At 41.4% G+C, this 138,609-nt stretch overlaps 2 protein-coding genes across 3 annotated transcripts; both read left to right on the top strand.

Annotated features, from left to right (window-relative positions):
* Window positions 1-44,205: 44,205 nt before the first annotated feature.
* CASR (calcium sensing receptor) lies at window positions 44,206-125,719 on the top strand. 2 transcript variants are annotated; one of them, XM_057697072.1, is made up of 8 exons: window positions 44,206-44,300; window positions 44,351-44,521; window positions 95,814-96,237; window positions 99,266-99,572; window positions 103,675-104,559; window positions 116,613-116,843; window positions 121,304-121,427; window positions 122,737-125,719. In XM_057697072.1, exons 3-8 carry the CDS (start codon window positions 96,053-96,055, stop codon window positions 124,248-124,250), a joined length of 3,246 nt encoding a protein of 1,081 aa, XP_057553055.1. In that variant the 5' UTR covers window positions 44,206-44,300; window positions 44,351-44,521; window positions 95,814-96,052; the 3' UTR covers window positions 124,251-125,719. The 2 variants fall into 2 exon arrangements, with proteins under 2 accessions (XP_057553055.1, XP_057553056.1); XM_057697073.1 differs by lacking the exons at window positions 44,206-44,300; window positions 44,351-44,521 and having other exon boundaries at window positions 96,053-96,237; window positions 121,274-121,427; window positions 122,737-124,250.
* On the top strand, window positions 92,391-93,203 carry LOC130830114 (voltage-dependent calcium channel gamma-like subunit). Its single transcript, XM_057697074.1, has one exon. The coding sequence runs from the start codon at window positions 92,440-92,442 to the stop codon at window positions 93,049-93,051; it is 612 nt and encodes a 203-aa protein (XP_057553057.1). The 5' UTR covers window positions 92,391-92,439; the 3' UTR covers window positions 93,052-93,203.
* Window positions 125,720-138,609: the final 12,890 nt, after the last annotated feature.

The following is a 138,609-nucleotide window of genomic DNA, read 5'->3' as shown; positions in this document are numbered from 1 at the left end:
ATATGAATCCCTCTGTCCTCCTAATGTATGTCCTTCCTCTTTATAGCTGTAAGGTAGCCGCATTCTCCATTCACCCAGCTAAAATCCTCTGACTGACCCCAAACCCCCTCCTCTTCCCTTTCCTCTAACCATTGTATAAGTGAGGGTGTCATATGATTCTATGTTTATCTAGGTCCTGAGACATATGTCAGGTAAGGGATATTGTTTCTCAGGATAACTGGGAAATCTGAAGTTAAGGAAGGGAGACTTGGTTTTTATTTTGTAATGTTTTATACCAGGTAACGTATGCTTGTATGTGCATTAAACGAAAGCTTGGTACAAAAATTTATGCCATGAAAATACTTTGATTATAAAATAAATGCATGTAACTGTAATGTATATTTTTTTTTCTTTTTTCTTTTTTTTTTAAGAGCATAGGCTCGGTAGTTGTGGCGCACAGGCTTAGTTGCTCTGTGGCATGTGGGATCTTCCTGGAGCAGGGATTGAACCTGTGTTCCCTGCATTGGCAGGCGGATTCTCAACCACTGCGCCACCTAGGAAGCCCTGTAATGTATATTTGAAAGTCACTAAGAGAGTACATCTTAAAAGTTCTCATTGTAAGAAGAAAAATGTGTAATTGTGTGCTGATGTGTGTTAACTTATTGTGATGATCATTTCATACTGTGTATTATATCAAATCATTATGTTGCACACCTAAAACTAATACAATGTTATATGTCAATTATATCTCAATTAAAAATAAATAAATACATGGCATGTGAGAAGAGCCAGGAAAACTATGGAAAAAAAGAAAACTGTCCAGGTTCTTTGAGGGCAGGAATATGTCTAATTTCTTCACCAGTAGATCCCAGGCACCTAAGATAGTACCTCAAAACTATTTGTTTAAAGATAAATGAAACCTTAACATGCCCTCTGGTGAAAACATCCCCCTTTTTGTACATTAAATTCTCTAAGCCTTCCATATTCCAAGTCTGGGAGAAAGAACCCCAAGAAAGGTGAAAAGTGGTCATTAGGTGTGATAACAGTACTAGCTAATATTACTGGTGTTTATTTTGTACCAGGCAGTCTTATAAACCTTTAAACTCACTATCCCATTTAATCCCCACAACCCTGGGATGAAGGTATTGGGCTATCATGCCCATTTTGCTGACCAGCAAACATAGGCACAGAGAGGTCAAAGTGATTTATCCAAGGTCATCAACTTAGTGGCAGAGCTGGGGGAAATTTTGCAAATCATCACCCCTCCCACCCCATTATTTCCCAGCCTTGTGTTCTCTGGCTGTGGAAGAGGCCACATTTTGGTTGGTTCCAGGCTGAGTGCCTATACTCCATCTTACACGACACTACCCTAGCCTTGCAAGGTGGTGCCTCCAAAAGACCCATCACTGAGTTTTCCAGAAGCCACTCCCTCATCTCATAAGTCCAGAAGCTGTGGGTGATAAGGCACATGATGTGACCAATGAATGTGTTTCTGGTCAGAGAAAACAAGAGCTACTGTTGCTGACGCTAACTCCTCCCCCTCCACCCCTGCTACTTATTATGCTTTTGCAATCCACCTTCCTCCCTCTGCCATTCTGAAGCCAGCTGCATCTACTCAGTGTCCTCACATTTGTGAACCCAGGCTAGAAAGCAAGGAGTCATCTCTGACCACTGCCCTCTGACCTTTCCCTTGGCACCCACTGCTCACCCACCCCCTCCTGCCACGTCTGGCCATCACCAAGCCAGGCAAAGATTCCCCCAGGTTTAGCATCCACCCCCTCTTTTCTCATTCAGGCCCTTATTTCCTCTTCCAAGAACATGACAATCACCAACCAAACAATCCCAGTCTACTGTCTCTCTAACCCTGCGTTTTGCCCAAAACATCAAACAGAACAAGGAGATAAGTAGTGAAAAGAAGATCTCCCTCACATTCCATTTCCCTAGCCACGAAGAGGCAGGCAGCACTGATCTCCAGCTTCTTATGCATCTTGCCATAGATACATTACGCCTATATGTAAGTGTGCGTATGTGTGTGTGTGTGTATTTAGTGTGTGCATACATATATACGCACATATATATAGTACGTGTGTATATATACATAAACACACACACATACATTTGTGTGTGTGTGTGTGTTTTCCCCTTATTCAGGCAGATTTGGTTTTACTCTATACCTACGCAACCTAAACAGCCTAAACTAAGGGTCTTACAAAGATAATTAAGAGAGATACCAGTCTTTAGTGTGACCCTTGAAACTAAAAACATACTTCTTTCATGTATCAGTTTTCAGTCTCACCCATATACCAGAATTATTATGGTTCTTGTAAAAGTAAGGTTCCATTGGCTTTCACCATGGCTACCTGTTCACACCAAGAGAAAAAGTACTTGTAGATACTGCACTGTCTTCAGACACAAATTTCTGAACCTGTTCCAGTCTGAACAAGCTAGATCCTAGGTCTGGTGAACAAGTCATGCTGTACTGGGTCGCCTGTTTCCTGTGTTTCATGTATCTGTGATTATTTTTCCCTCTATTTCTCTCATCTCTCATTCTAGGTTATTGGATTCCAATGTTGTATCTCCTAGACTGATTCTCCTATTTCCTTTTCTTTCTCTCCTCTTCTCTGTATTTTTGTCTTTTGTTCTATTTTTTAAAGGTTTCCACAACTTAATTTTCCAAACTTTCTGTTGTATTTTTACATTTCTGCTATCATGTTTTAATTCCCAAGAGCTCTTTTTTGTTCTCTGAATGTTTCTTTTTCCAAGGACCTTGTTCTTCATGGTTTCAATACCATCTGTCAACTCTCTGAAGATATTAACGATAGGTTAAGTTTTCTTTTTCCTGCATTGTCTCCGTATCCTCCGAGTTGTTTCTTCCTCTTTGTTTGCTTTGGTATATATCATCCACGTTGGGGCATTCCTTAAATATCTAATATTCCTTGATTGCCTGTTCATGTTAAAGTGCAGAACTGAAGATTTGTTTGGAGGATCTGAGTCTACGGATGGCTGTTAATTTTAGCTTTACTGTAAAGAGATCTGGCAGGAGGGCCTTGTCAGAAAACCATCTTCAGGTCTTTTCTGTTGGGCTGATTAGTTTTCCAGTATCTTGCCTGAAAGGTAAAAGTCTGGCTGTCAGAATTTTGGCAGAGAAGTGAGAGAAGGGGTGTGTGTGTGTGTGTGTGTGTGTGTGTGTGTGTGTGTGTGTGTGTTAGTGGTAGAGCCTCTGCAATCTTTATTCAGTATGTGTAAATTTACTTTGTCCATATGTTTTCAGTATGGTAACTCCATCCTCAAATGTGTGAGATGTCTCTCTTTTCAAACACTTCCTGCTTTTCCCCTTCCAGACTCCAGATTTCTGCCAGGGTGGGAGAAGAAAGTTAGAAAGTTGCCCAGTGGTGTGGACTGGGAAAAGAGAGCTCAGCTTCTCAAACAACTTTTACTCAATCTTCCCTTATTTTGGCCCTCACTTTCACCCTTAATTGGTTCCTCAATCTAGTCTTGCCATTTCCTGAGGTTTTTGATGACTCTGGGGTAGAAAGTGGGGTATTTCTTGGTTTCCACACTGACAGGAAAGATTTGGCTACCTGCCTTGTTATGTTAGTTACCAGTATCCATCTGTTTTCCAGATTACAAATTCTTGTCTCCTTTCCTATTCTTGTACTTGAAATTAAAAAAAATTTTTTTCTTTAGTTTTAGTGGAATTTCAGGAGGTAATGGAATTAGATGTGTGTATTTTATCTACCCTCTTACCTGGAACTCCACTATTCAAAATTTTCTAGGACTCTAACATTGACTGCCTTCAGCCTAAAATCCAAAGTCATCAACAATGTGACTCTAACTCAACTCTTTACCAACCTTATTTTTCCATCTTCTCACACTGGATATCCACGATGCTGCCAGATTTAGTTATTAATTGTTTCCAAAATATAGCTTGTATTATCTGGGTTTTTTCACTTGTGCTAATCTGTGTCTCTGGAATATTTCTCCCCATCTCTCTCTGCTTAGTGGACTCTTGTTCATCATTAGAGCTTGGCTCAAATACCACTACTTCTGTTGGGCCACATACCTCACCACTACCCAGCCTGCACACAATTGACACAATATCTTGTGATCCAAGAACAATCATTCCAGCAATAACTCACTCCTATCCCAAAACTTCCTTTCCCCACCAAGCACCAAGACTCTGGCCACTGGACAGCATATAGAGCAGCTCCAGGTTTCCCAAGGGGAACTTCAAGTCACTGAAAAAGCAAGTGTTCTTGTGCACAGCCTTAGTCCTAAACTTCTTGGTCTGGGTAGTTTCATGCTCTACCTGTCAACTTCTCCCCAACCATCCTGGCTTTCAATTACCCAATTGCCTCCTGTCCTTGCCACACCACTTAGACCTGACAATCAGCTCCATCTCCCAGGTTAGAACTCTCGTTTCCCACTCTGAGAATAACTCGGATTCACTCCCTTAAAAAAGCTGCCTCTGGCCACCCAGGATAATCATCCCCCCACCACCTCAGCCTTCAGAACCCATTATTTCAGAGCATTCACACCAGACAAGCGCTTCCCAGCCAACAGGAAGCAGGATTACAGAGTACATACTTGACTCTATACAGGAGGCAGAGGTATCTACCCTGTACCTACCCCTCAATTTTAGTAGAGATCCTTATTAACTAAAGTAAAACCTCTCATTTCATGAAATCATATAATTTTAGAGCTTAAAAGAAGTCAAATAGTCCTTGGCCCTCAGGGAAGATAGAGGCTAGATTCCACAGGAATTGGGAAGCAGGATCTGGAGAGATGGGAAAGAAAGTGAAGATTCATTCAGAGATGGGTGGGGTGGTGGCAAAGTTCAACCAGACTAGAAAAAGACAAAGCATCCATTTAAAGCAACATTTCTGAAGCTCGCTACACTTTAAAGTTTGCCAGCATGTAACGAAATGCTTCTAACTATGTGGGCAGTTATCTATCTCTTCCTTATAACCTTCTAAAGAAAATATTTTCCTGCTAACAATGCATTAACAAGCATTAAGAATAAAAGGCATGATAATAAAGGAAACAAGACATCAGAATCAGCTGTTTTCACATCTTACTAGAAGCACATAAGATTTTCCCCTTCCCAAATTATTTCCTATTAATCTACACTTTGAATTAGAGTGACCAATACATTCTCCTTAGTGGACAAGGACAACACATCTCAGCACGTATAGCGTCCTAAAGTAGTACTCTACTTTAGTTGAGTCTAAATCAGAATCACAGAGTTGGGGGAAACCATAGATGCTATGTCTTGGGTCAAGGCTGTCTACCAAGGATGCTTTCAGAGAAAACTAGTACCTAGCCGTCCTCATCCAGGCACCAGTTATGCTCTTCCTTATTCATATATACACGAGAACAATGAAGTATTTTTTATAAACAAGCGTAACTCGACAAAGATTACAGGGCTCAGTACTTTTTAAGTGTTTTTATTATGAAAAGATGCTTTTTAAAAATATACATGAAGTTATTTCAGAAAGTAGCTCTCCACCCTGGCAGTCGTGCCAGCTTGATACAATTCATGTGGTATAGTAGCTTCTCTTCCCATGATCTGATTGTAAATCATTGTTTCTGAGATTAAATGCTGCGAATTTGTGGATTTCTTAAATATATAGAGTACAGAGTAAGGAGTCACTAAACAGGTCCTAACAGTCTATTCGAAATGGAACAAACACAGAAAGCATCCAATAGAGTCCTTCCGTTTTTGTGGCAAATGGGGGCAGAGGAGAGGGATTCACCAAACATTAAAGAGAGCTATGACCAGAAGTCAGGTTCCCCAGCTTCAGTCAAGGGTGCTTTCCACCTTACTGCGCCCTTGCATGCTTCCTGTAAGCTGGACCATCTGGGAAATGGGCATTGACAGAGTATAATGCAAAGTCCAGAGCATGCACTTTGGGTCGAGTAGACCTGACACTGCTATAGTTGACATGTGACCTTAGGCAAATGACTTAATCTTTCTGATTCTAGGTTTTCTTATGTGTAAAATAGGGTTAATAATACTTCCCTACCTACCTCATAGAATCAGGGGCGATCCAAAAGATACAAGGATTATACAGTTAAAGGAGGGGAAGGATGGGTAGGGGAGAGGAGGGGAGGGGAAGGGAGGGGAGGGATGGGGAGGGCAGGGGAGGGGAGGGGAGGACAGGGGAAGGGAAGGGGAAAGAGCCTCAGCAAACAAGCATTTGGGCACCTTGGTGCAGCAAGGTGGGGCTGGCAGTGGTGAGGGAGCATTGGTAGTGGGAGAACGGGAACAGGAAGCCACCATGGAGTAACGGGTGGGTGTAGGTTCTTTCATATAACACTCAGCCCAGAAGTCCCTCCACACCCTGCTGAAAGCCAGAAATGCTCCTACAGCACCTCCCACATCAGCCTCACTTGAAGAAGTCTCTCTCTCAGCACCTCAACCCGGGGACTAAGATGATTCATGCCATCACATCACGCACGTGGGACTTTTCCATCCTTACCATCTGAGGCCAAAGCCTTCCCTCTAAGACCCTCTTTATATTTCTTTTGTCAAGATTATTTCCAGACATGCAATAATATCTGATTCTCTGTCATGGTGGCAGAGAGCCCTGTCCTTACTAAATATAACATAGATTCCAAGCATTCAGGCTGAGAGGGAAAATGGGGAACTCTCAAGGGCCAGGGGCTCCTTGCTAAGATTTTGCAGGACTTAGTCTTAAAGGGTGGTCATGCAGTGGATGGTTTGTGGGGGGAGGGGTGTGCAGGAAAAATAGGAAACTGGCACAATTAGCCCCAACAAGTTTGGCATTTCTAAGGAGATGAACTAGGAGAAGCCTCCTGACTTCCAGACTGGATGTCGGTGCCCAGGCTCATCAGACCAAAGGCAGGATCAAGTAGACTCCTCTACAGAAGCAGATGCAAATGACAGGGAAATGAAAACTTAAGTGAGCTGCTTTAGGAGAAATGGACCACAAGAGTTCTCTGCACTCAACCATAATGGGAGGAAAGAAATCCTAATATCGGATATTAGGAAAGCTATATGATTGAGGCATGGCCAGCAGACTGAAAATAGTATTGTCAATCACAGTCTTTGCTTTAGTCACCAAGGTGAAAAAATCCTTTTTCTATATCATAGACCCATCATGGGATTAGGGCAAAGGTTAATTTCAGATATGAGAGACCAGAGACACAGAGCGAGAAGTAGGGCTCTCTGCTCCTGAAACACTGGCTACCAAATAATTACGACTCCTTCTTAAATTCATATTTGCAACCCTGACCATATACCTGAAGCTTATTATTAGAACAGGCCAGGGTATGGTTGCCGTGCTGACTGGTGACACAAACTAGTTACTTGCTGTTTCCACCAGTCTACCTGCCACTCTTTAACTGCACACATCAAGTATTTACCCTCAGGCTTCAGGCCTCATAACCTCTGTAAGAATAGTTGAGCTGTGTCCACTTGACGGGAAAACATCGGGCCCATTTCATTTCAAAAAGAAAGAAAAAAGCCAAACCAAACAATTAAACTCCTTTTATATGTTTTTTTTTTCTCCAGTTTTCAATTTATTTGTTGAACTCTCTCAGAGTCACAGTCTCAGAGTTATATTTGAGACTCTCATTATCAATTTAAAAAGAAAGGAAAAAGACGGAATGCTTTTTTTAACATTAAAAGTAAATCCTGTTCCTGTGTCCAAACCAACCATGCATATTAACATGTGTGAATGTCCCCAGGGTTTAAAATCTTGGCTAGAAAAAATATATATTGTAGCAAGACTTAAAGAAACAAGATGACAGATCAATGAGAATTTTAAGAATTTTCATTCTCCCTGAGTCATTGCTTATGTTAAGAACTTAATAGAAATGGTTTATTTGCAGCAGGAGATATAGGTAGGATATGAAGAAAATCTTGTATCGGGGTGTTTCGCATGGGAAACAGCTGTCGAACCTTCCTAACCCTACGTAAAGGGTCGATGCTGCCTCACTGCCGTTGCCACTGCGTCATCATAGCTATTTATCGAACACACTACATGCCAGGCACTGTGTTAAACAGCTTACGTACATTATCTTGGGAAGACGGGAGAAATGCTACAACATCCTGCAGAATTTTAAGAACTCATTTTAAGAAGAGAAGGGAGAAGCAAAAGGAATGTGTAGTGATATGGGATAGTATGAGAATTTAGAGAAGAAAAAAATATATGAGAGCACAGAACAGTGAGCAAGTATGTTACTGTAGCGGGGCAGGATGGGGAGGTGCAGTCTAAACCCAAATTGTCCTACACTAAGATGCAGGTATAAGTGATTATGAGGAGAGAATTGGTGGGGAAGCACTGGTGATACTAGGGAATAATTCATACTAAAGAAAGAGAGGATCCAGGCATAGATGTTTGATTCAAGAATTATGGAACTATTGTACATACTCTCTGATTACATTTATATAAAATTCTAGAACAGAGAAACTAATCTATACTGATTAGTATAGAAAAACTAATCTATGATCAATAATTGCCTGGGGAGGGTGCGAAGAAGGGGAAATTGGCCGCAAAGGGGCATGAAGGGGATGGAACTGTTTTATGTCTCGATTGTGGTGGTGGTTATGTGGCTATATACATTTGTCAAAAGTCATCGACCTACTCACTTAAAATGAATGAATTATATCTCAATAAAATTGATTGCTTGATTGAGAGAGAAAAGGAAAAAGAATCATGGAACTATTGTCAAGAGAGGTAAGTAGATTTTGAGGAAACCAGAGTATCTGTCCCTCAGCTTGCTGTCTGATTCACGTTTAACCTGAAGATGGAGCCAGTCCTAAGAAGCAGATCCAGGAGATAGATCCTGGTGATGTCATGCAGGCCCTGTTCCCGCCACATCTGAAACAAATCTACTACTGGGCTCTCCAGTTATGTTTTTTTTTCTCTCTCTCACTCTCCTTTCCTCCCACCCCTTTTTTATTCCTCAAGTTGGTTTTATTCCTTAAGTCAGACTTTCTGTTCTATACAATAAAAATATTCCTGGGCTTCCTAGGTGGCACAGTGGTTAAGAATCTGCCTGCCAATGCAGGGGACACAGGTAGGATCCCTGCTCCAGGAAGATCCCACATGCAGCGAAGCAACTAAGCCCGTGCACCACAACTATTGAGCCTGTGCTTTAGAGCCCATGAGCCACAACTATTGAGCCCATGTGCTCCAACTACTGAAGCCCACACGCCTAGAGCCCATGCTCTGCAACAAGAGAAGCCACGGTAATGAGGAGCCTGCACACCAAAACAAAGAGTAGCCCCTACTCACAGCAACTAAAAGAAAGCCCACGCACAGCAAAAAAGACCCAACACAGCCAATATAATTAATTAATTAACTAATTAATTTTAAAAAACAAACTAAAAAAAATATTCCTAATTGAAACATCATAGAACAGAAAAAACTTGGCTCACCTGAGTTCAACACTGTCAATATTTTTAGGCCACTCTCTTTCTCTTTCTAGCTTCATTTTTGGCTCAGATTTTCTCTGCATGTCAATCTCATCTATTATAGGCAGACTCCTTTGGTGCAGCTGGGAAAGATGGCCACAAGCAACTCTAACTTATGCGGTCCAGAGTATCTTTTCTGTTGGCTCCAGCAGAAATATCCTTGAGAGGAAGCTAATTGGGCTTGTTTGGGTCACAAGTTCATCTCTGAAATAATCACCGTGGCCAGGGATTTCTGACCTTATAAAACAGGTCCAAGCATTATTCTCCTCATCTCCTTCTCCGAAATGCTAGGGGAATGGAGTCAACCCAAACTTAAATACGCAGAAATGGGGAAAGGTGGTATACTGGATGTGGCTGGTGCCCAGCCCAGGCACCCTTTATCTGCACCGATCCCCCAGATGCTGTGAAAGTTGACTGACCACAAGCCACAGCTGCCCTCTAAGACTTGCCCTTGGCCAAATAGGAATCTCCTCCCCTAATTCTCCTTATTTAAAATTTGACTCTGTTCATTGTGAAATTCTGGGGCTTAATTTTGATTTATTTAAAATATTGCACTAAATTAGTATTCATCTTGATTACTGAGACTTTGCTACCCCTCTAACTTGACCCTGCTCACCTCACCCTAGTCCTGACCGTGGCTAAGAAGCCGCACTCCAGCCCTCTGCCATCCCTTCTGGGAGCAAACCTCAGTCAATGATTAACTGATGTAAGGATACAAAAGGTCAGCCCCCTTGCCTCAAGACAGAGCTAACTCTGCAGTTGAACCTTGTTCTAGAGCTCCCCATGGGATCAGATGCTATAGCTAGTCTCCAGCTAGGACCACATTCCTGCTGGTTTTCATTCCTGCCCTGTTCCTGCCTTCCTCACTCTCTTTTTCTAAGAGTATTTTACTTGGATAAGATTCCCTCTCTTCAGTGAACCCTACCAAGAAGAGTCAGTTGATACCAAGAAGCGTCCTAGGAAGTAGCCACTAAGGGTAAGATTTTGTAGTTGGATTACTCACCAGATGCCAGGTGGATGGCAATGAGGACTAGGTTCTGAGACTGCCTGGATGCTGTGGTGGTAGATTTCTAGGACTTAACTGTAATGAGCTATAGAAGAACACAGATACCAGGGGATGTACTAACTGGTACAATGTCCTAGCATCAAAGTCACCTGGTAGTATCTTTAAAATTCCTAACCAAGACTAACCTAAGACTAATTCCATTGCAATTTCTCAGGATAGGACATGGGCACTCGTATTTTTAGATTCCAGTGATTCCAACGTGCTGACAAATTTAGTTACTACTGTGTCAGGCAGTTGGGGGGTATGGGAGCAATAATGACTGTAAGGAAGGACCGTGGAGTCAGATAGCTGTTAGTGATCACTATTGATTTTCTGCAGAGAGAAAATCACAGGCTCAGCCATATTAATCAACAGCTTTAAACAGTGAGTCAAGGTATTTCCTTGGCAGCATTTAAAAAGACACTCATATCCTGCACCTGGAAGGGAGGCACAGCTGAAGATCAGGCTGAGGATTTAATGAGAACTTTGAACTGCCTGAACCCTCTGGGCCTACCGAAGTGACCAACTCTCCCTTGTTGGAAGAGAGAGAACTTCCGCTGCTTAAAGGCTATAAAGAGGTCTCCATGAGACAGGAGGGTCACCAGATGACATGCAAGATGTGCAGTTAAATTTGAATTTCAGATAAACAATAAATATTTTTTTGGTATCCTAATCTCCTGTATCCTGTTTTTTTATTTGCTAAATCTGGCAACCATACTTTCAGAGACATCCTTGCCCTCTTTGGGGTCCGTTCCCACCTCCATCTAGCTACCAAATGCATAGTTAAGACCTAGACCCCCCTGACTGAGGGGATGTCAGGCTTGCTAAGAGAAGAAAGAGAAAATATACCTAAAGAGCTACAGGACTTGGCTAGCTGGACTGGCAGGAACTGGGAGTGGGTCCTGGGGGCGCTGCATCAAGGGAAGCAGAATAAAAATCTAAATAAGGTGTTTAACATCTGGCTACTAAAGGGTCCTGAGTGACAGTTCTAATACACCACTAGGATGGCACTTGAAGTTTAGAAAAAAACATGACATGCACGTAGCAAATGAAGTAGAGATGCAAACTGTGGAGGAAAGCCTCAAAGGGCTTTGGGAAGTTGGAATGCTACAATAAGCCTGCTTGTACATCTGAAAACCTATCACTGTCTCTGTTTGTCAGCAGGGCCTGGAAGATACTTCATTAACCAAGGCGATGAGAAACATGCTGGTGAGAGAGGAACACGCATTGCCAAAAGTCCAGTAATATCTGTTCTCTGTAGGCCAGAACACTGTCAGACACTCTTACAGAAGTGGGCTTTACAGTATCAATGGGCATGACAGAATTCTGGAAGAACAGAGACCAGGGGTGGTGCTTAAACATCAGAGGTAATGGTCATTGTTATTTTGACGGGCAGCAAGTTTGGAACAGCAGCCAGGGGGGCCTCAGAGATCTCTAGAGGTGGCTCATAGAACACAGTATTCCCGGGGGCAAGCAGATAGGCTGCCAGCAGGGGCCTCATGCGACTGCCCCGGTTGCATCCCCCATGAAGCCGACCCTGTATAAAATATCCACTCAATGGAACAACATTGAGCAATTGCAAGGAAGATGCTTTCAGCACACACACACTGTTTGTACAAGTCTCAGAAACATAATATTGTGTAAAGTCACACATAAAAAACCATACAGTATAATTCTATTTATATACAATTTGGAGTCCTGGGCAAATTAGACTCTATTGGTTAGGGTGCCATACATGGGCTGTGAGGCCATAAATCAAACAAGAAAAGGTTTACCACAAAGGTAGGGTTATTACCTTTGGGGGGAATGGTAGGCTTCTGACCTCAGTTTTCATCTCATTCATTTTTTTTTTTTTTTTTTTTTTTTTTTTTTTGGCACACGGGCTTAGTTGCTCCGCAGCATGTGGGATCTTCCTGGAGCTGGGATCGAACCCATGACCTCTGCATTGGCAGGCGGATTCTTAACCACTGCGCCACCTAGGAAGCCCTCATCTCATTCATTTTTGATCCCAGACAATTACTGATCTGCTTTTTGTCATTAAAGATGAGTTTAAAAAGAGTAGATTGATTTTCAAGAATTTGACATAAATGAAATCATACAATGTGTATTCCTTGGTTACTGGCTTGTTTCACTCATTTTGAGACTCCAGTTATTCTTTTTTCAATATTTTAAATTTTTTAATTTTTTATTGACATATAGTTGATTTACAATATTGTGTTAGTTTTAGGTATATAGCAAAGTGATTCAGTTATCTATATATTTTTTAGATTATTTTCCATCATAGGTTATTATAAGATATTGAATATAGTTCCCTGTGCTGTATAGTAAATCTTTGTTGCTTATCTATTTTACGTATGGCAGTTTGTATCTGTTAATCCCATACTCCCAATTTATCCCCCCTGCTTTCAACTTCAGTAACCATAAGTTTGTTTTCCATGTCTGTGAGTCTGTTTCTGTTTTGTATATAGATTCATTTGTGTTAATTTTTAGACTCCACATATAAATGATATCATATGATATTTGTCTTTCTCTGCCTGGGTTACTTCACTTAGTATGATAATCTCTAGGTCCATCCATGTTGCTGCAAATGGCAATATCTCATTCTTTTTTATGGTTAAGTAATATGCCAGTGTACATATTCCATTATATATATCTCACATCTTCTTAAATCAATTGCCTGTTGATGGGCACTTGGGTTGTTTCCATGCCTTGGCTATTGTAAACAGTGCTGCCATGAACATTGGGGTGTGTGTATCTTTCCAAATTTCATCTTTTCTGGGTACATGCCCACGAGTGGGCTTCCTGGATCATATGGTAGCCCTAGTTTTAGTTTTTTAAAGAACCTCCATACTGTTCTCCATAGTGGCTGCACGAATTTACATTCCCACCCAACAGTGCAGGAGAGTTCCCTTTTCTCTACAGCCTCTCCAGCATTTATTATTTATAGACTTTTTTAAGGACTTTTACTGAGATACAATTGACATACAATAAACTGCATATATTTAAAGTGTACAATTTGATTTTTTTTCTTGTTAATAATGTATATATGGCAATCCCAATCATAGACTTTTTGAGGATAGCCATTCTGACAGGTGTGAGGTGATACCTCATTGTGATTTTGATTTGCATTTCTCTAATAATTAGCAATGTTAAGCATCTTTTCACGTGCCTGTTGGCCATCTGTGCATCTTCTTTGGGGAGATGCCTATTTAGGTTATCTCTAAATAGACATCCCTATTGAGTGGTTTGAGTTTTTCGATATTGAATTGTATGAACTGTTTGTATGTTTTAGCTGTTAGCCCTTTGTCAGTCGCATTGTTTGCAAACATTTTCTCCCATTGCAGAGGTTCTCTTTTTGTTCTTTTCTGATCTACTTAAGGCTACACATTTCCCTTTAAAATCTGCCTTAAACTGTATCCCCAAAATTCGCTATGCAGCATTTTCATTATTGTTCAGTTCAAAATATTTTCTAAATTCAATTGTGATTTCTTATATGACACGAGTCATTTATAAATGTGTTTCTTATCTAAATATTTAGGGATTTTTTAAGTTTTGGTTTTTTTTTTTTTTTGATTCTTTTTGCTTTTACCGATTTCAACTTAATTACACTGTGGTCAGAGAACGTGATCTGCATAATTTCCAGCCTCAGGTTTTGTCGTGCCTTCTTTATGGCTCAACATGTGGTCAGATGTTTTAATATGTTCCGTTTGGGCTTGAAAAGGAAGTACTTTCTGTAGTTGTTGGGTACATCATTCTATATAAGTTCATTATGTAAAAATCTCTACATCGTGTTAATTAAATCATTTAAATCCTTATTGAATTTTAGAGGGGATTGTTGTTCTATCAATTACTGAGAGAAACTTAAAATCTCCCACTATAATTGTCCATTTTTCTATTTCTCTTTGTAATTCCATCAATTTTTGCTTTGTATATCTTGAGGCTATACAGTTAGGTACATTATAAATTTTGAATTGTAATGTCTTCCTGTGAATTGAGCCCTTTATTGTTATAGAATGATTCTTATTACACATAGTAATTCTTTTTGCCTTTAAGCCTTCTTTGTGTAATGTCAATTAACATACCAGTTTTTCTCGCTTAGTAGCTGCTTACTGTATCTTTTTTCTGTCCTTTAACTTTTAACCTCTCAGTTTATGTTTTAGATGTGTCTAAACATTTATTTTAAAGTTTTGATAAATCCAGTTTATCAATTATTATTATATTTATTGTAATTACTGATATATTTCAGTTTATATCATTTTATTTTGTGATTTTTATTTGTCCCACCTTTTCTGTGTGTATTTTTCTCTCATTTCTTGCCTTCTTTTAGATTATTTCCCAACATTCTAGTTTTTTCCTCTAGTAGGTGTGACATGAAACATTTTGTTCCCATTAATTTAATGATTACTATAGAAATTACAACAGCCAAATTTATCAAAGTGTACAGTTAATCACTATCTCCTCTTGGACAATACAAAGTGCACAGAACACTTCTAATACCATTTAAATCCCTTCCAACTTACATATTGTTTTTATTATGCATTTTATTATTTTTAATTAATTTTTATTGGAGTATAGTTGCTTTACAATGTTATGCTGGCTTCTACTGTACAGCAAAATGAATCAGTTTTACGTATACATATATTCCCTCTGTCTTTAGATTTCCTTCCTATTTAGGTCACCACAGAGCATTGAGTAGAGTTCCCTGTGCCATGCAGTAGGTTCTCATTAGTTATCTATTTTATACATAGAACTATATATATGTCAATCCCAATTTCCCAATTCATCCCACTCCCCCCTTCCCCCCTTGGTGTCCATAAGTTTGCTCTCTACACTTGTGTCTCTATTTCTGCTTTGCAAATAAGTTCATCTGTACCATTTTCCTAGATTCCACATATAAGCGATATTATATGATATTTGTGTTTCTCATTCTGACTTACCTCACTCTGCATGACAGTCTCTAGGTCTATCCACGTCTCTGCAAATGGCAGTATCTCATTCCTTTTTGTGGCTGAGTAACATTCCATTGTATATATGTACCACATCTTCTTTATCCACTCCTCTGTTGATGGACATTTAGGTTGCTTCCATGTCCTGGCTATTGTAAATAGTGCTGCAATGAACATTGGGATGCATGTATATTTTTGAATTATGGTTTTCTCTGGGTACATGTCCAGGAGTGGGATTGCTGGGTCATATGGTAGTTCTATTTTTAGTTTTTTGAGGAACCTCCATACTGTTCTCCATAGTGGTTGTACCAATTTACATTCCCACCAACAGTGTAGGAGGGTTCCCTTTTCTTCACACCCTGTCCAGAATTTATTGTTTTTATTATGCATTTTAATTATATCTTATCTTTTTTATACCACAAGACATCATAATTATTTTATACAGTCAATTTACCCACATACTTATTAATTTATTAGTTTTACTGTCCTTTACTTCTTTTTTTTTTCTTGACACACTGCACAGCATGTGGGATCTTAGTTCCCCGACCAGGGGTTGAACCCAAGCCCCGTGCAATGAAAGCATGGATTCTTAACCACTGGACCACCAGGGAAGTCCTGTTCTTTGTTTCTTCTTACATTAGAGATCTTCCCCATAGGATCATTTTCTGTCTATCTGAAGTACATGCTTTAGAATTTTTGCTTTCTAAAACCATTTTATTGAGATATAATTAACATACAAAATGCTGTACATATTTTATGCATACAACTTAATGAGTTTGGAGATAAGTACACACTAGTCAAACCATCACTACAAATATTAGAATTTCTTTTAGTGATGCTCTGCTGTTAGAAAACTCTCTCAGTTTTTGTTTATTTCCCCTTATTCTTGACAGATATAAATTTCTATTTTGGCAATTATTTTCTCAGTGCATTGAAGATACTATTTCACTGTCTTCTAGCTTTCCTTGTTGAGTTGAGAAGTCAACTGGCAAGCTGTCACTCCTTTGAAAGCAGTCTGTGTTTCCCCCCTCTGGCTTCTTTCAAGAGCTTCTCTGTGTCTTTGTATTTCTGATGTTTCATTATGATGTGCCTAGGTATAGATTTCTTTTTATTTATGTTGCTTAGCTTCTTAAGTTGGTATATTGCTGTCTCCTTTTCATTTCCAGTAAGTTATCCATTATCTCTTCATATACTGTTTCTCCAGATTTCTCTTTCTTTTCCTACTGCAACTCTGATTAATTGATTTAGACTTTCATATGCTATCCTCCTTTTCTCTTAACTTTTCATCTGGATTCCCCCAGTTTTTTCTTCTAGACATTTTTTTTCTGTCCTATCTTGTAATTCACTAACTATATCTTTACCTATATCTAATTTTCTGGTAAACATTTTGACTTTGCATCTACTATGAGATATAATCCCTAGTCCTTCTCGGGATGGAATAGTTGCCATGCATTCATTCATGTGTTCAATTAATACTTGTTGAGTACTTTCCATGTGCCAGACACAGTGTTAGGCCTTGGATACACAGTGGTAAATAAAGCACACAAGAGCCCTGTCCTCATGGACCTCACAGTCTAGTGGAAAGAACATACATTGAACAAGGAATTAAACAAGCACACTCATTTCATATTGTAGTAAACATGACACAAGGGGAAAACAAGGTGCTGTGAGAGAGAGTGAGTGTTGGAGCTTCCACTGTGCCTGGCTCACCTCCACAACAGCTCTCATCATGACTTATTCTAATCGTCTGATCCCCTCGGCTATTACTTTGCCTGACGGCATTCCTCCCCAACAGGGATAAACTCTAGTTTGACTCTGCTTTCCTCTCTCCTGACTGCCCTGCTGACTTAGCATGGCCTGGGTCACTCTTGCTCTGAGAAACAAAGTTCCGAGAAAACTGAGCCAACAAACAGGTGACAGAGAAATAAAACTCCTAGCGTAAGGGATTTGGTGCATGTAGGGGTGGAAAAATCACTCTGGAGTTGTCAGATGAACCAGATCCAGATAAAATACTCTGTGCTTAGATGAACAAACAGATAGTGAGGTAAATAAAAGTACATTTTGAGTACTGTTTGAAGCAGTGGCATGTAAATCCCTCCTATACCTTGAGAAAGCCCCTCACAATAATAGGGGAGATCTTGTCACAAAATCAAACCTAAATATATAGACTATGAAAAACACAGAAAACAGAAACATGCAGTCAATGAATCCACGTTTTCTCTGTCATCATCGTCTGGGAAACAAGCCATCATATTCTCAGGGTTTCAGGATCTTAGAAGCCCTAAAATGACAAGAAAGTGCCTTCCAGCATCTTCCCTGAACACAGGGCCTGGCATTTCCAATCAAATCTCTGCTCCACCAGCTCCATGGTCTTGGGCAAGTTGTTTAAACCGTACTCACTCTGGGCTCAGTTTCCTCATGTGTAAAATGTGAATAATACTGGGTGTCCTATGGTTTTTCCTCCCAGTTTTATTAAGAATCCTAGGGGATTATTTTTAATATATAATATTTGATAGGCATTATACTTTTATACTATTAAGTTGTTTCAGCACCCAGCTCAGTGCTGAGCACACATTAGGTACCCAATAAATGTTTAATTGTTTGATTAGCCGTGCTTTTATTACTGGGGACTCTCTCAAATACCAGGGCTGCATATCTGAGATAAATGATTAGGTGGTCTCTGTGACCCCACAGAGGCTTTCAGAGGCCTGGTGATGTCTACAAAGAGTGATCGGGGGGCATTCAAAGACAGCTGAACCTAGCTAAAGCCCCCAGGGATGGAAAAGAAAAGACTTCCTCCATTTACCTGCCCAAGTGCCTTGCTGGACTTATTTATCTTCCTAGGCAGACCTAGTCTCAGAAGCAGAGAGCAATATGGATGTGCTTTGTCTAAATGAATAAATTAAAAGCACTGGGTAATGCTTGTCCATACTCTTAGTCAAGCTTAGCTAAGAAGAAAACTCAAGCTGGCCAGAGGCTTTGCCAACCACCTGCTCAACGCATAAGGTTGTATGGTGCTGGCTGGACACTCACCCTGTCCCAGGCCCCACGCCTGGATCTGGAGCTGTGTCTCCTAACCAGAGCTCTATTCCATGCCCTGGTGGTCTTCAGGCAGCTCACATGTCTTAACTTTCTCAGTGGAGCAGCAGGAACTATCTTCTCTGTTCTGTCATCTGCTTTATCACCACTCCCATGCCAAATCACACACTGTCAGAGGATGGAGTGGGGGCCTGCCTGCAAGGGCACCACCTCTAGCTACTTCCCTGAGTGTTTAATGGAAGCTTTAGCTCTGCAGGGAACTCTGCTCATGGGGGCCCAGAAGGAGGCTCCCCCTGAAGTGCCCTCAGTCCCAAACCAGTCTGTGACATGGAATAAGAAGGGATTTGCTCAGGGAAGTAGAGAGGCAGTCTGCACACCTCCCTACCTGAAAGGGTAAGGGTCATCCCAGACATTTTGATGGAAATTTTGACGAACCCAATCAATAGATCATCTGAAATTCTTCTACTACAAAGAAAAATAAGGCCTGAATTCTCCTTCTCAAAGTAGCCTGAACCACTACTTGGAAAGGAAGTTTGATATTTCTAATTATGGTTTTCTTAGTAATCAGCTGACAATAATTTTAAAAATCGAGAACTGAGATAGAATTAAACACTCAGATGTGAGCTTTGCACATCACAGTTAAGGTCAATACTGAAAGAGTGAAATGATTAATCTCGGGTGCACAGCTGTGGGGCAAAACAGAAAAAAAAAAAAAAAAAAAAGTTTATTTCCTGAAAGCTAAAGACTAGGCTCTCTCTCTAATCCCAGACGGTATTAACCTGATAAATAAGGAAGTTGTGCTTATTAACAGGAGCTTAATAAGATTGCAGGCCCTTTAAGTATCCTGAAGACACCTGCCGCTTACCTCTCCAGCAGCAAATTGTGGGGAGCAACTCAAGGTCATTTCCTGCCTTGTCCTTGACTCCCAGCTGCAGCCTGTGGACATGGCCGACCAGGGCACGCAGCCACGTGAGTCATCGTTCTTCCAGCGCACGGATATCAGGGCAGCACCGTTTCCCAGGAAAGCACAATTTTGTTTTATTTTCTCTAATGTGGTTCCGGGACAGCACAAGCTGTCCCTAGTCTGAGGCTAGAGAATTTGATTTCCTCTCTTGCCTGCGGAAATACGTTCAGCATATACGCCTATTTAATCACAGACTATTAACACTAACCTTCCGAAGATGGACCACCTGGACCACCGCAGACGCACATCCTTCTCACTGAACCTCGCCCGGATCTCAGAATGCAGAGCTCTTGGCAGCCCCGCCAACCACAGGAGGCACGTGTGATCGAAACCACCATATATTTCCTCAGTTCAAAGACGCATTTTTTTTTCACTAGGAGAAGAAAACGCATCACTCTTTTAATAGTTGACGCCAGAATGCCACTAAGGGAAGAGCACAGCCACTTCTTGGAACAGTAACGGACATTCACGCTGATGCTCTTTCCAGTGCTGTTTTCAAATTCCTCTCTGTTATCCCCAACCCCTCAGTCAGAGTCTCGTATAGACAACCGCCTTGTATTCCTGAAGCCTTGGGGAATAAAGGAAGAAAGGTGGTGCCTGTGTGGAGTGAAGCAGGGGGAGACAGGACCACAGCTACAGATGCTGAAAGACGGTAGAAGCCAGGAAACAGCAAGGAAGGCTGGCTGCAGTGTGGACAGACTCAGAGAGAGGCAGACAAGGGAGAAACCCTGCAGTCCAGGGGGCAGGGAAGGGAAAACAGGTAGATGGGGCTAGAAGGCCTTGGGACTGTTACATGGAAAGGGGCTTTCCAAGTGATGGGCATGTGCTTGCTTAACACATCAGTGATGATAATTCATGAAAATCTAGTACCACTTTTTTTTGCAAAATATAATCTCAGAAGCACTTGTTATATTAATAATATATTATCTTCATGAATATCATTTTCAGTGGTGCCATAATAGTCTATTGGGCAGCTTTTGTCATGGATTACTTAACATTTCCCTATTTTGGACTTTAAATTCAAAATTTTAGCTATTAAGGATGATGATGCTATAAATATCTTTATGTATAAAGTTTTTTCATAGTTAAGATAATTTCCTCATGATAAATTGCCAGCAATGGAATTTACCCTTTCAGATGATATGAAATTTTTGAGCTTTTCTTAATTTTGGTAGTTTCTACTTCCATCAATACTAGGGGAATCCCAGTTTCTTAACACAAAAGAAGCTCTCTATTAACTTCCACTTATTCTCTGGAGGGAGATGTTCTTAAGACTGACTGAAATTCTTAGAAGTATAATTGCTAAATCAAAAAATATGCATGTCTGAACTTTCGGTAGATAATGCCAAATTACCTTCCAGATAAGCTACACCATTTAAACTCATCAACCGTGTATGAACATACTCATTCTTCCACATTTCTGCAAACATGGGTATTATAAAACTTATGATAAAACTATTTTGATCAATCTGATGGTCAAAGATATCTTACTATTAATTTAACTTACATTTCCACAACTGCTAGAGAGGCTGTCTTTTCATATTATTAGCCACTTGTATTTTTTCATCTCTGAATTGCCTGTTCACATACCTTGACTGTTATTTTATTAGATTGCTCATATTTTACTTATTGATTGTATAAGTCCTCTAAATATTACAAAACTATATTGCGTATTACATATAGTGCAAATATTTCCTTCCTTCTTTGTTTTTAATGCTTTTTATTATACAGGAAATTTTAATTTGTATGTAGTCATATCCATCTATCTTTCCCTTTGGAACACCTGTGTTTTTTACCTACCTTAGAAGGGTCTTACCCATCCAAGATTATAAAAAATTCTCAGAAGTTTTATTGTAATATTTTTGTTTTTTATATTTAGCTATTTAATTTATATGGAATTTAGTTATGTAAAATTGTAAAGTGTGATTTCATTTTATTTTTCAAAAGAACATTAGCAATTGTCCATTTATCACAAAATAAATTCATAGTCTTATTGGATCTAGCTTTTTATGTTTTCGTTTTTGTTTTTGGCCCTGTGGCTCGTGGGATCTTAGTTCCCCAGACCCGGGCCCTGGCAGTGAAAGCGCTGAGTCCTAACCACTGGACCACCAGGGAATTCCCTTAGATCTAGTTTTATGCTGTCTAATTATTAACTTCATAATAGATTTTATTCTGCTAGAGAAAGTTACTTCTTGATGTTTTTCCTGTTTTAAAATTTTATGGGGGACTTCCTAGGTGGCGCAGTGGTTAAGAATCTGCCTGCCAATGCAGGGGACACGGGTTTGATCCCTGCCCCAGGAAGATCCCACATGCCACGGAGCACGTAAGCCCGTGCACCACAACTATTGAGCTTGTGCTCTAGAGCCCATGAGCCACAACTATTGAGCCCATGAGCCACAACTACTGAAGCCTGTGTTCCTAGAGCCTGTGCTTCGCAAAAAGAGAAGCCACCACAATGAAGAGTAGCCCCCGCTCGCCACAACTAGAGAAAGCCCATGTGCAGCAACGAAGACCCAACACAGCCAATTAATTAATTAATTTTTTTGTTTTTGTTTTTTTTGTTGTTGTTTTGTTTTTTTTGTTTTTTTGTTTTTTTTTAATTTATTTATTATTTTCTGGGGGGTACACCAAGTTCAAGCATCTGTTTTTATACACATATCCCCATATTCCCTCCCTCCCTCAACTCCCCCCCCACCCTCCCTCGAGTCCCCTCCACCCTCCCTGTCCCAGTCCTCCAAGGCATCTTCCATCCTCGAGTTGGACTCCCTTTGTTATACAACAACTTCCCACTGGCTATCTATTTAACAGTTGGTACTATATATATGTCTGTGCTACTCTCTCGCTTCATCTCAGCTTCCCCTTCACCCCCCACCCCCACCCAAACCTCGAGTTCTCCAGTCCATTCTCTGCATCTGCGTCCTTGTTCTTGTCACTGAGTTCATCAGTACCATTTTTAGATTCCGTATATGTGAGTTAGCATACAATATTTGTCTTTCTCTTTCTGACTTACTTCACGCTGTATGACAGACTCTGGGTCTATCCACCTCATTACATATAGCTCCATCTCATCCCTTTTTATAGCTGAGTAATATTCCATTGTATATATATGCCACATCTTCTGTATCCATTCATTTGTTGATGGGCATTTCGGTTGCTTCCATGTCCTGGCTATTGTAAATAGTGCTACAATAAACATTATGGTACATGTTTCTTTTTGGATTATGGTTTTCTTTGGGTATATGCCCAGAAGTGGGATTACTGGATCATATGGTAGTTCTATTTTTAGTTTTTTAAGGAACCTCCAAACTGTTTTCCATAGTGGCTGTACCAACTTACATTCCCACCAACAGTGCAGGAGAGTTCCCTTTTCTCCACACCCTCTCCAACATTTGTTGTTTCCAGATTTTGTGATGATGGCCATTCTGACTGGTGTGAGGTGATACCTCATTGTGGCTTTGACTTGCATTTCTCTAATGATTAGTGATGTTGAGCATCTTTTCATGTGTTTGTTGGCCATCTGTATGTCTTCTTTGGAGAAATGTCTATTTAGGTCTTCCACCCATTTGTGGATTGGGTTATTTGGTAATTAATTAATTAATTAATTAAGTTTTAAAAAAATTTGTGGGTGATTCTTGTGTACTAACTTTTCCAGATGAACTTTAGAATCATCTGAAGAGCATTTTTTAAGCAATTAATTTTTTTTTGAGACTACACTGAATTTATATACTAATTTGGGGATGAATAGTACCTTGGTATAGTGTTAAATCTTTCTATGCATAAAATGGCATTATTCTCCATTCATTTCTTTACTGGACTACTTTTCTATTTATTTTTATTGATATTTTCAAATTTTTCACTTTGTTTTGATTAAGTTTTTAATAACAGCTTTATTGAGATTCAATTCACATATCATAAACTTCATCCTTTTAAAGTGTATTATTCACTGGTATTTAGTGTCTTAATAGAGTTGTGCATTGATCACCACTGTCTAATTGCAGAAGATTTTTATCATTCCTAATAGAAACTCCATACCCATTAACAGTTGCTCCCCATTCCTTTCCTCCCCCTAGCTCTTGGCAACTACAAATCTATTTTCTGTCCCTGTGAATTAGCCTATCCTGGACATTTCATTTAAGTTGAATCATACAATATGTGGCCATTTGTGTCTGTCTTCTTTCACTTTGTATAATGATTTTAATGTTCATCTATGTTGTACAATGTTATCAGAACTTTTTATGGTTAAATAATATTCTGTTATATCGATATACCACATTTTGTTTATCCATTCATTAGTTGATGGACTTTGAGTTGTTTCCACTTTTGGCTATTATGATAATGCTGCTATGAATGTGTACAAGTTTTTGGTGGAGGTATGATTTCAATTCTCCTGGGTGTAGATACAGGCACATATACTTATACCTGTATACACCTGGAATTACTGCATGATATAATAACTCTATTTATAACATTTTGAGGAACTGCCAAACTGTTTTCCAAAGTGATTACACCATTTTACATTCCCACCACCAATTTTTGAGAATCCTAATTTCTTCAACTCCTTGTCAACACCTGTTATTGTCCATTTTTTATTACGGCCATCTTAGTGAGAATAAAGTTGTATCTCATTGTGGTTTTAATGTTCATTTCCCAAACGACTGATGATATTGAACATCTTTTCATGTGTTCCATTTACTCCTATGTTTTCTTCTAGGAGCTTTATGGTTTTAGCTCTTATATTTAGGTTTATGATCTATTTAAGTTAATCTTCGTATATGATCTGAAATAAGGATCCACCTTCATTCTTTTGCATGTGGCCATCCTGTTTTTTCAACATCATTTGTTGACAAGACTATTCTTTCTCCCAGTGAATGATCTTGGCACCCTGGTTGAAAATCAGTTGACCACAGATTCATGGGTTTATTTCTCGACTCTCCATTCTATTCCATTGATCTATATGTCTATCCTTATACGAGTACCTAATAATCTTGATGATAGTGGCTTTAAAATCAAGAAATGTGAGTTCTTAACTTTGTTCTTCTTTTCAAGATTGTTTTGACAATTCTGAGTGCCTTGCAATTCTGTATGAATTTTAGAATCAACTCATCAATTTCTACCAAAAAGTCATGTGAGATTCTGATAGGAATTACATTGAATCTGTTGACCAATTTAGGGAGTATTGTCATCTTAATAATATTAGCTCCTCTGATTCATGAACATGATGTTTTTCTATTTATTTAGGTTTTCTTAAATTTCTCTCAACTTTTTGTTATTTTCAGAATACAAATCTTGTACCCGTTTTGTTACATTTATTGCTAAGTATTTCATTTTTAAAATACTATTATAAATGGAATGTTGTTATCAATTTCATTTTCAGATTGTTTATTGTTTGTGTATAGGAACACACGATTTTTTTATATTAATCATGAATTCGTCAACCTTGTTGAACTCATTTATTTGGTCTTATAGTTTTTTGTAGATTTCTTAATATTTTCCAAATAGAAGATAGTTTTACTTCTTTCTTTCCAATCTGAATTCTTTTTACTTATTTTTCTTGCCTAACTGTTCTCACTAGAACCTCCAGAACAATGTTGAGCAGAAGTAGTGAGAGAAGACATACTTGTCTTGTTCCTTATCTGAAGGAGAAAGCATCCAGTCTTTCACTTTTTTGTGTGAAGATAGCTGTGGATTTTTCAAAGCTGCCCTTTTTCTGGTTAAGGAAATTCTCTTCTATTCCTAGTTTTTTCAGTGTTTTTATCTTCATTAAAGTGTGCTGGGTTTATCAAATACTTTTTCTGCATCTACTGAGATGAACATTTTCCTTTATTTTATTATTATGGTGTACTGCAATAATTGATTTTCAAATGTTAACCCAACCTTGCATTCCTGGGATAAATCCTAGTTGGTCATTTTTATGTGTTTTTTAATATGTTGCTGAATTTGCTTTGCTAGCATTTTGTTGAGAATTTTTGTTTCCATATTCATAAGGGATATTGGTCTATAGTTTTCTTTTTGTGTAATTTCTTTGGATGGTTTTGGTATCAGTGTAACACTGACTTTATACAATGAATTAGGGAGTTTTTTTCTCCTCTTCTATGTGTGGAAAAACTTAGTGAAAGATTGGTGTTACTTATCTAAATGTTTGGTATAATACATCTGTGAAGCCTTCTGGACCTGGACATTTCTTTGTAGGAAGAATTTTGATCACTAATTCAATATCTACTTATTATAGATTATTCTAATTTTCTATTTCTTCCTGAGTCAGTCTTGATAGGTGTCTTTCTAGAAACTTATACATTTCACCTGGGTTTTCTAATTTGTTGGCAAATAATCTTCCCTAATATTCTCGTATAATCCTTTTATTTCTGTAAAGTCAGTAGTAATGCCCCCCTTTAATTCCTTATTTTAATATTTTGTGTCTTCTCTCTTCTTTCTAGTTAATCTAGCTAAAGTTTTGTTAATTTTGTTGATCTTTTCAAAGAATTGAATTTTTGTTTTATAGATTTTCTTTATTAGTTTTCTAGTCTCTATTTCACTTATTTCCACTCTAGTCCTTTTTTTCCTTTCTTCTGCTTACTCTAAATTTAGTTTACCTGCCTTTTTCAGATTGTTTCTTATGGAAGGTAGAAAACTAGATTTTTTTTTCTTTTCAGTCATTGATTTTATTTTTTTAAGCTCTTTATTGGAATATAATTGCTTTACACTCTGTATCAGCTTATGAAGTACCCCAAAGTGAATCAGCTGTATTTATACACATATCCCCATATTCCCTCCCTCCTGCAGCTCCCCCCCCACCCTCCCCATCCCAGCCCTCTAAGGCATCACCCATCATCAAGTTGATCTCCCTTTGTTATACAGCAACTTCCCACTAGCTATCTATATTACAGTTGGTAGTATATATATGTCTATGCTACTCTCTCACTTTGTCCCAGCTTCCCCTTTGCCCCCCGCCCCCCCAATCCCGTGTCCTCCAGTCCATTCTCTGCATCTGCTTCCTTATTCTTGTCCTGTCACTGGGTTCATCAGTACCATTTTTTTTTTTAGATTCTGTATATATGAGTTAGCAAGAAAACTAGATTATTGATTTGAAATCTTTCTTCCTTTCCCATAGAGATGCTTACAGCTCTAAATTTCTCTCTAAGCACTGCTTTGCCTGCATCTCATATATGTTGGTATATTGTTCATTTCCATTCATCTCAAAAAATTTTCTAACCTACCTTATGATTTCTTCTTTGGCATATTGGTTATTTAGGGGTATGCTGTTTAATTTCCGTATATTTGTAAATTTCCTGAGTTTTTAATGTAATTAACTTCTAATTTCATTCCATTGTGGTCAGAAGACATACTTTATGTGATTTCAATCTCTTTTTAAATTAACTGAGGTTTGTTTTATGGCCTAACATCTGGTCTGTCTTAGTTCATACAGGCTACTATAAAAAAAAAAACCCATAAACTGGGTGGCTTGTAAATAACAGAAATTTATTTCTCAGAGTTCTGGAGGCTGGGAAGTCCAATATTAAGACACCAGCAGATGTAGTGTCTAGTGAAGGTTTGTTTCCTGCTTTAGAGATGACTGTCTTTTCTGTGTCGTCACATGGGGAAGGAGGCAAGAAAGCTCTCTTGGACTTCTTTTATAAGGCTCAGCCCTCATGACCTCATCACCTCCCAAAAGTTTCACGTGCAAATAACATCATATTGGAGATTAGGTTTCAATATATGAATTTGTAGGAGACACAAACATTTAGTCTACAGCACGATCTATCCTAGAGAATGACCCATGTGTACTTGAGAAGCTGTGTATTCTGCTGTTTATGGTGTTCTAAACAGATAGCTGTTTAGGTCTAATTGGCTTATACTGTTGCTTAAGTCTTCTATTTCCTTGTTCATCTTCTTCCTAGTTGTTCTATCCATTGATGAAACTGGAGTATTAAAATCTCCAACTATTATTGTTGAATTGTCTCTCTTGTCAATTCTATCAGTCTTTGCTTCATGTATCTTGCAGCTCTTTTGTTACGTACATATATGCTTAGAATTGTTATTTCTTTCTGATGGATTGACTCTTTTATCACTAAAAAATAACATTCTTTATCACTAGTCATAAATTTTGTCTTAAAGTTTATTTTGTCTGGTATTAGTACAGCTGCTCCAGTTCTGTTTTGGATAATGTTTGCAAGGTACATCTTTGTCTATCCTTTCATTTTAAACTTAAGCATGTCTTTGAATTTTAAGTGTCTCTTATCACAATATATAGTTGCATCATGTTTGTTTTAATTCATTCTGCCAATTTCTCCCTTTTGATTGAGGTTTTTTAATCCATTTACATTTAATTAAATTACTGCAAATGTAGGATTTATGTCTGTAATTTTGTTGTTTGTCTTATGTGTGTCTCTTGGGTCTTTTTGTTCCTCCATTCCCCCATTACTGCCTTCCTTTGGATAAAATTAAAAAAAAATTTTTGTGCGTGCACAGGCTTAGTTGCTCTGAGGCATGTGGGATCTTCCTGGAGCAGGGATCGAACTCGTGTCCTCTGCATTGGCAGGCGGATTCTTAACCACTGCACCACCTAAAATAGGAAGCCCTAAAATAGATATTTTTTAGTATAACATCTTAAGTCCCTTTTTGTTTATTTTACTATATATTTTTTAGTTATTTCCTTAGTGATTATTCTACAGATTGCAATTAACATCTTAACTTAAACCAGTCTAATTTAGATTAGTACTAACTTAATTTCAATAGTATATAAAATCCTTTCAAAGCTCACCAACACAACATTATAATCATTCTTTTTGTGGTTATCTTTTAAATTAGATAGGAGAAGAAAAACATTCCAAACAAAAATACATTTATACCCTCTCTTATACTTATCTATGTAATTACCTTTACTGGTGCTCTTTATGTCTTTATGTGGATTTGAGTTGCTGTCTAGTGCCCTTTCATTTGAACCTAAAATATTAATAATACAACATTTAATATTTCTTGCAGGGCAGGTCTCTCACTTTTTATCTGGGAGTATCTTATTTCCTCCTTTGGTCTTTTTTTTTTTTATAAATTTATTTTATTTATTTATTTAGTTGGCTGTGTTCGGTCTTCGTTGCTGCACACGGGCTTTCTCTAGTTGCGTCGAGCGGGGGCTACTCTTCGTTGTGGTGTGCGGGCTTCTCATTGCAGTGACCTCTTGTTGCAGAGCACGGGCTCTAGGCGCATGGGCTTCAGTAGTTGTGGCATATGGGCTCAATAGTTGTGACTCATGGGCTCTAGAGCACAAGCTCAATAGTTGTGGCACACAGGCTTAGTTGCTCCATGGCATGTGGTATCTTCCTGGGGCAGGGATCAAACCCGTGTCCCCTGCATTGGCAGGCAGATTCTTACCCACTGCGCCACCTAGGAAGTCCCCTCCTTTGGTCTTGAAATACAATTTCGCTGAATATAGAATTCTTGTTTGACATTTTTTTTTCTTTCAGTACTTGAACATGCCATCTCTCTGCCTTATATCGCATGGGGTCTGAGGGTCTCCATAGTTTTTGAGAATTCTATTAGCAGTTGATCTCAGTGAGGATCCCTTGTATGTGATGAGTTGCTTTTCTCTAGTAATTTTCTCTTTGTCTTTTGACAGTTTGATTATGATATCTACATATGGTTTACCTGAGTTTTCCTACTTTTGATTCATTGGGCTTCTTGGATGTACAGATTAACCTGTTTTGTTTGTATCAATTTGAGATTTTTTTCCACCATTATTTCTTCAAACATCCTTTATGTCCTTTTCTGTCTCATCTCCTGAGACTCCCACTGTGTGTATATTGATATTCCCAATATTATCCCACAGGTCTATGAGGCCTTGTTTATTTTTTCTTTATTCTTTTTTTCTCTCAAAATGAATAATTTCAACTAATCCATCTTTGAGTTTGCTGGTTCTTTCTTCCACCAGTTTAAATATGCTGTTGCAGATGAATGGATAAAGAAGATGTGGCACATATATACAGTGGAATATTACTCAGCCATAAAAAGGAATTAAAATGAGTTATTTCTCGTGAGGTGAATGGACCTAGAGTCTGTCATACAGAGCAAAGCAAGCCAGAAAGAGAAAAACAAATACTGTATGCTAACTCATATATATGGAATATAAAAAAATGGTACTGATGAACCCAGTGACAGGGCAAGAATAAATATACAGATGTAGAGAACGGACTTGAGGACACGGTGTGGAGGGCAAAAGGGAAGCTGGGATGAAGTGAGAGAGTAACATTGACATATATACACTACCAACTGTAAAATAGATAGCTAGCAGGAAGCTGCTGCATAACACAGGGAGATCAACTCAATAATGGGTGATGACTTAGAGGGTTGGGATAGGGAGGGTGGGAAGGAGTCACGGGAGGGAGGGGATATTGGGATATATGTATAAATACAGCTGATTCACTTTGTTGTACAGCAAAAACTAGCACAACAGTGTAAAGCAATTATATTCCAATAAAGAGCTTAAAAATATATATATATGCTGTTGTGTCTATCCACTAAAGTTTTTATTTCGATTATTTTACCTTTCAGTGAAAGAATTTCTATTTGTTTCTTTTCATAATTTATTTCTGTATTGATATTCTCTATTTGATGAGATGTAGTTCCCAAATTTTAATTATTTAGACATGGGTTCCTTTAGTGCTCTTAACATATGTAAAATAGCCAATTTAAAGTCTTTGTCTAATAAATCCAATGTCTGGGCTTCCTTGGGGACAATTTCTATTGAATGCTTTTTTGTTTTGTATGTTTTGTTTTGTTCTGTTTCTTTGCATGTCTCAATTTTTTTGGTTAGAGCTGGACATTTACAGTAACATAGTGTATCAATTATGAAAATCATATCCTACTGCTTGCAAAGTTTTTTGTTATTGCTGATTATTATTGTATGTTTGTTTGGTAACATTCCTGGACTAATTCTGTAAAGTCTGTATTCTTTGTGGCGTGCAGCCACTGAAATCCCTGCTCAGTTAGTTTAGTGGTCAGCTAATGACTGGACAGGGATTTCCTTAAATGTCTGGGACCAATAGCCCCTCAGCATTTGCTGAAGGGCTCTGTGTGTTGGGATATACCTTCAATGCTCCCACGGGTGGTTTTCAACTCTGTTTTAGCCTTCGCTTCCTGTTTGTACAGAGTCTCAAGGCCAGAAATGAGAAGTTAGAGCCTTCCCAGATCTTTCCTGAGCATATGCACAAGCCTTGCACATAGATGTAGCCCTTAGATTCCAAGGAATATGTCACATCTTTTCATAGTTCCCTATGGTTGTCTTATTCCCCAAGTTTTTTAAAGTTTTTCAACTTCTTATTAGCCTCAACTGGGAATGCCACATTGGGTAGCTGTGATGTTAATTACTGCTGATTGTTTTCAACAAATGCCCTGAGGGCAGGGCACTTTGCATGGGGAGAGCTCAGAGTGAGGTCAAAAATAAGGCAAGCCCTGAGAATGGAGCTTTCTAGGCATGTAAAATGCTGATTATTCTCTGCGGAGAATAATCCCAGAATATTCTTTGGGGAGCTCCAAACTCTTTTTGTTCACTCAGTAGCTTCTAGGTTGCTGGTTTTCACAGCTACCATAATTGCATGACTCTTGGCTTTCAAGGCTACCACACAGCTGAGGAGAGGGAGATAGGATTAACGCAAGGTAAAATGCCACAAGATTTGCCGTTCCAATTAAGGTTCAGCAGATTTTCTTGAATAAACACGCCTCTGATTGTTATAAAACAATAGTGAATTTCCAGAGTTCTGAAAAATTTGGCCTTGTCCATTTTTGCCAGTGCTCTAATTGCTTCTATGGGGGAGATTTTCAGAAGTCCTTACTTTGTCGTTCTAGAAGGCAAGGGCTTGATTAAATTTTGATCATTTATGTTTTTCAATTAATTTTTTCATTTGATCCACATTGTCAAATAATTGATATAATGATTTTCCTTTCAACCACTATAGCTATGTGTACTTTTTGTTTCTAATGATTTTATGATTTTTTTGTCTTTTTTGATTGACAACATTTAAATACCTATTTTATTGATTTTCTCCAGAAAAAAATAGTTTCTGATTTAATGGAAGCACTGAATTTTTTTTGTATGTTTGTATTTCAATAATTTCTGTTTTTAACATCTATTAATTCCTGTCTTCTACATTTTTAGACAATTTATTGTCCTTTTATGGACTTAAATGTTTAGCTACTTTATGTTTAATCTTTATATTTTTCCCAAGGAGAAAATTTAAGATTATACACTTTTCTCTAAAAATGATTTGGCTAAATTCAACAGGTTTTTATATGTTCTACTTATTTGCTAAATAATCTAAAATGTCACTTTTTACTTCTTCTTTAACCTAAGTGTTATTTAGAATAATTTTTGTCAATATCCTACTGTAGACACTACTATATATAAATAAACAACAGAACCCACTGTAGAGCACAAGAAACTATACTTGATATTTTATAACAACCTCTAAGGGAAAAGAATCTGAAAAAAATATATATATATAGGTATGTATAACTGAATCACTTTGCTGTACACCTGAAACCAACACAACATTGTAAATCAACTATAATTTAAAAATGATTAAAAAATATCCAACTGTAGAGAGCTTAAATGTCTGTGTAGTTCATTATTTTATTATAATTAAGAAATGTGGCTTTTATGAGATCTACTTTGGAGAATTTGTTGAGATTTTCTTTGTGATCTAATACTCGGTCAATTTAAAAATATATATTCTAGAAGTGACCAAAAGGAATTTGTATTCTCTATTGACTACAAAGTTTTATGCATACAATTGTACTACTTATATATCCTATGTCCTTACTAATTTTTTAATGTACTTGACCTTTTAATTTCTTTAAAAAAGTATCTAAATTCTCCCTTTATGAATGTCAATTTAACAATTATCTTTGTGCTTCTAGCACATACTCTTTTATATGTTTCAAGATAATTTTTGGTATATTAGCTGATGTGCTTTTTGCTCTTGGTAATGTCTTTTTTCCCAGTGTTTCTTCCCCCATTCAAACTACACTTTGTTTGTTTTAGCTTTTAAAAAATTTTTATTAGAGTATAGTTGATTTACAATGTTGCATAAGTTTCTGCTGTACAGCAAAGGGTATCAGTTATACATATACATATATCCACTCTTTTTTAATATTCTTTTCCCATATAGGTCATTACAGAGTATTGAGAAGAGTTCCCTCTGCTATATAGTAGGTCTTTATTAATTATCTACTTTATATATAGTTCAAACCAGGCTTTGAATCATTCATTTCGAGTGAGAAAGGCTGCTTACAGAAAAACGGAAGCAAAGTCCAATATCAGAGTTGAAAGCTTCTGAGTTGCACATGGCTGGGTTTCAAAGGTCTAAATCATGATGGATTAGAGGCCCAAAGCCATAAAACAAATTTGTAAGAATTAGTGATGTCATAATAGCTAGCTTTTACTACCTCAGACTAGATTAGTATTCCTTGGGCTAGGATCAGGAGACTGGAAAGGAATTAAGAGAGCTGGAAACTGGGTGTCTCCTTGAGAAACTGCCCAGCTCCCTCACCCCTCCCCACTAAGAGCTAACTTACTTTGGTTAGAGGACACACTAAAAACTCTAGACATGGTTGAAGGATCTAAGATCAGAGAGGACCTGCATGCTGCTTCCTGGGTGAAGCTTGAAGAAGTGGCAAATGGAGTTCTCTAGCATGAAATATGGAATGGAAGCAGTAGAGTAGAGGTGGCTGCATTCACTGACTAGGCAAATATTTCATACAGTGTTGTAGAGGTTTCCAAATTTCCCTAAGAGGGGTATAGAAGTAACCAAGAGAGAGTCGGACCAGAAGAGGCCTTGAAACGAGGACAAGAAGAATACTGCCTCACTGATTTGCATGGACCAATGATTACAGACCTATCAGGAACAAGCATCTCAGCAGATGCTAGAATACAGAGAAAATGATGCCCTCCTGGCATTAAGTATGCCCCCGGAAATACAATTCAACTCCAAGAATTTGTCAGGTAATATAAATGGAATATGGAAAACTGAACTGACATTAGCCTGAACTGAATTAGATTACCTTTCTGCCGTCTAGCAGCATAGACTCTTGAAACAAAAATTAAGTTCACTTACAGAAAAATTTATAATGTTCCATTTTAATTTTTATACCTAATGTTGTAAAAAACACCCACAAGATCTATTTCAAAATTAACTTGATAGATATATAAAGAATTGACAACTGTCCTTCTAGATGGATCATACTTTCTACCAATGTAAATTCTTTTTTTTCCATTTGATGCTTTCAGCTTTTAATTCAGCATTTTCTGTTACTACTATTGTTTTTGTAAGATATATCAGGTATATTTTTATTCCTATACTTTTAAATATCCTTGTGTCATTTTGTTTTCGGTGTGTCTTTTGAAAGAGAGTATAGCTGGATGCTTTTAAAACTGTACTTGAAATTTTCTGCTTTTTAATAATTTATTATGATTAGTGATGTGTTGGATCTATTCCAGTCATGTTCTTTTATGTTCTCCATTTATGCTTTCTTGTTGGGTCTTGTTTTTCTATTTCCTGCTTTTTGTTGCTTGATCAAGTTTTCTTTGTTCACTTTTATTTTTCCTCTAATGGTTTTTAAAAAGTTATCTCCTAGCTCTCCTTTGTTGCCACCATAAAATTGGATGAAGAAAATTTGCAAATTGCTTCTTTGGCTCAGCTCCATCTTCTCTCCAGTACCTGGGAGCTCCTCCAACTCCTCCCCCTTCTCCTCTTAGCTGGGAAAGAAGGGGACTTGAGAGAAAAGATAAAAGCAAAGGTGGAATCAGAGGGAGGAAAGAGAAGCAGATGTCAGGAGAGGATGTATGTTCTCTGCAACACACCTACCACTGGCCCAGCTGGTCCCTGTATTGTTACAGATGATATCAAGACTAGTACTGGGAGTTAGGAAGGTGAAGGAATGTTCTATGGGTATGGAAGCTGGAGAATGGTGATGGTCAACAGCTTGGATCCAGAGAGCTGTCTGAAATTGCAAATTACACCCCTCTGAAGAGTAGTGTCTGTCCTAGAACTTTTACTAAGACAATTCTCCTAAGCAAAAGACTTCATTGAGTGTGTGTATGTGTGTGTGCGTTCTGTTTTCTGATACTTGCATGAGTGTGGTCTCTTTTTCCCAATGAGATTAAATCTCTCTATGGAAAAGGAATTGTATAGCTAGTTCAAAAAAATTTTATAACCAGGCTATTGGTGCTAAGTCATGAGAAACTGCAGCAAGAAGTTGGGTTAGAACAACAGAACCTGGTAAATATGAAAAGTTCAGCAATCCTAACATTCCTAAAGGATTGTGGCTCAGGGAGGACATTCTGTTGGGACTGGGGCAAAGAGAGGAAAACTAAATTTCCTCCAACCGAATGCCTAGGTAGTTGTCTCCTGGTGCAGAAAAGGCAAAACTATTCTAGATCTGTTTTGCCTCTATCCTCTCAATTAATCAAAATGGCCTTCTGACAGAAAAGGGAAGAATTAACATCAGAAAGAAAGTCTAAGGTAGACGAGGAGTTAATAAAGAACACCTAACCCCTATGAACGGGTTTGAATCCTCAGATTCCAGAAAACCTCATTCTAATAAGGTAGAAAATGTTAAAGGTATGATTTAAAAGTCCCTGTATGCAACCCTGAGAAACCACAAAGAGTGGAAAAAGAAGGCAAATACTCTCCTTATTTTCAAATAAGGGACAACAAATGGATTTTGGACACAAAAGACAAACAAGATAGGTGTTGATTCCAGGCAAAACTTATTAAAAATTAAACTTTTTTTTAAATTTTTTTCAGTATTTAGTATGAAGGGTCATTGAGTTCACCAAGTTGAACCAAACAAATTTCATTTCTTTTTTTACAGAATTACTAGGATTATAACAGGAAGGGTGTTATTAGATTCCTTGAGTTTGGTAAGTCTCTTGTGAATGTTACTTGTACGGTTAAACAAGAGTTAGATGATAATATGGCCAGCAATTCTGCAGCTGATTGACCAAGCATATCTACAGAGAGTTGATAAAGAGATTGGTATTTACCCAAAGGTGTAAATAAGTGAAGAGCTGCAGGGCCTGTTCTTTAACCCTGTCTAGGTTTATAGGTTTTAAGTGACTTAAATAATGTAAAAAAGGATCTGCTTATCAAATTTTCTAGATATACAAGGGTTTAATAATATGACTGATGACAGGATCAAGACTCAAAATGATCTCAATGAGTTGTAATGCTAGGTTTAAATTTAGCAGGAGTAGATCCAGGTTTTGTGGGCCCTAAAGCCTGTAGAATTTGGAGGGGCCTCTTTAATTTAAAAAAATTATAAATACAAAAAAATAAACAAATTACAAAAGTGAATATTTATTAGCATGATAAAGAAGTCACCCCAGCCTTGGAGCTAGATCTCTTTATCTAATTCCCAACATCTCCCTACATCACAGGGGCCATACAAAATAAAAGACCTTGAGGCTTAAACTTTTTTAGCTTCAGGGATAAGTACTTCTGGCAACAGTCCTTCATATATGTTAAAATAATTAAACTTTATTTCAAAAATACAGGCTGGGGGATATTGTTTGACCACAATCTTACTATGCATCAATACTGTGACACAGCAAATAAAAATGATCCAGCTCAAGCAAGTAACATTCTAAATTTACCATATATGTTGATCAGATCAATTCTGGGAGCCCAGACTGAAAGGGAATATTGGCAAACCAGAGCATGTCCTAAGGGATAGGTGATGACCCACAATATACAAGAAGAAGAAGACTTACTCTGTGTTGTTCTGGAGAAAGGAAGTATGAGTTGCAAGAAGATTTCAGCTCAATGTAAGTCAATCCCATTCAATAAATATGTGTGAAGTCTATTATGTGTCAGGAACTATTTAAGGCACTGGGCATAAAGATGTGACCAAAATAGACAAAATTACCCATTCTCACGTAGTTTACATTTTGTAAGAGAGATAGACAATAACACATAAATATACAGTATATCAGGTGATGAGGTGATGTATACTAAGAGGATAAATATAAGACGGTGTCAGCAACAAACAATTAAGAATACAATTTTAAAAGGATGTCAAATAAAATTGCCTCAAAAAGCATCAAATACCTAGGAATGACCTAGCAAAATATGTGCATGACTTATACACAAAAAACTATAAATTATTAGTGAAAGAAATTAAAGACTTAAATAAGTGGAAGAATATCCTGTGTTTGTGTATTAGAAGTCTCAATATTTTAAGAATGTCAATTTTCTCCAAAATTGTTCTAGAGATTTAATGTAATCCAAATGAAAAATTAGTGTGTGTGTGTGCGCGCGCGCGTACGTGCGTGTGTTCGCGCGTGCATGTGTGTGTGTTGACAAGATGATTCTAAAAATGTGTATGGAAATGTAAAGGCCCAAGAGTAGCCAAGATGATCTTACAGAAGAATAAAGTTAGATAAACTTACTGTACTAGATTTCACAACTTACTATAAAGCCACAAAAAATAAGACAGTGTGATACTTTGGCAAAAGAATAGATAAATAGACCAACGGGACACAATCAAGAGTTCATAAACAGACCCACACATAAATGGGTACTTCAATGCAATGGTGACACACAGAAAAGTAAGGAAAGGTTGATCTTTTCAATAAATGGTGCCAGGTCAATTGGAAATTCATTAGGGAAAAAAATGAAAGTCCATCTATACAAAAATCAGTTCCAGTAGGATTGCAGATCTTAATGTAAAAGACAAAATGAAAAGTCTTCTAGAAGATAACATTGGAGAACAAATTCATGACTTGGTGTAGGCAAAGATTTCTTAAGCAGGACCAAAACACATTAACCGTAAAGGAAAATATAGGTAAATTGGACTACACTAAAAATAAGAACTTCTGTTCATGAAAAGGCACTATCAAGAGAGTGAAAGGGTTGCTCACCTGAAACTCACACAATATTGTAAATCAACTATACTTCAATTTAAAAAAAAAAAAAAGAGTGAAAAGGCAAACCAGAGAATTGGAAAAGTTACTTTCAATATCAATAATTGACAAAAAACCTAGAATATAAGCCTAGAATTTCAGAAAAAACGCATATATTGATGAGGAAAAAGAGAGACAACCCAATTTTTAAAAGGGGAAAGGGGAAGGAGACATAAACAGACATTTCATTAAAGAGAATATCTAAATAGTCAATAAACATATGGAAACCTACCTCAACTTCACTGGTCATCAGAGAAGTGCAAACTAAAACTTCAGTGAGACATCACTTTACACACACAACAGTAATAATTTTTTAAAGACTATACCAAGCATTGGTAAGGAGATAAGTAAGAATTCTCATTTCCTTCTGGTGGAAATATAAATTGGTATGACCATTCTGGAAAATTCTTTGGCAGTATCTTCTAGTGCTAAACATATGCATATCTTTTAACCAAGTAATTCTACCGCTACATGTAGCCCAACAGAAATGCAAGCACATGTACACCAAGAGACATATACAAGAAATTCATGGCAGCATTATTAATAATAGCTCAAAACTGAGAGCAATTCAAATGCCCATCAATAGTAAAATGAATCGATAAATTGTGATGTGGTCACACAACGGAGTAGTACACAGCAATGAAAAAGCAACAAACTACTGCACAGTATGGTTGAATCTCACAAACTGTTGAGTGAAAGAAGCTAGACATATTTACTGAATGAGTCCATTGGTATAAATATAAATAATCTATGGTGTTAAAAGCCAGGCTAGAGGTTACTCTCTGGGGGGTTTACAGAACAGAAAAGGGTATGAGCACTGGTCAAATTGTACATGTTTCTAAACACATGTTATACTTCAATGAAATTAGTTAGAACAAAAACATACAATGGAGAAAAGACAGCCTCTTCAATAAGTAGTGCTGGGAAAACTGGACAGCTACATGTAAAAGAATGAAATTAGAACACTCCCTAACACCATACACAAAAATAAACTCAAAATGGATTAAAGACCTAAATGTAAGGCCAGACACTATAAAACTCCTAGAGGAAAACATAGGAAGACCACTCTTTGACATAAATCACAGCAAGATCTTTTTTGACCCACCTCCTAGAGTAGTGGAAATAAAAACAAAAATAAACAAATGGTACCTAAAGAAACAAAATCTTCTGCACAGCAAAGGAAACTATAAACAAGACGAAAAGACAACACTTAGAATGGAAGAAAATCTTTGCAAACGAATCAACAGACAAAGGATTAATCTTCAAAATATATAAACAGTTCATGCAGCTCAATATCAAAAAAACAAACAACCCAATAAAAAAAAATGGGCAGAAGACCAGAATTTCCCTGTTGGCACAGTGGTTAAGAATCCGCCTGCAAATGAAGGGGACAAGAGTTCGACCCCTGGGCCAGGAATATTCCCACATATGGTGGAGCAACTAAGCCCATGTGCCACACTACTGAGCCTGTACTCTAGAGCCCACAAGCCACAGTTACTGAGCCAGTGTGCCACAACTACTGAAGCCCAAGCACCCAGAACCTGTGCTCTGCAACAAGAGAAACCACCGCAATGAGAAGCTCGTGCACTGCAAGGAACAGTAGCTCCCACTCACTGCAACTAGAGAAAGCCCATGGGCAGCAGTAAGACCCAATGAGGCCAATAAATAAATAAAGTAAAAAAAAAAAAATGGGCAGAAGACCTAAATAGGCATTGCTCCAAAGGAGACATACTGATGGGCAAGAGGCACATGAAAAGCTGCTCAACATCACTAATTATTAGAGAAATGCAAATCAAAACTACAACGAGGTATCACCTCACACCGGTTACAATGGGCATCATCAGAAAATCTACAAACAGTAAATGCTGGAGAGGCTGTGGAGAAAAGGGAATGCTCTTGCACTGCTGGTGGGAATGTAAATTGATACAGCCACTATGGAGAACAGTATGGAGGTTCCTTGCAAAACTAAAAATAGAACTACCATATGACCCAGCAATCCCACTACTGGGCATATACCCAGAGAACACTATCATTCAAAAAGACACATGCACTCCAATGTTCATTGCAGCACTATTCACAATAGCCAGGACATGGAAGCAACCTAAATGTCCATCAACACCATCAACAGATGAATGGATAAAGAAGATGTCGTACATATATACAATGGAATATCACTCAGCCATGAAAAGGAACGAAATTGGGACCTTTGTAGAGACATGGATGGACCTAGAGACTGTCATAAAGAGTGAAGTGAGTCAGAAAGAGAAAAACAAATATCGTATATTAACACCTATATGCAGAATATAGAAAAATGGTACAGATCAATCTGTTTGCAAGGCAGAAACAGAGACACAGATGCAGAGAACAAACATGTGGACACCAAGAGGGGAAAAGGGGGGGTTAGGGTGGGGTGAATTGGGAGACTGGGATTGCCATATATACATTACTACTAAGAAAAAAAATATCAAATTGTACACTTTAAATATATGCAGTTTATTGTATGTCAATTGTATCTCAATAAAAGTTCCTGGGGAAAAAAAAAAACCAAAAAACAAAACAAAAACGAACAAACAAGATAGGCCCTATTTGAGTCTTTTAGAGTATCCTGAGAGGGGTGAGAGTAAAAAGCAGACTTGGGCTACAAGTGAGAGTGTGAGAAAACCCAGCAGGAATGAAGCAGGAGACTGGGAACCGAGGAGGAAAGACAGCCAATGAGAAATTCACAGTAGCTGGGCTCCTTAAGTGTTTTTAAAGAACAGAGTATTTAATATTCATTTTTAAGTTTTTTTCCTGGGCTGTGATTTGCTCTAACCTCTCTGTGACCCCATCACACACGTACACACCCCAAATTTACTGCTTTCAAACCATCAGTAAAGTTTACAACATCTTTAAAAAATAGTAAAGCAGGATAAATAGTGACGAAGAGGGGTGAAAGAGAGGCTATGCTATTAGAGAATAAGAATCCCAAAGGAAGGCCTCTCTGAAAAGGTAACACTTAGAATTGAGAGCAAAAGAAGTTAGGGAGAAAAGTGTTCCAGACTGAGAAAAGTAAATGCAGAGACTCCAAGGCAGGATACGCTGGGCACTTTCAAAAACCAGTGTGTGTGTGGAGCCAAGAAAGATTGTAGGAGATGACGTCAAAGAAACAGCCAGGGGCCAGAAAATGCCAGCCTCTGTGGGGTGTGGATTTTACTAGGTTTCACTCTGAGAGACCGGAAGCCATTACAGACAAGGTTTTGAGCAGAGAAATGACATATCCAGGTTGTTTTAAATCTATCAATCCAGTTGCTGTGTGAAGAACAGACTATAGCGATCTCCACAAGTGTGGATGCAGGACCAGTTGGAAGGTTTTCTAAGGGTAAGATCATGCTGGCTTGGAGGAACTGGGAGTGAAGGAGGTGGAGAAAAGAGGATGATTCTGGGGACTTCCCTGGTGGAGCAGTGGTTAAGAATCTGCCTGCCAATGCAGGGGACACGGGTTTGATCTCTAGTCCGGGAAGATCCCACATGCTGCAGAGCAACTAAGCCCGTGTGCCACAACTACTGAGCCCATGCACCACAACCACTGAAGCCCACACACCTAGAGCCTGTGCTCTGCAACAAGAGAAGCCACCACACTGAGAAGCCTGCACACTGCAATGAAGAGTAGCCCCAGTTTGCTACAACTAGAGAAAGCCCGCGCACAGCAACGAAGACCCAACACAGCCAAAAGTAAATAAATTAAATACTAAATAAATCTTAAAAAAAAAAAAAAAGAGGATGATTCTGGATGTATTTGGAAATCAGAGCCAGCAAGACTTGCACATGGATTGGACATTCAGTGTGAGGGAAAGAAAGGCATCACAAATGTCTCAGGAAAGAACTTCCTAACCCTACGAGCTGTCTGACAGTTGGATGGGATTTCCCTTGATGGAGTTATCTGAGTAGAAGCAGTTATTCCTTCATGGCGCCCTCTGAATGCTCTTCTCCCTCTGGCTTACCTGCCAAATAGGCTCCGAAGAGGATCTCTGCCCTTTGAGGCAACAGACCTCCTTGACCTCTAAGACAGCTCATGTGCAAAATATTCTAGAACTTTACGGCAGTCAGAACATAGTCTGTACACTGTAAATTTTAGGCTAAATAGTTGCAAAGTAAATTTCCGACACCAAAGTAACTTTTTAACTGCTATTTACCTTTTTCTCCACACATCTATCTTTATTCCAGTCAAAATGGGTTACAATGAACAGCAGAAGCAGCTGCTCTGGGGTAAGCAGACACCACAGAAGCCTGCGGCTGGGAGATGCTGCTGTGTGGAAGGAAGGAGCAACCCCATGCTCTTGGCCCTTGGGGATGGTTATGAATAGAGGCTACTCAGGAGAAAGTGTAATTAGAGAGTACATAACTGAATTGTAAACAAACATCCTAACATTTTCAAGGGCTCCGTAATCTACACAGTTGTCACAGTGCTGCTGCTGTTGCTCAAAGCTCACTTGGGACTCTTCTTTGGGATTTGTCCTTGAAGGGAGTTACCGTAACTTACTCCAAAATCCAGTCTTTCCAGTGGTCAGACCCCTGAGAAGTTCTGCTTTCAAACATCTCTGGTCCCCCTGGTTGGCAGGAACTATAACGCTTCTAGGCTACCCGGTGTTTGACCTCTCATGGCATCATTCATGACAAACAGGCATCTAACTTCTGCTTCAACCCCCAGAGTGAGGGAAATGTGGTTAACACCCCCCAAGGAAGCCCTTTCGCATCTTCCTAGACAGCACTGGGTGTTAGAAGGTTCTCATTCATTTTGAACTGAAACCCCCTCACCATACCTTGCATCCACTGACCATAACAGTGTAAGGCAGTATTTCCCAAATGTCAGGCACCTGTGTACCACCTCCACATTTTGCCTTTTTTACCATATCTGAATATCACTGGTTCTATTAGCTCCTTAATATCTTCCTATCAAATTACCCAGTTTTCTTAGCCAAGTAATTTTGCCATGGAAACTACATCACCTTGTAAGTGAAAAACCTACACCAGTTAGAAATCAACAGCATAAGGAATAATATCAGAAGAAAGAGAAAATGATGCTGTTAAATTCTACTCAGGAACTACTGCCTGGCCAAAGCACAGATCCTGACTCAGGCTCTCGCTTTGTTAGAGCAGGAAGTCAGCAGGAGTTGAGAGGTGTAAAGACAAAGCACCACAAAAATGATACTTCTTTTTTCACATCCACAAGTTCCAGAGAATTGGAGAGACCACAACTTTGTTCACCACGTGATCCGCTGTTATTTGACATCACTGTCTGTGTACCACTCAAAAGCACCGCCTATACATCTAGCGGGATATACACACTAGGACCCACTGGCAAAGCACCTGGGCAGGGGTCAACCTGCTCAGATTCAGGTCTTGGTTCTGCCACTCTCTAGCAGCCCAACCTTATACATCTTAACCAGTTTCTTCACCTTTAAAGTGGAAGTAACAAGAGCTCTTCAGAGTGACGTTTTGGTAAAGACATTTGAACGTTTTGCTCCGGCTGTAAGTTGATGATTGAAGAGTACAGATTCAGGCTAAGACTGCAGTGTCATTCAGCTTTTGGGCTGAATTAATTCAGCCTTTGGGCACTGACTAGGCTGCACCGCTAGCCAACTAAAACCTCTGTTTTGATATGGACAGCTGCTGAGCCAAATCCCCCATTGCGCATGTGTATTGCTGGGCATCTGGGCCTGAGGGAGGACTTGGCATTTATTCTTATTAACTAGGTTCTCCCGTTCACTTTAACCCACTGCTTCAACATTTGTTCAACCCCTTCTCCTACCCTACATTTGAAGGGAAGGTGGTCAAACCAGCAGAACTGGGCTAGGATGAGAATGTCTTTGTGATTCTAGATGTTTCTAGATGATTCTATTTGTTCCTTCGGAGCAGGAAAATGGAAACGTTTTCCTGAATATCCATTAAGTATCAGGCACTTATCTCCAATACTTCATTTAATGCTCCGGGAGCCCCTTAAGGTAGGTGTTAACCCCATTTTACTGAGAAGTCTGTGTTTTTATTTGAAGTTGTTAAGCACAACTATGCAATTTTTTACTCTTTTGGCTTAATATTTTGTAAGCACTTTATCACACTGCTTCATATTTTCTTTTTCTTTTTCTTTTTCTTTCTTTCTTTTTTTTTTTGCTTTATAAGTAAATAAATACTCCCTCCTTGTTCTATATATATTTTGAGGCACTCCTGCCTTGATGTTTATCTTTTTAACGATTGTATAATATCTCATTAAGTTACCCTACCATGATCTATTTTACCAATTTCCTATTGTTGACAGTTTGGCTTCGTTTCTTCTGCTACGAACATCTGCACATAGTATTATTTTGTTCCATAAATTTACCCAAGAATGGAATTAATGCATCAAAGAAGGTAGCAACTTCTGTGGCTCTTTACATAGACTAGCAAAGTGCTCACCCAAAGGAGTACGTGTTATTTGAGGATAAAAGGAAATAACTGGCTTTCTACAAAAGAAAGTAATTTTCCACTTATCCATAAAGGATTCCATCCCCTGATAGGTGGCAGGTGCCATGCCAGGGACTGAGTACAGGGATGAGCAGAGCAGGGCAGGCCAGGTCACCGTCTTCAAGGAGAGCACGGTCAGGTCGGGCAGAGGAAATGACACGACACGCAACAGGTGTCTGGCTCTGACCAGGGAGGACCGAAGGGCCCTTTAGCGCAGGGGAGTGGAAGGAGGGAGCTGCTTGCCAGCACCAAGGAGGTCTCACAGCGTCTTGAGATCTTGAGCTGAGTCTTGCAGAATGAGTAAGAATTTTGGTACGCGATTTGCATTTATTTTACCGTGACTTTCTGGCCTCTTCTCAGAAAAAAAAAAAGTTTCCCACCCTTAGCACAGGGAACGTTGATGGAGTCATAAGCCCCCAACCTCTTAAGCCTCTTTCCATCTCCAAAGAGGAGGGGTGTGTGTGTGTGTGTGTGTGTGTGTGTGTGTGTGTGTGTTGGGGGGGAGGTCCTCTCTGACCTCAGGAGCAGGATCTGGGGTCCGGGACGTCCCAGAGCGGCACCGGAAAGAACTGGAGAGGACGCGAGCGCGGGGCCCGCCGCCCAGAGAACCAGACCCGACGCGTGGCCCTCGGCGCCTGGCTCCAGCGGAGTCAGCTCCGCACAACCCGGGAAGCCGGTGAGGGAACCAGAGCTGCCGGGGGCGGGGAGGGGTGTGGGGGGGGTGGAGGGTTAGAGAGCAGCCCGCGAGCGGATCCGAGGGGATCCGGGCTCTGCTGTCGGGGATCCCGAGGGGGCGGGCGGGAGAGAGCGGGCGAGGGGCGGAGCTCCGAGGCCCGGGCAGCCGCAGCGGCGCAGAGGGTCTGCGGGGGCTGCTTTGGCCGGACCCGAGCGCGAGCGCCTCTCCGAGCCCGCGACCTTGGCTTCGGGAGCCGGCCCCGCGCGCCGGCTGGAGCGCGCCCTGTGGAGACCCGCAGCCGACGGGCCGGCGCTGCCCGTGGCGAGGGCGCCCGGGCCGGGGCGCCAGGTAACCTGCACCGGGGGCCGCGAGGAGGGCGGGCAGAGAGGGCTCCAGCGGGGGAGGGGCACTGGCGGGGCCGGGGGCCGCGGGCTGGGGGGCTGAGCTGGGGGCGCACGCTGGAGAGGCTCGGCTCTCGGAGCGCTGGGCGTGGGGCGTGGGGCAAGTCAGGTCCCGTTTACCGGACCGAGGGCTCAGCGGTCCTCTGCAGGGGCCGAGGGTCGCCCTCGCGGATGCGCTGGAGTGCGCACCAAGACGCGGCTCGCGGGTGGCGTCCTGTGTCTCCGCCTGGTTTCTGCCAGCCACACCGTCAGAAGGTATTCCCTTTCCGCGTGTTAACAAGGGAGCAGGCAGTTTTCTAGCGTGTGTGCGTGTGGAAGGCGACAGCGTCAGCACCCATGTTCTGGGCCGTGAGTCACCTCGCAGGAGCCTTGGCCCAAGGCTCCAGCTGCCTTGGGGACCTGGCCTCAGTGACACCAAGCTAAGGTGTCCGTCCCCGGGCCTGATCACCAGCCGTATTCCTTGGGGAGAAAAAAAGTACCAGTTTGATCGAGTCTTTTATTATTTTTATCAATAAATTATAGTTTAAATAGATGGTTTAAAAAAATCAAATAATACAAGTTTAACTTCTAGAGATATTCCTATACTAGAATTTGTGTCTATTTATACCTCCCTTGTTTTTTTTACCCGTATCTTTTTCAACTCTGCTTCTTCCATCCCCTCACTTTGATTCTCTGTCCCACCTCCTGCCTGATGAAAGTACCAAAAGAAAATGACGTCATTGCCGCTGGGCGCATCCCTTAATCTCCAGTGTTCCTCGCTGGCCCCACCCCTGCTCTCTTCAAAAGTCTTTCACCGAGGTAGCCCTTGGGGTGCCCACTTCTGAGAGGACATTTCTTTTACTTGCCTTAACTCTCCCAGAGATTCGATGAAAGGAGCTTTGGGGAAGATACCCTGACGAATTCTGTACTACCTGTTCTTTCCCTTAAACTGGACTTTCCAAATGCAATTTAAGGAGAGTTTAGTACTGAGGAAAATTAATGAAGGAAATTTCCTAAAATGCTCCAGATTTCCAGAAATTCACACTTCACTAATTCCCATTCCTGAAAGCAGAACTTTGCCAATTACAGCTCCAGGTTACCTCTACCCCCTTCCCCTAGGACCAGCAAAGTAACAGGCATAGGATTTTTCATCAGTAAGAACCTCACAGGGTGGATATTTTATATTTGTGAAGGGGCTCAGGGGCATACCTTTGTGGTAGACAGGCGGGGGAGGGGAAGATGTGGAAGAAGGAGTTAGAGGGGATCAGGGGATTAGAAAGGGAGGAGCAGGCCAAGACCCTTAAGAGGAGAAGAATCCTGGAGGCAGGGCCCTGCCACTTAGGAACAACCTCCAGATAATTTGGCTACGAGACCACATATGCAGCTTATTTCTTGCCAACAACCATTACAATCAACTACTTTCCAAGACTTTTTCTACGCAAGGCCAAAACATATTGAGAAATGGGGAAAAAATCAGCAAATCAATGCACTTTTGTCTATGTGATAAAATAGAAGTGGTTTCAATTATTTTTACTGAATTAATAGGGTTTTTTAGGAGTTGTGTAGACTGTTTAAAATAACCTAATAGCTCTTCCAGTCACTATGCTTTCCTTTGCTGTGCTCATTTTGTCACGTTGCATGACCTTGACCTGGATCCCACACAGTTCAGGAAGTTCAGGTTGGTTAGAAGCTGCCACTTCTAAGAACCTTTTTGAATGAGCGATTGGGAGAGGAGAGGATTAGAAAATAAGGACTGAGGCTTGTGGTAGGGTAGGGGAATAATGAAGAAAAATGGAGTACCAGTTTGAGCCTGGTAAGGAATCGGGTATGATTCTTAGAACAAGGCAATAATGAGTAAATAAGAGGTGAAAGGGTCAGTCATCATTCTTTCATTCATTCAAAATGTTTGCAGAGTGCCTGGCTATGTACCAGTCACAGGGAGAAAAATAATGAATAAAACCAAGCAAGGTCTCTGATCTCCTGGAGTTTACAGATGCTTTGGGAAGGTGACCATTAGTAAAATAACTAAGTATTGAATATATAATTACAAACTAAGATAAGCTTTCTAAAGGAAAGAAATAAAGGTCTTTGAGGGTGTATACAGACTGTCCTATAAGATCAGGGAAGGATTTCTCAAGGAGGTTTCCCTTGAGCTGAGATTCAAGGGTAGGTGGCTTTGAGGTAGGACCAGAATGTATCAGCTAGGAATTCCATTTGGCTGCCAGTAATCAAGAAGCCAGATGTAGTGTTTGCAATACTGTATATATGCACGTGTAGAGTTGGCATTTCTGGAATCTGGGGAAGGGATGCTTTCTTATCACAGTATCGTTTGTACTGCCCTGAGTTAATCATGGTTTTCCATTGCTGTTGTTCTTGCTTGTAAATTAAATGTTTAGATTAATTTTATTCTTGTCAGTTTATTTTATTGTGCACAATAAAATGTGTGCGTTGTGGTTCAGATGTGAGTCATCCTTGTTCCCACTGCTAAGGTGGTATGTACATAACTCCCAAACCAAATTGGGCTTGTGTAGTGATCGCTCATTCTTGCCACTAAATGCTTTCCCAGATGAAAACAGACGTGGCAGGTCTGCTGCAGTGTCTTCTCTCCACCCCATCCGCTGCTCTCGTTTTAGTTACCCCAAAGCTGCATGTACATCTTCAAAATTTCATATACAGTCCCTAGGTAAAGAAAAAAATTACTAATTGCATTAATGCTATAAGTAAAATTAATATAAATCTCACAATGTAGTGGCATGGTAAGCTTTGACGAAGCATCATATTTCATGTGCAAACAAATATTTTTATTCATTTAGCAATATTTACAGTAAACCTTCAGTAGGCCTAGCACTCTGTTAAACGCTGTGGGGAAAATGGATTGATAAGATGCAGTCCCAGAATCTAAGGACTTCATAGATGTCTAAGAGGAGAGAGTCATACTCATCTATGTAAGGGTAGGAAGGTACTGTGGTTGCTAGAATGGAAGTATAAATAGGGTACAGTGATACACAAGAAAGGGGAGTGGTCGATTCTACCAGACAAGGAGAAGAGGGGTCCAGAAAAGGTTCATGGAGGAGTTAACACTTGAGCTGAATCTTGAAAGATGAGACATTCCACAAGGTAGACAAATGGGAGAGGACATTATAGAAGAGGTATTCGTGTGCCAAAACAAACAAAAGCACGCATGAAACAGGGTGTCAAGGTCCAGGACCTGCAAGTGGCTCAAAGAGCTGAAGCATAAGACCAAAGAGGGGCTCTTGAGAGTAGCATAGACATATATATACTACCAACTGTAAAACAGATAGTCAGTGGGAAGTTGTTGTGTAACAAAGGGAGTCCAACTCGAGGATGGAAGATGCCTTAGAGGACTGGGGCGGGGAGGGTGGGGGGGACTCGAGGGGGGGGAGTCAAGGAAGGGAGGGAATACGGGGATATGTGTATAAAAACAGATGATTGAACTTGGTGTACCCCCAAAAAAATAATAAAAAAAAAAAAAGAGGGGCTATTGAAGAGATGAGGCTGGAGTGGCAGGCAGGCCAGGTCACAGAACCTGCATGTCAGCACACCGACAGCACTGTGATTAAAGTACGTGCGCCGAGGTCAGACAGTCCCACGTATGAGTCATGGTTCTGCCATTTTCCAGCTGTGGGGCCTTGGTCAAGTCACTTAGCCTCAATAAGTAATGGTGATGAAAGTTGTACCTCCCTTAGAACGTTGCTGCAAGAATGGAGATAAGTCGTGGAGTACTTGGCACAGACTGTGGGCCCACTTGTTGTTGGCTGTTATTTTCATTTTTTATCCTGGGGCCAAGGGAGCCGCGGGGAGGTTTTACGTAGAGAAGTGATTTAGTGAGCGTTGCTGTGTACAGCGTGGTCATTCCGGCTGCCTGTGAATGCTGGGTTCAAGGGGGGTCAGTTTGAAGTGGAGCAATCATTTGAAGAGATGATAACCATTCAGATGATGGTGATGATGGCCTGAACCATGGTGGCCGTGGCCATGGAGAAAAGGAGACGAGTGCTTGAGATATCTGCAAAGTAAATGCCGCAGAACTCAGTTACTCACTAGTTGTGACCAGTGGAATTCAGGAACTGCCATCCAAGTGTTCTTAGGATAAACAAAAGGAAGCCAGATATCAAGCAGGAGTGGGAATCCGATATTTAGGAAGTGCTTATGTACTGATTGGTATCCCCAAAAAAGCTGTCTTTCTAATTTAGGAGACCTCTTGACAACTTCCATCTCATAACATTAAATAGGATCAGGAAGGTCTAGTTCATCCGTAACAAAGTTCATTTAGTCATTCATCCTGTCTTTCTCTCTCTCTCATTTCTGGGAGGCTTTTAGCTCAAAGTGGATGAACGTTAGACTTCATCCATTTGCCATTGTCATAATGTGGCCCATATAACCCTCACTTATGCCTGGTACTTTTGGTTCAACTCCTGCCTGACACTAGCATAACTGAATTTTCCCTTCTTTCTTCTCAAGTGTTGTCCCACAATCCAGTGACCTCTGGCCAAGGTGCCTATATTAAAGCCAATGAGAATTAGAGAATTTAGGTGGTCCCTACTTTATAATACAGTGTAGTCTTGGTAACCACATCGTCCATTCATAAGACAGAAAATAATCCAGACATACGTGATAGTGTTTGCTGAAAAGTTCCTGGGAGCTTTATGCCTGTTCCCCGCAAGTGCGGATCCTGGGAAATGCTGATTGAATGTGGTTCTGTTGGATTCAGTTGCTTGAACAACTGTCTAATTATTTGAAGCCACAGAAATGAGCAGACATTAAATTAGGCAGGGCCAATGAGTGAGGTGGCAAAATGTGAAATCAGAGAGAAAAACAAGGTCTGCCTCTGCCATGGACAATCTAGAATTTGATTAAAAGCAGACTTCCCATGTCTGTGACCTTGGGCAATACACCTAAGCTCTGTGAGCCTCAGTTTTTACTGGTGGATATCCCTTTGATGTCTATAAAACTGAGGTAATGTTTCCTCCAAAGGGTAGCTGTGTGGTTTAAAGGGACTATATATGGAAAGTGCTTAACACAGGGCTTGGCATATGGTAACTGCTTACCTGTCCCGTATCCTTTGCCCCAGCTCGTCTCTGAGGTGTATCCTTACACGGAAAAAGCAGGAAGAATGAAGATTTCTTAGGTTAAGTAACCTGAATGAATTGGCTTTTATGTATTTCTCATCTATGATTGATTTTCCCCTCCTGGGAACCAGGTTGGAAACCTGTTTTCCTCCTCTCTCAGGGAATGCTTATCAGTGATGGGGGCAAAGGTAATATGATACCTGCAGAGAGGAAGCTAATTTTAGATATTCTTCTTCAAACAAATCTTTCAATACACACAAGCGAAATTGCTATCAAATAGAAAAATGGAGTTATTTGACTTCTTTCACCCATGTTCCTTTGTTGGTGGAGTTCCTAACATGCATGTTTCTTGTGTAAATTGTTGTTTTTCATGTAGAAAGAAAGAAGCAGACTCAGAGATTGTAATTTTTTCCCCTAATAACAGTGAGCTGTTTGTACTTAGGGGAAAAAAGTTTTGTTTTTCTCCCCATAATAGAGGTTGATGGTTGAAAGAATGATCATTTCCTCAGAGTCTCTCTAAATGTTCTATAATTTGACATAGTTTAGTTCAACAAGCATCAGTTGAGCTCCAGCTGCAAGTTAGGCATTGAGTTGTCACCATTCACTCAGAGATGCCAGTCGTGGTACCCAGATCTCCAGTGTGGTAGCCCTTGAGGAAGAGGATGGCTAGAGAGGAGGCAGTGCCAGCTGATCTGAGAGAGCTGGTGAGAGGGGAACCCTCAGGCGGAGGTTCTCCACCACAGCTTCAGACCACAAGTCCAAAGATCGTGAGCATCTCAGGTCAGGATCCAGGTCTGCTCACCCCTACGCCCACAGCCCCTGCTCCCAGGGCCCCTTTTGTGTTAAATGTTCGTCAATTGAGAGATCAGGAGAAGGTGGTCATGAAGAAGCCAAGTGGCCTTCTCCTTCTGCGCTCTTAAAAATGAAAATATTGCAGATAAAGTTTGGCTCTATGCAATTGTCAGCCAATTTTCAGCCTCATCTTAGGAGAGGCAGTGCAGTACAAAGTCTGGGCTTTGTCGTTAGATTGCCTGGGCTTATGTCCCAGCTCTACAGCTTATTCATTGTGTGACCTTGGACAAACTGTTCAACCTCTCTATGCTCTACTTTCCTTATCTATAAACTGGGGTTATTAATATTATCTACCTCATTGATTGTTAAAGGACTTAATTGAGCTCATACACTTGTTCGAGGTCATTAGGCACAGACAGCGTGTCTAATTTAACACTGAAACCCCAGAATCCCGCATTAGTGCCTGGTACGTCGGAGGAGCATACTGAATGAACAAGTCTGATACGTAGGCTGGTACAGCAGTCAGTGATGGACACACACTCTTCTGTCGTTAACTCATTTGATCCTCAGAACATCTCACAAGAGAAATAAGGGATATGGGCAGGATAGGTGTCATCATGTTCATGTTACAAATGCGGAAACCAGCGCACTGAAAGGTGGAGTGACTTGCCAGAGAAAGCGCAGCGATAAATGACAGAGCTGGTTAATGCTCCTGACTGTCTCCAGCCCCCGGCTCTTCCCGATGTCTGGCTGCCTCTCGATCCTATATAGGTTTTGTGGGACTCAAAGAATATCCACCGGAAAAAAATGAACACAAATAGCTTGCTTAGCTTTCTGAAAAAATGAACTTCTTACTGTAAATATACTCAACTAATAACTCCAAGTTAAAACTTGAAGTTTGGAAAGTTTCTGTTTTGGGCAGTGGGAAGGAAAGTAGAGGATGTTTTTTGTGAGAATGAGGAAGTTCTTTCCAAGTGAGAAAGTAACAGAGAATGATAGGTTTTTGATAGGTGTTGTTACATAAATATTTAAAACATTTAAAATATTAATGTATAAAAAGTCATAGTTAAATTAAAAGGAAAATAGACTAAAAATGTTGCGGCAAGTACGCCAGATGGTTAAAAGTTTCAATATCTAAAGACCTCATAGAATTTAAAACCATGGTTTCAAAAAAGTGGGCAAAGGATATAACAGTTTTCAAATGAGGAAAAGCACATGGTTTTGAACATATACAAATATTTTAACTTTACTTGATAAAAGAAGTAAAAAAATTTTAAATGACATACCAGTTTGCTACCAGATAATGCTGGCAGAGTGAGGAAATGGCTACCTTCGTAACATATTGTCTGGAAAACAATTGCCTTAATACTGTTGATCACCCTTGACCAAAGATTTCAGTTTCTGGAACTCTTTCCTAAAGAAATCATCAGATATATGACTAAGAACTTATACCCAAATATGTTCTTCACAAGGTTTATTAATGAAAGTGAAACACTAGAAACACCACTGTGTCCAGTAGTAAGAGAATGGGTAAGTCAGTTATGGTGAGCGTGAAACAGCAGACTAGCAGCTGAAAGCATGGTTCTGGAGTCTCACCACTTGGGTTCAAATCCTGGCTCTGCCAGTTTTTGGCCCTTTAAGCATAGACACCTCTCCATGTCTCACTTTCCCCATCTATACACTGGGGATGACAAGAGTACCTACCACAATAAGGTTGTTTTGTGACTTAAATGAATCCATACAGGTTTACAATTCCAAAGTCCTCAAAGCTCTAAAAACATAAAGGTTTTTTAGAATTTTATTATCAGGAGAGCATGATTGAATAACATAAACTAACATAACTTTATCCCACTTACTGTGACTTTTTTCTACTGCTATAATTTTGAATCTTAATTCTTATCCATAGTTTGACTTTCCTTGTAGAATCTCTAAGGTTCTCTTTATAAATTAATAACTTCATGCACGTGTGCAAAGATTAATTTTGAGGGCAAAGCTAACTGGAATCAGGTATATCTACTTTGAGTTAATCTTCTGGCTAAGAAACTTTTCCAAATCCTCCAGTCCAGGGTTTTCACACTTTAAAATGGTGATAGTATTAACATGCAGATTGCTGAGCTCCACCCCCAGAAATTCTGATTAACTAGGTCTGGGGAGAAGAAAAATGTGCACCATTTTACAGCTGGTGGTGCTGATCCGTGGACCACACGTTAGGTAGCCCTGCCGTAATCCACGCCTCATTTTTAGCACCCCTGAGTTGGTACCTTTTTAATGTAAACATTTTCATTTCTGGAAATCGTCAACTTGCTTTTTATATTCTCATTCTCCTATCCTCTTACTTCTGTGTTGTGCGTTTATGTCCAGGAGTAATAACATAATAAACTTATCTATCACTTCCCAAGCACTTATCCTGTACCAGTAACTATGTTAGTACTTAATTCATATTATTTTATCATCCTTTCCACAACCCTGAAAGGAGGCCATTATTATCCTAATTTTAGAGGTGAGAAAACTGACGTGCTAGGACTCCCAGCAAGTGGGAGGAACCATTTACTTTCCATTTTACTGTCCTACCTCTTTCACATGGTGGTGCACGTCACCAAGTCTCCAGTGACATGCCTTCTCAGTCCTGTCCCAGCTGCTTAACTCCCCAGTGTGGAACGCCCCTCTCCTCATCATCTGTCCAGATCCCATCCAGGCCTTCTACACCAGGAAGCTTTCCTAGCTATACCCAGCCACAGCCTGCACCCCTCTGCATCTTTTGCTCTTATCTGGCTGTTTATCGTGTGTTTGCACTTTTGTATCAAGGGATTTTGTCTTCCTAACTGGACTTAGAACTCCTTGGAGGAAGGGCCCATCTCTTGCGTCTCTGGGTGCTCTGTGGAGTAGCAGTTGTGGGAACTGATTGCCTCCCTTAGCCCCCTTCCTACACGTCTCCTTTCCTATCCCCCCATTCTCCCCCGTGTCCCTTCCTAATTTGGTAAAGTCAAGCCACATCAGTGAGAAGGTGAAAAATAGGCCAGGTTGAACTCTTCTTAATCCCCTTTCCTGCAGTGCAGTTGTGGGTGGTTTGCTAGTGTCTGCCCTGCCGTCCCACAGTATCATGAGAAGGAAGGTTTCCATGCGGCTGTGCACTGGGCATCGAAGTACCTGCAGTGCCCTTTAATCCTTGGTTCTTCTTGAGGGTTTCCAGACACCCCTCCCCGTCTTTCAAATCCCATTTCCTTTGTTTTACTTCCAAGTTTCACTCTGCATCCTTGTCTTCATTCCGGTATAGGCCAAGAGTTCTCACCTGCCCACGCGTAACTTGCACATCTTTGGAGCTGCCGCCCCCCTCATGAGACTTCCTAGGGCCAGTGCAGTGGGCCACATTCACCTGGCCTGTGCACTTTGGTTCTTTTCTCCCCGCCCCTTCTCCCCTCTTCTTCCTCCTCTTCTCCCTCCCTTCATTTCTCCCTCCTTCCTTCTTCTGAAGTCATTACTCCTGATATTGCTTGGGTGGTATTATCAACCCACTCATAGCTTACACATCTCAGGGCTTGTAAACTCCCTTTTGTAATTTTCCTCAAACTTGTAAGGGGTCTGCAGAGAAGCTGGGCCTCATAGCGAAGGGGTGAGATTTCCGTGATACTTTCGTTTCCTCCCGGCCCATTAGTATGAAAGTGCTGGTTGTGTCTGCCTCATGGAACTATATTGCTAAACTGACACCTGCACTAGCACATGATTTTAGATTCCATTAGTTTTCTCGTTCAGAAGGCTTTTTTGTGACCCATGGTTATGAGCCAGCTCTGTGGTGATCCTGATACTCTCTCCTTCAGTGTCTCCTGGGGCCTCAGTTCCTTCTCCATGGGGCCTCATTCCATTTTCTTGGATGCTTTCAGGGTGACACCCTAGGAAAAAAGTCATTCTGAGGACTGCCGTTTACTGTTTCTTTAGTGTTTACAATGTATCAGGCATGGTGCTAAGCATTTTTATACTTCGTTTTGTTTAATCCTGTCAAAGACTTTAGTTAGGTATTATCTCAGAAGGACGGGGAAACTGAGGTTTAGGAGGTTAAGTGACTTGCCTGAGGTCTCATGGCCAGTAAGTGGAACAGGATAGAGTCAAACCTATGTCACATAATTCCAAAGCCATAGTCAAAATTTAGTTTCTGGGAGCTTTCTTCCATCTTCAGAAAATATAATGATTTTGCCAAAAAGCTCTCACATACATCACTATGACAGTATAAGTGGGTACACCCTTTCTGGAGGGCAATTTGGCAATACATATTAAAAGCTTTAAAAATATCCTTATGCTTTAATCTAACAATTTCCATGCCTGAATTCATGCTAAGGAAATAATCATTAGTGTGTGTAAAGATTTAACCCTAAGGAAGTTCAGGGCAGCAATATTCATAATATGAAAAATTTGAAACAGGCTCCATGTCCAACAGAAAGGAATTGGCTAAATTAGGTATGATACATAGAGGGAGTGAAATACCAGGCAGTCATTATAAATTATTTGGAAAAAAGAACACTTGGTGGCGTAGAAATATGTTCATGATGTAATAAATAACACACTGTAGGAGTTCAGACATGTAGTGTATATAAAGACTGTGAAGAGTTGTGAGATTAAAGGGATGAAATTAAGACTGATTTTTTTTTTCTTGTCTCTTTTTTTGGTATGTAATAATTACTTTTTAAATTGACATTGAGGGTTTTTTAAATTTTGTTTATTTATTTACTTTTTAATTGGAAAAATGACTGCATGTTGTTTGAACATGTAGTCTGTGTTCATAGTTATCAGTGCTCCCATTTTATATTTATAATTTCCCCCACAAACAAGCATTTCTCCAGACACTGAGTTCTATCTATAGGATTATAAACCTATTACAGTACAGTACTATACAGCCAATTGTATTAGTTGGGTCCCTAGGCTAACTTTGTTGCACTTATGAACAAACTGGACTTATGAACATGCTCTCAGAACAGAAGTCATTCAAATATAGGGGACTTACTATATATTCTCCATTTAGCTGGTAATCCTTGGTCTGATCATTTCAGCCTTTGATTTGGGCCTTCTCTGAAGCATTGTTTCAGGGATTTTAAAAACAAGTTCTGGGCTTCCTAGGTGGCGCAGTGGTTAAGAATTCGCCTGCCAATGCAGGGGACACGGGTTTGATCCCTGCTGCAGGAAGATCCCACATGCCACGGAGCAACTAAGCCCATGGGCCACAACTATTGAGCCCATGTGCTGCAACTACTGAAGCCCACGCGCCTAGAGCCTGTGCTCAGCAACAAGAGAAGCCATGGCAATGAGGAGCCCGCGCACCACAACGAAGAGTAGCCCCCACTCACGGCAACTAAAGAAAGCCTGCGCACAGCAAAAAAAGACCCAACACAACCAATTAAATTAATTAATTAATTAATTAATTAAAAACAAAACAAAACAAGTTCCAAAAAGGAAAAATGAATGAATTCAATTCTTTAATGGAAAAAAAAAAGTTCCACTACACGCTCTCCTAAGATGGGTGTGGAGCTTTCTGACTCATGCCTTTCTCTTTAGGACCTAATCAGTTGTAGAAGGAACAGTTTAACCTCAGAAAAACAAAATACTAAAACAAAAATTAATTAGTGTTCCCTCTATAAAATATATATATTATCCCCGACTAACCAAAAAAAGAGTTCATGACACAGCATTCATTTCCACCTCTGGGAATGAATCCTAAGGAGATCTCTGGCAAGTGTTAAAGAAGTACTTGAAGCTAGGTTAATTGAAATGTTGTTGTAATAGTAAAAAAAATGAGATATCTTAAATGCCCAGCAGTGCATAGATGATTGCCTATATACATTTTGACTCATATATGCTACTATAAAGTCATTGAATACAATTATTCTGTATTTATAGCAGTAAATAAAGTAGGTTGCAGACCAGAATGTATAAGAGGATCCCATTTCTGTAAAATTATACATGTATGTCTGTATAAAGTCACCAAAAGGAAGTCTCTTGATGATGGACTTTTTGAATGATTTTTAATTTTCTGTTTCTTTTGATTTCTTCTTTATATTTTTCTATATTGCTTGTATATTTTATAGTTAGCAAATTTTGTTTTTAAACAAAAAAAATCATAGTTTTTTTCTTAGTAAATTACATAAATAACTTCAATTTTTTATTGTTTATATTTTCCTACTGTTTACTATGAATACATCAAACATCCTTTGCCTGGCTTCTTATTAACGAAATCTGTCATTCATACTAGAGATAATGTATATTACAGTTTAAAGAATAATAACAAAATGGATACCTGTGTACCTATAATCCAGCTTAAGAAAATTAATTCTTTGGAACCCTTATGTGCCTCCAATCAAGTCCTACTCCTTTTTCCGAAGAGGTAACCACTCCCAAATTTGTATTTCACGTTCCCTTGCCTTATAGTTTTACGAGATACATATGTTGAGTTCATCATGCTACAACTTGGTGTTACTGTAATGCATATTGGTTCATAGGCAATCAGTAAATAAGGGAATTGTGTCAACATACACAGAAGTCACATTGTTTATACAATGTGTTTACCCACATGTAAATGTTCTGTGTCACCGAGGAGCAGGAGCTGACCGCAGAGTGCACTAACACAGCTGAATGCAGCAAGCTGTGAACATCTGTGCAAGGAGCTCATCCCTCCAGGTTCTTCTCTTGGCTCACTTTGGCCTCATACCCTGGGTGGGAATTGCCCTGATCTTCAGGCATTTTGTCCTAAGGCAGCTTCCTCAGCCTTTCTTAAACCTTCTCCTGAGAAGCTATCTTCCTCTTTTCTCATATTTGCAGTAGTATTTATTCATTAAGAATGTAATGTATGTGGTGATTACAGCAGTGTTTTTATTAGGATTTTTATTCATTTTATTAACATTATGTTTACAAAGTGATATAGGATTCTTTTTCATTCTTTCCATAGGAAAACAGTCCATAATCTCTGTTACATTTAATGCATGGTTTTGTAGGATGAGAGATTTTTTCTTAAATACATATATTACCTATATGAGAAACACCTGTGTATCCCTAAACAATACATTGTTTAATTTGCATTGTTTTGAGTTTTGTACAAATGGAGTCATGTTCTTTGCATTCTTCTTCAATGTACAGTTTTTAAACTATTTTATTTGTGGGAATAATCCATGTTAATGGCTATAGCTGTGGCTCGTTCATTTTCACTGCTGTATAGAATTTCATCGTACGAGCATTCTAAAATTTATATCTTCTCCTGTCAACCAGCAACTAGCATTTGCAGTTTCCTGCTGTTGTGAAAAAGAAAAAAAAAACTGTTGTTGTAAATATTTTTGTACATGACTTCTTGGCATATGTGCAAAAATCTCTAGTGCATTCTACCTAGCGGTAGAAGTGCTAGGCTTAGGGTATGCACATCTAGTTTACTAGATAATATGAGATGGATTTGCAAAGTAATTTTACCAATTCAAACTTCCATCATTAGTATATGACTTCTCATGTAGTCACATCATTGCCAACAGCTGAGTTGTTGTCAAATTGCTGTGGTTTTAATTTGATTACAAATGTGTGTATGTTTCTTTCCTTGTCTACTTGTTTTTTCCTCTATGGAATGTCTGTTGATGTCTTTTGCCCATTGTTTTTCCATTGGGAGGTTTCTATTTTTCTTACAGTAGGAATGTGTGTATTCTGGATACCACTCCTTTTTCAGTTATATTGCTGCAACCATCCTCTTCCTGTTTGCAGCTTATCTTTTCACTTTATAGGATCTTTTTATGAATGGTAGTTCTTAGTTTAATATACTTGAATTTATCATCTTTTCTTTTGTGGTTTGTGCTTTTTTTAACTTGTTTAAGAAATCTTTCCATATTAGAGGTTATAAAGGCATTCTATATCTTCTCCCAAATTTTAAAAAATTTTGTCTATCACATATAAATCTTCAAGCCATTTGCAATTGATTTTTGTGTATAATCTGAGTACAGGTCCAATTCATTTTCTCCCACATGGTTAACCAGTTGTCCCAATACTGTTATTGCATAGTCTGCCCTTTCTCCTACCAGTATAAATGCCATCTGTCAATTATCATGTTTCCATGTACGCATGCATCTGCTTCTGGGCTCTCTGCTCTGTAATATTTGTCTTCTCTGCCATTATCGACTGTCTTGATTATTCCAGTGTAATATTGTTTTGGCAGCAGGTAGGGTGAGTCTTCCTTCCGTGTTCTTCTTCAGGAGTATTTTGACTGTTCTCAGCCTGCGGCTCATCCGTATAATTTTAGAAGAAGTTTGTCAAGTTGTGCACATGCAACACACACACCTGCTGTCAAGTACATGTGTGCATGCACACACACAGACACCCCTGTTGAGATTTTGATTAGAATTGCAGTGAATTTATAGATCAATTTGGAGAGAATTGACATCATAACAATATGGAGTCTTACTATCCATGAACAAAGTAGAGATCTCCATTTATTTCAATTTTTTCTAAGTTTTTCAATAATGTTTGAAATTTTTCCATGAAGTTCTTGCACATCTTTAGTTCATTCTGTTTTTGAGAAACTTACTTTTTTCTGTTGTAAGTAGTATCTGTTTACATAGTATATATTTGTTATTGATGATTAATAGAAATGTAATTGACTTTTATATAGTATATGTCTGGTAACTACTAATTTCTCTTACTAATTCTCATTATTTGAGGGTAGATTCTAAGGTTATTATGTTGTCTATAATTAACGATAATTTTTTTTCTAAACCTTACACTTACGATATCTTTTTGTTATGTTACTAAACTGGCTAAAACCTCTGGAAAATGTTACAGAGAAGTGGTGATGGGGCATCCTTGTCTTGTTCCTGATTTTGAAGGGAAGGCTTTTAACATTTTATCATTACATGTTGCTTTTGGTACCTCTAGTACCAGACTTCTGTGTGTTTTGGAGTACACTTTTCTCATACTTGATTGGAAAGAGTTCAGCTTGAGGTTAGCCTTGGAGTAAGAGGCAAGACTGATTGCCTTAGTCTAGATTATTTAGGCTAACATAGTAGAGAAAGAGGATCCTCCATGTTATCCACCCTTAGTCACTAGGGTTTGACATTGGGGTTGAGGGCAGAGCCCAGCTAATATTCCCTGTACATGCATTTTCCTCTGAAACCTTGAGGGCAGCATTTGAGTAGTCCTGAGTCCCCAGCCAAAACCACCTCATAACGCACTGGGTGGGTATCAGAATTACACATCGTTGGGTTCCACCCCAGAGTTTATGACTCGACAGGTCTGAGTTAGAGCCTGAGAATTTGCATTTCTAAGAAGTTCCCAGGTGATGCTGATGCTGCTGGTTTGGGAATAACACTTTGAAAAACACTGTCCCAGTACTGTCCTGTTACAACATCCCAACAGTGGGCAGAACAGAGACAAGGAAACAAAGTTATTACAGTGCCTGAGAAGGAAGGAGGAAGACTCAGGAGAGCGACAGCAGCTACTATGAGTAGCACCCCTGGAGGATGACAGATGGCTACCTCCAAACAAGCGAGAATGGAAAGAGAGGGAAATGCAGGAGGAAATGGGAGCTTTGGGACAATGAACAACGGAAGGAACTTGTGGGAAAGTATGAAGGGAGACCATGAATAAGCAAATACATCAGGTGGGGCTGATCATTCAGTCTGCGTCCCACAGAAAACATTGAGAGGAACGATAACAGACCCCTGTAGCTTTGGGAAGGAGAAGTGGCAGGATGGCCATTTAAACCATGGTTCCTTGTAAAGATCTGTTCCACGCAGACGTGGGCTCCTGCCAAGTAAGACAGTAAGTGCTGTATAAACCAGAAACCCAAGCCCCAGGAAGTGACAGACTTCATGCAAGTTTCCTATTAAGCAGATAAACTGGATTTATTCTTAAGGTAGGAAAGAAAAGGGAAAGTATTACAAGCAAACAAGACTTAAAGTCACGTTCATCACTTCAGGAGCTGCAATTCCTTCCAGAGACACTTTGACTTGGGCTCAGGGCCTTCGAGGTGGCAGGGGTGGGGCAGGGAGAGTCACTTAAGGAAGAGGCAGTTGGGGCTTTGCCTCGCTGAGGGGAAGGCAATACCAGAGGTGCCAGAGACAGCCGAAGACTAACTCTACACATAGAACTGGAATCCTATGATGCTTTTGAATCTGGGTTTTTACTCACCAACAGTGTGAATAATCAACTGATAAAAATAAGAAGGGGTTCCAATAAAGAGCTTAAGAAAAAAGAATAAGAAGGGCTGAGTTCTCCACTCCCCTTGCATACCTGCTGCCAGCCACCTTCCTGCCAAGGGCTAGCTGGCACCATGTCTTAGAGCTGCCTCTAGCTTTGCCAGTGTACGACATGTCAGATCTGGGAAGATCTGAAGAGGTGATGCTCACTGGTCCAGCGGGCCCCAGACAGCCAGAGTGACTTGCCGAAGGTCAACCAAAGTAACTGCATTCATTCATTTACTTTATTTTACCAATGTGTCATTAGGACTGCTTAATTCAATTTATTGACGCATTAAAATGTACAAATTAGTATCCCTGTACTTACTGTATAAAATCTGAAAAGCTTGCCTTGGATTTATATAGTATCTTGCCTCTGGGTAAACTCAAGCAGCTTCATAGGTATAAGTGCATAGAAGCCACTGAGAATCATATTCCTAGGAAGAGTTTTGGTGTTTTTTTTTTAACGTCTTCAGCTTAATTTTAATGATAAAGCTCAGCTTCTCAAACTGATACATCAGATCCCACCAGCTCACTGGGGCCCAGATGCTTCTTCTTGTGATCACAGAGTGATTGGCCTTATGCCCAATGTCCAAAGAGACGCTGAAATAGTACCTATGTGTTAAAAGTAAACATTTCATACCTTTTATATTTTTAAGGCATTAAGGAAAAAATGCAAACATTTTAAAAAATCTATCAAAAAAGCTCTCTTAAAGTAAATGTTTTTCAATTATTTAAAAGCTATACCTTAAAAACATGTTTAAATCACTCTCCTTTTTAAAAAATATTAATTAATTAATTAATTTGGCTGCATTGGGTCTTTGTTGCGGCGTGCGAAATCTTCATTGCGGCATGGCATGTGGGATCTTTCAGTTGCGGCCTGCGGGATCTCTTTTTTTAGACTGAGGCAAGTGGAATCTTTTTTGTTGTTGTTGTTGCAGCATGCAGGATCTTTCATTGTGGCATGAGAACTGTTAGTTGCGGTATGTGGAATACCCTGACCAGGGATTGAACCCCGGCTCCCTGCACTGGGAGTGAGGAGTCTTAGCCACCGGACCACCAGGGAAGTCCCTAAATCACTCTCCTTTAATGTTATTTGAACTGTCAAAGTAAATTATGATTTTTAAATTAAGACTATTAAATCTACTTTCGCAAAGCACCACTTCTGTCATCCCCACTAATAAGCAACAAAACCCATTGCTGTAACCTGCGGGCCTCTGTGGCAGCCAGTGCTTCCTAGGGGCCCAGAGCCTGGTGGCTGCTGATTCACAGGCCACAGAAGGGCTGTGCTGCCCTGTGGGCAGCATCCCTGCTGGGGCTCATGAGAGGCCTGAGCTGGGAGTTCTAGGGAGGATTTTGATCCCAAATTGGCTGCAAACAATTTGTAAGCAGGTTGCTTCACTGTTCTGTGTTTCACTGAATCTTGTGAGACTAGAGGTAAAAGCACTTTAAGTTCCAAGAAAGAAAAGTGCACGGACTTTCCTGGCCATCTGGTGGTTAAGACTTCACCTTCCAGTGCAGGGGGTACAGTTTCGATCCCTGGCCAGGGAGCTAAGATCCCACATGCCTCGAGGTCAAAAAACCAAAACATAAAACAGAGGCAATATTGTAACAAATTCAATAAAGACTTTTAAAAAAATAGTCCATATCAAAAACAAAATTCTTTAAAGAAAAGAAGTGCAATATAAATTCGAGATAATTCTTAGAAACGCAGGTTCATCTAGCTGGACCTGCACATCTCATGCCTATACTCACCCTTGTGCCGATGTCTTCTCTGCTTCCCTCACACCTGATCATCTAACCTCTTTCTGAAAACACTTTCACCTTCACTTTGGGAGACATAATTTCCCTTGTTAACCAGTGCTACTTGTTGTGATGGGAAATTTTTCTTGGGCTGTATTGGAAACCTAGTGTACTGCTGTACAATTCTGTTGGTTAGAAAATTCTTCCTTACATCACACCAAAATTTATCTCCCTGGAATTTCTGCCTGTCTGTCCAGCCCTATTCTCCGTACCCACCCAGAAAAAAAATCTAAGACTTCTTTTAGCATCCCAAGGATCCAAATCATGTCCCAACTAAGAGTTCTTTTCTCCAGGCAGACTCTCAGAGTGAGTGCCCGCAATTGTTTCCTCCCCACGGCTTCATTTCCAAGCTTTCATTGTCCTGCTTGCCTTCTCTAAACATAGGCCAGCTCATCTGGGTCCCCTTGTCTGAGACTGAAGTACACGTACTTGGACACCATAGCACACATGAAGTCTAGGCCAAGGCTGAGACTGGTAGGGTTCTTGGGCTCCCTGGCCCTTGCTAACAATCCATTGCTTTAGTCATCACCTGGCCCTGAGGCTCATATATTGTCTTTATGAGGCACTGTAGACTCTTTTGTCTTTTTTCTAAATATTTACGTACCGTTAGCGAGTGTCAAAAACACCTATCTGGATTACTGAAATCACTTATTCTCTATCTGCCATTTTGACAGCCATAGCAAGGAAAGGTCAAGGATAATCTAGGATGACTTGCTCAGGGCGGCTCCTGACTACTTCAACTGTGGTTTCTAAGAGGTGCAAGCCCTCCACTTAAAGATGTCTTTCTCATCTCTCCATTTGGTTGTTCCTCTTGACCAGATTCTGCCTGTTGTCCAGGACCTATATCAGTGCATTGTCTGCCCACATTTAGCTCCTCCACACTTGATCCTGTGTCATCCCTGCTTCTGGAAAACTCCAAGGTGACTTTTAGAGGTGCCTACATTTTTGTATTTTTGTTGTTTCATATACTATTCCCTTATCCCTTCATCCCTCTGATCTCTGTGCCAGTCTGTCATTTGCTCTTTTAGGTTTGTTGATTCTACTTTATGATTCTGTTCTTTTTTTCTATGTACCGTGTCCATTTGAAGATTCTTTAATGGAGAATATCCATTTTACCCATAAAAGTCTTTGTTTTGTTCTGTCTTCTAAGAAAAGGAAAAAAGGGGAGGGGGGCAGGGAAGGCTCCTACAAAACCTCTCTAAAATATGCCATGGTAGCTTTATGGTATCTTAAATGGGAAGGGAGTGGTGGACAAGCAGTTTCAGAGCTAGAAGAAAACCCAGTTCTCCAGTTTCTCATTTGTATGTCTCAGACAAGAGGATGGAGACGCAACCTTATTATTCTCTCTTAGTTCAGAATGTTTATAAACCTCCAGGAGGTAGTGGGGTGGGTGGGAGGTGGGGGTGCTGGGCTGGGAACATCAAGAACATCTAATGCCACATCTGAGCCCCAACTCTAGCCCAACAGGGAAAGATGAACCACTATTCAAGTAAGCTCAGTTGTCGTTCACTTTGTACTTGGGCCATATAGGAACGCTTTACAGTCTAGACTGTAATGGCTAAAATTTAGCCAAATAAAATTTCTCTTGGCTGCTAAGGAGTCCTTGGAATGAAAATGACCAAACAAAAAAAGACCATGTGCCCTAACTGGACACGTGGCAGCAGGGCAGTAAGGCCACTTCCTTATTTGAAAGCGCCCGGAGCACAGTATTTTTTCATGGACTGGACTGAGGGTCACACAAAAGCCCATGATAAATGACTTGCTTTTCTTCAGAGTCATTTATTAACCTCAGGAGTGTGGAATGCATCACCAAGAGACTAATCCGTGTCACTGAAAGGACATAAACCAGAGTTTTCTGGACTTGTAAGGGAGAGGGGAGAAGGAAAGAGGAAGTAGGTTTATCCTTGCCTTTGCTGCTTCCTCAGATGCCGACGTTGTGCCGTCTAGCCAATGGGTAAAGGGCCTTCCTGCACACGTGAGTAGCCGGGCCGTACATGATCACAGCCCTCTGCCTCCAGGTGGAACAAAGGGCACACCTGGACAGTTGGATGACGAATGGAGCATAAAATAACTTACTGATTTATTTTCCACCAACACACTGCTGTGTGCACAGCCAAGTGAGTGTGGTCTCCTTTTAATAAAGCCTTTTGAAAGGCTTTCCACTTATTCCATGATGCTTCCATTGCTCAAAAGATGGTTGGGGAATTGGGCAAAGGAAAACACACATACACACGAATGACAGCCATCTATAGCTACAACTTAGAATTAGCTACAAATATTTTGGCATGTTTGCTTCCAACATTTTTGTTTATTTAAGAAACCGCTTTCTATTGTTTCTCACTAAAATGAAACATGATTTATTATAGCAATTGCAAGTAATGTAGAAAAGAACAAAAAGTAAAAGGTTTTTTATAAACACCTAAAAAGTTCATCATTAATATTTGGTGCACATTATTCCAGGCACTTCTGTGTATTTCCCATTCTTTTAAATATCATCGGTTTTGGCAAAGTTTCTACCTTTGAAGGAGGACTTGATTTTCAGAAAGAGGTCCAAGTTGCTCGGAGCCAGCTAAGTCTGGTGAAGGTAATGATTAAGCTAAGGAACAAGATTTTGTTGCCAAGTCAAGTGTAATTGGTTTCCTCGGACAGCTCAGAAATTGGTCCTAAGAGGGACACCCGCATCAGAAGTGTTCTGAGCATCCGCAAGACTGCCCTCCGAGGGGCTGTCTCCGAAGGGTGCGCATGGGGTGGCAGTAGCCTAGGGAACCATAAGCTCTGGAACCGAGCCAGGCTTGGGCCCTGACTTGCGAGCTGTGGCCTTGATCAGGTCCTTACCCTCTCGGAGCCTCTGTTTGCTCTTCTTTAATGGGATGTTCATAATGTCCACTTTTCATGAGCTGCTATGAGAATCAAATTAGGTCATGGACGTGAAAGCTCTTTTGCAAGCTGTCAAGCCCTATACAAATGTAAGGCACTATTATTTAAGTATGTTTGTCAAATTAATCTTGTTTCTTGATAGGTGCACCTCCTACCATCACAGTCACTCCATGGCCACATCATCAAAGCATAAGTGGGTAGGACCATTCTCTTCCCTTCTGCTCACCTCAGGCTGCAGGTTTATTATCCCTTCAAGGCTGTTTTGCCCTTGACCTTATGATCATTTTACCTGATTTTTCCAATACCCAAGCATGGGCAAGGGAAATCAGGGATGCCCAGTGGAACACAGTTTGACTCATCACCACTGGCATTCCTAGATTTCAGCAGCCCGGCCAGGGGGAGGGGTGGGGACAGGTGTGAATGATCTCAGTCTGAGTTGTCTATCTTGGAATTTTAAAAGGATCTGGTCAATTTACTATTTACCCGAAAATTCTTTTGACATTTGAAACTCATCAAGTCGTCTTTCACAGAGCAAGGGAATCCTTGCAGGAGTTCCTGTGATGCATTTAAAAAGGGAAGAAAGAAAGTGCTCAATAAATGTTAGCTACTATTTTGTGTGTTATTATTAACACAAAGATTGGAATCTATTGACTCTGTAAGTTAGAAAGATGTCAGTGTACATGTTATCAGAGACTTTTGACGCATGAAAGAGTACCTCAGCAATAAAGAGCTACTATTACTCATATATAATTTATAGATATAATTTCATCATTTGGAATGTCTGCTTTTTCATTTTTATTCATTTATCATCTACTTATTGAGTGTTTACTGTATCTAAGGCATTGTGTGTCCACTAGAGATACAACAGAGAACCAGACAGCCCTCCTCCCCATGAAGCTCACTGTCTAGTGAAGGAGACAAGCAGTAAACAATTACGGAAATGAATATTCAATTAGAACTTAAATGCAATGATGGGAAAGGATAATTCTGTGAGGTCATGTTGCCGAGTGGCCCCAATCTTGCGTGGATGAATGGGGAATGGTAGGGAGGATTCAGGGGAATTTTCCTTAAGTAAATGACAGGTGTGCTGAGATCCAAGTAATGAGCAAGACAATTGTAGCAAAGAGTAAGGAGATGCAGATTTTCCCAGTGGAAGGAATGACAGATGAAGGTGCAGAGGCTGGAGGAACAGGGCATAGTCACATCTGGAGTAGTGAGAGTGATGGGTTGTGGGACGGCAAATGAGGTTGGGGTCTGGTGGGGACCAAAACAGGCAGGGCTTTGTAGACCATGATAACAGTTGTGGTCTTGAGCCTCACAGCAAAGGAAGCCATTGAAGTGATTTAAGTAAGAACATGAAATGGCCAAATTCCTGTATTCAGAGATCACTCTCACTGCAAAGAGAAGCATGGATTGGAGGGGAGCCCACATGAATGCAGGTGGACAGTGTGAGAGGCTATCACAGCAGGCCACATGAGGGCTGATGGTCGCTTGACTTAGGTGGTAGTGGTGAAGCTGGAAAGAAGTGGGAAGAATCAAGAGTTATTTAAGAGGCAGAAATCTATAGGCTCTCCTGATGAATTGGATGGTAGGAAAGGGGAGGCGTGAATAGTCTATCCATTCACCAAATATTTACTGAGCCCCTATTAAATTCTAGACATATGCTAAGTGTGGAAGATTCAGCTATGAACAAGACAGGCAGGTCCCTGCCCTTGAGGGGTTACAATCCAGGTTTGGAGCTTAGAGAGTTGATAATATGTAAGTAAACAGATAATTACATGTTTGCCTTTGCAAATTACAATTCCATGTTACAGAGTGTGTGACTACAGATAAGTGCTATGAATTTAAAATATACAGGAATGTCAGAGACTAGGTGAGGGCAAGTTTTGATGTAGTAGTCAGGAAAGACATTTGAGGTCAGACCTGAAGGATGAGCAGGAGGCAGCCAGAAGAGCATTCCAGGTAGAGGTAACAGCAAGGCCAAAGAGCTTGGTGTGTTCCAGGAAAGGTCAGAGTCTAGGATGGCTGGATGCAATGAGCAAAGGGAGAATTGTACACAGTGGGGCTGGAGGGGGGGATTATTTTTCAGTGTTTGAAAGATTACTCTAATTCCTATGTGAAAAATGGGTGTGGGATGGGGAATGGATTATTTTAGAGCAAGCGTGGCAGCAGGGAGGCCAGTTAGGAACCTAATTCAGGTAATAGAAGGTGATGGCTTGGACTAGGTGGGGTGTCGATGAATCAGGGAGAGCTAGACAGATACGAGGTAGACAGACACATTTTGTGGATAAATCTAACCGGCTTAAGATCCAAATGGCCTCTAAAGCAGTGGTGACATGATTCATTTGCAGATCTGTGGAGGTTGACAGCCTGTGTAACCTACCTATAGAAACAGAATGTAGGGCCTCCTGAGCCCAGGCAAGGATGGGGCTGCAACAGCCCAAGCTTCAGAAGAGCAGGTTGGCATTAGGGAGACGCAGCCTGGATCAGGGCTCAGAGACCCAAACCTGGCACCAGGGTAACTGAGATCAGAGTTCCCCAGGACTCGGGTCACCAAAGTCACAGCAGTCCAGAGTGAAGGGGAAATCTGTTGATCTGCCTTCCTGGAGCCAGAAGTGGGAACTAGTTCAAAACCTGGGTCAGGGCTGGGCCAACCATGGAGGTTACAGTGGCAAAGCTGCCAGTTAAAGGTTAGAAGGATGGAGATATGCCACCTAGGACACCAGTTTAATGAGACATTCGGAGGATGATTCAGACATTTGAGATCTATTGTAGAATAGCAAATAGTGTGATCTCAGTGTTCTTTAGCTCTTTGTGACTTAGACAAGAGGAGTCCCTGCCTCCCAGTCTTGGTTTGATCTAGAGCATGAGGCCTCTCGGTACCCTAGCTAGGAACATAATTGGCTTCATGACTCCATTCTCTGTTTCTCTGCCATTTCAACAGCATTTTGCACATAAGGTAAAATATTCAGAATTCTGTGACAAGTGTCATCCCAGTGCTCCCATGCTGGCATGTCTGCGTGCACATATGTGGATACACACGCTCTCTCAACCGTGAGGAACACACGTGGCAGCTGGGGTGTGAGTAGTGGCTACACTGAGGTGCGTTAACCTGCAGGGCAGCAAGTGTGGCCATGCTCTGAGTTACATGTGAAGTTAAAAATAAGCAAAACTAATCCCAAGTAATAGAAATCAGAAGAGTGGTTGGTGGTGTAATTGACTGGGAGGCGGGATGAGGGAGACTTCCGGGTGCTGGGAATGCTCTGTGTCTTGATCTGATTGGTGGTTACGTGGATGTTATACACTTGTAAAAATTCATCAAGTTTTACTTTTATGATTTGTGAACTTTGTTATATATAAGTTATACTTCAATAAAAATACTTTTATAAAGGAAAGGAAAGTGACTCCTGATTCCAAGGCAGACAAGACAAATCCAGATGGTCCGTGCTGGTGTCAATCACAACTTGCCTCCTGCCAGAGCTTGTCTGCATCTGACCACTCCCTCCTGCCCTCCTCCTAGTCTCAATCCCAGCCAATGCTAAATACCAAACAACACGTAGAAATGTTTGCAACTTATGACAATAAGCCAGAGGCCAGTGATGTGTCACATAGTACTGTTTCCAACTAATCCAATGTGACATAGACTGAAAATTTCTAGAGAAACAGAGCAGCATCCCTGTTCATCATCATCAGGGAATCACAGTTAACTACAAGTGAATTAAATAAATCATAGAGCATCAGGGACTTACAGCACTTTGAACTTGAGATCCAAGAAGAGAGAAAAAATAAGAACAAGAAAATTAACAGAATGACATTATTTTGTCTTAACTTTTTTTTCTATTTATTTATTTATTTATTTATTTATTTATTTATTTATTTATTTATTTATTTATTGGCTGAATCGGGTCTTCATTGCTCCATGTGGCCTTTCTCTAGTTGCGGCCAGCAGGGGCTCCTCTTCGTTGTGGTGTGTGGGCTTCTCATTGCAGTGGCTTCTCTTGTTGCAGAGCACTGGCTCTAGTTGTGGCATGCCGGCTCAGTAGTTGTGGTGCAACTGGGCTTAGTTGCTCTGATGCATGTGGGATCTTCCTGGACCAGGGATCGAACCTGTGTTCCCTGCATTGGCAGGTGGATTCTTAACCATGGTGCCACTAGGGAAGTCCCTGTCTTAACTTTCAACTTTATTTACTGTGTCCTTTTCTTGGAGATTATACAATGTACATTAGACTATGTGTAAATCCTGCAGTAAAGAGACATGTTTAGTTTTATTTCACACAGTGTTTCCATATATATTTGACCAAGACCACTTTGGAAAATTCCATTTTAAGGCTATCATACATTTACTTTTCGCTTACTGACTTTCTTGGAGAATCATCAGTCCTCACCATTTCAGCTGCCATTTGGTGCTAAAGTCTTTTTTGTCCCAGCCCCAGCCCCGGTCTCTCCCTGCACGTAGCAAATCTTCCCCTGGATGGTCCACAGTGGGGAGGAGTAAGGATCTACAGAGGTTTGGAGGAAGCTCTGAATTTATTCATCTTTCCTTCAACAAATACTAAGAATGAACCGAATGGGTATGGAAGAGGCTCTCATCCTGCAGTTTTTATTCAGCCATTTGAACTCAAATCTTTTACTGAATATGTAGAATCTTTACTGATCTATTACAGCTAGAAAGACTATAACAATAAAAACAACAAAAATCTCCAGAACACCAGTGAAGTCTTCTGGGAACCGTCCACCCTAGGTTTAAGTTCTTTCTCCATCATTTATTACAGTGTTACTTGGCCACGTTGCTTCACATCTCGAGTCTCAAAAAGTTCATCCTGCGAGTGGGGAAGACGGCTGTGGAGATTGTTGGGAGGAGTCAATGAACAACTGTGGCAAATACCTTTTACCCTTTACTCACCTCCCTCTTGTCTATTAGCTCCCATCTTCTCCCACTTCCTGTGAGATCCCATGAAGCTAGCACAGTCTCCACACAAAACACCTGCATCCACATCTATTAAACCCCTTCCTCCTGACCCCGGCACATCAACTGAGAATTCTACCAGGAAAGGAGAACTGCCGGCCCCCTTCTTTCAGGTCTGTGTGGTTGGTCTTCTTCTGGGATAGCCTCTAAAAGACAACAGCATTATTTCAGAGCAGATTCTACAAAGTGAGATAATGCGGACCGGAAGGCGCCCTTGGGAGTATCCACACCTAGCTGGGGGTTGAGACAATTCCCTTTGTCTTGGCCCTTGGTTTTCTCATTTGCTAAGTACTTCCCAAGGTCTCCACCCGCTCTGATAGCCTAGGTACAGAGAGTGTGTGCGTACAGTGCCTGGCAGCTTGCCTACACCACTAGCCCATGAGAGAGTCAGGAAGCAGGAAGGATGTCTTTCTAAAGGCATCTAAATCAGAGGTCCCCAAGCTTTTGGGCACCAGGGACCGGTTTCGTGGAAGACAATTTTTCCAGGAAGAGGAGCGGGGCGGGGGTTGGGGGGAGGATGTTTCAGGCGGTAATGTGAGCAATGGGGAGCGGCAGATGAAGCTTCGCCGGCTCACTCACCTGCCGCTCACCTCCTGCTGTGCAGCCCGGGTTCCTAACAGGCCTCCAGCGGTACCAGTCTGCATCCCCAAGGTTGGGAACCTTTGATGTAAATGACCCTGAAGCCATGTCAATATGGCTATGTTAAAGTAGCATGTCCTTCCTGAAATGTATGTACCTATGAGGGACACCAGCAATCTGAAGAAGGAGTGGATTAGAATGGTCCAGTGGAAGAACGTTGAATCAGGAATATGAAATCTGGTTCCCGCTAAGGCTTTGTCAGTTACCAGTTACATAATATTGGACAAGTAAGTTGCTTAATCTCCGTGAATCTCAAGTAATTTTGTTTTTGCTCTTTGTTGTCAGCACCATGGAGCTAACACTAGCAATCTCTTCCCTATTTATCCTCCATCTTTTGTTCCTTTGTCTATTCATATTTTCAGAACAAATTAGTTCCACTGTACATTCTGTTCTGGAAATTTTTTTTTAATTTATTTAACAGCGTATCATGAGTATTGTCCCATGTCTTTAGGTAATTTTATTGTGTGTGTTTTAGGACTACACAGTTTTCTGTGTGAGACTATACCATCTTTGCATGCCAGTCCTCACTTGGGCATGGAGTTCCATTATTTGCTGTTATAAATAGTGTTGCCAATATACTACCAACTGTAAAATAGTCAGTGGGAAGTTGTTGTATAACAAAGGGAGTCCAACTCGAGGATGGAAGATGCCTTAGAGGGCTGGGGCGGGGAGGGTGGGGGGGACTCGAGGTGGGGGGAGTCAAGGAAGGGAGGGAATACGGGGATATGTGTATAAAAACAGATGATTGAACCTGGTGTACCCCCAAAAAATAAAAAATAAATAAAAAATAAAAAAAAATAAATAAAATAAATAAAAACAGATGATTGAACCTGGTGTACCCCCAAAAAAATTTAAAAAAAATAATAATAAAAAAATTAAAAAAAATGTAGCACTGGCTACAGATTTAATACACAGTTCAAAAAAAAAAAATAGTGTTGCCAGATGCAGAGAAAAGGAAGAAATCTGAGCTCCTCAAATTGAGATCACACTTCCTGTGCTCTACTTACATAGACCCATCCATCTCTGGCTGGAATCAAGACCCTGAAAACCAGAGAAGCTGAAGGGCTGGTGACTTAGAAGAGAGGAGGGGGCAGAGTAGAACAAAGCCAGAGCTGTGTCTGTTTGTTGAGGACGGACACGTTTACGTGTGCTAAAACAACAGCCCTGTGAGGTAAAGGTTACCCCCTAAGAGCAGAACCACCACTGTGCCACCCACCCCTGCGCCTTCTGTCCCCACCTTCCATCCCCCAACACGCCACTCCTTTCAGATACATCCTTCAGATACTCACTGATTTATCCTTTCTGCAACGCTCAATCACATATTTAGCATTTTATTGTGAATGACGTAACCCTCAGATTCTTAGGGTTAGCACGATTGATTTACACAGCCTTGCCTATGTTCAATCAAGTCCTTACAAGACAGACACACTCTTTGAGCTTACGTTTTAGTGATCCCACAACACTATAAAGATACTCTGTACTAAGTGTATATTTTATTGTAAACAGTCTTAAATTCTAAATGTACATTTTTAAGTCTGCTAAACATTTTTTGCCAGCCTCCATACTTTTCCCTCCCACTCCACCCTACCCTCAAGATCAGGACACATGCGAGAATGTTTTACTTCCTTACTGGAGTGTGTATATGGATTTTATTCACATTTCTATTGAGATGAGTGGCAGTGGCAGGGCCCGTGGGAGTCTCCGCTCTTCTCTGCCACTAAGTAGTCCGTAACTGAAATGAGTGAGTGAGCCAGAAGACCTCTAATACCCTTTCCAAATTTAAAATTCCATATCATTTGGAGATAATATGTAAATGTTCCGGTGGGATGGAGCTTTCTATCAACCAAAAAAAAAAATTAACCAATAACCAATGTAAGAAAGAAATAGAAAATTTTATTCAAGCCAAACTGAGGATTATAAGCTCAGGAAACAGTCTCAGAGAGCTCTGAGAATTGTTCTGAAGAATTAAGGGGGGGAGAGGTGAGAATATATGTGATTTTGGTGAAGGGAGTACGTCCAACCAAGCACACATCTTGGTAGAAGCTGGCTGCTCGTCATGGGGAACAGACATCTTCGTGAAAACGGTTTTAGTGCTTTTCTAAGTACGGGAAGATGCAAGAATCCAGGTTCATACAAAATTTCTCTTGAAAATATGTGTCTGAGGACGAGTTCTGCCAGTTTTCCCAGAACAGAGTCCCTCATCCTGATCTTTGGCACTGAATTTCTTTTAGGATGTATCGTAGGTCACGACTGCAGTGGCGAATGACTTGATTCATGAAGAACTAGAGGGCGGGCAACCTTCTTTATTTCAGAGTCCCTTCCCTTTCAGTCTTAATTTTGACCAACACTTGGGAGGCATTTTAGGACCGCTTTGTTCCAGAGCACTAGGAATGCTTATTCCCAGGTCAGGTGATGGTTTTGTTGATAGGCCACTCAATGTGCCGTTACTGGACTGGACCCTGTTAACAGTAGCCAAAAGCCTCTGGATCACCTGTATTCCTAGTCTTTTATGATCCAGGAAATGGTTCCCTCCTGTTGCTTCTTCCTGTATCCGGAGTTAAACTATTGCAATCATTGATCTGATAGGACTATATATTTAGTTAATTGTTTCAAGTCACCTAACCGTTAATTTTATTGGAGGCTTAGTCACACATTTGGTAATGCAAGAAACAGTAATCTTATAAAATAGGCAGAATACAAGTAATATAGCTAGTAACATTAATAAGGTCATAAATAAGTATTTAAGCTAAGAACTTCCATTAGGTGCAGCTCAGTATCTTCCCAAGTGAGCTGACCAGTCTGCACCAATTGCTGTCTTTAAGGAAATAATACATTGGCATTTGTACATAAAGTTCACCAAAGATGTCAGCACATGCATGGGGTGGGTCATTGTGACCTTTCATTGTGACATGTAAGGTCATCCTTACAGGATTGAGAAAGGAATGTTATCTTCTGGGGAGTTACAGGGCTGGCACTAGAAGAAAACTTAATTTTTATAGCTGAGCAGGTATTTCTGCCATTGGGGAGGTCTGGTTAAGGCATAATGCACGATAGAGAGGAGGGGGAGGCCAAAATGGACTGAAGATTTTTATGTTTAAATTTTTCTTGTCTTGCCTTAAAATATGAATTATTTCATCATTTCCATTGTTTTATTTTCTTTTGTAAAAAGTTTGCAAACTAAAAAAATTTTTTTAAATCTTCCATTCCTTACCTAGGTAAGCTCTATGGAGTGAGAGACATTTACATCCTACTCGGAGCACTGCTAGAGTGCGGCTGTGTGACCTTGGCAAGCTGCTTCCCCTCCCTGAGCTTCACTTTACCCTTTTGTAAATGGGAGAGTTAAGCTAAAGGTATTCCAAGATGCCTTCTGGCCCAGGCATTATTGGATTGTAATTACATGTTCATTCTACATAGAGTATGTCGCTGGTCTTAAGTTATCAATAACCCCAGGAGGAGCTAGGCGCCTGGACCAGGATCCCCGAGCCCAGCAGAGGCGCTCTGGGGCGGCCCTTTAGAGGAGCGGCCCGCCTGGGACAGGAAGGCTCAAAGGCAGCATCCCCTCGCAATGGAGCTGGCGCCCAAGGCCCGAGGGCCCCTCCTCTAGCCCCATGCATCACAAGTCAGAAAAATCTCTCTTCCTTGCTGACGCCACGGCCCGGGCTGGGGCTGAAAATCGATCTTCAATCTTTCTGCTTCAGCACAGTCAGCCCCGCGGCGGATGCGGGCGTGGACGCGCAGGCGGGCTGCTGACGGCGGAGAAAGGAGCCCGCGTCGTAGAGGCGCTCTCTCCCCGCGCGGATCCCTTGGCCGCAGGCGGTGACTGAGCCCCCGAGGGGAGGGGCGGCGGGTTAGAAGGAGGAGGGAGACCCTCTCACCAACGAGGGGAGGGGAGGGGACAGGCAGAGTGGCCACTTCTAGGCCCAGCCCTCACTGAGGCTCCGCCCGCATAGACCGGCCCTGCCGGGACCCATCAAACCTGCGCTGCCCAGCTCAGCCCGCTTTCAGATGAGGAGACCAACGCCCAGAGACGGGCAGCAGCTGGTCCCAAGGGGCAGTGGCAAAGCTGAGACTTAGAGCCACGGGCTCCACACCCCTTCTAGTCCACTGCCTCCTCCACAAGGTGTCTTCCGCCCGAGGGCTTTCTCTTGGTTTCTTCACTAGCAGGCTTGCAAGTTGTTGGACTGACCTGTTAGATTGATGGGTTTGCACGTTTGGAACCTGAAACCCGTCTCTCCCTATGGAACCTACAGCAGACTTTCCTTGCTTGTTCAGCTTGCCATCAGTTCAGACTTTGTGCAGCTTTCTGAGTGTCACCATCTGGCCTGTGTCACCTTAGAGATGTCAGCAAATATTTTCATGATGGTCCCATGTAAGGGTGTGTCACACACGGATCTCATCCACCCTGTGAACAAGATGCTCACTGCATCTGGGAGGGTTCCATTTCTCTAATCTAGCTGTTGGGAGGCTTGCCTGGCTTTCTGAAGCAGTTCTGTCTCATCATCATACACTCGCTGTTTGAAGGTAGCCAAGCTGCAGGTGAACTAAACCAGGTGTCTTCTAGGACCAGAGGGAGATTGCAGATTGCCAGTTCTGCTCAATTCAAGCAGGGTGTCACCATCCTCATCATATTAAGAACTAAAGTTTCTTGAGCATTTACTATGTGCTAGGCTCTATGCCAGGTTCTCGCAGGTATTCATTTAATATAATCATTACAGCAACCCCACTATGGTTATTCCTGTATTGTTATGCAGATGAGGAGACAGTCACAGAAATTAAACAGCTTGCCCCAAGTCACCAACTGGTAGTTATCAGTGCAGAGATTTGAACCCCCGGTTCACCCAGCACCTGCGCCTTCAAAAGTTATGCCCTGTTGCCACTCATGATGGAATAAACATTTCAGTGTAAAGGAAAGGAGGCTACATGAGGGATGAGGAAACCAGCCTTCTATTCTAGCTCTACCTCTGTGGGCAAGTCAGGTACATGAAACCCCTGAGACGTATAGAATTATGTGCAAATGTGCATTTTTCTGGGAAGAGCAGCCATAGTGTTTATCAGCTGAATCTCAGCTGGATTCGTATACCCTCTCTGCCCCCCCCCCAAAATAATGTATAAGAACTCTCTGAACTATCTTAGCTTTATTCCCTTTTTCCATGCCAATCTGCTCTATATTCTCTTCGAACATTGTAGATAATGATGCAATAGCAGCTTCAGACTCCAGGACCTTCCTCTGATTCAGGGGTGTGAAGGGCTCCTGGCTGCACGCTGGCCTTTCAAGCACACCCGCATGTCCAGATAGCGATCGCGGGAAAGACAACGTTGGAATAAGATCATCAAATTCCCCCTCCACCTCCTTGCAACACCTCAGCATTTTTACTTTAGCCTGTTGTATTCTTTACGTGCAATCAGACTGTGCGTTTATATAGAGGCCCCAAGAAAAGATTTCAGATTCATTTTTTTACTGTGCTACAGAAAGAATTCTCGTGGTAGAGCCTCCAACAGTCTTGGGTTAAAGCACCCACTCATTAGTGAGCATCTGCTGTGTCCCGAGCATACGGCCGTGAACAGAGAGACCAGACCCCTGACTGCATGGAGACTCAGAGGGACTCTGGCAGGGAAGTGTTAGAAAGATGCACGGAACACAGGAGAGTGGGGCCTGGGGAATCAGGAGAGGCCTGCTTGAGAAGTGGTGTTTGAGCCAATCCCTAAGGATGAGGAGGAATAAACTGAGCGAGAGGTGCAGATCAGAGGAGTGGAAGAGCATTCCAAGCAGAGGAAACAGCTTGCAGGAAGGGCCTAAAACAATAAAGAACCTGACTGCTTGGAGAACTGAAGGGATGGGCGGGCTGGAGCGCAGAAAGAGGGAGAGCAGGGCAGGCTCTCCCTGCACCTGTGGGTGAGGCTGCTGAGGCGGGATGGCCAGTGTATGCAGGGCTCCCAGCATCGAGAAACAGGGGTCTCAGTGCCAGCTGTGACACTTAGTGGCGGTGTGACATTGGCAAGGCAGGTAACATCTCTGAGCTTTCATTTCCTAAACTTAAACATGAGCGCTTCGAACTAGGTGGTTTGTAAAGTCCTCTCTAGTTCCACTATCCTGTGATTTTGTGACTTTGAAAAAAGTGAAGTGGTCGGTGAAAAAGAGAAAAATGGCCCCTGATAGTCAGGAGCAGGGTGGTCCTGTCAGTGAAGCCCTGGTGTTCCCTTGTTGAGCATAAGCAATTTCATAGAACGTCACCATCCAACACAGCCACTCTGTGACCATGTTGGATAAAGACGAAAATAAGGCCACTCCACAGTTATATCTGAACACGAAAAAAAAAAAAATTAACACTGTCCAAACCTCAAAAATGACCAAACATCCCCTTATCCTGGCTCAGATGACTGCTACTTCTTTACCAATTACAACTTCAGCCTCACTCTAGTCTTCCTTCTAGACAAGATTTACTAAGATACCCAATCACAGAACGACCCCTGCTTCCTGTCAACATGCAAAGCCCTGTTTCCTTAAACCCTCCCCAAAATCACCTGGCACAAGCTCCAACCCTGTAAGTCCTCTCTAACAGTCTGCTTCTCTGCTGTGAGTAACAGACCCTCTGGTCCAACCGCAGGGGCGTTCCTCCAGCAGAGCAGGACTAGGGCCCCCACAGCAAGCAGCGCCTTTTACATTTTGCACCCTCGCTGCCTCTCCTTCGTCACCCTAGCTCCAGCCCTGTCCTGGTGTTCCTGGGCCAAAGGGCGTTACATCAGCCTGCTCTGCCTCTCACACAGGCACCCAGCTCTGGGTCTCAGGGGGTTAGGCAGTGGAGGCTTGAAGCTGGGGAGGAGAAGAGAGTGAGGAAAGGAAATGCAAGATAACTTCACAAGGGAATTTGCTCCCATCCAGCAATGAGGAAGCAGAATTAAGACGATCTTCAGAGTGAACATTTCTTCCCTTACTTGAAGCCCTGGGCTTTCTCCTTCAGGCCTGCACCCCACCCAGATCATGCATGGACTACTTGGGAGGCAGTGGGACTTCTGTTTCCCAACCAAACCACACCAATCATACACTCCTTCAGAGTCATCTTCACAGGAAGGTAACTGGCTCCCAGGGAACTGACTCATCTGGCAGGGTTGAAGGGGGCAGAAGTTGCTGCTGGTGGTGATTCAGCTTCTCAGCTTGGACTTCCCATCCTTACTAAAGCTTTTCACGGAGGGGAGAGTCCCACCACACAACCCACTCTATTCTGTTCATGTGAACACATGGTAAACAAACACCACCCCTGGTGCCTCCTGAGTCAGATGGCAACCAAGGGGAAGAAGTGACCTGTTTCTCTGGCAACAAAACAAACCGTTGGGCTCATTTCTCTGAGAAAGCTCGTGGCATCAGCTCCTTCTAACCTGCAGAAACCATTACTCACACCAGGCACACAGCTCTTTCCAAAGCTGCCAGTATACAGTCATGGCAAAAGTACAGTTTTCTATGTGTTCAGTTTCATGCAGGGGTCAACAAACTTTCTCTGTAAAGGACCAAATAGTTAACATTTTAGGCTTTGTGGGCCAATCTCTGTCATCACTACTCACATCTGCCCTTCTAGCCCGAAAGCACCCATAGATAATATTGCAAGTGAATAGGCGTGCCTGTATTTCAGTAAAACTATCTACAAAAACAGGTGGGCCAGATGCGGCCCACTGGCTGAGTTTGCTGACCCTTGATCAAACGTCATCCACACACACGGGCGCAGCCGAATAAGAAAAGGAATAATATCCTTACATGTAACTTTTAAAAGAGCTTTATTTTTCATCAGAAAGATTGGAAGAAGATTTTTTTTTAAAGTTTAGAAACTTCCAGAAGACAAAGGAAAGGAGAGAGAGAGAAGAGAGAAGAAAGCAAAAGCACGAGAACAGGATTTTATTTCTAAAAAGGGATGGGCACCCGAGATAGGAAGAGCTCTTTGTAAGTCCTCTGGTGGCTGCTACTTACCCTGGCCAGCTCTTCAGGAGCCCCCCACTGGCTAGGGGCAGGCAGAGGGGCACTGAGAATGCACTGGATGGCCGGCAACTGCAGAGTATTCGGGACTGTCCCAGCTCCTAAGGAAGACGCCTTTCTGAGCCCTTAAAAGGACTCCCAGGAGAGCCCAAGAGACTGGTGGTGCTGAACAGAGGGGATTCGTGAAGGTGACTTCTATTTATTTATTTATTTTATTGGCTGTGTTGGGTCTTTTTTGCTGTGTGCAGGCTTTCTTTAGTTGCCGTGAGTGGGGGCTACTCTTCTTTGTGGTGCGCGGGCTCCTAACTGCTGTGGCTTCTCTTGTTGAGGCACATGGGCTCTAGGCACGTGAGCTTCAGTAGTTGCAGCACATGGGCTCAATAGTTGTGGCGCACGGGCTTAGTTGCTCCGCGGCATGTGGAATCTTCCTGGAGCAGGGATCGAACCCGTGTCCCCTGCATTGGCAGGCGGATTCTTAACCACTGCGCCACCAGGGAAGCCCTGAAGGTGACTTCTAATAACCGCATGTAAACAGGGTCCTGGACCTTCCCGGGCTTCTGGGGCTAGTGCACTGGCTGTGAGGAATAGTACCTCAAATTTGGCAAATTTGAAATGCTTAATAATGAAAGATTTAAGTTGAAAAGCAGAGCTCCCAAGATTCTGCCAGGAAGGGTAGAGAGTGGTAACCAGATAGGTAAATCCCCTCCATTTCTCTGAGAGAAAAGGCAAGAAGTGGCTGGTCTATGGTAAATGGACGTTTCTGTAGTTTACAGAACATGCATACTGATTATAGATTCAGAAAGTTATCCTAGCAATAGAGCAGTGATGTCTGAACTGTGTTTCCTGGAATACCAGTGTCATCAAATGTTAGCAGTTATTGCATGAGAAAAATTTCAGGGAATCTAAAGAATAAATTGACATTGACAGGAAACTGTTGTATTCCTGTGCATTTTTATTTTGCTGGGTTATGCTGGGGGGAGGGGGGAGTCATGGTATTAGGGAAAAAAAGGTTCACTTTGAAAATCAGTCTTAGGAAACATTTCTCAGGGCCAAGACCAGACTACTAACCCAAGCTAGTGCAGCGGTTCTCAAAACTGAGTGTACATTAGATTCATCCAGAGGGCTTGTTAAAACACAGGTTGCTGGGTCCCACCCCCAGAATTTCTACTTCAGCAGGTTGCGGTGGGACCAAGAACTTGCACTTCTAACAGGCTCCCAGCTGACGCTGCTGCTGCTGCTGCAGGGACCTCACTTTGCCCCGTACCCAGCCTGACAGATGTGAGCCTCTTTATACAGTGACATTTCTACCCGAGGGGTGCCACGTTACAGAAAATCAATTGGATGGGTTTCCACCACGTGTGAGGGTGTGTTGGATAATCCAGTTTCAAAGTCAGGCTTCTAGAAACATACATAGGATTTATTTGGGGAAGGCTTATTACCCTGAGACAGGCTTCCTCCAGAACAGCTGCAGATGTCAGTAGCAATGGAGCGTGTGCTCACAGGGGGCAATGGGAGGTGGCATGTTGCAGGATTCATTGTTTAAATGATGGCTCATGATTCTCCTGTGCAAAGGCCAGTTAGTACACCCTTAAATTTTTTAGTGACGTTTGCTGACATGGAGATATGGTCCTTCGAAAATGGGAACAAAATCCAAAATGAATTTAACAGGGGGCTGTAGTTCTTCCACAATAAAATAAAATTCAGCTTGAATAATTGCACTGTGATATACTGGGGGATTTAAAAAAAACACATATATAAGTTTGGATAGGGCTGCTCAAGCAAATGCATATTAGAAAAATGAGGAGGACCTAAATGACCAGAATGTGGACGTGAGTCAGCCGAATCATGGAGTTATGAGCAAAAGGCAACAAACGTCCTGAGAACTGTCACGGAAGGGCTGGGACACGATGCCTCCCAACCTGAGGTCGGTCTCAAATGTGGTACCCATTTTTGGTAGCATACTCTAAAAAATGACATAAAGGAGTTAAAAGTCCATGCGATATTAGCGTATATCTCTAGAAAAATAGCCCTAAACAGAAACATTTGAAAGAAATTTGGGTTGTTAAGCCTGGAAAGAAAATGAAGACCACTCCATTCTACCTTTAAATGAATGAGAGTTTTCTGCCTCTGGTCTTTCATTGCAGTGGTAAAGTAAGCAAGAAATGGCCCTAATTTTTTAAAATATATGTGATTTTCCTTAACTTTGAGGAAAAAGTCTTCTTTAAAAACAGGATGATAAAACCCTGGGAGTATGTCATTTTGACCTGGCAAATGTGCAAGAAGCTAACAGCAATTATCCATTTTAAGTGCCTTTAGAATTTCATTGAGCTCTGGCATAATTCCTGAATAGTCCTGGAGCAAACTTCAAGGAGAGAATTGCCCTGTTATTGAAACAGCTCAATTACCCATCAGTGGGAAAGTGCCTGAGTAAAGTGTGATATATTCACACAGTGGACTGTTGTACAGCAATCGGATGATGAACTATGGTGAAACACGGTAACACAGGCAAATGTTATTAATAAACTATGAAGTGAAAAAAAGTAAGTCTCAGAAGATTACAGCATAATACACTTGTATAAAGTTTAAAACAACTAAAAACATTTTTAACACTTTTTAGGAATACAGGTAGATACAACATAACGATATAAAAGAAAAGCAAGAGATGACTGCAATCAAAAAGACTGGCAGTACCAAGGGTGGGCAAGGGTATGGATTAATGGAAGTTCTCAGTATTGCTGATGGGAAGATAGACTGGTTACAACCACTTAAAAAACTTTTTGGCAGCATCTACTGGAGCTAAACATACGCAAACTCTAGGACCCAGCATTTCCACTTCTAGGTGTATACTCAACATATTTCACCAAAAGACATGTTCACGCATGTTCATTAACAGGGAAGTGGATAATGTTGGATATAATCATATAAAATTCTATATAGCAGGGAGAAAAACAAACTCTGGTTACACACAATGATACAGATGAATCTTGCAAACATAATTGTTGGACAAAAGGAGAACACAACAAAGTACATTATGTAATTCCATTTATACAAAGTTCACAAACATGAGACACTGACTGATTTGTACTGATGGAGGTCAGGCTGCTGGGTACCCTGGGGTGAAGGGTGATGATTGGGAGCAGTCCTGAGTGAGGCCTCAGGGATGCTGGGTCTTTTCCGGATCTGCATGCTGCCTCCATGGATGTGTTTACGCTGTGAAAATTCTCTTATGATTTGTGCCCATGTCTGATGTCTTATATGTCAAAAGTTTATTTTAGGAGAGAGAGAGATAAAGGGTGAGGTAAAAATTAGGAAAAAAAAAGGTTGGAAGATATGAAAAAGTAAGAAGTAACCATAAGCATATTTTCAAAATATATTTCAGAGTGTCTGTGCCATGACTAGACAGTAAAATCTGAATAAAATCTTTGTTTGCAATGTTTTTCCTTCTGGTTTAATGTTTATGTCTATTTATACTGCCATCGTTTTAAATAAAAGTTTACAATAACATCTTCTGATTTTAAAATAATACATTTTTTCCAAAAGCAAAAAACAAAACAAGGAAGAAATACATAATTCCATCACTGAGATCTAATCATTCTTATCATTTTGATGTGTATCCTCCCAGTCTTTATTACGATTAAAACTTTTTTTAAACAGGTGTTGTGGGGGCCGTGGAGGAAAGCAAAAAGATGATGAACATGTGGTTCAGGGTGATGGTTTCTGTGGTGGGAGGGAGGCAGGAGAACAAGATGCAAGAGGGGAACATAGGGTAGTACTGATGCTCTTTGTTTTGGCTGGTAGATTCACAGGTACTTATTCATTATTAAAAATAATTTAGCAATAAAAGTGGGTGAAGTTGGCCAGAAGATACCATCTTCCAGTTATAAAATAAATAAGTCATGGGATGTAATATACAGCATGGTGACTATAGTTAATAATACTGTATTGTATATTTGAAAGTTGCTGAGAAAGTAGACCTTAAAAGTTTCATCACAAGAAAAAAAAGCTTCTGACTATGTATGGTGATGAATGTTAACTAAACTTACTGTGTGATCATTTCACAATATATACAAATGTCAGATCATTATGTTGTGCACTTGAAACTAATATAATGTTGTATGTCAATTATGAGGGTGAGTCAAAAATTATCCACACTCCAGTTATATTAAAACGTGTGTTGGCTGTGCTGTCTTATCAGCACTTTCCGTTCAAGGTTACTGTCTCCCCAGTCACCGATGTGCAGGTGTGAACATGTTACATCAGTTCATTTATAACTGCAGTGTGAGCAAAAGTGGATGACCCACTTGTGATTTACACAAAAGAAGAGCAGCATGCAGTGATTCGTTTTTTGTGGTCTGAAGGTGTGCATGTCCTCACACTTCTGCCACACTGTCGACACTCTGCAAAAACTTCATTTTGAGGTGTTAAAGCATCCTCCCTACAGTCCTGATCTTGCTCCATCAGACTTTCACCTGTTTGGTCCCCTGAAAGCAGCCCTACGAGGACAAAGACAGTGGTGCATTTGTGGCTCACAGCTCAGCCTAAGATATTTTTCAATGAGGGAATGCAAAAGCTCATTGACAGATGGACAAAGTGTACCAAAAAGCAAGAGATTATGTCGAAAAATGATGTATTTGTCTTTTCTAAAAATTAATTAAAATAAATTCTACAGCCAGAGTGCAGATAATTTTTGACTCATCCTCATATATCTCAATAAAAAAAGAAATAATATTTCTAGAAAATACTAGAGAGTCAATGGACAATAAAGCTAATTTAAATGATAACACCGTAAGGTATCAGAATATATAATTAACATACAAAACTCAATAGCTTTCATAGACACAAACAATGACCAGCTAGAGGACATAATAGTAAAGAAAGCCCCATTTATAATAATAACAAAGGTGATTAAATACTTAGGAAGAGGAACTTCCCTGGTGGTCCAGTGGTTAAGACTCCATGCTCCCAATGCAGGGGGCACAGGTTCCATCCCTGGTCAGGAAACTAGATCCCATATGCCGCAACTAAGAGCCCACATATTGCAACTAAAGATCCTGTATGCTGCAATTAAGATCCTGCATGCCGCACCTAAGACCTGGAGCAGCCAAATAAATAAATAAGTAAACATATTTTTTATATACTGCAATTTTATTTCAATTGCACAAACGAAGTTAGCATGTAGGAAATTTAAATGAAACAGTACAATAAAAATAGCAGAGAACCAAAAACTCTAACAAGGAAGTACACCTAAAGCATGAGAACTCAACATTCATTAATTCGTGTGTTTCATCTTCAGGTTTTTTAATAAATTATTTTATTTTATTTTATTTTATTTTATTGGCTGCGTCAGGTCTTTGTTACTGCACACGGGCTTTCTGTAGTTGCGGAGAGCAGGGGCTACTCTTCGTTGCAGTGCGAGGGCTTCACATTGCCACGGCTTCTCTTGTTGCAGAGCATGGGCTTCAATAGTTGTGGCGTGTGGGCTCATTAGTAGTGTTCTTGGGCTTAGTTGCTCCTAGGTATGTGGGATCTTCCCGGACCAGGGCTCAGACCCGTGTCCCCTGCATTAGCGGGCAGATTCATAACCACTGCACCACCAGGGAAGCCCTCATCTTCAGTTTTGATTGACACTTGATGCTTGCAAATTTTGAAACAAACTTTGAGATCATGGTGACTATTCTGAAGAGCTTTCAGCACCAGCACTAAGATTTGTACATTTGGTTGGTTTGTAATTGACTTGTTAGCCATTTATATAGTGTAGAGCACAGATTTGTCACAGGTCAGATCACAGTGCTGAAGGAAAGAACTACCTTCTGTAATTAGAAAGGATCCCCTAAACTGCAATCAGCTTAAGACATCCAGTGTCCAAGAGCACTAATTGTAATAATGTGGCTGCAGGGAATGCGGTTTTGATAAGGAAAATAACCTAAGCTTCTGTTTCCCATTTTCATTACTGAAATATCTAACAACAACAAGACTGTCACATAGGACAGTAAATGTATATAGTAATTCAATCAGACTTTTTGGAAAGGACACATTTCGCAATCTGGGATAATGCAGAATGACAGGAAATAAAACATGATTCAATACTGGCTCTTTTTGTCATTTTAGACAGACATCATGTTAATATTAGACCAAGGCACAAAACATTTAGTGCATAAACCAGTTTATTTTTTAAGATCTAGCATTTTTACCATACTCTTTTATCTTACTGTTAAAAAAAATACTTAGGAATAAACTTGACAAAAATGTGCAAAACCTAAAAGATGAAACACTCTCAAAAGACACAAGCTTAGACTTGAACAAAAGGAAAGGCATTTCTGTTCTTAGGACAATTCATCACCATAAAGATGTAATGCAATCCCAATAAAAATATCCACAAGCTGTTTTTTCATGGAGCTAGACAAGTTGATGCTAAAGTTCATAAGGAAAAACAAACATGCAGGAATAGCCAGGACCACAATAAGAAATAAAATCTACAAAGGTGGACTAGTCCACTGGGGATTAAACCATACTGTAAGTTCCCATAATGCAAACAGTGTACTACTGCCACAAGAATAAATGTACAGACCAGAAGAATAGAACAGAAAGACCTGAACTAGATCTGAGTAAGTATGGAAATAATAAACCCGGTGTCTTAAATCATGGAAGCAAAGATAGGATTTCTAGTAAATGTTGGTGGCACAGTAAGGCAGCCACTTGGAAAAAAGATAAAATTAGATCCATACCTCGCACCATACACAAAAATAAACTCCACACTGATTAGGAAACTAAATATATTAAAAAAATTAGATAAAAAATAATTTAATAAACTAGGAAAAATATGGTGAATTCTATGAATGCAGTGTAAGAAAAAGCTTTCTAACACTGACTCAAAATCCAATGGCAATAAAAGAAATAATTCATAAATTTGACGACATAAAAATGTTTTTAAAAATTGCATGGTAAGGGACTATCCTGGTGGCACAGTGGTTGGGAATCCGCCTGCCAATGCAGGAGACACGGGTTCAATTCCTGGTCTGGGAAGATCCCACATGCTATGGAGCAACTAAGCCCATGCACCACAACTACTGAGCCCAAGTGCCACAACTACTGAAGCCTTCATGCCTAGAACCCGTGCTCAGCAACAAGAGAAGCCACTGCACTGAGAAGCCCGCACACCGCAATGAAGAGTAGCCCCCGCTCACTGCAACTACAGAAAGCCCGAGTGCAGCAACAAAGACCCAATGCAGCCAAAAAATAAATAAATAATAACAAATAAATTTATTTAAAAAAGGTTCGAAAAAAGATGCACGGTAAGATAAAGTCAAAGAGCTGCCAAATTAGAAGAAAACATTAGCAGCATGTATCACAGATAAAGGGCTAACCCATCATATATAAAGAACTCTTAAAATTTGAAGGGCAAGTACCAAAACTCTGATGAAAAAATGGGAAGGATATAAGGACAGAAAAAAAAATAATTAAAAAAGTAAAAATAACAAAGAAATAAAAAAGGACCAGGCATGGGCCAAAGATGAGGACCCATCAGCCAAGAATTATGATTAATCCAGTTCTGTGCACCTGAGGTCCATTACAACAGCACGAATTCCCATAATAGGTTTTAGGCTATAATTGAAAGTAAGTTTAATCTTCTGAAGACCTAAAATAATACTAAAACACACTAGGGTGCACTGGCAAATCAGAAAAAAAAAGAAAAAAGAAAAAACAAAATGACTTCCTTTTCATCACTAAACCTCACCCAGGTTTTTTAGTGAGTTCTCAGTTCCAGTTCCTACATATGATAAAATTGGCCACCACAATCCAAACATTGATGTGTCAGAAGGCTTCAGCGTAAGCCAGATAAATTTCCCGGGTCCCTTCTCTAAAATTCTGTTTTTTAAACTAATGACCTGGTGTCCTGAGTGGTCTGTTTAAATCTACCCACTCAGTTAATGAGGCAAAAATGACTTTCCCAGGCCCCTATCTCCTAATTACACGGGGAGTATCACCTGGGGACACATTTTATTGCCTGCAGCAAAACTCCAGATTTATGGATTTGTTTGTGTGTTTATGTCCCCTCACTGTTAATAAAAAATGAAAGATTTAACATGGTAAGGAAATTGGAGTGAAATAAGAGCAGTAAGCAATAAAAAATAATACCGTAAATAATATTAGAACACAAAAATGCACACTTTTGATTTCTGTCTTAGCTAGAGCTGGGCCACAAATTTGGCTTGCAGCTTCCTAACAGCTGGAGCAGAGAGGGAAACAGGAGATAAAAGATTCATAATGCCTATAAAGTAATCTGGGCAGTTTTTCCAAAGACCAGGATTCCATTTACTTAGAGATGTGTCCCAGTGATATATGCTGCAGTAGGCTCCCGGTTCACAAGAGCTGATGGTTAAACATCAAGGATTTTTGCAAGTTGGCTGTTAAACCATTGGTAGCTTGAAATCAACCATGGTGGGAGTGTTTTGCAAACACTACAAATCAGGGCATTTGTGGGTCTGTTTGTTGTTGTTTTTTTAATATTTATTTGTTTGTTTGTTTGTTTATATTTATTGGCTGCACTGCATCTTCGTTGCTGCGCACGGCCTTTCTGTAGTTGCAGAGAGCAGGGGCTACTCTTCATTGTGGTGCACGGGCTTCCCATTGCGGTGGCTTCTCTTGTTGCAGAGCACGGGCTCTAGGTGCATAGGCTTCAGTGGTTGCAGTGCGTGGGCTCAGTAGTTGTGGCACACGGGCTTAGTTGCTCCGCAGCATGTGGGATCTTCCCAGATCAGGGATCGAATCAGTGTCCCCCGTACTGGCAGGCGGATTCTTAACCACTGCACCACAAGGGAAACCCCTGTGGGTTTGTTTTTGTTTTTCCTTTTTGCCTTCAGAGAGCTGGTTTCCCAACACACCGCTGCATGCTCTGATGGTCCTTGAAGGGGGAACACAATGCAAGGCCAGGGGAGATACAAGTAGGAGAGAGAAGTGCTCAGTGTGCAAGCTCATTGGGTACAGCAGAAACTCCCTCAGGAGAAGAGAGAGGCATATATGCCTGAGACCAGAAAATGACTGCAGTATGCATGAGTTCTCCTTCCCCACCTCACTCCTTCCTTCTTTCTGGTACTACCTTTTGGAATTTCATAGCTGGGGTTACCAAAAATGCTAGGTCCAGTGAGAGGCAGACATCTCTCTCCATTCAAAAATGCATCCAGAGAGACTGGGGGAGGCTCAGGTGAAGGTTTTTATGCTTTTCACTAGGTCAACACACCCCAAGGCTGTGTTTCACAGCATTGTAACAAGTGTCCTGGAAGGAGAAAAGTGTCCCAGGCCGAAATAAACTGGGGAATGAGTGGATTACAGTGAAGCAGTTTTCTTTACTGCAGGACTTATCAGAGACTTTGGGATGTGAATGTGCCCTTGTGGCACAGGGTCCACGTCAGTTCTCAAACTTATTTTACCCCAGAATACCTTGTGGTGGCATGTCTCGGGCCACCAGCCTGAAAAACGCCACCCTGGGTAGTCGGGGTTCCTCTTGATTTTTGAAAGGCAACACTGAAACATTATTCCACAGAAATATTTCTTTCACATAGGACTTGAAGCTCTGGCATTTTTCTTTATAAAAACATGACTTGCATGTCTTTGCTTTTCATCTGAACCGTTTCATTAAGTCTGTGGGTATCCACATATCCATCAGCAGAGCTTACTTAAGGGAAACGTTTCAGGACAGGGAATCTCGTAACTCGTGTCCTGTGTCCCAAGGAACTCACTCAGTCCTGAACTACCCAGCATTGGCAATGTCAAAGCCCAAAGCCAGTGTCCACTTCCTTTCAACTCACAAGATTCTGGACCGGAGAAATGAGCATTTCTTTTGTCATTTTTTAACCTTACGTGTTTACCCTCCTCAACTCCCATTCTATTTCTTTTTTCTTCTTGCAATAGTTTCATAAACTTCTAAGACGGTGTATCATGCCATGGGCACTCCACACAGGCAGTCACTCAGTCACTTATGGAGCCCCTCCAGGTCCCAGGCCACGGATGGGACAGACCAGGCCCTGCGTCCAGAAGCTCACAGTACATTCACGAATGTTCATTTCTCTGCTATTCATCTTCTTTATTTGCTTTGTCTCAGCAGTTTCCCCCACTTTGCTCGGCGCCCAGTGCTGCTCCTCCCCGCTCTCATTCATCCTTTCTCCTCCCTTCCCTGCTAGCTTTTTCCAATGACTAACAGGAACCCAGCTCAGCTGGTTTTTATCACGCTCCTGTCCTTGCATTTTTCCGACTCAATTAAGCCATTACCGGAGCTAAATGAGGCATGGACTCTCCAAAAGTCACACCTGTCGTCAGGGAGATGGAGGGTAAGACCCTGTGCAGCTGGTGAGCGGGTAGCAAGTAGGGCGGGAGGGAGGCAGCCGAGTGTGACCCAGCAGTGTGTGCTCCCCCAGTGCCGAAAGGGGGCCCTCTGTAAAACAAGCTGCCCCTTGCTTTCATATAGAAAGAGTGAAGTCTGAAACAGACTGAGGACAGTCACGTTGGTGATGACAGCTGGCATGTCCCTAATTCTTTGGCAGATGTGTGCCAGGTGCATATAACAGCTCACACTGTGGATGTGTCCTCAGCAAGAGGTAAGGAAAGCTGTAACCAGAGCCAGCTACACGGGGTTTTGTGATTATTGGTTGAACTTTCTCAGGTTTTATCCTGTTCACCCTCATTAAAACACACATTTCACCTTTCTGCAATGGTGGCTTCACACCTGTTAGCATTCTTTATGATCAGAGTGACATAAGAGGGCAAAGATTACAGTACAATAAACCGGAGACAAGTCAGCGTACTCACCCTATGAAGATAAATGATAAATGATCTCTATTGGAAAACAATTTTGGTTTCATAACCACCTTTTTTTTAGGCAACCTAGAATTTTTACTTCTGCAGCCTAGGAACTGAGAAACTGTAGCTTCTGGGCTTGCTGTACTTCTAATTTACTACGTGGTTTTATGTTCAGAAGATCTATGCCTCTTTTCTCTAGTTAAAACGTGGGCAGAATCGTTCCGCTCTAGAGTTACACAATTTCCGGAAATGTTAAAGTCGAGGGGCAAGAGCCAGGGTTTTTACTTTCATGAAAATTGAAGTTGCTGTGTTGACCCTTAAACTTGCCTTGCTATCCAGTGTTAATTTGTCCTTGACCCTGGAACTTGAATGAGCCATCCAACTTTTTGGACAAATGCAAGTTCAACAGGTTTTTCTGAGCATCCGTTCAGTGCCAGGTTCCTTGTTCCATGCTGGGGATGCAACTGCGATCGTAACCAGGCCCCTGCCCTTGGGAACCTTCGGTCATGTGGGGTGACCCCTTCCCTGTTCTGTCCCAGAATGGCCCAACCAGCCCCTGGTTTTTACTGGTTATGCTTCATTCACTCATTCAGGAAACATCTGTGGAGAATCTACTAAGTTCTAGGCACTGTGCAGGCTACAATGAGAAAAAGAGATGGGCCCTACCCTCATGAAGCTTCCAGTCCCCGCCTTGAATTAATTCCCTCTTCTGAAAGCCACCAGAAAGAATGTCACTCTGCCCTTTGTACTTTCTCCATGCTTAGTTCATGCCTCTTCCTGGCATTTGTATCACTGTAATTATAGTACATCTTCCTGGCTCCTTTTAAACCGTGAGCACCTTGAAGGCAACAATCTCAACTTTCTTTCCTCAGTACCTTGCACTCCCTAGTGTCTAGCCAATAGAGGAGCTCAATCAATGTTTTTTGAGTGAGTAAATAATTGCATGAATTTAGAAGTTCACGAACCTATGGAACTATAGATCAGTCTGCTCTGACCTTCCATCCCAAGTCTCCTGGATGAGCTCAATGATCAATCAATCACCTGTCAGTACTGAAACACTCGTGATTTCAAGGACCATCTAAATGTAAAACCAGCTAGTCCACGGATCATTTCTTCTTCCAAACATATCTGCCATTGAGATAAAGAACAAATAATAGCTTCAGCTTGTGTTTGCAATACTTTTTTGCAGGAGGATAAACGTGATTATATATGATTTAAATGAAATGAGCTTATAATAAAGAGAACCAACAAGTTTATTTGTGACTCTTGGATAGATACTGTTAATATAGCTGCAGTAAGAAAAAGTATGACAGTGGCTTAAACAAGCTAGAAGCTTTTTTTTCTCCATCATAGGAAAGTCCAGGAACAATCTGATGTCGAGGTTCTGCTCCATGAAATGCTCAGCTCATGGCACGATCATTCCCTGGGATACAGCTCATGGTCCAGGATGGGCTCCAGCTGTCACATCCACCTGCAGGCAGCAGAATGGAGGAAGGCACATGAAAGAACAAAGAACAAACAGCAACTCTTTCTTAAGCAAAGTTGCCTAGAAGCTGCCACAGGGTACTTCAGCTTACATCCCATTGGCCAAAACGTAGTCATATGACCACACATAATTATAAAGGAAGTTGGAGAAAGTAGTCTTTATTCTGGGTAACCTTATCCAGCTAAAAACTATTTTACTGTGCTGTAAAAGGAGCGTAGTACGAGGGATACAATTCAGAGTCTTACCATAGATCCTAAAACTGAAATGTTAGTGGTTATTCGAGAACTTTTGTATTCTAATTATTGCAAGTTAAAGTCACAATGGTGAACCCAATAGTTAATCCACTGTGCTAGGATCACACTTGGTACTGCTGTGATTGTCGATATCTAGGGGGTAGGAGGAGTGAGGTGAAAAGAGAAGAAAGCTTTTGCAACAAGAAAGTTGGAGGGGGGCGGGCGCAATGCCAGTCTGGCTAAGGCAGTGGCAAAAAGAATGCAAAAGGGAAGGCAGAGTGGAGGGACATGGTAGAATTAACAAGACAATGTAATTAGATGTGGGAGGAAAGGGGGAGGGTGGGTCTAGAATGATTCTCGGCTTTGAAAGCAAATTAGACCCTGGTAATTGGACTAAAAAGGGTGGTTTGGAGACTGCATTAGACTCGTGGAATTAACTGCTGCAAATTGACCTGAAATCTCTCCTTCATCTGTTACTTCTTGCCATGAATTTTCTGTTGAATGGACTAATGAAGTTAATAAACTTCTCCAAGTAGTTAATCTTTCACAGGAAAAATCTAACAGGTCTCAGTGACTTCCCCTAGCCAGTTATAATGTTCCCTTTGCTCATTCAGAATACTACATGGGACTCTTTAAAATTCTGAGCTCTTGGAGCCTGGAGGGAACGCGTCCGGAGCTAGTCGGGAGCGCGCGGCCGAGCCCCGGCCCAGGATGACAGCCATCCGCGTGCAGACCCAGAAGCTGCTGGCCCAAAGGAGGCCCCGCCGGTCCTTCTCTGAATCCTCCATCCGGGCCCTCATCATCCTGTCTGCCTCCCTGGCCGTGGTCCTCTCCTCCATCTCCATCTGTGATGGCCGCTGGCTCCTGGCCGATGACCGCCTCTTTGGGCTGTGGCACCTCTGCACCACCTCTAACCAGACTGAGCTGCACTGCTTCCGAGACCTGAATCAGGCCCATGTGCCTGGGCTGGCCTCGGGTATGGCCATGGCCCGCAGTGTGGCCACCGTGGCCATAGTGGTTGCCATCTTTGGCCTGGAGCTCCTCATGGTGTCCCAGCTGTGTGAGGACCCCAAATCTAGGCACAAGTGGGCCATGGGCTCCACCCTCTTCCTCCTCTCGTTCATCCTCTCCTTCGGGGGCCTCCTGAGCTTCCTGATCCTTCTCAGGAACAAGGTCACGTTCATGGGCCTCACCCTGATGTTCTGGAGCGAGTTCACGGCCTCCTTCCTCTTGTTCCTGAATGCCATCAGCGGCCTCCACATCAACAGCATCACCCACATCCACAGTGTCACGCATCCCTGGGGGCTGCCTGCAAAATTTTAGGCCCCTCTCCCAGGATGTCGAGTTCTGCCAGAAAGTGAGATCAAGATGGGACTCTGCAACATGTGACATTCAAACTGCTGCCTCTTAGCCTTGGGGTGGTTGGGCCAGTGGTCCAGGGGCCTTTGCAGCTGGTCTGCAGCCCGGAGGCCAAGGGTGGGGTTGCCTCCGAGTCACCAGCTGTACCAGCTTAGCCATGTTATTAGGATGTTGATTTTACAAGAAATATATTTTAAAACCTTAAAAAAAAAAAAAAAAAAAAAAAAAAAAAAAAAAAATTCTGAGCTCTTGAAGCATTCTTAATTCAAGTGCCAGAACTTCTCACTTGAGTTATCCATTCCCCCATCTAGAAAGTGGAGTTGGTATTGCCCTCTGTACCACTGCGAGGTTCAGAATACATCGGATGTTTAAAGGACCTAACAGGATGCTAGTTTCTGTCTCCTCCCAAGTACTTTCATTCAACAAACATGTATTCAGCAGTTACTATGTCAGACGTTGTGCTAAGTGCTGAGGAGCAAAGTTGAATTTGGTCATTGGAAACAAAGTGACCACGTGTATTTTTTTCACGTCTCAATGTTGAGGTAAATTCTCCCCACTGCTTGGGGAGCTCCTGAGAGCAGGGAACATACATGTGTGTGGTACCTTTATATTTCCAGTTCTTAGCACATTTACTTATTAAATGTATGAATGAATATATGACCAAGGTCAAGAAATGAAGCCAAAAATCTAAGAGCAGGACTGGAGTCATAGAACTAGGATGGTCACGGATGTTCAGATGTTATTGGAGACATTTCTGTGAATGTTGAGTGTCTGCTGGGGTGCTCCTTCCATTTGGGGCCCAGTACCTTCTGCTAGTATGACTGTTGGAAAAGCAGGTGGGCTCCCAAGGGGCTGGGGCAGCATACGACAATGGTTAAGAACTTGGGGTCTGGAATCAGACATGTATGCATCTAATTATAATAAAGTGTGATCCATCTTCCAAAAGGGGAACTCCAAGATCCAAGATATAAAAGACTATAATGGATGGGCCTGTCTAATCTGAAGAGTCCTCAAAGTTGCTCACTGTACAACTGAGGAGTTAGTGTGGGTAGAAATCCAACCTGTGTTCATTCCGCAAGCTGGACATCTTGGTCAAGGCTGTGTCTGGCCCACAGGAGTTCTTTTCTCCATTCACACAATGACCCCACATTTCACCAAGCCATGCCCCCACAGTTATGGACGTCTGAAAGCTGAAAGACAAGTAGATGTTTTCCAGGCAAATTTAGGCCAGAGGGACCAAGGAGGGGGAATGTCATGTGTGAGGTCTAGGGATTTTACAAAAAGCCATGTACTTGAGGATTTAACAGATGTTCAGTGCGGCTGCAATGTAGAATTCAAAGGGAAGGCTAGCAAGAGTGAGGCTGGAAAGGTATTCACTATAGCTGGCATTTTCTGTGAGTTTACTAGTTACACTGGATAACAGCTCTCCACGCATTATTTTATTGAGATCAGAGGCTAAGTGACTTTCCCAAAGTCATATATTAGGAAAGAGTGGAGCTATGATTCAAAGTCAGGTAAGCTCCAGGGCCTGTGCTCCAAACCACTTGTTCCATGGCACCCAAGACTTGCAAAGGTGGGTTGCAAAGCGACAAAACTGGAGACTGGAAGGCCAGTTAGGAAACAGTGGCACGAATCCAGGAAAGAAATGCTGGTGGACTTAGGAAGACCTTGGATATGGGAAGGAGTGGATGGATCCCAAAGAGATTTAGGAAGTAGAGTCTACAAGATTTGGTAGCTCTTTGAACATGAAGGACAATGGATGAGAAGGAGGAGGAGGTAAGGAGGATTGCTTATTTTCTGTCTTTGTGGACGGTGTGTCATTTGCTGAGACAGAAAACAGTGAAGGAGGAACAAGGTTGGGAGGAAGGTGAGTTTAGAGTCTGTCAAGTCAGAAATGCCTGTAGGACATCCAGGTGGAGATGTCCAGTTGCCAGTCAGTGCTTGGGCCTGAACCTCAGGAGAGGCCGTATGGTCAGTCAACATTGACGTTGGTAACTGGTAATTGGTAACTGACCCACAGGTGGGTGAGATAGAGCGTAGAGTGAGAAGAGCGGAGAGTTCCTACTAGGATAGCCACGCTAAAGCAGAAGGACTGTCCCCTAGATGCAGCTGTAGAATTTGGTAAAACATAATCTGACCCTTGATTTATCTGCATCCTTTGTAAGAACCATTCTTCAAAGGTTTATGGAGTATCGTATTATAAACCGGAACCAGAGTTCTGGGATGAGGAGGCCCCAAAAAGGGGAGCTACCATAATACACAAAAATGAGTAGCCTTCTCTGACATTTTTGTTTAATTTAGAGTCAGATTTAAACTTAAATATGACTCTCTATATTTTCCATAAAAACATATGTACTGAGTGAAATAGTATTAATAGTATTATAAGGAAATGCTACAGCGAGGCCGAATCTGTGCATTATTCATGTAGAAGAACGACGGGATGAAAAGCCAATGGCAGCCTCAGTGGAGGCCTTAGCTTACCAATGGCCTCTTTAAAACGTGACCTCTCACAACAAACGTGGTCCTTCTCTGATAAAAGCAACTGAAGTTTTCTGTGCCTTAACGTGAAGTGCTATAAAAATGAGCCTCTAAGCCATGCTCTCCCTACCTGCTACCCCTCAGCCTCTCTAAATGGAAATTCTGAACCACTTCTGTTGCAGTCATCATACCAACATGGTGTTTAGGCTTTGTTGAATTCATTTTGTTTCTCTTTTTTTTTCTTTAAGAAAGTACTACAAGCCTTCTCTGCACGATGTGGCTTCTGAAGACTCAAGCACCACCCAGCTCACGAGTCTGCAATGGAGAAGGCAGGAGTGCACGTTCAAACATCACGGTTCCATTCTGTTATTAATTCTGTAGACATGTGCCCCCACTGCAGGGAGTGAGTCACGCTGAGGGGGAAGATTCCCAGGGGCCCCCAGCCCACCAGCACTCGCGTGCCTCCCCCTGGAGAGAAAGCAGAACTATGGCGTTTCATAGCTGCTGTTGGGTCCTCTTGGCTGTTGCCTGGTGCACGTCTGCCTATGGGCCCGACCAACGAGCCCAGAAGAAAGGAGACATCATCCTCGGGGGGCTCTTTCCTATCCATTTCGGAGTAGCAGCCAAAGACCAAGATCTGGAGTCAAGGCCAGAGTCTGTGGAATGTATCAGGTAAGGTCAAGAGCCACCTCGGAGAGTCTCTTCCTCTCCGGGTGGTTTGAGAAAAGCTGTACCAAACCCAAAATAATTTTTTCAAACTTGGTTCTCTCTTATGCCTCCCTTCCTTTTTTTAAAAGAATCGTTTCGGGGCTTCCCTGGTGCCGCAGTGGTTAAGGATCCGCCTGCCAAGGCAGGGGACACGGGTTCGAGCCCTGGTCTGGGAGGATCCCACATGCCGCGGAGCAACTAAGCCCGTGTGCCACAACTACTGAAGCCCGTGCACTTAGAGCCCGTGCTCCACAACAAGAGAAGCCACCACAGTGAGAAGCCCGCGCACTGCAATGAAGAGTAGCCCCCGCTCACCGCAACTAGAGAAAGCCCGCACGCATCAAGGAAGACCCAACACAGCCAAAAATAAATAAATAAATTTTAAAAGAATCGTTTCCAAAAATGAAATGCCAAAGACACTGAATAGAAAAAGCCATGGCCTGTTGGAGCCTGTGCTCGGTCACCTGGTAACTGAGTCATCATGTTCACCTGGAGGCAGTGTTGCTTAATGGAAGACTGAGTACCTAGAAAGAAATTTATTGTAGGTTTTGCAAACCTGAGTAGTAAAATCTCTTATTGACCTCAAGTGCCCCAGCGGTCATAGTACCTGAATGCTGGCTACCTCACTCTTATTTTTTTAAAGGATTTTAATGTTGAAAGAAACTTCAGTGGCTTGCGTGACCCAGGCATCTTCAAAATGCAGCCCATAGCATTTGGAACCACTCCCATTAGAAAGTCACAGAAAGCTGAAATCCCCCCACTAACACAGAATCCATCTAACACAGATAGAGAAACACAGAATTCACCTCTTTCACTGGACTCTCTCTTCAGCCATTTGAAGACAGCTAACAATGCCCCCTTGAATCATTTCTTTTCCAGACCAAATAGTTTTCTAAACAATTTTCTCATGACATGATTTTCAGGCCCTCACCATTTTGGATGCCCTCTATCTGATGTTTCCTAATTTCTCATGACTCTTTTAGAATAAGGCATCTAACACCAGGCACAATTCCTTCAAATAGCATCTGACTTCTGTAGAGTAAACTGGGCTATATATCACCCCCCTTAATCTGGACATCAGAGACCATTCCTGCACCTCAAGTCTTGACCCATCTCCTTTTTTTTTCTGTTAATTAATTAATTAATTAATTAATTTGGCCATGCCAGGTCTTAGTTGCAGCACGAGGGATCTTCATTGCCGCATGTGGGATCTTTAGTTGCAGCATGCAGACTCTTAGTTGCGGCACGCATGCAGGATCTAGTTCCCCGACCAGGGATCGAACCCAGGCCCCCTGCAGTGGGAGCATGTAGTCTTACTCACTGGACCACCAGGGAAGTCCCCTTGACCCATCTTCTGATAGAGAAGAGCACTTTCTCTTGAGACCTGCAACTTCCAGAAGGGATCCAGTAGTTTTCCTTGGTCTTCCTGATAGTTAGAAAATGAAAACAAAAACTAGAATTGTTCCAACAAAACTGGATTTCTGCTCATGTTCTAATGAGGGCTCACAAATTAGATAACGTTTTCACATTTTTTTAATGAGTGCAGAAAAACTTAAGTGTAGAATTTCACTGATGCTGTTTATATCCTTCATGTAACCCCTGCAGACATACAGCCTCTGTTGTACCCTGCTAGACAGAGCTGAGCAGGCACCACATACATACCTGAGATCGAGTTTGCCCTGAAATAACACATATATTTTTAATTGTATTAAAGAAAGATAGGAATATCAGTTTAGCAGTATTGATGTTTTATGAATAAAAAATTCTGTAATATGTCTTCATAATTTTGCAGGTTTAAAGAAATAAATAAATGAAGGAAACATGAAGAAAATTACTAAGAGAAAATGTTACAAGTTAGACCAGAGCCTTTAGGAGCCTAACTGATATAGTGAAGTATAACGGCTTGTATTTCTCTCCCCCTGCCATCGAGTTCAAGTCATGAAACTCGTGATACAGAGAGAGAACCTGCAGAGTTGTTAGGTTTTCTTCTCTGGGTGCTGATATACTGATTCAGAACATTTATCAAGCTCTCATTATGTGCTGTGTCCTGGGAAACTGAAAACTATGTCACTGGCTCTATTTCTCTTGGTTAATTTGCTTGATTTTTATTTAAAATAATGTTCTTTGAAAAGCAATGCATGCTCATTTTTAAAAATAGAAAGCATAAAAAAGACAAAAGCCCACAATTTTGAACACGTCATTCTACCACCCAGAAGTAGCCACTGTTTGTGAACAGCCTTTCTGTGCATGATAATATTTGTTTGTTTGCTTGCTTGTTTGTTTATAAAGATGAGATCACTCATTTCCCTTTCCCTTCAACCTTCAGGAATGTCATAGTTTAAACTGGTGACTCTGCAAATCTGAAGTTATTTTTAGGTTCCTGTGTATTAAAATCCTAATCTATTTATATTTTCCTTGGTCCTTTTTTTAATCTCTGTATTACTTTTATTAAAGTACCTGGCAGAAATAGAGACACAGATGTAGAGAACAAACATGGACACCACGTGGGGAAAGCAGGGAGGGTTGGGGGGGATGAACTGGGAGATTGGGGTTGCCATATATACATTACGAATAAGAAAAAGAAACCAAATTGTACCCTCTAAATATATGCAGTTTATTGTATGTTAAATATATATATACAAAATTTTAAAAAAATAAAAATAAAAAAATTAAGTACCTCACATCAGCTATTTCAAATTCTTTGCTGAAAGAGGCAGATACAGATGATTCATACTATTACTAACCACAGTCCTTGTTATTATTGGTCTCTAACTCTGAGGCACCATGCTGAGGACTCTGCATAATTATCTCATGCTCACGGCCACCCTCTGAGGTAGGTGTTATCCCCATTTAACAGAGAGGAATTTGAGTCTCAAAAAACACGACGTCATGAAACCAGAGCAATGGAGCCAGGTTCAAAGCAGCTTTGCCCAGTCTGTACTCTAAAGAAGTTGTAGAAAGCCTCTTGCTTTCTTCCGTTTCTTTCTTCCAGGTATAATTTCCGAGGATTTCGCTGGCTACAAGCTATGATATTTGCCATAGAGGAAATAAACAGCAGCCCCGCGCTTCTTCCCAACATGACCCTGGGATACAGGATATTCGACACTTGCAACACTGTTTCTAAAGCCTTGGAAGCCACTCTGAGTTTTGTGGCCCAGAACAAAATAGATTCTTTGAACCTTGATGAGTTCTGCAACTGCTCAGAGCACATCCCCTCTACTATCGCGGTGGTGGGAGCAACTGGCTCGGGCGTCTCCACGGCGGTGGCAAACCTGCTGGGGCTCTTCTACATCCCCCAGGTACTTGTGCCATCTCAGATGGGGCGATGTGGGCAGAGGTCAGGAGAAGCAGGCTGGGAGAATGCCACACCCAGTGTCCATACAGTTTGCTATTTTCCCTTCTCTGGCTTTACTTTGGCACAAAAGATCTTTTAATTATCTGTATCGTGACTCCTGGGGATTTCTGAGACCCCAGAGGCAACAATGCCAACCAGACCTTCACAGTTTTTCCAAAATTCTTTTAAACATACCTTGTATAAAACTTTATCTTTTTTTCCAGGGTGTTCCGTTATTTATTTTCCACTCCATTCCTCCAGTAAATGGCTGTTCTACTGCCCTAAAAGGAATGAGACCAAATGATGTCAATCCCACCTTTCAAACCCAAAATATCTGCCCCAAATCCTATTCCCTTAAAAGTCTGCGCCTCTCTCTGCTCTGGTTGAAAGTTTAGCTTGGAGGAAAGCAGAGCGTATTTTCTCACAAAACCAGAGCTTAATCATTATTTTACACATTCTAGTAGTGGAAAATATTCTATTACATTCAACAAATACTTGCAGAGTGTATATGAATAAGCAGTTTCCACCTTGCAGGAACTCAACCTAGACAAGGAAATAGATGTCTGCATTTTCAGATACTAACAATTCACTGAAATAAGTGCTTTTTTATGTATATGTAAATTTATTTATTTATTTATTGTCTGTGTTGGGTCTTCTTTGCTGTGTGTGGACTTTCTCTAGTTGTGGCGAGCGGGGGCTACTCTTCATTGCTGTGCGCAGGTTTCTCATTGCGATGGCTTCTCTTGTTGTGGAACCCAGGCTCTAGGTGCTTGGGCTTCAGTAGTTGTGGCGCACAGGCTTAGTTGCTCCGTGGCATGTGGGACCTTCCTGGACCAGGGCTCAAACCCCTCCCTGTCCCCTGCATTGGCAGGCAGATTCTTAACCACTGCGCCCCCAGGGAAGTCCCTGAAATAAGTGCTCTAATAAACATTTGTTCAAAGTTGCATATGTTTTTCACCAAAAAAAAAAAAAAGACAGCAAACTCTAAATGCCATTTTATAACCTGACTTTTTCCCATTAACACGATGGTGCAAACCTTTTTTTGTGCTAATATTTATAGATCTGTGACATCATTTTATAATAGTGAAAAATTGGAAACAACCTAAATGTCCGTGGATGGGAGAATCAGCTCAATTGTGTTGCATCTCGTATATCAATTTTTTAATTTAATTATATGTCATGCTTTAAATTATTTAAAATTTGTAAGAGTCCCTTTGACAAATTCACATTTCTATGTTAGGAGGTCTCTGTTTCCTTGGTGTTAGCCATTATCCCTTTTTGTACATGTGGCAACTGAGAAAGTCTTGTCATCATTTCCCGAATCCTTACCTCAGGGAATTAAAGGTGTTTCCCATGGGGAAGCCCTGGCTCTGTAATCTTTGTGCCAAAATGATCTAACAAAGCCCACAACAGTAAATGTGTTGGGCAAGATGCAAATATGCATCTTTATATTTGGCATATTGCACAGTAGTATTTTAAATATACAGTTAAAGCAAGTTGTCCCGGCCAACAGACATAAGATGGAATTGCCATCAGGTAAATAAAGAACACGAAAGGGAGCGTTTTAATTCATTGTGGTTTGGATGAAAGATAAGGTTAAGTGGAACTTGAATTATAAAAGTGCTGAGCAGACTGTAATGATTATGAGTCAAACCAGTCTGAGTGTATCTGCAGCAGTGGTTCTCTGTCATGGCTGCATGTTGGAATCACTTCAAGAGCTTTTAAAATACTGATGCCTGGGCCTCACCCCCAGAGACCCTGGTTGAATTGATGTGAGATGCAGCCTGGGTGTCAGGAGCTCTGAAAGATCCCTAGCGAAGCCTAATGTGCAGCAGAGCTGGGAACCACCCCCCTGTAGGGGGAAGGCAGAGGTCCCAGTTGTATTTTTTTTTTTTTCCCAGTTGTATTTTTTATGCCTCTTACGCCACCAAGTGGATGGAACAAGCCGACTGGCTAGAACAAGCTGTGGTTAGAAGTTTTCTGAATCATTCATGAAACTCTCCCCTCTTACAATAAAAAAATTTTGTGTGTTTTTAAGGGAGTTTTTTTGGGAGAGTGGGTGATGAAGCGGTAGTTATCCCCACTTTTATAGTTTGCCTTTTAAAAAGTGGACAAATATTATAAATGCATTCTTTAAGAGAAACATATTCATGGAGGATATGTTTGTATTTTTTGTATCTTTAAAACCCTTTCTGGCCCATTTTTCAAAAGACTATCAAGAGGTAAGCAATAATGAATGACTTTACAAAAGGCCTGAGTAAACTTTTCATTTGTAAAAACCTGATGGAGAAGCCTGTTGTTTGGGTCTGCAAATGGAGCTCTCTAAAAACAACAGCATCTCGACAATTACTTAATCTAGCTACCTGCCTCATGAGGCCTCACAGTAGAGCAAGAAGGAGCTTATTTCAATAAAAGAAATGAATATATCACTTTCATATTATAACTCCCAAAATCAAAGTTCTTGTCAGAAAAATCATGCCTGCTCTTTAGCAAGGTTGGCCCAGGTCTTTCATATATCAACTCCTTTTATGTTTTTGATATATGTTTTTATGTTTTTGAGGTAGAAACTATTGATAAGAAGAAATATATATAGAAAGAATTCATTTTATTTTTTTTTTTTAAGAATTCATTTTAAAACACCAAACATTGAAAACTGTTTCAATCAGTGAAAAATATTAAAAAGGCATTCCCCCCAATTTTTTTAACATGGTTTTCTTAAGAAGTTTTAAATCCCTCTAGAAAAGTGGAGAACAAGAGATATTAAACACTCCTTCATTACCGAGAAGAAATTCTATTCAGTGTAAAAATGCTTTGTCCTTCGGAAGAAATGGTCCGATAACTTGGAACTGCCTAACTGGCGAGCCAGGACACATATGAGTGCTGCAGATGGGCTAAGACACTGATCCTCTCCAGGTTTGGGATGGTGGGTGGGGTCTGGGGTGGTCAGAGCACACCTGCCAGGGCTGGTCAGCCTCTTCCATTCACCCCACCTTGTGTGTTTGCCACAAGGTAGAAAAGAAATTGGGAAGCTCTACACTAACGAATGCGTTACATGATATTTGGATACTTCTTCAGGCAAGGATCTTTTACCACCAAAGGTAAGGCTTTCTACCCTTGGTGACCCACACCCATGCTCAAATACAGAACTGGCTATGTCCTAGAAAGCGGAAACACATCAAGGCAGCTTCTCCAGGGTTTCTTTTCAGCCTCTCCAGGTTTTAGAGACCCACATCAAAAGCCTGTCAAGAGGCCTTGACCACCACCTGAAATTGCACAGAGGAAAGGGCTCCCAGTGGCGGTTGAACTCACTGAGAAGCCAGGAGAGGAAAGGGTTTTTTCTGACTATATTTGATGATGTACATCATCGTTAACGTGATGAAGGGAAATTGAGCCTAATAAACCTAGATGGCCAATTGAGCCTAAATGATAAACATTTCTTAGAAATGACTACAATTGAGGGTGCTTTTATCTAAAGTACTGTGGGGGTGGAGGAGGTGGGGAGATTGGGGAGGGGACAGAGGGAACAGCCGGATACTGGAAGAGAGAAACTCGGCAGAATAAGAAAGGGGAACCCCTGAGTCTCCTTTAAAGAGCCTTAGGTTCATAACCCAAAGGGAACCTGATTCCTTCCAGAAGTGAGTCATGGATAAAGTGTTCATTATAGTAAAGGGGAAGCTAGAATGCCCAAATGAGAACCTGGACCCCACAGGCAGAAGATACACACATGGATATACTGCAGCCACTGAGGCAGCACAGAGGAAGTTGGGAGAAACTAGGGAACAGCGCATCAAGGATAGGTAGATCATTGTTGGGTTGACTTTATGGTCATACTCATGGAGTGTGAAGGACCACCTGCTGGGAACTAGAATGCTCCTTGGTAGACTGATGGATACTTGGGTGCCCAGTCTGGAGAGGAACAGATCCTGGTTGTCCTCACTCTTTCATCCTGTGTGCAGAAACCAGCATGTTTGATATATCAGACCAAGGAATGCTCAGAAAGCCTCCTCCACACAGTCTTGAGGCTCCCCTGGCACCTCCATCACTCACTCATACTGTGTTCTTTGCAGGTCAGCTACGCCTCTTCCAGCAGACTCCTCAGCAACAAGAACCAGTTCAAGTCCTTCCTCCGCACCATCCCTAATGATGAACACCAGGCCACCGCCATGGCCGACATCATCGAGCACTTCCGCTGGAACTGGGTGGGCACCATCGCGGCTGATGACGACTATGGTCGGCCGGGGATCGAGAAGTTCCGAGAGGAAGCTGAGGAGAGGGACATCTGCATCGACTTCAGCGAGCTCATCTCCCAGTACTCTGATGAGGAGGAGATCCAGCAGGTGGTGGAGGTGATCCAGAATTCCACAGCCAAAGTCGTCGTCGTTTTCTCCAGCGGCCCAGACCTGGAGCCCCTCATCAAGGAAATCGTCCGGCGAAATATCACGGGCAGGATCTGGCTGGCCAGCGAGGCCTGGGCCAGCTCCTCCTTGATCGCTATGCCCGAATACTTCCACGTGGTCGGAGGCACCATTGGGTTCGCTCTGAAGGCTGGGCAGATCCCAGGTTTCCGGGAATTCCTGCAGAAAGTCCATCCCAGGAAGTCCGTCCACAACGGTTTTGCCAAGGAGTTTTGGGAGGAAACATTTAACTGCCACCTCCAAGAAGGGGCTAAAGGACCATTACCCGTGGACACCTTCCTGAGAGGTCACGAAGAAGGTGGTGGCAGGATAGGTAACAGCTCCACTGCCTTCCGACCTCTCTGCACAGGGGATGAGAACATCGGCAGTGTGGAGACCCCTTACATGGATTATACACATTTACGGATATCCTACAACGTCTACCTAGCCGTCTACTCCATCGCTCATGCCCTGCAAGATATATACACCTGCGTACCTGGGAGAGGGCTCTTCACCAATGGTTCCTGTGCGGATATCAAGAAGGTTGAAGCTTGGCAGGTACATCCTTCACTTAGATAGCAGTTCACAGTGTAGGAAAGCAGAGTTGGACCGATTCAAGCAAGACATGAAAGTGGTTACTTCAAAAAGCCTATATCTAAATGAGGTCACTAGATGTAGCCTTGGATTCACATTGCCTTTTCAAACACCTGAGCAACTGACTTCTGTAAAATTGATAGTAATTTAATTTGATTATCTGTTCGAAGCCTTGAGCGCAACTCTTCTTTAGCCTAGTGGTTCAAAATAACTCTTCTTTAGTCCAGTGGTTCAAAATACTAGAGTATGGTCCCTAAATGTTCTTAAATATCCTGGGACAGCTTTAGCACTGAGTGGAGTGTTTTTACAGTGCTTAAATTAAAGATATTGTTCCCTTGTAGGTAACAGGTGCTTCTTGGGTACCTGTTATCACCATATCCTGCGGGGCACACAATCATAAGACGAGGGTCTCTGTGTTTAGCCACCACTTCTGCCATTATATTACTCACAACGTAATGTTCCAGACTCTCCCCGTAAGTCAGCTAAGCTTAGGACACAAGCAAATCAAGGGCGCAGCAAAAACTCTTCTTGAAAGGAGATTGAATATTTTAAAAAGAAGCAGTGAAGTAGTTATCATAAAAAAATAATCAAAACTTCAGCGGAATCCCTCCGCTTTAGTTTAGACTTGTTTCGTGTTTTTGAATTATACGCAGGAGAGGCAGCATAATCTTTTTTTATTTCATAGAGCTTCTGAAGATGAAAGTCAGGCCTGACTTAGATCCCATGGAGCCGCTCACGTCTTGCAGATATACCTTGGTTTTTCAGTCAGACCGTGTTTTATGCTCCGTTTGTATTTTTCGCAGTCCGGGACTGAATTATCAGAGAGCGCGCGATGGGGGCGGGGATGCGGGGAGGGTGTGAAATCCCTGAATGTGGGTTGAATGACTCAGCCTCCAACTTCAGCTATGGCTCCCCGTGTACGTGCGGCATCATCTCAGGAAAGACACTGCCCTAAGTCAGTCTCTTCATCTATAAAATGACCCTAATACCCAGGCTACCTTCCACCCAAGTTTCTTTTGAAGAAGGAATGAGATGGTATCTGTGAAAGCAATTTGTAAATTTTCAAACTCTAAACAGGTGGTGATTATTTTAAGCAGGATTTCAATATGCCTCAAATGAACCAACTGAGTGAAAAATGATCATGGAAGTATCTTTTCCCACAGAATCCAACCACCACAAACCCTTGGGAAAAGATGCCAAGAAACAAAGAATGTATATCCTACGTCAGTCACTTTAGAGATTCTCATGGGATGAGGAGTGACTGCTTAGGCTGTAGAATGAGCCAGAGAACCTATGGGTTCTTAGCCCTGCTTGTGTGTGGAAAGCCTCACTCAGGCATCACTGTTGGCTAAAGTTTCTAATCTTTATGAGAAACTGAAAGTTTCCTTCCTCGCATTGCACACCATGTACCACCTAGCAGAGGAAGAGGAGCTCTAATGAGTCAAAGACCAAAAAGACTTTAGGAGCCATGATGCTAAGGAGTGGAGTTTTAACACATTTTTGACCAGAGATGTATTCCGGCCACAGGCGTTAGTTTCTGCAAAAATCCCCTGGTCACTAATGTGTTAAGAAAGAGAAATAAAGGGACACTCTTTTAGTAAGTACTAATGTCTTTCTCTCTTCCCTTCCATGCGTCCCTTTCCTTCTTCCTCTCCCTCTTGAAAAGCCTATGGAGGGGAAAAAAAGCCTAAAGAAAAATCCCAGTGTGGGACTGAAGGGAACAGAGGCTTCTAGTGGGTAGTCTGACAGTTCTGCTCTTCAATGACTCCTCTCCCAGATAAATAAAATCCAGATGGCCAAGGCCAAACCATGGGCATCTGAGAAAAAAAGCCAGGAGTTAGGCTATAGTTGAGAGGGACTTTCAGTTGCATGCAGTAGAAAATTCAAACCAAACTGGCTTAAACAAAAGAAGGAACATTGTTAATAGCTCACAATACTGAAAATCTCAGAAATACTTCAGGTACAACTAGATGCTCTCATCTTCATCTCTTTGTTCCTTATTCCTTGGGGTTAGCAGTTTTCAGCTTCTGCAACAGCCTCGGGCTCATAAAATCCTTACTGCTAGCTTGTCTTACTTCCCAGGATTTCTTGGAAAAGTCCCAGAAACCACATTGATTGGATAGCCTAAAATAACACGTCCATCCCTGAAGCTAGGAGTGGGGTTCTCCCAGACTACTTAGACTGAGAGTAAGAGGGGAGTTGGATCCCCAAAGGGCAATCGGAATGCTATTACCAAAAGGAGGAGGAAAAAGGAGCAAAATGGCCAAAATAAAAAGTCGCCACTACACAGACACCTCAGCTGACCCCAGGACAGGTAAATCCCCCCTGTGGCTCACACATGGTCTGGCACAATTCATCTCAAGAGGAGACAGATAGGAAAATAGGGTCAGAGCTCTGGGGAGGAGAAACATGTGGGCATCGGCCCACGTGTCCTGTGTGCTTGCTGTAAGTCTCCTTTACGCCTCGGGAACCGAGGCGGTTGGGTGTGCGTCCTGGAATTTAAGATCTTGGCTGTGTCTCTATCTGTCAGGAGATGGACCAACAATTATTCACTCTCCTTAGTGACACCTACATGGGAACCTATCACGCACGCAGTCTATACCATGTAATCCGAGTATCTCAGCCTGGAATTCCACCCCCACCTTCTCTCATTTCTCTTAGAAGCCAGTCTGCCTGGCACCTCCCCACAAAGCACTGACTAGTTTGGGGCATAGCCCTTTTCTCTGAAGAGCTATCAATTTTTGTCTCCTCTGTCATTGTCCACCACGAACTTTTAACTCTTTTTCAACATTCACGTTCTCTTGGAAGTCTTTTCAAATCAGACTTCCTCACACACACTTTCTAACCATTCTTTCTTCCTCACGTTTGCCATTTATGTATACCCAGTGGAACCTTCCACGACTCTTCAGCTGACCAAAATAGATTCTTATCAACGAGATTTCTGGCTAAATAAGGTCACACATTTTTTTCTTTTGTTGATCTTTTCTCCCCCTAAAATTTATTAATCAAGTCATATGCCTTTAAAGTAACACTAACAGGTAACTGAAGAGCACACAACACACAGTCCCCTCCTGACCCCCACAGAGACCCCAAACCCTGCTCTTACCACTCCTCAGCTCTCTCGCCCCTCTGACTCCTCTGCAGTACTCTGAGTTTCATAAGAGCAGGAGCTATGTCTGTATCATTCAGCCCTGTGTCAGAAACACCTGACACCTGAATATGTGTACAATAAATGAATGAATGAGTAACAATCTAGTTGATTTGACCTGACAACACAACTTAGAGTCCTTTGCAGAGACTTATTCAACCCAACAACCCAGGCTTGAATCAATGACTCTGTCAAGGATATTCTAGACTCTGATTGGATAAGCCTGGGTCACATGCCCAATAATCAAATTTGAATGGAACGTTATGTAAATAAGTAGGTAAGGACCCACCTGCTTCCCTCTCTCAGGGTGATTGTGCAGAGGGCATGCTTCCTACTTTCCCCAGCTTACACCAACCACTCGCTAGTCAAAAAATAGGCATGCATGGGAATCCCCAACAAGCCCTGTTCAATCCCCGGTCGAGGAACGAAGATCCTGCAAGCCACACTGCCACAGTGCAGCCAAAAAAAAAAAAAAAAAGGTATGTATGGTGAAAGAACTGCGGTGATAACAAAAGTCAAATGGAATTGATCTTTCCAGGAATTGCTGGTTCTGTTGGGGTTTGGGGGAAGGGGATGAATTGAGATCAGAGCCAGAAGAGATGGAGAGGAGATAAGAAAATATGACTGAAGTTAGAGAAAGGAATTGGTCAATGACTTCCCTACCCTCAGCAAAGGAAGCAGCCAAGAAGCAACAGGATCCTTATCTGTGTTAACTGTCCCTCGTTATCTATGGGAATGGGGTGCTTCGTGCGTTCCATCCCATTTTCCCTCTGTGCTAAGAAGTGATGCCATATGTAAGCTGTGGAAATTCTAGTTTCTAGTCTTTGGCTTAATTCAATTGACCCTGAGAGTACGTACCAAGAGGTGGTTCCCGTTTATGCGTATAATGAGCAATAACTTGACTGTAAAATCCTTTGGAGGAAATACCCTAAAAGGCCACAAGATGGAAATATTACCACACAATAAATAATACATGACCATTTAAGTGACGCATGTTCCGTGTATCTGTCCCTCCTTTAGTATGTCTTTCTCAGTGTTTGGTTTTCTTTTTGAGCCTGTCAGTCTCTGTCTGTATATTATCTTCTATGTTTGTCTTTCTTTTAGCTTTTTTCCTTTCTCTTCCCCTTCATTTATTTTTTCTTTTTCCTCATATTTCTCCCCCCAAAAAATAATTTAGAAGCATATTATGCAGAACCAGAATTATAACCTTAAGTATCAATAAAATTTTGTATTTTCTTTTTTAATGGAACTATTAGTTCCTTCTTTTAAAATTCTCAAAAAGAGAGAAAAGAAAAAAGGGGAGTTCCCTGATAGTCCAATCGTTAGGACTCCATGTTTTCACTGCTGAGGGCCTGGGTTCAGTCCCTGATCAGGGAACTAAGATCCTGCAAGCCATGTGGTATGGCCAAAAAAAAAGTTAAAATTAAAAAATTAAAAATAAAATAAAATTCTAAAAGAAGTGTTTTCTCTGGGGAAAATATCTAAATTATTTTTTAGCTTATGTTGCTTTTTTGTGGGTCAATGATTATCAATTTTAAGATTCCCTGTCATTGCTTTTAAGGGTAAAAGAGTTTCCATCTCCACCCTCCCTGTTATGCAAGGCATGATGCAGAAAATTAAGGGCTAGAGTGCAAAACTTGCATGCCAACATGCCAAAATAAATATTAAAGATGCCTAAAGAGATGACTTAAAGACATGACAGTAAACAGATAATTGATTATTAATGGACAAGCTGCAAATTTTGACTAGAAAAATGCAACACTCATGTGATTGTACTTATATACCTGTTGTGAGGATGAAACGCTACAGGACTGTGCAGGTTAGGACTTGAGGTAAGGAGGAAAGTAAAAGTTATCATCTGAATGGGCCTTTAAGGATGGATAGGATGCGTGGAAAGGATCTGTTCCTTGAAGGAAATGTCAAGTGCAAAGATAAATACACACAACAACGCAGATAAATCACAAAGACATCATGCTGAGTAAAAAAATCCAGACTGAAAAAAAAAAAAGAGTACAAACTGTATTGTGCGATTTATATGATAGTCTATCTCTAATGATAGAAGGAAAACAGATCAGCGGTGGCCTAGGGCTGCAAATGGGGTGAGGACTGACCTGAAAGGGACATCAGGGAAACTTTTGGGGTGACAGTAGTGGTGGTTACACAGGTGTACACATTTGCCAAGACTCAGAACTATACTCCTAAAATGGGTGCATTTTATCCTATGTAAACTATCCCTCAATAAAGCTGATTAAAAATGGAAAACAACGGAAAGTCCTCAGGGTGGGGAAGGGCAGGTCACGCACAGGGATCTGACTGCCATTCAGTTTGGACCACTTTTCCAGCTACTGTCTTTTGTGCCGCCACAAGCATTATACATGTCTCTAGCATCCCATTTTTACAATATGTCCATCTTCTCAACCTAAATTTTATACTAGTCAACCTGTTGTAACTAGAGATAGACAACCTAGTAGATGGGCTGTTTAAAATGACTCCTACACCTACGTAGGTAGTGTATAGCGTAAAGTTGGAGAGATTGGACTCTAGAGCCAGACTAACTGGATTTAAACCCCAGTTGCTACCTAAAAGGTTTACGGCCTTGAGTGGTCACTTAATGTGACTGTGCCTCGCTTTCCTCACCTGAGAAATAGAAATCTCTATCTGAAACTTATGAGTTTATTATGAGGATGACATTAGTTAATACGGATACAGTGCTTAGAATATTGCCTATACATAATCGACTATTTTTTAGAATATATTTTGGCTTTATTTATTTAAAAAAAAAAAGTCTCGTCCCTCATGCAAATAGTCTGAATTACTTTATTATAGCTAACTGAGCAATTCTGGTTCTCTCTATATTAAGAGACTTCCAGTCCTACACTTAGGTGTTGGCTGCTCCCTTCATCCGGCATCCTCCTGTCAAATTCTCATACGAAACAGTTGTGTTTGGGACTTACCCTTCTCTTCAGGCAACTCCCAGCTGTTACTCCAACATTATTACACTCTGGTGATTCCAACTTTCTTTTTCCTCAAGAAAGTGGTGGAAGTTTTATAATCAGTTTATTCCATGTTTTGGATGGTTACTGAGAATTAATTTATGCCTGTAACCGAAAACATGACATGCAAAATATAATATTTAGCTCCAGCTTTCTAAAAAGACCACAAAGGAAATATTTCCCCAGAAAACCCCAAGATGCCTCCTTTTCCTTTCTTTCTGAGGAGAAAGTTAAACACTGTATCCTATGAAAACTGTAATTCTTCTGATGCATCTATCATATCACACTTAAGTAAAATCTTCTAGCACATTTTAAAACAAATTCTCATATTTCCCTGTTTGTTTGCTTGCCTAATTGTTTGAATCTAGAAGATTTATTTTTCTTTTTAAATCAGAAGACAAGAACTTAGGTTACATTTATACCTCAAAGGGAGAAATTGTGTTGGCCCTTAATCCCATAGTATAATTTTAAGTATTCTGCTTTTTAATGTATAGGTTTAAATTCCAACCAATCATATACAAGCCTTAATTTTTATGGTCCTTCTGCCTATTTACTCTTTAACTAATACAGATACCACATGGACCTTATTTTTCTCATCTATCCTCAGACTGGTGAAAACCTCATTCTGGGCACCATTTGACAAACCTAGCAGTGCTGATTTAATGTCTACTCTATTAACCAAAGCCTTCAACAGACATAGTTTGAGTGGCCACTAAAAGGCCCTCTACAAATCATTAGGAATACAGAAAGTAATAAGAAAGCATCTGCTTTAGAGGAGCTTGGTCTAAAAAACTGTGGGTATAAAATTTCTAGCCACAAAGATTCCAGGGTGCTTTCTTTCCTGTATAAAACGTTTGTACTACTAATTTTTACCTTCTGCCTATCTTTATCTCCTGTCTCATTTGAGGCTTGAGTTACCAGGTCTCATTAGTAAACTCTCAGCACCAAGTGTCCTAGGGGGTCACCTTGGTATCAGGGTCTCTACCTGTTGCTGAATGTCAGCTCCACCAATGAAGTCATATTTGTATATTTTAAATCCCTATCCATACTTTCTTCTTTGCAACAGCTTCGTTGAGATATAATTCACATACCATACAGTCCACCTATTAAAGTGTACAAACCAGTGGTTTTTAGTATATTCACTGAGTTTTGTACCAATAACCACAATCAATTTTAGAACATTTCACCACGTCAAAAAGAAACCTCATACCTTTTAGCTATCACTCCCTATGGCCTCATTCCCCCCATTCTTAACCACAAATCTACTTTCTGTATCTATATAATTTGGACATTTGATATAAGTGGAATCATAAAATCCATGGTCTTTTGTGACTGGCTTCTTTCATTTATCGTGTTTTCAAGGCTCACCCATGTTGTAGCAGGTATCAGTACTTCATTTCTTTTTATGGCTGAATAGTATCCCATTGTATAACACATTTTATTTATCCATTCATCCAATTGATGGGCATTAGGTTGTTTCTACTTTTTGGTTATCATGAGTGGTACTGCTAGGAACATTGATGTACAGTTTTTGTGTGGATTATGTTTTCATTTTTCTTGGGTTTATCTTTTTCAAGATAAGAGTGGAAGTGTTGGGTTGAATGGAAACTCTATGTTTAACTTTTTGAAAAAGTACCATATTGTTTTCAAAAGTGGCTGCACCATTTTGCATCCCTACCCTCAGTGTATGGAAGATTCCAATTTCTCTACATTCTTATCAACACTTGCTTTTGATATGAAATCTAGCCTCCTTGCCTTGACTGCTCTTTGCCTTTCAGTGTTACTTCCCCTTGTTCTCTAGCACTTATATAAATTTTGAGAAGCTGGTCTCTTCACTGCCCCCATAATACTTTATGTTTTCCCATGTTGTACCCACTGTCTTTAACACCTTTCTTCCCTTTGTCCTTTGCCACTCCAAATTTCTACCATGCCTCCGAGCCTGCGTTGACCATTTCAGCCCTGTTTATTGTCCATCTCCCCTGAGTTTCTCTGTACTTAGAGCTGATACTCCATAAGTTAGGCATTAACTGTATTTTATCTTGCACTGTTGGCTCTGCCATCCGATATGTCTTATATCTTATCGCCCTAATCCATATGTAAACTCCATGAGGACTTTATTACTTCATCCCGTACTACTGCAGCCCAGTTCAGACCACACAATGGATATTCTATAAATATTTGTCTGTTGATTGATTGTAACAGTGTAAAAATCTAACCTTGTATTTACAATGGGTTTTTTAATAGAAATTTTTAAAAAATGATTTTGATTGGTTCCCTTTTCTTTCAAGGTAGGATTTGGTAGAAATTGCTAGCCTGTGCCCACAGCAGTGCAGAAGAATTATAGCCAGTGATGGTTTTTGAGTCACTTTTCTGTCCAATCTGACTAATGTGGAAGATGACCATTTAATTATGAAATGGTCTTATTCCAGTTCCCCTTCCAATTCACCACTGTTGCCTGGAGAGTTTCATCGCAGAGAAGCTGTAGACTGAGAAAAGGAGACAGGGAGCTTGTTGCCTGGAGATAAGAACCAAGGAATTGAAACCTGGATAGGAGGAAGAAAATGTATGCTAACTACTCTAGCTTTACTGCTGCATATGCTTTTTAAAGAATTATTCAAACAAGAATGATGCTTTTTAAAAATATATTTGATGAAATATTACCAACAAATACTTGTCATCAACACAACAATTTATACTGGAGGCAGGAGGGTGTAGCAGAAAAGCACATATTTAAATCACAGCTGGAGAACTTTCTAGCTTATGACTTTGGCAAGTTTCTTGACCTCTCCATGCCTCAGTTCCCCATCTATAAAATGAAGATATTAATATTTAATATCCATAGATTTGTTATAAGGACTAGATGAGATAGTGTGTGCAAAGCATTAGCACAATGTTTGGCACATAGGAAGTGTAAATAAGAGGTAGTACCCTACCCCTTCACTCTTCTCATCTTTTTTTTTTTTTTAATTTTCTTATTTTTTGGCCACACTGTGCAGCATGTGGGATCCTAGTTTCCCAACCAGGGATCACACCCAGGCCCCCTGCATTAGAAGTGCGGAGTCTTAACCACTGGACCACCAGGGAAGTCCTGTCCACTCTTCTCATCTTTTACACACATCAGAGCAAAAACAGAGTTAGCATGACATGTGGAAAGGATGTGATGAGGATAAAACATTTGCACTGACAAGCAATGCTAGATACCTGGGACCAAAGTATGGAAGGCTTTGGAAGCTAGCTGGAGAAGTGTGAAGCATATTTCATCAGAACCATGGTAGGTCCCCAGTAGGAAGTAGGAGGGGCATGGTTACAGAATGGAGAAGAGTAGATTGGTCATGTCAGAAAAGTTCCAGAGTAGCTGGGAAGAATGAGGTTCTGAGTGCTGCAAGAGAGGTCAGTATCACAGAGCAGACGGCATATGTGTTCCTCTAAGGGAAGGAGATGTATCAGGACAGGGATGTGTTAGGGTAGAGACAAAAGGATGTGCCCCACTGTATAGAGGAGATCAGGTCATCCCAAGAGCAAAGGGACAAAGGGAGGAGAGTTGGAGGCATAAGAAAGGAGCTTGTCTGTGGCACCTCCTCTCTGAGAACTGTTTTAAGGACTCAGTAAAAATGAAGGAAAACATGCAAGACTGATGATCACTGAGGCAGGCTTGGGAGAACATGGGTGGCGTGAACCCTTAGTAGGATTCATTCTCCACCTTTTTTGAGGATGACTCAGCAGCTCTGGTTGCAGAACGGAAGAACCAGGCAACAGGGAGTGAGGGATCCCCTTCCTCCACAGGCCTGGGACAAAAATTAGGGCAGCCAGTGTCTGCCAGGGCAGCACAGAGAGCACTAGAGGAGTGACCACACGTGCAGCAGGTTAGTGAGGCACCTGGGGTGCTGTGCCTGTGTGCACACGTGGCCGGCCACAGACTCTGTCCCCAGACTCATCCCGGGGCTGTTAATGAGCAAATTCAGGTGGCTCCTTTTCTTCCTCTTTCTTTCTTTCTTTTTCTTTCTTTCTTTTTCTTTCTTTCTTTCTTTCTTTTTCTTTCTTTCTTTCTTTCTTTCTTTCTTTCTTTCTTTTTCTTTCTTTTTCTTTCTTTCTTTCTTTCTTTCTTTCTTTCTTTCTTTCTTTTTCTTTCTCTTTCTTTCTTTCTTTCTTTCTTTCTTTCTTCTTTCTTTTTTCTTTCTTTCTTTTTTTATATTTATTTATTTATTTGGTTGCACCGGGTCTTAGTTGCGGCACATGGGGTCTTCATTGCAGCATCCAGGATCTTTTAGTTGCAGCATGCAGGCTCTTAGTTGTGGAATGTAGTTCCCTGACCAGGGATCGAACCCGGGCCCCGCGCATTGGGAGCAAGGAGTCTTAACCACTGGATCACCAGGGAAGTCTCTTAGGTGGCTCTTTTTCTTTAATTTTACTTACAATAAATGTTTAAACTAAAGTCAATACAGATATGTTATTAAAAAGCTGTCATCTCTGGAGTGGAGTGGAACATGAAAGGTGCCCTCCCTTCATCACACATGGATAATGTGTGACTTTTCCAGTGGCAGATTAAATGCTGGTTTCTTAGGTACCTTAAAACTTATGCTAGGGACTTCCCTGGCAGTCCAGCAGCTTGGACACTGCACTTCCACTGCAGGCGGCACAGGTTCCATCCTTGGTCAGGGAACTAAGATTCTGCATTGTACAGCCAAAAAAAAAAAAGTTATGCTAAAGGGAGAGGGACCTTTAAAGGTACTCCTGGGGCTGCCAAACCATAGAACAGAGAGGAGTTCATAGTAGAACCTGGGGATTCCTGAAGCCTCTCTGGCCAGCCCTCTCATCTTGCAGGTGAGGAAACACACTCAGAGCCAGAAAACGAGCAAGCCCCATGAGTCGCGAGGTACAGTGGAAGGGAGCGCCCCTACTCTCACAGTTTGAACTGTGTGTGTTTCACTCTCTCTTGGTGCCTCAGTAACCCTCTGGCCCTGGCAGGTCCCACATGAAAGATAAGCTGCCAAGTGCCCACTGCTTCCTCTTAACCCAAGTCAAGGGCATACGGGAAGCAGAGGTGGGAGCCTAAGGAAGCTTCAGTGGAGCAGAGCCGCTTCAAGGGCAGGCTTGGCCCCGCTTGCTAGCTGTGTAACCCCGGGCTAGACACTTCTGTTTTCTGTGCCTCGGTTTCTCTGTCAATAAAATGGGGGTAATAGTACTATTTGTTGCAAAGATTAGATAAGGAATATAAAGTATCTAGCATTGTGCCTCAACAGTAATAAAATGCCTAGTAAGGTTTAGTAATTATTATCGTTACTTTTTTCATACAAGGGCTTTGTGACCCATAAAACCCTGTAAAAAGTAAAGGATTGGCCATGATTATTACAACAATGATAGCCAAGACTCCACTCACAGCCTTGTTTCTTTCTTCCTTCCACCCCTCTCTCTGTGGTCTCTGGCAGCAAGACACTTCCACAGAAGCAGTAGCATAGGGAAAGGTGGTGCAGAGCATAAGAGTACTTACTTTTTCTAAAGCCCATCTCAGAAGACACCAGGGATGGCTCTGGCTTACAAACCCTGCCCCTCCTGGGAACTACCAGGGGATGGTGCGCCTGCAAAAGCCTTGCTTTGGCCAGTGGCCACAGTGAGATGTATACCTTTTCCTTTCCTGACTTCAAGGAAGTGTTTCCTACTCCAGTTATAATCTGAGTATCAAAGTTCATCGGTCACCAGGGCTGCCACTGACACATGTAAGTACCTTAGTGTGAACTGCAAAAAGGCCCCTCTTCCTCAAGTCATGTTCCTTCCACTTTGAACAAGATAGTTTACTGTCTTTGTGCAGTGCTCAACCTATATAACCATACATGGCAGCCCTGCGGCTTGTATTCAGAAAATTCATCTCTGTTCTTTAGGTCCTGAAGCACTTACGGCACCTAAACTTTACCAACAATATGGGGGAGCAGGTAACTTTTGATGAATGTGGAGACCTGGCAGGGAACTATTCCATCATCAATTGGCACCTCTCCCCAGAGGATGGCTCCATTGTGTTTAAGGAAGTTGGATATTACAATGTCTACGCCAAGAAAGGAGAAAGGCTCTTCATCAATGAGGAGAAAATCCTGTGGAGCGGATTCTCAAGGGAGGTACGTGTTGCCCATCAGGATACCAGATGCCTCCATCATGGGCAGAAACTGTGCTGGGCTTTAGGAGGGCCGCGTACTTCACCACTGGACTTCCAGAATCATGAGTCCATGTCCCTCGACTCACTGCATTGCCGGGGGCCCCTGTGAGATCCATGAGCGTTTAGTGTACAGAAGAGAGTCTTCAGAACCTGAGCCCCATACTTACTATCCTGAAGTTTTATTCTTTACAAATCTGACTCTTTGGCTACTAATAGTTTCCTGGGCTAAAATGTTCCCCAACCAGAGCAAAAGACTTAAGCAAACATAAACATCACTCAAGGCAGGGCATGGACAGTTCACACAGAGGTAGTTCCCTGTCATCCAAATAGCTCAGGACTGACCTACAAATCAAAAGGACAATTTATTCTCCTACTACGGGAGACCTGTAACAAATAGAAGGATGCTTGTGACCATGATCAGGACCCCTTTCCATGAGTATCACTCATCCAGAAGCCTGATTAATAACATTACCCAATGAATATGCAGTTACCCAATGAATATGATTAATAACATTACCCAATGAATATGCAATTACCCAATGAATATGATTAATAACGTTACCCAATGAATATGATTAATAATGTTACCCAATGAATATGCAGTTAAGGAAAAGACACATGGTTTGCTGAAATAATAGGCATGCGGTGATGGCTGTATCCTAGAATACAGTAGGCTGCTGAGGACCCAGATCCTCTGTAGGAACAGACCCCGGACTGGGATCCTCTTTAACTCTCCCAGGAAGCCTGAATGAGACCCACTACATTTCTCTTTGCATTTGCCTTTCTATTATCACCTTTGAGTATCTTGGACCACTTTTTATAAATGACCAAAAATTCAACTTCATCTTTTTACCAGATGCTTCTTAGGTTGATGGGTTGCTGATGAGATACAACAATTTCACTGTTCCCAATATAAAGATGTTAGTTACTCATGAGAAGGTCTCCTATACGTAGCAAATCTCATCCACAGCGTGCAAGTCTTTTTCAGCTTCTACCTTAGAGGGTGGATTCTCAATTATAAACATGTCTTAACCTTTTCCAGACAGAGCTTTTGGGGTTCCAGAGGTTATATTCTTCTGTCCACTAATTATACTCTTGCCTAAATTATCACGTTTCGATTGATTGAAGTCTAAATTGATCAGCTATATTATCACCTGTTCCCTGCTGTTGACTCATCCAGGTTTTATTTTACCTCCATTGATGCACGTAGTTGATTGTCTCTAATTGGTGTCGATCGAACCATTGTTATTTTGTTATTTTGAGGTTTTTGCTACTCACAGCCTAACAGAAGCCAAGAGGGAAAGCTACTAAACTCATATCATGAGGCTGATATAATCTTAACACCAAAAACAGACAATAACAGTAAAAAAGAAAAAAGACAATTATAGGCCAATTTATAAACACAGTTGTGCTCACATGCTAAATAAAATATCAACAAACGGACCAGCAATGTATAAAATATATAATACATTGTGATCCAGTAGAGTTCGCAGTGAATTTACAGGAACATAATGATTGCCAAGCATTACAATGTTCATAGATGTAGTTTATCCTTTCCTTTCCCTTGAACCAGGATCCTGAGAGTCTCAGCAATCATCAGATCTGATACTGCCATTTCTAGTCTTCTTCATTAGAAAATAATGCCAATCATCTCCTGTCCTTGTCAAGCCAGTAATTTCTTTTTTACTGGAAGCAATGATAATTATTTTATTGCTTTCCATGTGTTTAACTTTGTAAGATGTCTCCAGTTCAAGCACGTCATGGGGACAGAGATAATCTTATTAAAGAGATATTTTGGAAATAGTATGAGTCCTATCATGCAGTATTCAAGGCTTTGTAACTGGGGCTACAAAAATGAGGAGGACTTGCTCCCAACTTTCAGGAAATATATGCTGTTGCAAAACATACTTCTTATGACATATTTATAAATTTCTAGAGTAAGTACTCAGTTACCTGGCATGATCAGAGAATGAGATAGAAGCAGGACTTCTGAAATGGTGAAGCAATGGTAAATTGGGCAAAACTGTCAAAAACAACCATTTAAATTGGGAGGTTGGGATTGCCATATCCACATTACTAACAAGAAAAAAAATCAGATTGTTCACTTTAAATATATGCAGTTTATTGTATGTCAATTATATTTCAATAAAAGTTCTTTAAAAAAAAAAAACCAACCATTTCAGAACCTAGAAATCAACCAATAGCATACATCAAAAAGTGAAGACTTTTTTTAAGAAAAACTAATAAAACAGGTAAGAATAGTGGCACTCTGTGGCATTTTAGCCTGGAGCTGCTCTCCAATTATTTCTAATGTGGATGATCATGTCATCTTCAGTTTTATTAAAAATAACAATTTTATTTAGCCCTTTCCAATATGTTTGCCCTCATTTTTCTTGTCTTATTCCACTATCTAGGAACTCCAGTGCAAGGTAAAATAATAGTGGTGATATTGAGAACCCCTGTTTTAAAGTAAAGGGCTTTGGGCTTCCTAGGTGGCACAGTGGTTAAGAATCCGCCTGACAATGCAGAGGTCACGGGTTCGATCCCAGCTCCAGGAAGATCCCACATGCCACGGAGCAACTAAGCCCGTGTGCCAAAAAAAAAAAAAAAAAAGATAAAGTAAAGGGCTTTTAATATTGTGTCATATAGAATGATGTTTAAGAATTTTGCAGGGGGGGGGTTTCAGGGTAAAGATATTTCTTCCTACTCTCTTTCATTAAGTTTTTGTCACTAGTTTGTGTTAAATTTCATCAAATACTTTTTTTCATCCATTGATGATCATATTTTTCTGTGTTAATTTATTATTTCAGTGAATGACACAGCTTTTCTAATATTAAACTTGTTTGCATTCCTGCCATAAACTCAACATGATCATGGTGTATTTTTTCATGTACTTTGAGTTTGTCTATTCATTGTTTTAGTATTTTTCATTTATTTTCAAGTAGTAGAAAGTAGTTGTATTCTTTCCAGGTCCTTTCAGACTCCTTACACTTTGCATGTATCTCAAGGACTTTTGTACATTTTTACTTCCAATAACCAGAACTTGATCATCTTTTTCAGAAGACTGTCTGCAGGATAATGGAACCCATTCTGCCCACAGACTCAGAGAGGCAAAGAAGAACCTCAGAAGAGCCTAGGAATTTACATTTCCTTAACCTATGAGTGGTGTGGAAGTGTGAAAGCCCTAGCCCTTTTCTTCAGGTCAGGACAGCTCTGGGGCATAAGTTACAGTCCAGAGCTCCCCTGGTGGGTCAGGCAGAAGTCTGAGGGACTTGGGTCAGGATCACAGCCTCGCTTGTTCTCCTCCTTTCTGTGTCTTACTTCTTCCAATCTCTTCCTGGTTCCCTTGGGAGAATTTTCTTTATAAAACACTTGGACACAAATCCTCAACTCAGCTCTGCTTCTGAAAACAACTTAAGTGAGACAGGCCTACACTTTTTTTTTTCTTTTACATACTGTCCTTATCTTGTTTTGGAATCAGGGTTATTATACTGGCTTTACAAGTATGAGTTGGAGGGTATTCCTTTTTAAAAAAAAATATTTTCCTGATCTCAGATAGAGTTTGTACAAGGTTAGTTTGCTCTGTTTCTTGAGAGTTTAGTATTACTTGCCTGTGGTGAGCACAGGATGGTCATCTCAGGTACGACTATGTGGTGGGGAGGAAGTAAGTGGAAAGGGGAGTGTATAGTTAGATACAGGTTATTGTCCCGGTCCTAGTTTGTGTTTTGGGTGGTAGTCATTAAAAAATGACTAACCAAAGTGGTTCAAACATGAACAAGTAATGATGGAAAGAAACCAGGATTATGATTAATCAAATTCTGTGCACCTGAAGTCCACTAAGGACATAAATAAATAAAATAAAATCTATGTTATCTGAAGCTAATGTAGCTACTGAAGCTTTCTTTTGGTTACTAATATATTTTTCTGACCCATTTACTTTCAATTCTTCCATGCTTTTCCTGCCTGCCTCACTGAGTTGTGCAAGGATCTCAGAAATCACCCTGTAAAGTCTGAAAGAAAATTGCAGGAATTGCAATTCACCACAAAGTTCAAAGTCTCATGTTCAAACAAATTTCCCATCTCTCCCCTCGTGACTCTCCTTCTGAATGTAGGTCCATGTCCCTGTATTTTTCAGTTTGTCTCAAACTTTTACATCTATGGAAAGTAAACAGATGTCTCATTCTGGGACTTGGAGAGGACGGAAGGGAAGACTGTTCAAGGAGGATTTTGTCACTGCCCATAGGCATCCCTCCCTTTCATAGATAACAGGAACAAAGACCTCTGGACCTTCCTGTGCCTGGATTGGGCCTGAGTCTGCCGCACTGGTCCTGGTGCCCAGCTCCTCCCTCTTACACGTGTCAGCAGAGGCAAACGATAAACCTGCGGCTGCAGCTTCTCACTGTTGTGATCTCCATCCTCCAGGTGCCTTTCTCCAACTGCAGCCGAGACTGCCTGGCAGGGACCAGGAAAGGAATCATTGAGGGGGAGCCCACCTGCTGCTTTGAGTGTGTGGAGTGTCCCGATGGGGAGTACAGCGATGAGACAGGTAAAGGAGCAGCCCCTCGTGGACACCATGCAGAGCTCCATTCACTTCGGGGCCCTGGGGTCAGCGAAGTCCCTGGAAGGGCCAGGCTGAGATGGTGCCTAGCGCAGTTTCTCATTTAACAAGGTGTGCCAGAGCGTCACTCTGGGCTGGGCACTGAGGGGGATAGAAGAGGAATGTTAGTCTCTGTAGAACCGTTGAAGCTTACAAACACACCCGTTACACACCTTTCTCTTACTTCGATACTGCTCTCCAATATTGTTCTCTTTTTCTTATAGCTCAATGCTCCTGAATAGACAAAGCTCTGTCTGTTCCAGGCTCCAGAGTTAATAGGCCATGACGGATTGCCTGCTGAGAGCCTGGCACTGTACTTACTGTCTTACTTATGTTTTTCCTGTGCCTCAGTTTCTTCACCTATAAAGTGGAAATAATAATAAACCAATCTTATAGGGTTTGGGGGATTGAGTTAATATTGGTAAAGAACATGGTAAATCATAGATAAATCTTTGTTAAATAAAAACCTTGATTGGCATATTGGAAGCACTCTATAAATATTAACTTTGTTTCATCATTGTTATTAACTCATTTTATCCTCACCACAATAATGGGGTTATTATTGCCTCCGTTTCACAAGTGAGGAAACTGAGGCTCAGAGTGGTTAAGGAGCCCGATCAGAGTCACACAGCTAATAAACGGCAGGGCCAGGATTCCCACCCAGACCTCTGACTGCAAAGCCCATGCTCCTTTCACTCCCCAACACCGCACACTGTGTGAGACACAGCAGAGACTTAATAAATATGTGTTGGTCAAATGAGTCTGCAGCCTCCCCCACTAGATGTGGCATGAGGAAGGCACAAGTTACATGTGTGGAACACTTTGCCTTGATCTAAGAGGAAGTCTGCTCTAGCATGTCTACAAAGCCCATGCTTAGGTCCAAAATGAGTCAGACTGAGCGTGAAGCACTGTGAAATTTGGTGGACGGTGCCAGACCCCTAGTGTTTGGGACAACCACCTGTCCAGCAAGACTCATCATTCTCTGCTACAAACCATCAGCAAATGGTGTTAAAGTAAACAAGTAACCCCCTTATGTACAAAGGAAAAAAAATAATTGAACCATCAAAGATGCATGAAATTAACCAAGTATATTATTAAACTTAAGTCAGGGTTCAATACATTATTTGATAATGTAAAAATCACAGTTATTTCATTCATAAAGAAAATTTAAAGTGCCCTCGCCACCACACTCACACTCACACTCACAAATTTCAGTCTACGCCACACAGTACTAACCCTTCACTGGGACACTTTACAGATGCAAGCGCCTGTGACAAGTGCCCTGATGACTTCTGGTCCAACGAGAACCACACTTCCTGCATTGCCAAGGAGATTGAGTTTCTGTCCTGGACGGAGCCCTTTGGGATCGCCCTCACCCTCTTTGCTGTGCTGGGCATTTTCCTCACAGCCTTCGTGCTGGGCGTCTTCATCAAGTTCCGCAACACGCCCATCGTCAAGGCCACCAACCGAGAGCTCTCCTACCTCCTCCTCTTCTCCCTGCTCTGCTGCTTCTCCAGCTCCCTGTTCTTCATTGGGGAGCCCCAGGACTGGACCTGTCGCCTGCGCCAGCCGGCCTTTGGCATCAGCTTCGTGCTCTGCATCTCGTGCATCCTGGTGAAAACCAACCGCGTCCTGCTGGTGTTTGAGGCCAAGATTCCCACCAGCTTCCACCGCAAGTGGTGGGGGCTCAACCTGCAGTTCCTGCTGGTCTTCCTCTGCACCTTCATGCAGATTGTCATCTGTGCCATCTGGCTCAACACCGCGCCACCCTCGAGCTACCGCAACCACGAGCTGGAGGACGAGATCATCTTCATCACCTGCCACGAGGGCTCGCTCATGGCCCTGGGCTTCCTGATCGGCTACACCTGCCTGCTGGCTGCCATCTGCTTCTTCTTCGCCTTTAAGTCCCGCAAGCTGCCGGAGAACTTCAACGAGGCCAAGTTCATCACCTTCAGCATGCTCATCTTCTTCATCGTCTGGATCTCGTTCATCCCTGCCTACGCCAGCACCTACGGCAAGTTTGTCTCCGCCGTGGAGGTGATCGCCATCCTGGCAGCCAGCTTTGGCTTGCTGGCCTGCATCTTCTTCAACAAGGTCTACATCATCCTCTTCAAGCCGTCCCGCAACACCATCGAGGAGGTGCGCTGCAGCACCGCGGCGCACGCGTTCAAGGTGGCGGCCCGAGCCACGCTGCGCCGCAGCAATGTCTCGCGCCAGCGGTCCAGCAGTCTCGGGGGCTCCACAGGATCCACCCCGTCCTCCTCCATCAGCAGCAAGAGCAACAGCGAGGACCCCTTCCCGCAGCCCGAGAGGCAGAAGCAGCAGCAGCAGCCGCTGGCGCCCACCCAGCACGCCCCGCAGCCGCGGCCGCCCCCGACCCCGCAGCCGCCGCCGCCGCCCTCGCAGCAGCCGCCCCGATGCAAGCAGAAGGTCATCTTCGGCAGCGGCACAGTCACCTTCTCGCTGAGCTTTGACGAGCCTCAGAAGAGTGCCATGGCTCCCAGGAATGCCACCCACCAGACCTCCCTGGAGGCCCAGAAGAACAAGGACGCCCTGACCAGGCACCAGGCGTTACTCCCGCGGCAGCGCCGGGAGACGGCCTCGGAACTGACCGCCCAGGACACAGGCCTGCAGGGGCCTGGGGGAGGGGACCACCGGCCGGAGATGGAGGACCCCGAAGAGATGTCCCCAGCACTCGTTGTGTCTAATTCACGGAGCTTCGTCATCAGCGGTGGAGGCAGCACTGTCACAGAAAACATGCTGCATTCCTAAAAGGGAAGGAGAAGTCCGGCCCAAGGAAGGGTCCAGAGAGTTTTCGTGGTATCACGTGCTCCGACGGCGATGAGGAATCGTCCCACGCTCCTTTCCTCCGGGAAGGAGGAATAAGACACACCAAACGCCTGGAACGTGGTTGCACTGCTGTAAAGGACAGTGAATTGACTGATGTTCCCTTTAAAATTAAAAAGAGGAGAGCAGTGTGCTTCTGTGGTTGGATTGGTCAGAGCACTGAGATCCCCGCAGTCAGGTTCGCTGTGCCTGTCCCTGCCTCTGTTCTCCTCCTCTTTTCTGTCCCATCAACAGCCCAGAGATGAAACCAAGGCTTTAAGCGACCCACCTACTCCCAACCCTGCCCCGTTTTTGGTTTTTTTTTTTTTTTCGTTTGGTTTTTGTTTTTAATATTGAAATGTCTGCCCTGAACTTTGCAGACAGCCTGGTCCAGGGACAAAAGTGTGCAGAGTGACAAGACACCAAATTGGCCACTGCTAGAGCTGAGTCACCAGCGCCGACCAACACCTTGATGATGGAAAGAACGTGAAATGTCCAAAACTGTAAGGCAAATGTGTTCCCTCCTATTTATAAAAACCATAAAATATCTGGTCTCCTACTTGTTGCTGCTATCATGTGACATCGAGAAGGTTAGCATCCCTGCTGTACCAGTACATCTGGTTTGGTCCAGAATGGGATAGTGATACCATGTTTAGATTCCAGGATCACAAGATCACCTCAGATTGTTGGGAAGGGACTGCGTGAATCCAGTGAGCTGTATCTGTAATCAATATTGCCATATGTAGCTTTATCCTCGAGAAAATGCTTCTGTTGTAATAGTCCATGGACAATATAAACTGGAAAAGAAATGTCCCTGTCTGGTTTATATACGGCAGTATTACTGAGTTCCGTTTTCTTTGCCCACCCCACTACCTGCACCCCCAGGAGCTAAGCCCTACGTGAGCCCTTTCAGGGCCCCAGGGATCCAGAAGCTCCCTGCATCCCTGCCCCACAGGCTTCCTGAAGCCAGATGCATGCCCTCCCCTGTGAAGAATAAGCTCCCAGTCACTGGCCTCTTACAGTTGCTGGGGTGAGAAACTGTGGTTCCAAGAGAGCTCTCACGGGGTATCACCCTGGCACTCCACCCCCAAAATGCTGTATCTACATTCCCTCCAGCAGTGGGAGTCTGTCCATGGGTAGTTACAGGATTGAATGTTGAACAGCATACTGACAGTCAGGCTCCAGAGCTAGAGAGACCTGGGTTCAAGTGCTGGCTTGGTCGCTAACAAGTTGGGTGACCATAGGCAGGGAATCTTGACCTCACTCAGCCCCAGCTTCTTTGTGTCTAAAATCGGGGTAATAATCATTCTTTTCCCTCAGAGCTCTAACGTGGATTAAATGAGATAAATGTATGTAAAGTACTTTAGCGTGGTGCCTAGCCATAGTAAGCACTCAATAAATATTAGTTAATATTATTCCTGATATTGTAATTTTTTCACGCGTTTAAAATACAAAACACATTTATTTACCATTCAGATTTTAACAAGCCCACTGATCACAGTAACTTTCTCCATAATAAGCCCAAGAACTCTAGGGCCCAGTTCAAGGAGTCCCAGGCAACAGTGCTCATGGTGAAGCCAGAAGGTCACTCCCCCAAGGGCCCCCCACGCGCTCCACCTCTGCGGTGCCAGAATCGAGATCTCTAGCACCAAGGCAAAACCATCCCAGTCTGGCAGTCGTTTCTCAGATCACTCTAAATGCTGCTCCTAAGCCAAGGTCAAATAGAGAGATCAAGTCTGTATGCGGCTACAAAGTGTACAGGTCCTGATGACTTCTTCCTCTGACCATTTTTCTCCGAAGGACCACCTTTCCACGATTTTTAAAGTGCCTCGTGGAAACGATGGTTGTCAATCTGGATGAAAAGGCATTAGCGGGCACCCTGTGGGAGCCCGGCTGTGAGACACAGAGAAGGTCTCACCCAGGAAGATGTGGCGAGACACCTGCCCCTTCCACCCAGGCCCAGCCTGCCGCTCCCACCTTGGTCACGCCTCCAAGCGAGGCCCAGAGCTGAGTGAAGATTTATATTTAACATGTTACTTGGACTTTTTAAAAAGCGGCTGAAAATCTGATGCCTGGGTTTTTATTTTATTGGTCAAAACAACTGTGTGGAAACAGCTACTTTGCTATGCAAGATGCCACACGCTCAAGCTCACGCTTTCCAAGTTTGAATTTAACACGCAGCTCACACTCGTGGCTGAGCTGGAAGGAGAGCCTCATCGTTGGGGAAAACACATCATTTACATTGAGCCTCACTTCACCAAGTGCTTGCAGATAAAGTCATCTCTTCCCCTGTACTTGTCAGAAAGGGAGCCTCCTTTCTGTCCTCAGTCATACGTAGCAGACACAACTCTCAGCATGTAATTAGGAATGGCAAATAGGAATCTTCATTATTTTTCTGTAACAACCTCATTTCTTTCTCCAATTCCCATTCAGCCTAATGACAGAAACTGCATCTTAGTCAAACTGGGGTTTTCTCAGTAACTTCAGAGTTTGCTGAATCAATTTAGATTTCTGGGGGTCAGCTCACAGGTTTCTTCCTTCCCGCTTACAGGAAGCTTTTTGTAGTGGAAGGAGGTGGGGTTCCCCAAACATCTGCAGCTCCAGTTGACACCTATGAGAACATTCTCATCTGCCCGTCAGTAATTGTTATGCCTCCCTGCTGCCATCCTCTGAGGCCTCGCATCCCCACGTATCCTGAGTCATGGGATCCACGGTGGTTTTCACGGCTGCATCACTTTGTCCCAACCACGAGGCCCCTCCCAGGCCTGCCAGATCTCTCATGAGAAAGCACTGGGGCCTGGGAATTACCAGGCAGCTTTCAGGCCCCTCCCTCCTGACCCCTCCCCTGCCATGTCTGCTTGATGGCTGCCTCCCCGTGACAGTATGGAGACGTCATAGAGGCTGATAAGCTCCCAAATTGTCAGAGGAGGAACAGGGCACTTATCTCCAAACCCGTATAAGCCTTTGTGGAAGGCAGAATAATGGCCCCCCGAAGATGCCCACGCCCTAATCTCTAGAACCTATCTATGGTTACGTGACGTTACATGGCAAGGTGAAGTAAGGTTGCAGACTGAATTAAGGTTGTTAATCACCTGACCTTGAGAGAGGGAGATTATTCTGAATTATCCAGGTGGGCCCCATGTAACTGTCTCCTTAAAAGTGAAAGAGGGAAGCAGAAGCAGTAGCATCTGAGTGGTACCATGCCAACCACTGACTATTGTTGCCTTTGCATATGGAAGGGAGCCATGAGCCAAGGAATGCAGGTGGCTTCCAGAAGCTGGAAAAGGCCAGAAAACCAGCTCTCCCACAGCTTCCAGAAGGAACCAGCCCTGCCAACACCTTGATTTTAGCCCAATGAGACCCTTTTTGGACTTCTGACCTCCAGAACTGTAATAATCCTAGATAAATAAATAAACATAAGAAATGTGTGTTGTTTTGAGTCACTAAGTTTATGGTAATTTTTTACAGCAGCCACAGGAAACGAATACACACAGCATTTTTACTGTCATCTCCTTTCCTGAACTTCGGCAGCTCAGGGAAACAGGCCACTGCCTTTCTCAGACAGCAACATCTGCTCCCACTGTAGCGCTCTCCCCTCCAACTAACTCCCTCGCTCTCCTCCAAATTTCTCTTCCTCCAGTCTGTTTGGGGAAGTATAAACCTTGTGTTCTGAGTCTTTCTGAGCTTTGGTTTTAGATAATTAATGGCCATGTTCCCCCGCTCTATTGTCTGTTAGAGTTTCAGCAGAAACCTGAAAAACAGTAGCGTCAACAGAGCAGTTCATTTTTCTCTTGTGTAAAACAAGTCAGAAATTTTTGGAAAGATTCTTTAGAGTCCATTGGCAATGGGAAACAATCTTTCTTTTGAAAATAAAAATGAATTACATAGTTAAGAAGGATTTTCACTCAAATGAACGTTTCCTAGCAGGTTCTAAGAAGTTACATAGGAACTTAGGGGTGATGATCCGCACATAACGTTTCACCCTGAAAGTCCCTACAATCCTCAAAACGTGTTGAGTTGCATTAGTTTCAATTTGGGCGAAATTAGGCCTGCCCTATATCTGTCTCCAAAAGTTGCATTTCGGGGCAATGTTATTCCTCCTCTTGGCCTGGATAAAGCCAGATAGGCTGTGGGCTGGCTCTGCATGGGGCCAGAACTTCCCTCTGGTCCTCTCCTGCATTTGAACTCATCGGTGCCAGAAAAGCAAGGGAACATCAGTAAGAGGTGCTGGTTAATCACTGCAGGAGGTGGCCTGCATTGCTCTGAGCCTGGCTGGTCATTTCAGGAGTCAGTTGGAGACAAGGCATCTCCCAAAGGTGGGTGGAATTGGGGTAGGTGGAAAGAAGTTGTTACAGTGAGATCACTTGTCTTTAGGAGACCCTGTATTTCCTGTCGCTAATCATGGAAAAATACTGGGGGTTGGACAAGAATTTGAATGAACTTTGCTGTTATGCAAGAAGTGAGGTAGGGATCAGATATATACATACAGCACAGGACCAGTCGTGGAAATAAAGGTGGATTCTGAGGATACGGAGAATTTTTAGCCTTGATGGGAACTGCTCAGCCAATGGTATGAAGCGGACTACTCAAAGAAGGCCAAGCAGGGCCAGGAAACTGGGAAGAACCATCATGAAAGTTCATCTGGGGGCTTCCCTGGTAGGACAGTGGTTAAGAATCCACCTTTCAAGGCAGGGGACATGGGTTCAAGCCCTGGTCTAGGAAGATCCCGCATGCTGTGGAGCAACTAAGCCCATGCACCACAACTACTGATCCTGAGCTCTAGAGCCCACAAGCCACAACTATTGAGCCCGTGTGCCACAACTACTAAAGCTTGCACACCTAGAGCCTGTGCTCAGCAACAAAAGAAGCCACTGCAATGAGAAGCCCGCACACCTCAACTAGAGAAAGCCCACATGCAACAACAAAGACCCAATGCAGCCGATAAATAAATTAATTAATTTTAAAAAAAAAGAAAGTGTGTCTGGGAACTGGAGGGACAACCATGACCCAAGCATCGAGTGGGACTAACAGCACCTTCTTTTCTGTTGGAATGACCACAACATCCCTCCCTCCCCACTGGAGTGGAGAAATTTTGGAGTGGAGGTAGGGGTACCTGTTTATATCAAGAGCTGGATTGGAGGAAAGGAGTAGAAATGGAAATACGTCACAAGCTGCCTCCCTCTAAAATTTGGACACTGGCTGTCTGGATAACTACCTAGGGTAGGAGGCTAGAACTAACATAAGCAATTAACTCTAGGACTGAATTCCCAGCACATGGAGGGTAAATTCTTGAGAGTATAGTGAAAATAGGTAAGAGATCAAAGCCAGAGAATAATTCTCAGGGTCGGTATAGGATTTGATTCCTGCCAAAAGGATCAGGAAATAGTTTTTGAAGAATGTGGCTGTTCTCCTTGGCGTCAACCCAAAGATGTGGTCATTGCTCAAAACCTCATGATTTTCTTTAAAGGTTTTGTTTCTGTCTCTAAAAATATTCCAAGTGTAAACAGAGATTGCATGGAAAAAGGTATTCCATGCAAGTGGAAATCAAAACAAAGCCAGAGTAACAATACTTATACCATGTAACGAAGGTTTAAACAGATCAGCATACCATATTAGACAGGAATCACCCTGTTAGGGCAGTTACCACATCCATAAAGTTTTGCTAGAGCTCTAATTGGTCCCAGAACATCTACAGAAATATTTTTTGTTTTATTTATTCCACTATATGGAATAGTGGAAAATCAGGAGTGGGATTCTAAGTAGCATAGCAGATAGACTATATGTCCTTGGGTGAGCTGCTTAATCTTTCTCTGTCTCACTTTCTTATATAAAATGGATATAATATTACCTGCATAATTACCAACTATGGTTACTTTCCAAGTAAAATAATTGATGTAAACTCACCTTCAGGAACATGGGAAAGCTATGAAAAATCATTAAAACCACAAGTGACTGAAGTTTAGAGGGTTTGCTTTTGGATACTTAAGAAGTATCATGTAATTCAATGATTTCATCTATCAAGTTTCTTAATTAGAGACAATAGAATCCACTCTAGCTACTTGAAGCAGAAAAGGATTTGTTATAGGGTATAAGGAAGATTATAAACTTTTTTTTGGCCACACCATGTGGCTTGCAGGATCTTAGTTCCCCGACCAGGGATCAAACCCGGGCGCCCTGCAGTGGAAGCACAGAGTCCTAACCACTGGACTGCCAGGGGAGTCCCAGGAAGCTTATAAACTTCTAATGATCCAAGCTTGGATGCTACACAATCAGGAGCATTACAGCCAGAAGAAATACCTAACTCCTCCATGGGGTTGTTTTGGCAAAAACCTTACTACCTCCCATGCTTTCCACTCAGCACCCATGACCCAGGGAACCAGACACTAGAAACGTCATTGCAGCTGGAGGAATGAAAGTCCTCTGCCACTGTGCTTGGCCCTCTTCGTATCAACTCTCCAAGACTCTCATCAGTCACGTGCAGAACTCTATGTGCAAGGGCGTCTGGAAACGTGGCCTTTGCTGCCCAGCCTCTGGAGTAAAGGAAGGCGTGCTGAAGGAAGATGGGTGATAAAGGAGCCAGTGTGCAGTATACACTGCCCACAAACAAAGCATTTTTAAGATCAAACATAAAATGAAAAACACACTCTCCTGAGAAAAAAATAAGCAAAATTTGATTCCCTTTCATCTTAACAGCTGTGGTAAATCAGAAAGATACTGAGCTGAAGACAGAACTGCAGCTGGCATTTTGCCATGAAAGAGAGGCTGCTGGCAAGTAAGAGAGAGCAAGCAGAGGCCAGCACTGCAGGGGGTGGGGCTGGAGGGGTTCGTGGATGGGAAGTTGATTATAAGCCCATTAGCACTACTGGACTTTTTATTGGACATGCAAAAGTTTGTGTGTCTGTCTGTCTGTGTTTGTTTAATAGCCTGGAGAAAGATACATAATCCTTTAATAGTGATTATATATAGGTGTTAGAATTATGAGTGATTCTTATTTCCTTTTTAATATTTCTTATGGGGTTTTTTCCGGGTTTTTTCCAGGAGCATGACTTACAGTAAAACAAGAAAAATCTGTTTCTTGGATTATCAAATGTGATGATATTATGGTCATGTTTTTGTTTGCCCTTTTTTTTTTTTTTTTTACTTTTACTTAGAAATCATTTTAAACTTAACAGAAATTTTGCAAAAATAAGTAGTACAAAAAATACTTGTACCCCTTCTACCTAGATTTACTTCTTATTAGCATTTTACCCTCTTTGCTTTGTTGTCAACACTGTGGTCATTTAACAAGACACAATGCACACCAAAGTGTTTATGGGTGGGATCATATGATGCCTGGAGTTTGTTTTAAATACCATGGTGGGGGAGGAAATAAGTATATAGGGAGAAAGATGAGAAAGAACAGCAGAAAGTCAGTTAGGGTGGGAGGGAGTCGCGGGAGGGAGGCAATATGGGGATATATGTATAAATACAGCTGATTCACTTTGGTGTACCTCAAAAACTGGCACAAGAGTGTAAGGCAATTATATTCCAATACAGAGCTTAAAAAATTAAAAAGATAAATAAAAACAAATTATAAAAGTAAAAAAAAAAGTTAATGGTCATTAAAGCTGGGTACACAGAGCTTCATTCTTCTACTCCTATTTTTTATTTTTTCAAATTTTCATAAAAAATTAATGCTAAAAACCAGCCAAAGGATAAAAAAGAATGCACCAGTCAAAAAATCACACAAAAGATTTCAGTGATTGGAATGGCCCTATTCGTCACAAGAGACGTTAGTCCACCAGACAAACAAACAAAAAGAAGCTGAAAGTCTGCCAAGCAGCTAAAGTTTCAGTTGAAAAGCAAAAAAATTTTAAAGTAAGACCTTTACAACAAGGTTCAAAAAGCAACTCTCTGAAGTATATCTGAAAGGCCATCTTGGAGTGTGATGAAAGACAAGTCTTCCTGGATCTTCACGTGACCTATCATGATCTTGCCCTTAGATGAGCCAGCTGTGGGCTGCCTCAGGTCTTCTGGATTGTCCTCGGGCAATAGGTTCACCAGATTCCTCAGCTTTAGTGCCAGTAGTTTTTCTCTCATGAATACAGGGAAATAAGCCAACAGGCAGCAAAATTAATTAGCACCTACATGTTCCAGCTACATGAGCCCCGGCTGGGACCACATGTGGGGAGGCCTGCACCCAGGGGAGCAGAGACCTCAGCACTGCTGAGGTCCTGAGATGCAGACAGGAAAGAGTCCAGACACCCAACACCCAGGGGTTGAAATTACGCTCTGATCCCATTGCGGGAGAGCCCACCCACAAACCCCAGATCTGACTGGCATGTGCACTAGGGCAAGGCAGGTAATCAAGCTTAGACATAACAGTAAGATGGAGGGCAGGACACAGAAGAGTATGTCCACACAGAATAACGTGAAAAAAGTTTCACTGAAAAGAAGAGGAGGGAATACAGGGGAGGAAAATAGTTTATTGTTTGCTTCTTTCTTTTCTAAAGTTACATAACTTCATTGAAAGGAGGGAGGCAGAGAGAGAAGAGGCACAAACACAGCCTTACCTGAGGTACTTTAGCTAAGATTTAAGGACTAACACAGCCAAGATACAATGGGCAGTAGATTAGAAGAAATCACTTACAGGCTAAATTCACCAGAATTCTTGACTGGATAGGCTATGGGGAGCATTAATCCATTGCCCAACACTCTGGCCAATATTAAGCAACCTTAGATAAGGTAGAAGGTAAAACATTCAAAGAATAATTTTTAAAATCACTTCGTAAAAAAAAAATTAAAATTAAATCACTTCATCATGCAGATGTGGTAAGTAAACTTTAAACCAAATATGAAACAAACAGAATGTTATTGGCACTCCTCAGTGTCTCCTCTTTTCCAGTCTCTTGACCCTGCTCCCCTCCCCCATGCTAATAAAGGCACCAGATATCTTTGTCCTGGACGTTCTCAACTGTAACCATTGCATTGAACAAGCAAGGCTCCAGAACTGCACCTCTTAGTAAAGTGTTAAGCCTTGACGCCACACGAGTCTGCGTGTGGACAGTGAGATCCACCTCAGATCTGACTTGAACAGATAACCCAGGAGGAGGTGGGTGTGACCCCCACCTACAGTTTTGGACTCCTACTGTACCTTGAAGTGATAGAAGAAGATAACTAGAATTTAAGATGTTGAGTTGAAGCAAATTAGAGGATTTAAGCCGCTTGGATTCTCTTAATTACAGTCGAAGAAAACACAACTTCCTTATCAAAATCAAACTAGCAAGTGAAACTACCTGACTTCAGATAAAGCAGACCCACAAACCAGCACTATCCACCAGAAGCAAATTACGTTTCCACCTGGTTATGAGGATGCAATTTTGTGATAGAATCCTTCTAATGCCTCTTTTATTAAATTCTCTTGAATAGGGTTCAACATAGATACACCTTTTATTAAATTCCAATGCACAACAAACAAACATATAAGGTTGCAGCGGGACTCCTGTGAGTAATGTTTTACCTTCTACCTTATCTAAGGTCACTTAATATTTGCCAGAGTGTTGACAAAGTTTCATCAGTTATAATACCTTTACATGGAGTATAATCTATAAAGGTATTGAATCACTATGTTGTACATCTAAAACTAATATAATATTGTAAATCAACTACATGCTTCAATTTTTTAAAAATATTTATTTATTTACTTAGGCTGCGCTTGGTCTTAGTTGCGGCACGTGGGATCTGGTTGCCCAACCAGGGATCGAGCCTGGGCCCCCCTGCACCTAGAGCTCGGAGTCTTACCCACTGGACCACCAGGGAAGTCCCTATATGCTTCAATTTTTTAAAACTATATATAATTTTTTTTAAAGAGAGATTTGAAGATGTTTTGCCGCTGACTTTGAAGATGGAGGAAAAGACCATAAGCCAAGGAATGTAGGTGGCCTCTAGTAAGCTGGGAAAAGCAAGAACACAGTTTCCCCTAGGGTCTCCAGAAAGGAATACAGCCATGTCAACATCTTGATTTTAGCCCTTTTTGGATTTCTGACCTCCAGAATTGGAAGATAACAAATTATGTTGTTTGAAGCCACTCTACTTGGAGTAACTTGTTACAGCAGCAATAGGAAACTATTACACTTACCTTTTCTATCGAGCCAGTTGGGGGTGGGCTTTCTGGCTTCCACATTCTATGCTTGCAAATCTTCAGTAACCACGAAAGAATCAGTCAGACCAAAAGATTTTGTAGCTTCAAACCACTGCAACTTCTGAAAACTTTCATGTAGTAATAGGAATTGGTTGTCATAAAATTAATTTGACAATCTACTCTTAGAATTAAATGACACTGCAAGAAAAAGTCAGACAAATGTCCTGGTCTCTGAAAAGTCAGTATCATTTTTAAAGGCCTTTCTAGATTATAAAATTCTAAATAGCAACCAAAAGTAATGTGTGAAATTAGAATTTGAGTGAAATTTGGGAAATGAGAATATGGACTGGTTATTAGATTAAATTAAGGAAGCACTGTTAATTTCTTAGGGGTGATAATACGGTCATGTAGGAGAATGTCCTTATTTTTAGGGGATGCTGGCTGAACTGTTTAGGGGTAAATGATCACAGTCTTTGCAACTTACTTTTAAATGTTTCATAAAAAATACAGATATATTGAAATATATGGCAAAATATTAATAACTGTTTAATCTGAGTGGTGGTGTGGGTGTTTGCATTATTTTTCTGAATGTGTAGAAATTTTATAATAAACGTTAGGAATTTATTTTTAAAAACTTGATAAATGTTTATTGAGCTATTGCTCAGAAACTTTACATTTTAGCTTAAAGTGCCCTCTGTGCACAGAACTTTCTTTCTAAAATTATTTGTAGCAATTCAGATTTGTGGTTAGAATGTGGCAAAGATAAGTACCATCTTATGTAAAATAGTTTAAATGAGTTTCCAGTTAGAAAGCTGATGGGAAAAAAGTGATGTCAACCTATGAATCAGTGGAAAGTTACTGCTCTCTAATTGAAGAAAGTAACCTGGTGGAATGGGGATTTTGGTCTCAGGAGGTCAGAGATTTTCATTTCTTGATTTTGTCAATAGAAGGAATAAAAGTGAAACTCTGAAAATAAGAAATGGAAACTATGGACAAGTAAAAGAAGGCAGGCACAAAAATTATTCCCTGAGCCCCCACATCCTAGAACCAGTAGCAGAAGGAAATTGCAAGGAATGTGTGTTACCCAGTTTCCTATGGACATATTACTACAAGAGAACATCAGAAGGAATTAAAGAAGAGCATTCAAGTCAGTCCAAAGATAAGAACAGAATTAGCTACCAGTAGAATGAAAAACACTTTTGTATAGTTTGCCTTTTAGACTTTGAAATGTATTTATGTGATTGGTCAATACTGATTTCTAATAAAGCAGCACTTGATCATTTAAAGTTTTTATTTAAATACTAAAATAATGTTAATTTTTATTTGAAAATTATACAATTAAAAATCTATTATGAATTTAAGCAGAAAATTGTAATCTGAGCTTCTGGATGGCATAGCCAAGACATCTGCTACCACCTGGTGGACAATAACTGAATTACAGGAAAAGCCTGAGGTGCACTGATTAAGGGACAACTCATTAAAAAGTCAAAATTCTGGTTCTCTGAAAAACAAACAAAACTCAAAGAAAATAATATATGACAAAAGAGAAATAACCATTGAAACAGAGAAAATATTTTTAAAAATTATAAGCAACTACTTTGTACATCACTATGCAAATACATTTGAAAAGTTAGATGAAATAGATAATTTCCTACTAAAATATAGTCTATCAAAACTGACTCCATAGGAATTCCCTGGCGGTCCAGTGGCTAGCACTCCGTGATTTCACTGCCTAGTTCCTGGAGTCAGGGAACTAAGATCCTGCAAGCCATGTGGCACAGCCAAAAATAAAAAATTGACTCCAGTTGAGATATAAAGTTTAAACAGACTGTGTCCATATTAAAAAATAGAAAAATGTATCAAAGGACTACCCACAAAAAAGGCACCACACTCAGTTTCAAAGGAAAATGCTGTACATCTTCCAATACCAAATAGTCCAAATGCAACATTATTCGAGAGACAAGAAAAAGTCCAAATTCTTTTCATGAATTAAAGGATAACATTGATTCCTAAGCCCAACAAAAATGATACAAAGAAAATGACAGAGCAATATCACTTATGTACATTGAGGCTCAAATCCTAAAATAAAATATCAGTAAACAGGATCCAGTGCCACATTAAGAAAATAATACACTGTGTCCAATGGGTTTATTTCAGGAATACAAGGGTGGCTTGTTATTAGAAAATAAATTACTACGATTACTATATTAATAGATCTAAGTAGAAAAATCATATGATGATCTCCATAGAGTCTGCAAAGATATTTGACAAAAATCAACACCTATTCCTGACATAAAAAAGCACTCAGACTATAGGAATTCATGGATATTTCCTTAATGTAATAAAATATATACACCTCAGTCATAAAGCAGGATCTTACAGATAACGTAATACTATATCCACAAAATCTTAACGAATCCATGGTAAAATTAACCATGCAATAAAAGAATTCTACAGTTAGCAGGATATAAAGCTAATATACAGAAATCAATAGTCATTAGGTACACTAACAATATCCAGTTAGAATATATAATAGAGGGAAAAGCCCTATTTACAATAGCAACAAAAAATAAATAATTCTAAAGGATAAACATAACCAAAAAATGTGCAAAATCAACATGAGGAAAACTTTAAAACACTCCTGGGGGACTTCCCTCATGGTCCAGCGGTGAAGACTGCACTCCCAATGCAGGGGGCCCGGGTTCCATCCCTGGTCAGGGAACTAAGCTCCCATATACTGCAACTAAGCCCATGAGCTGCAACTACAGAAGCCCACGCACCACAACGAAGACCCAGCACAGTCAAAATAAATAAATAAATAATATTTTTTTTAAAAAACCCTCCTGAAACACCTAAAAATAGACTTGAACAAATGGAAAAACATTTCTTGCCCTTAAATATAATCACTCCCATTAAAAAGATCTCTTCTTCCCAAGTTAATTTATAAATTAAATTAGATTCTAAAGTTCATATGGAAAAGTAAACATGCAAGGATACCTTTTAAAAAAGCTTGAAAAAGAACTATGAGGTAAAAGTAGTTTATGCTGTACCAGATATTAAAATATAAAACTTCTATAATTAAAGTTTGGTATTGGCACATGAGTGGACTGACAGATCTATGTAATAGAATACAAACTTCAGAATTATAAAGTATATACGGAAATTTAGAATGCGATAAAGATGGCATCTAAAAATTACTGGGCAAATAAATATATGATGTGAGGACAACTAGATAATCATTTTGAAAAAGATCAAATTGGATCATACCTCAAACCATATACAAGAGTAACCTCCAACTGGATCAGAAGTTCTAAACATAAAAAACAAAATTATAAAAATACTAGGAGAAATGTATGGTGAATTCCTTTATAAGCTGAACGTGGGGAAAGGCTTTCTATCTATGACTTGAAATCTAGATTCAGTAAAATACTGATAAAGTTGACTACATAAAAATAAAAAATTGTCATATCACAAAAAAGAACACCAAAAGTAAAGTCAAATTGATACATCACTAACTGAGGGGAAAATAGTTGCAACATATATCACAGATAATGGGCAGTATCTCTAATACATAAATTATTTTTAGAAATTATAGAAAACAAAGACCAAAAACCCAATATAAAAATAGGCAAAGATATGAACACACAATTCACCCTAATGTGAGAGAAGGAAAAGGCTGTAAAGGGACTTCCCTGGTGGTGCAGTGGTTAAGAATCTGCCTGCCAATGCAGGGCACATGGGTTCAATCCCTGGTCTGGGAAGATCCCACAAGCCTCGGAGCAACAAAGCCCATGTGCCACAGCTACTGAGCCTGCGCTCTAGAGCCCATGAGCCACAACTATTGAGCCCACGTGCCACAACTACTGAGGCCTGCTCACCTAGAGCCCCTGCTCCACAACAAGAGAAGCCCAACCGAGTAGTCCCCGCCCACTACAACCAGAGAAAGCCTATGCACAGCAACAAAGACCCAACACAGCCAAAAAATAAAGAAATAAATAATAAAATTATTTTTAAAAAAAAGAAGAAGAAAACGAAAAGGCTGTAAAGATGAGCAGGTTCTTGTCCTGATGGTTTATAAGCAGAGCTAGAGGCCACCAACTTCACTTTTAATAAAACAATAAATACCAGCAAGCTGCAAGAGCTTCTAATACCAGGTGTTTCAAACACCTCTGCGTGGTACTTAAT

Source organism: Hippopotamus amphibius, chromosome 10, assembly GCF_030028045.1.
Source record: "Hippopotamus amphibius kiboko isolate mHipAmp2 chromosome 10, mHipAmp2.hap2, whole genome shotgun sequence".
Classification (NCBI taxonomy): Eukaryota; Metazoa; Chordata; class Mammalia; order Artiodactyla; family Hippopotamidae; genus Hippopotamus; species Hippopotamus amphibius.
Note: the sequence above shows the minus strand (reverse complement) of the source record. Positions and strands in the feature narration are given on the sequence as shown.

Coding starts and splice junctions, on each gene's coding strand:
- LOC130830114 (XM_057697074.1), top strand. CDS start 92,440: ATGACAGCCATCCGCGTGCAGACCCAGAAGCTGCTGGCCCAAAGGAGG.
- CASR (XM_057697073.1), top strand. CDS start 96,053: ATGGCGTTTCATAGCTGCTGTTGGGTCCTCTTGGCTGTTGCCTGGTGC. Junction 99,573..103,674: donor GGCTCTTCTACATCCCCCAG/GTACTTGTGCCA, acceptor TGTTCTTTGCAG/GTCAGCTACGCCTCTTCCAG. Junction 104,560..116,612: donor AGAAGGTTGAAGCTTGGCAG/GTACATCCTTCA, acceptor TCTGTTCTTTAG/GTCCTGAAGCACTTACGGCA.